The sequence below is a fragment of the Panthera onca genome, chromosome E1, assembly GCF_046562875.1.
Source record: "Panthera onca isolate mPanOnc1 chromosome E1, mPanOnc1 haplotype 2, whole genome shotgun sequence".
NCBI classification, from domain to species: Eukaryota; Metazoa; Chordata; class Mammalia; order Carnivora; family Felidae; genus Panthera; species Panthera onca.
The window spans coordinates 58,718,903-58,858,392 of record NC_138352.1 but is presented as its reverse complement, the minus strand read 5'-3'; the positions used below and the strand labels follow the sequence as shown (position 1 = coordinate 58,858,392).

Genomic DNA, 139,490 nt, shown 5'->3' with positions numbered 1-139,490 from the left:
GACCATTGGGATGGAGACCCTGCGGGTGAGGCGGGAGGAGCCCAGCAGCTGTCACCAGACGTCAGTGGCATGCCTTGCACCGTGGCATTCTTAGTCTGCTTCCCAGCCATGTCCTTTGACTTTCCCGAGGAGATCAGAGGGCACCAGGGACCGCAGCGTCTGGTCCCAGTGGAAAGTACCCCTGCCCCCCACTACCAACCCCAGGAAACACTTTCAGCTAGGTCTGGACTTGGCAACAGTCAGGCAGGAAGCCTCAGTCAGTAACTGAACGCAATGATATATAACCCCCAAGAACCAATCCTTCAGGCTGGGACTCCATTTGGGTAAGAAAAAAAACCAATTTTGGGGGGTAGGGTTCCATATTTTCATGCTTGGCCCAGGGCCCAGTGCAAAGTATGCAGGCAAAACTGGGGTGGCTGCCTCTTAGGCTGAGGCAGGGAGAGAGGTGGGGACTGGGGCCACGGTGGACCCTTCACCTGGCGGGGGGTGGGTCTGTGTGTCCACAGCACCAGGGCTGCTGGCTCGGCAGTGTAGGTCGTTCACTGCTCAAGGGCCCTGCTGAGGGGGCTGGGGGCTGCGTCTGCCCTCCGCACTGTGACAGGAGGCTGTGTTGGCCTAGGGGAAGTGCTAGGATCTCACTTGCTCAAAGACACCTTATGCTTTGAGGATGGCCTGAAAGGTGACCTTGGTCGCCTGGGGCTCACCTGGACAGGGAGGTCCTGCTGGGGGCCGGACGAGTGTCCTCCGTCGAGGTGGGCTCCGGCTGTGTGGATGGGCGGAGGGTCCCTGCATGAGGAGAGGTTGCTTCGTGAGGAGAGGTGCCTGCATATGGAGAGGTTCCTGCGTACGGGGTGGTTCCTGTGGGCCTGGACGGGGTGGTTCCTGTGGGCCCGGACGGAGTGGTCCCTGGGAATGGAGAGGCCTCGGCCCCTGTCTTCCCCTGCATGGCTGTGGTGACTGTTTGGTGGAGACCAGGAGAAGCTACAAGTCCAAAAGCAATGCCTCAGCACCTCCTCTGATCCTCGAATCCCAGCGTTTCCCAGACCTCTGACCCTCGATCCCTGGACGCAGGACCAACTTCTCAGAACAATCCCAGCTAAAGGACACCCCGGGTGTCCTTGACGAAGCCATCTGAGCAAGCAGGCCTCATCTCAGGCACACCCCACACCCGTGTGTGGTTTTCAGCCCCTTTTGGTGCCTGTGTGATCACACCCTGCCTCTACCTCTGTGACCTATCCAATGACCACTCAGTACACAGGCGCCCTCCCGCCCTCCCCCTATGGTCCTGGCCAGTTATCACCTCTGCCCTCACCTCATGTCACCATCACAGGCCCACCCTCACCACCTATGCCTCTGCAGGCCTTGACCTCCCTCAGCAGCCACGGGGTCCACAGGGCAGGGCGACAGGGACAGGTCCAGGGGTCAGGCTGTACTGCTTCTCGCCTGAACTAACCCCGCTGAGTCCCTGATTCCTCCACGGACAGTACAGCTCCCAGGCTCTGGGGGCCCATAAAGGGCAGTGCCTGGCACCAGGTCAGCCACTCCCGGGGTGTTTCTTTAGAGAGGAATGGAGGAGAGACAGAAAAACCATTCACTCACTCAATTCTGGGAGCGGAGTTTGCCAAGCTTTTGCCTGGGGCTGGAGGCTCCTGGTAGCAAGAGGCTGGAAGGAGGGAGTGGGGGAGGGAGGGCAGCAGGGACCTAGGGAAAGGGAGAGGCTGGTCTCAGGGGAGGCCAGGATCACTGCTCCGGGACAGATTTCCTGCCTCGGTTGCAGCCAGTGGCTTTCCCGCCCCCGCCTCGGTTCACAGCCTTCTCAGTCTCCCCTCAGCCCCATGGGTGGTAGATTCTAGCTGATTCTGGCCTCCCACTCAGCTCAGACCCTCGGCTTCCCTTGTCCCCAGCTGCCCACCAGCCTGCCCTTTCCAAGGCACGCTTTGCACCAATACGGGTTTTGTCTCTAGAAATATACCGGATCCCATCACTTCTTGCTTTAGAGCAGTTAATGGCCCCCTCATTGCCGATAAGCGGAAGCTCAAGCTTTGCCACATGCCTTTCAAAGTCTTTGAAACTCAGACCCTGGGGCGCCTGGGTGGCTCAGTCTGTTGATCAGCTGATCGGCTGACTTCGGCTCAGGTCATGACCTCACGGTTTAGGAGTTCAAGCCCCACTGGGGGCTCTCTGTGGTCAGCACAGAGCCCCCTTCGGATCCTCTGTCCCCCTCTCTCTCTGCCCCTCCCCTGCCTGCGCTCTCGCTCAAAAAAATAAATAAGCATTAAAACTCAGATCTCCGCTCGCTATGTTGGCTTTATGTCTTTGCCATCTGGTATACCAGCCACACCACTATTTGCCCTCTGTGCTTAATTAAGGGTGTCCCGCCCGCCTCTATGCCTTGCGTGTCCCCTGCCTCTCCTCTCCATCTTGGCCTAAACCACCTTCTTTCTGTCCTCCCCTCCTCCACCAGGCCTTCCCCAGAAGGAGCAAGTCCCTTCTTCCTGTGTAGCCACAGTACCCTGCGCCCAATTATGTCGCAACACGTAGTTTCCTGGGACTCCCTGCGAGGCTAGGACCCCTCAAGAACAAAATGCCTAGCTTCTGCCAGCACAGTGGGCAGAAACGTGGTGTGGCCGATCCCCCGGCAGCTGCCGAGCTCCCTGACTCCCCAGTGCCCCTCCGTCACCTCTGTGCTGGAAAGCCATCCCGGACTCACTCACTCCCTTTCCCCACCATTCTCTATTCTAACACAAGGTCAAGCTTTCTCCGATCTTCTGCAAATAGAGAGTATTTATCTCTTCCCTTCAATATTTATACTTCTTTATCTTGTCGCATTTCATTGCCTCGAGCCTCCAGGCAATGGTGAACAAAAGAAATGAGAGCGGGTTCTTGTCTTGTTCTGACCTTTCTAGAAATTCTAATCTTTTACCGTACTCGGTGGTGCGCTGGAGACAGCTCACACTGACCCGGGAGAGCGGACTGTCCACCTTTTCAGGAATTTTGTGAGCTGGTTGTTAAACTATTGGTGGCTGGAAATTGGCAAGGGCAGGGGCATTTAAACCACAGAAACTGGCAAACATTGCAAATCAGAGCTTCTGCAGCCGGTTGTCATTCACCAGCATGCCACGGCCATCAATCTTCTTTATGTTCTATATCCCAAATGTTATCAGAGAAAGGTTAACAACGTCTGACACAGGGTAACATAATAATGCATACATCATACACAAATGAATATTTACAAGTGAGGTAAAAATTGAAAATAGAGAGCCCAAATACAGATAAAATTGACCACCACTAGGTAAGAATGAGGTCTGAATACCGATGAAAATCAGAAGAAATCAGAGAATCTTGTAAATCATGGAGAACAGGTTCAGTGTGGTTTTGGTGCTGCTGTTATTATTTCGTGAGCGCATTTCTATTTCCTTGAATGAAAATAAAGACCCATGGATGTCGGGGATCTGGCAGTGGGGATGGGGCCGGGGATGGGATGGGGCTCAGCTATGGGGCCAGGACAGGGCAAGAGGAGACACCAAAGCCAGCAAAAATCTGGATTGGAATCCTGGTTCCACCACTCCCTGCCATGAGACCTTGGGCAAATCATTCCATCTCTGCAGTCTCAGCCTCCCGATCTGTCAAACAAGATGCAAAGACCTGCCTCACCCTCACTGGCTAGTGGACGGGGGCTGCCCACCTCCCTGGGTCCTCTCTGACTTCTTTCTTCTCAGCTCTGCAGAGCCAGGTAGGATTCTGGGCATCCAGAGAAATGCTCAGTCCCCAGCCAGAGCCCCATGACTCCAGCCTCAGTCCCCTAGTGTCCCTGAGCTCAACGAGCTCCTCCGAGGCTGGTTCCCAGGCCCTCCTCACACTTGACTTTGGGACTTCAAGATCTGGGGAAGAGAAGCAAGAAGGAAGAGCTGGGGCCACAAGCCAGGCGAGGCCCGTGTGGCCATGGCTTGGCAGTGCGGTGGAGTGGGTCTGGGATGCACGATGGTGGGTCCTGCCTGCAGAATCCTCAGGAATATCTCTGACTCCGAGGAGGGAGGCTTTTTTATTCTGTGGGATGTTCACCTTGTTCCCCAGCCCCCTCCCCACCCCAGCCCATCGCAATCTTTCTCCCACATCTGGGCAAAAAGGAAAGGCACCGAGCACAGAGTTTGACAGATCTGCGAGATGTGACCTTGTGAAACAGCCACTGAGGCTCACGCCACCCTGGTGTCACCTCACCGAGTCCCTGAGACCCGCCCTTCCCCACCCCCACCCCAGCCCGCGCCCCACCCTGATGAGGTTATGCGAGCACTCCACCCTTTGGTGATGGGGAACCGGGTCCAGCACCGATCAGCTGCCCGCCTGTCCCTCTTCCCCTCCATATCACCCATGCCCCATCCGGGGAAGGAGAGACATTTGTTACCTGGAAAGACAAGCAGAGAGACCAGGAAAGATTCATCTCGGCCCAGTTTTGAGACCCCACAGAAGTACTTCCCGGCATCCTGCAGGGTGAGTTTCCTCAGGGTCACTTTGAGTGTGAGCTCCTGGGGGTTGTCTTGGAGGGACACCCTGCCCTCCGTCCTCTCCTGGCCGTCGTCCCCCGCGTAGACGGTGCTGGAGCAGCGGGAGATAAAGAACCCACTCTCCTTGCACCAGTATTTCTTGTGCTTCCTCAGCTCCTCCCTGTAGGTGCACTGCAGGGACACGGTGTCACCTTCAAATCCGCTGATCTCCTTGGGGCCCACCAGGGCTCCACAACCTGCAACCAGAGCAGGGATGGAGGTCGGAATCCCTTGGATGCAAGTACCAGGGTCAAGACCACAAGACGCCTCCTCTCTCACTCCCTCCTGCGGCTGCCCTCTAAGAGCTGGTAGTCCCTTCCCCGCCAAGGGATATTAGGACAGGGCTGTTGCTGGTCCCCTAAACTGGGGGTACTGAAGGATGGTGATGGGGGAAGTTCTAGATTCACACAGCCCAGAGTCTGAATCCCGGCACTGCCATTTAGTAGCTGTGCGACCTTGGGGGAAGTTGCTTGACCTCCCTGGCCATCTGGGTTTTCTCATCTATAGGTGATGATGATGATACCGTCCTATTTCATTGAAATTAAGACGCTGTCGCATAGAAGAGACACCATAATTTTATATACCACTAAGAAAAAGCATCGTCACTCGAACAATTGTCACCGGGGACAAGATGCGTCCTGATACTTGATGTTAAAAAGTTAAAAAAAAAAAAAAAATAAGACGGCCATGAAGTGATGAGACCGGATACTTCTTTATGTCTCACCAGCGGAGGCTCTAGACATGTTTGCAGAGTTTACCATGGCAACCACATAGGGGGCATCCGGTCTCCCTCCAGGCTGAGTGTGGAGTAGGAAAAGAAAGATGAGAGAGGTAAAACCTCCCTTATGGCCACCTGACCAGGGAGGGTTTGGAACGGATAGGGCAGGGAGAAAACCCGGCTCTAAGAAACAGCACCCCCCCCCCGGTCCCCCCCAAACCTCTGCGGGCTGAGGGCTAGTGCGGTGGACTGAACCTGGAAGGATCGGGCGGCTAGGCTGGGTCCCAAAAAGGGACGGTGGGATCAAGAGGTCCTCTCCCTGCCAGCTGGGGCCTGAGCCCCGCATCCCTCCACCATACTCCCTCCCCGCCCCCCTCCCCTCACCTGGGAACAAGAGGCAGCCCCACAGCAGGACCAGGACGAGGGGCCACATGGTGGGCCCTAGACGTGCAGGAGCACACGCGGGAACTGGGAGCTCCTCTCCGGGCCACGCGGGGCTTTAACTTCCTCCAGAGGCACGAGATCAGGACACGGAAGGGGGGGAGGGGCCGTGTCGGTCACCCCCTCCGCGCCCAGGGGGAGGCGCCTCTGCCATTCCCTTTACTGACCCTCGGTGCAGCGCCAGCCCCGCGGGTTACCGTCCCCCTCCCTCCCCAGCCCCGCCCCCCGTGGCGCTTCACCCAAATCCGTGCCCCTGGTGGGGGGAGAGGGGGAGGGGTCTTAACCATGCCCGCCGCCGTGCACCCCAGAAGGTCTGAGTGTAGCGTTCGGGGAGTCCAAGAATTTGGATGGGAAAAACTTGCACATTGACTTTTACTAACCTTTAAGGGATTTCTCTTTTCCTTCTAGGGTGAGTGTTAGCAGTGCCTGTGACTCTGTCACCAAAAAAAAAAAAAAAAAAAAAGGCAGACACTAGATAGAGCACATCAAGTTGTCGCCGACAGCTCCCTCAGGACTTGGAAAAGAGTTACTAGGCCTGCCACCAGAGCTGATTTTTGAAAGCGCTGATGGAACACATTTATTACTATATTACACAATTATAAGTACTTTGATAATCACTTCAATATTATTGGCTTTCTTTTAGGCATATGTATGTGATCTTACATGTTTAAAAGACGGTTCTTCTGAGAGGAGGTCCATAAGCTTTACCAGACTAAGTGGTCAACGGTACCGAGGTTAGGGGTCCTGGTGGCAGCGCCCACTGCCCCTCCCTCTGCGTCGCCTCCCGAGGACGCAGTACCGCTTTTGGCCACCGGGCGGCGATGCGGAAGGGGCTGAGGGAAGCAGAAGGACTGGGAGGAGCTGGATACCTGGAGCCACCTGCAGACCGCGCTGTGAGGCGGGGCTCCCCGTCTGCGTTATCTTGGCATTAAAAAAAAAGTGAGTTAATGGGGCGCTTGGGTGGCTCAGTCGGTTAAACGTCCGACTTCAGCTCAGGTCATGATCTGACGGTCCGTGAGCCCGAGCTCCGTGTCGGGCTCTGTGCTGACAGCTCGGAGCCTGGAGCCTGCTTCGGATTCTGTGTCTCCCTCACTCTCTGCCCCTCCCCCGCCCGTGCTCTGTCTCTCTCTGTCTCAAAAAGAAAATGAAAACATTAAAAAAAAAAAAGTGAATTGACAATGTCTCATCACAGAATTGAATCCGCCTTTAAAGGAGCAAAAACAAACACGCCCACTAGAGGGAGCCCTGGCACACCGTTCTTCAAGATAGCTCTGTCGGGGGTTTCTTGGTCGCAAAACTTCATACTGGTTGCAAGCAACATTTTATTGGGAAATGTTAAATAAAGGAAAAAAGAATGGGCATGTTTCCTGTAATTCCCCTTCCCTCTGGAAAACGACGGTTAACATTTGGGATATATGCTGCCACACGTACAGTTGGAATTTTTCTCACTTGGTGGGTTAATATTTATTTGAAGCATTAACTCAGTGGTTCAAGGAACCGTGACTGTATGTGCGTGTGATTCTGGCAATGTGGGGAGACATGTCTTAATTTCACAATGACTAGGAGGCACGGCTGGCATTGAATGGGCAGGGACCTGGGAACCTGACTCCCATCACATGTACAGACTACAAAAGGTAATCAATTTTTGCAGTTTTAAATTTTTTTTTTCAACGTTTGTTTTTTTTTTTTTTTTTTTTTTTTTTTGGGACAGAGAGAGACAGAGCATGAACGGGGGAGGGGCAGAGAGAGAGGGAGACACAGAATCGGAAACAGGCTCCAGGCTCTGAGCCATCAGCCCAGAGCCTGACACGGGGCTCGAACTCACGGACCGCGAGATCGTAACCTGGCTGAAGTCGGACGCTTAACCGACTGCGCCACCCAGGCGCCCCAATTTTTGCAGTTTTAAAAACACAGGCTGGAGCGCCTGGGTGGCTCAGTGGGTTAAGCGTTGGACTCCTGATTTCAGCTCAGGTCATGATCTCACGGTTCTTGGGTTTAAGCCCCCCCATTGGAGCCTGCTTGGGATCCTCTCTCTCTCTCTCTCTCTGCCCCTCCCCTGCTCTCTCTGTCGCTCTCAAAATAAATAAAATAAAAACACAGGTTAAAATAATATTTATTCTAGCCTTTGATCTTTGATCTGTCCTTATACAGAGTAAATTCTGATCTTCTTACTTTTCTTAAATCCAAACTTATTATAAGCAGAGGCAAGCATCTGACACTTTATTATGTTTTCCAGTGTCATGGGGCGTGAGCACTGACATTTTGAAATATGTGTTATATGGTTACAAGTTGTTCCTCCCCCCCCCCCCCCCCCGTTATGGTACAGATACAGTATTATGATTTTTAAAAATTAAGTGTATGAGAAGGCATACTATTTATGGTTGTCATTTATGGAGAGTAAAGGAGGCGTTAACAAAAATTTTGTTTTTATGAAAATGGTCTTGGGTCCAATATGCATCGTCCCTGCTCCAAGCATGCGTATTGTGAAGTCCTTCCCTCTGCCCTCCCAGCCCCACCCCTAGCCAGGAGCTAGGCTTGAGGATTCCATTAGAAATAGATCCTCAGGCCCAAAAGTAGTGCGTGAGTTGGGGAGAAGGGCCTAGAGTAAAGATTGGTGTGGGCGCTGTGGCTAGTCCTATCCCATGGGGGATGTGAGGAGCATCAGATAGATGCCCCCGATGGGTTTGGAGATCTGAGAGCAGCCCTTGTGTCCTGCTTCCTACCAGAGTGCTGGGAGGTGCCCAGCCATCACAGGATGGGAGAGCAGTGGGGAAAAGGGGCTCCTGGATCTGTGGCTCTGTGGCAGCCTCATCACATCCTTATGACATCCGTGAGCCTGGAGGTGCCACGGCTGGGGTGATGGGGTGGGCGGCAGACCCGGGGAGGAAGGAACAGCCCCCCAGGAAGTGGAGAGCCCAGCGGATGCTGGCACAGGTAGATAATGGTCAAGGCTGCCCCCTACTTTTCTAGTTCCTAATGGTAATTAATGACCTCCAGGACTCAGAACCACCTCAGGGAGAAAGGAGAATGGGGCAGATACTCTCAAGTTTACTCTGAGCCATCTGAGAAAACCTTCATTGAAACCGAAGTTCCAGCTGTGGGGCAGGGTTTAGAAAGCCTTGTGAGCAGGGCAGACAACATCTAGCCAGAAAAGAGCCCAGCTTGACAGTCACCGGGTCTGGTTCCCCTCTGGATTGGACGTGCCTGGAATAAGCCGCTTCCACTGATCTAAGACGGAGATTTGTTCCTCTTAGATCAGGGTTTCTGGACATCACAACTATTGACATTTTGGACTGGAGAATTGTATGTTATGAGGGGCTGTCCTGTGCATTACAGGATGTTTAGCAGCATATCTGGCCTCTACCCACTAGATGCCAGTAGTGTCCTCCCTGCCCCCCAAGTCGTGACAATCAAAAATGTCTCTAAACATTGTCAAATGCCCCCCTGGGAGGCAAAACTACTCTAGGTGGAGAGCCACTGCCTTGGATGATGACTGAATCGATGAAAAAAAAAAAAGCATGGGGTGCCTGGGTGGCTCAGTGGGTCAATCGTCCGACTTCAGCTTGGGTCACAATCTCATGGTTCATGAGTTGGAGCCCCACGTCGGGCTCTAGGCTGACAGCTCAGAGCCTGGAGCCTGCTTTAGATTCTGTCTCCCTCTCTCTTTGCCCTTCTCTCCCTCTCTCTCTCTCTCTCAAAAATAATAAATAAAAACGTTAAAAATTTAAAAAAAAGAGGAAATTCTTCAAAAAAAGTGTAAATTTTGTAAGTTGTGTTTACACAGGTGCACACACAAGGCTTTGGGTAGAGCAGAGTGGGCTTCCTCATCTGAACCCCAGAATCAGACCGACTTTCTACCGTCATAGACCGTGCTAGAAAACTGCAGCCCTCCCCCCACCGAGGGCCGGGCCGTCCCTGTCACACCCTAGCCGGGGAGTGGCAGCGCCTAACACACCCTCCGCAGGGTGAGCCAGCTCCCAGGAGAAAGAGAAGAAAAGCAGGCTGCCTGATACACGCCTTGTTTCTCCTTCCAAATTCAAATCAAATAAATAAAGGCGTGGAGAGAGACCAAGGGTGTTAACACCACTGGGGGTCTCTCCTCTTGGAAGGAAAGAAACATCAGGAAGAGGGAAGAAGTGTCCCCCAACTCTAAGATGGATGAGCCACAGGCTGGAAAAAGTCTGCATCCCTGAATCACCGCTTGGAAGAAAGCTGCCCCCCCCCCCCCCAGTTTCCAAGCCTGCAGCGGACTAGGTGTGAACAAGAGGCAGGCTTTGATGTGTTTAGCCGCTGAGCTCTTCAATTTGTTTTTTGCTACAACAAAGAGAGCCTACATAGCCTAAACCACCACAAAGTCTGCTTCCTCACACACATCCCATTCTCTAGCCCGCCTGTGGCTCCCCCATCCCCAGCCAGTCGCAAACTGAAGTTTTCAATCCCTTCCACTGAAACACATCTGACTTCCAGGAGTAGCTGTGAAATCCTGGGGGGAGGGCAGCAAAGCACATGAGCTGATGAGGACCATCCTCCCTCAGAAGCTGGATGAAACAGACATAGATTTTAAAATCTCAAAAAACTTTGGAAGTTAAATGCAGTAGTGTGGTCGCTTGGATTGGATCCCAGAACAGAGAAAGGCTATTAGTGGAAGAAAATTAGTGAAATGCTAATAGAGTCTAGAGTTCCGCTAAATAGTAACGTACCCATGTTAATTGCTTTGTTGTGACAAATGTACCAGGTTATGTAAGATGTTAACATGAGGGGAAGTGGAGTGAGGGATATCCAGGCACTTTCTGGGCTACCTTTGCAACTTTTCTGTAAATCTAAGATTGTTTCACAATACAAGTTTTGTTTGTTTGTTTGTTTTTTGTTTTAGAGCAAGCAGGGAAGAGCTAATAAGAGTGTGAGGGGTTACTATGCCGAGGTCTACAAGTCGAAACCCAGAAAGATGAGCTGAGTGTTCAAGGTGCTTTTGTCCTTGAGAGTATGTACTGATTCAGAAGAAGCAGCTAAGAAGATGAGCTAGGAGTCTGTGGCCCTCTCTCTCAATACGTATCCACCAGATTGCCCACCCTTAGGTATCATACATAGCTATACATAATATCACATTAGGCTAGAACTCCTAAGGGCTGCATTTTGGGAGAAGGGTGAACCTGCAAATAAATGAGGCCACCATGGACTTTCACTCAGCTTCTGTCTCAGGAATCTTCAAGCTTTGGGGCACCTGGATGGCTCAGCCGGTTGGGCATCTGACTTTGGCCTCAGGTCATGATCTCTCAGGTGGTGGGTTTGAGCCCCGAGTAGGGCTCTGTGCTGACAGCTCAGAGCCTTGAGCCTGCTTTGGATAGTGTGTGTGTGTGTGTGTGTGTGTGTGTGTGTGTGTGTGTCTGCCCCTCCCCTGCTCTCTCTCTCTCTCTCAAAAATAAACATTAAAAAATTTTAATTAAAAAAAAAAAAGGAAATTTCAGGCTTTAAACCTGTATTTAAAATTGTCCGGTCTGGTATCAGACCCTACCCTTACCCCCAGGTAAAGATACCTTAAAGATACCAATGAAAAAATCCTTTCTGGAGGAAAATAGCATCAGCCTGAGTCTCAAGTTATTTTAAAAATTGTTTTTGAAAATACTATCTAGGGGGCGCCTGGGTGGCTTGGTCGGTTAAGCGTCCGACTTCGGCTCAGGTCATGATCTCACGGTCCGTGAGTTCGAGCCCCGCGTCAGGCTCTGTGCTGACAGCTCAGAGCCTGGAGCCTGTTTCAGATTCTGTGTCTCCCTCTCTCTCTGCTCCTCCCCTGTTCATGCTCTGTCTCTCTGTCTCAAAAATAAATAAACGTTAAAAAAAATTAAAAAAAAAAAAGAAAATACCATCTAATAAACCATCAAAGATAACCAGCTGTATGAGGAGACAAGACTCCATAAGCGAGAACGTGCAGAGACAGCTGAGCATAGAAACAGACCCGTGGAGACTCCAGATGTTGAAAACAGCAGTGGCAGCCTGAACACAACGATTCTTACCATGTTCGAGGAGGTCCAGGTCAAGCTTGAAATGCTGGGCAGAGAAGTGGAAACTATAAAAAATTACATAGCAGACTTGAAAAAGGATGACATAAAATTCTAGAACTGAAAAAAGTGTGATCATTATGATGAAGAATCCAACGGATGGGGTTCGGATCAGACACAGTTGAGATGATAATAGCGAACTGGGGTGCTAGCACCTGCTGCCCGGGGCAGGAGACCCTCTTGCCTGGGTCTCAGGGAGGCACAGTAGAGACACCCAGTGGTGACAGGTGGCACAACAGAGTAGTGAGGGAAGGGTGGTCTTTTCATTAAGTAGTGTTTGGACACTTAGGTCCCCACATGGGGGAGAAACATTGGCCATACATCTCAGTCAACGCGGATAAATTGGATAAATCATAAAAGAAGATTACGCTGAGTGAAGGAAGCCAGGCATACGAAAGACATACTGTAGGATTCCATTTAGAAAAGTTTAAAAACGGACCAGACACATCGTGCATACACTTAGATGGTAAAACCAGAAAGCAGGAATAATGACTATAGAAGTCAGGGCAGAGGTGCCTGGGTGGCTCAGTCATCTAAGCATCCGACTTCGGCTCAGGTCATGATCTCGTGGTTCTCGTGGGTTCGAACTCCACATCATGCTCTGTGCTGACAGCTCGGAGCCTGGAGCCTGCTTTGGATTCTGTGTCAGGGTAGTGGTTGCATTTGTAATCTGCAGGGGGGGGGGCACCCCCGGGCTTCTGGGGCGCCCAGTTGATTCCCCCCAGCCCAGGCGGTGGCTCCACAGGTGTTCACTTTTCACTGATTTGTGAAATTGTCTTGTTTTGTGCACTTTCCTGTGTGCGCATTCTATCTCACGAATCTAAACCGTTTTTGCTTTTTTTTTTAGTTTTTGTTTAATGTGTTTATTTATTTTTGAGACAGAGAGAGAGCATGAGCAGGGGAGGGGCAGAGAGAGGGAGACACAGAATCCAAAGCAGGCTCCAAACTGTCAGCACAGAGCCCGACGCGGAGGCTCGAACCCACGGACTGTGAGATCAAGACCTGGGCTGAAGTCGGAAGCTTAACCGACTGAGCCACCCAGGAGCCCCTAAACCGTGGGTTTTTATGTTTTTTTTTTTTTTTTTTTTTTTTTTTTTTTTGAGATGGGATAACAATAGCAACAAATGGGAAACGTTACCAGAAAAAAAAAAAAGTAGTTACAAGTACTTTTCCTTTGTTGTCCGTGAGATGTAAATGGGCTGAACCCGCCCTTTCTTCAGACCCTTCTGACTCACCCTCCTGATGTGTGTCTGGGAGGGAGCCCATTTCTCCTCTTGGAATTATTCCCTGTTCCCTTCGGTGTCTGGGCCGAGCGCCAAACCGAACGAGGCAGACCTGTAGCATCAAGGATTCTTTGCGTCACCTCTCTGAGGATCGCTGACAGTCTGTCTTTTTCAGAATTGCTTCCTTTACCCTCCTCTCCCTGTAAGGACGGAGCCCAAGCCACTCATTTCTCTGCCACCAAGCTCCTCTTCCCGTTCCGCGTGCAGCTGACCCGCCCAGAGCATCCCCGACCTGGCCCTTGACGCCAGCCCTGCCTGGGCCCCCAGCCATCCTGGCCCACTCTGCCCTGAGTCATCTCTGTCCTGGGGTGCAGGCCTCTCCCTAGCTCTCCAATCCAGGCACTCATCCACCCAAGCATCCCTCTCTTTCTCTCTCTGCGTATTTTTCCTTCCAACTTGCTGGCCCAAATATCCCCTGGGCTAAAGGACAGGGACATATAAACATTTTAGTAACTAATATGCTAAATCATCTGCCAGAAGGCGTGCACCAACGCCCCTTCCAGTATAAAGCTGTTTATTTCCATGTATGTCCTTGACCGCATTGGATGTCAACAAACTTAAGCATTTTTGCCTTAGTAGGTGAAAAGGAACATCGCCTTTTATTTTGGTTTAGAATTCTGTGATTATGAGTTGTGCATCTTTTTGCATGTTTATTGACTGTATCTATTTCTTTTGTAGCAAACGACTTTTTTTAGCCAGTTTTCCTTTTTCCATCTTATTTTTTAAATTTTTAAAAAAAATTTATTTATTTTTGAGAGAGAGAGAGAGAGAGAGAGTGAGAGAGGCAGAGAGAGAGGGAGAGAGAGAGAGAATCCCAAGCAGGCTCCGTACTGTCAGCACGGAGCCCGATGTGGGGCTTGAACTCACGAACTGTGAGATCATGACTCGAGCCAAAACCAGTCAGCTGCTTAACCGACTGAGTCACCCAGGTGCCCCTTTTATCCGTCTTATTGATTTGTGTGAATGCTTATAAATTAAGGAATTTAACTATGGGTCATGTTGCGTACCATATCCTATCATGTTACAAATAATGTTTTGTCCAGAAATGTGTTTACGTTTCACTTAGTTACACGTGTCTATCTTTTCCTTTATAGATTTGGGTTTGGATTTTGGCTTAGAATGGCCTTCCCTCACTCCAAGATTATAAAAATAAATCCACTGGAGAAGTATTTTGGTGTGAGAAGTGAGGTGGGGATCCAGCTTTCTTTTTTTTTTCTTTTTACATAAAGACAAGCTAGTTGTCCCCACACTATTTTTTTTTTTTAGTAATTCCTCTCTCCACACTTATTTATAATGTCATCTTTCTAAAAAGTTAAATTACCATATACATGAGGATTATTTCTGCACTTTCTAGTCTGTTCTATTTGTCTAGCTGTTGGTGGTTTCTTTGGTACCAAACTTAAAAATTTTTTTTTATTAAAATTTTTTTTTTCAACATTTAGTTTTGTTTTTTTTTTTTAATTTTTTTTTAACGTTTTATTTATTTTTGAGACAGAGAGAGACAGAGCATGAACGGGGGAGGGGCAGAGAGAGAGGGAGACACAGAATCGGAAGCAGGCTCCAGGCTCTGAGCCATCAGCCCAGAGCCCGACACGGGGCTCGAACTCACGGACCGCGAGATCATGACCTGAGCTGAAGTCAGACGCTTAACCAACTGAGCCACCCAGGCGCCCCTCAACATTTAGTTCTGAGAGACAGAGAGAGACAGAGAATGAGCAGGGGAGGGGGAGAGAGAGGGAGACACAGAATCTGAAGCAGGCTCCAGGCTCTGAGCTGTCAGCCCGGAGCCTGACACGGGGCTCGAACTCGCAGACCGAGAGATCATGACCTGAACCCAAGTGTTTTATGTACAAAGTGAGTTTCTTCTAGCTGGCCTACAGTTAAGTCTTGCTTTTTTTTTTTTTTTTTAAGTTTATTTATTTATCTTGAGACAGAGACAAAGCACAAGTGGAGGGGGGGGGCGGACAGAGAGAGAGAGGGAGAGAGAGAGCCTCACTGCCAGCTCAGAGCCCAGTGTGGGGCTGTGTCTCAAACCGCGAGACCATGGTCAAGAGCCAGATGCTCAAACGACTGAGCCACCCAGGAGCCCCCAAGTCTTGCTTTTTAAATCAGTCTGACAATCCCTTACAATTGGCGGATTTAGTCTATTTACTTTTTATAAAAACAACTTTACTGAGATATAATTTACACACCATAAAACCTCTTCATGTAAACTGTACAACTCAATGGCTTGTAGTCTATTCAGAGACTGAATAGTAGCATTTTTAGTAGATTCACAGAGATTAGTATATTCAACAGAGGGTGTAAAACCATCACCATAATCTAATTTTAGATCATTGTCATCACCTTCAAAAGAAAGCTGGTACCCATTAGCTTTCACTCCTCACCTCCATTCCCCCAACCTAGGCAACCACACCTTTTTCTGTCTCTCTAAATTTGCTTATTCTGGATTTTTCCTATTAATGGAATCATACAATAATTGGTCTTTTATGACTGACTTCTTTCACTTAGCATCACGTTCTCAGGTTCTTCCAGGTTGTGGCATATATCAGTACTTCATTTCTTTTTATTACTTGATAGTATTCCGTGGGGCACCTGGGTGGCTCAGTTGGTTAAGTGTCCGACTTTGGCTCAGTTCATGATCCCGAGGTTCGCGAGTTCGAGCCCTGCGTTGGGCTCTGTGCTGACAGCTCAGAGCTTGGAGTCTGCTTCGAATTCTGTGTCTCCCTCTCTCTCTGCCCCTCTGCCCCCCTCTCGAAAATAAATATTGAAAAAAGTCAAAAAAAATTCCATTGCATGGTGATGTCCCTTTACATTCACCCATTTACCAACTGATAGACATTGGGTTTTTTCCACTTTGGGGCTATTGCAAATAATGCTGCTTGAACATTCTTGTACAAATTCTGTGTTTTCATTTTCATCTCTCTTAGTCACATGTCTAGGAGTGGAGTTGCTGGCTCATATGGTAACTTTAGGTTTAACCTTTTGTTCACCTTCATTTTTCAAACATATTAAGAAAATCATGTACGGATGCATCTATGGACTTAATATTAATTTTCACTTTTTATTATGTTAATATATTACTTTACATGGAGTTACAGTAATAGATTTACTAACGGTAGGCCACTTAATTTCCAAATATTAAGCCACGTTTAGAGTATACTGTACTTGATAATGATGTATTATTCTTTTGGTGTTCTGGTGAAATTGTCAGTTCATGCAGTTTTCAGGAATAAGTGAGATAGGTTTCTGGGGTTGGGTTTCTTTGTTTTTTGCTTTCTTCATCAGGTTTTTATCTCAGTGCTGTGTTTGCTTCATAAAAAGAATTCTGAAGACTTCCTTCTGTTTCTATGTTTTAGAAGAGGTTAAGGTATCTGTTTAGGTGGTTAAATTCTGCAGCACTGTCTGGTGCTTTTTGAAGGAGCAATTTTTTGACAACTCCACTCTATTTTTTTTTTAACTTTAACTAGGCTCCACGCCCAAATGCGGGGTTTGAACTCATGACCCTGAGATTGAGAGTGAGAGTCGCAAGCTCTACCGACTGCGTCAGCCACGTGCCCCAACAACTCCACTCTATTGAAATGGGTCTGTTAATAGCTCTCTCTCCTCTGGGATAATTTAGGTAATTTGCATAATGATAATAATAAACTGGGTTTCTGGACCAATCAAGTCCTCTGGGTGCAGTGACAGCATCAAGCTCTTAATACCCCATGGGGCACCTGGGTGGCTCAGTCGGTTGAGCGTCCAACTCTTGGTTTCAGCCCAGGTCATGGTCTCACTGTTCATGGGAACATGAACTTGGGCTCCGTGCTTCTTGGGATTCTCTCTCCCTCTCTGCCCCTCCCCTTGGTGTGCACCTGCTCTCTCTCTCTCTCTCTCACTTTTGAGATCTTTAAAAAAGATCCTAACACTCCAGGAATCATACTGTTATGTATTTTTGTGTCTGCCTTCTTCCATTCGACATAATGTATTTTGACACTCACCTGTGTTGTTGCATGGTGAGGATAATCTTCGAAGAGGAGTTTCTTTTTAAGGATGATACTCCCATGTGGATACACCACGATTTATCCGTTCACTTATTGAAGGACATCTGGATTGTTCTCCATTTTTTATTATTATGAATAAAGATGCATCGGATTCTTGTACAGCTGTTGTAGCCACATGGTTTTATATCTCTCGGATGAACACGTAGGGCTAGAATTGCTGGATCACACGGTAGATGCATGTTCAATTTTTCAACGAAGCTGCCAGTTTTCCTAAGTGGTCGTACCATGTTGTACTCACATGGCAGTTGGAGAGTTCCAGGTGCCCAGCGTTCTCACCACCTTACCTGTACTTTTCCCTTTCATCCTCCAGTGCATGGATAGTGCTACCTGCTGGCGGCTGGTGCATTTCCCTCTGACAAACGATATGGGATGAGCACTTTCTTTTACGCTTATTGGCTATTTATATATTTTCTTTTGTGAAGTGTGCGTTCACATTTTTGCTTGTGTGTGTGTGTGTGTGTGTGTGTGTGTGTGTGTGTGTGTTGGCTGTGTGGTTTGCCTTTTTATTACTGAGTTGCAGGGGTTCTTTATTCCAGGTACAGGTCCTTTGTCAGATATATCTGCTCTGAATAGTTCCTCTCAGTCCGTGGCTTGATAGTGCTTTTTGATAAACAGAAGTTTTAAATTCACATGAGGTCCATTTATCAATTTTTTTTTTTAGTGTCTCTCTTGCTTATGTCCTTTCTAAGAAATCTTGATCTACCAAAAGATGGAGAAGATAGTCTCCTATGTTTTCTTCTTGAAGATTTATCAATTCAGTTTATGCTTAGGACTATGGTCCGTCTGAAATTGAACTTTGCGGTGTGAAGTAAGGATTGCAGTCCCCCCCCCCCCCCCCGACACACACACACACACACACACACACACACAAATACCCAGTTGTACCAGCATCATTTGTTGGTGTGCTCATAAAAAATCATTTGACTCTATATCGGATGGCCCTTGGTATCTCTCCAACACAGCTCTCTGGTAAAAATGTGTCTGTGCAGTCTTTCTGTACTCAAAGTGAATACCCAGCACAAGGAGCATCACACCACCTAGGAGCTTGTTAGAAATGCAGACTCCAGCCCCATTCCAGTCCTATACAACCTCCAGATGATTCACAGGCACATTACATTTTGAGAAAGAACCACTGGTGTAGATCATTTTTGATGAAGGTGGGGGAAATGTCATCATGACACTCCACCGCGGACAGCCTCCCTATATCCTACTGCAGGCTGCGGGGTCCTGGGAACTCATTTCCTCTTCTTACACGCTAGGCTTACTCTCAGAAGCAATCTCAGGGTCCACCACTCCCGACAAGTGCTGCGGCGCGTTCTGTGCTGCTGGGAGACAGGGAAGGGAACTCACTCGCCTACTCCTCACCCTCTTAATACCCACAGCCACCTGCTCACTCACCCAGCAGCTTCTGCCCTCTCCTCCATACACATCCTTCCACCCTTAAACCTCAGTTTCTTCGGTTACAGAGCCCAGATAATAATGGTGTCTATCTCAGGGGCTGATATGATGCAAAGCGATCTAAGGAGCACCTGGGCATAGAGACAGCACAATAAAAGTCAGTGATCTTCACGGCCATTTCACAGTGCCTGTCGCCCAGAAGTCCCAGCATACAAGCTGCCTCCGCGCCCCCCGCCCCCACCGCCCCGCAGCCCCACCCCCTACACCGGGGCAGAATTGAGCCTGGCTGTCTTCCCAGCTCGACTTCTCCTCCCTCCCTTCTCCGCGCCCCCTGGGCACGGTGCACCGATAAATCTTTCCCAGCACGCTGCATTGTTACAGCCACTTGCCCTCGCGTCTGACTGTCCCCGGTCCGGCCTAGGAGTTCCTTAAATCCAGGCTGTCTGTCTTGGTCGTCTTTGAACCCCCAGCCTCCCCGCACAGTGCCTGGTACTTGGAGAGCACTCCATAAATGTTTGCGATATTGAATAATACGTGAAGCAAGCGTCCAGCCCTCAACTCGCGGCGGTGGGGGATGTGCGGGCGGTGGGGGCAGAAGGGAGAGCTGGCCGCGTGCCGGGTAGAAGGACACAGGCGCGGGCTCCTCGGGGCTCGGTGGGTGGGCACCCGGTGGGGGTATACGAGGCCCGAGAGCGGAGCCCGGGTCCGCAGAGGACCGGCGGGGCCGGGCGCCCAGGCTCCCCGCGCTCCTCCCCCCGCCCCCTCCCGCGCCCCCTTCCCCCGCCTCCTCCCGCGCCCCGCCCGCTCCGGCTCCGCCACCCCCGCCCCGCGCGGCCGCGGCAGGGAGGGGCCGGGGAGGCGGAGCCAGCCGCGGCCGAGGCTCCGGGCACCCGCGCGGCTCCCGGCGGTGGAGCGGAGATCCCGGCGCGCCCAGGTAGGAACCCCGGCGGAGAACGGACCCGGGAGCGGGGCGGCGGCGGGAGGGGCGCGGCGGGGGGCGGGGAGGCTGGGCCGAGCCCCGCCCCTCGTGCGCGCTGCTGCCTCGCGGCCCCCCGAGCTCCCCGCCTGGGGGAGGGGGCGCCGCGTCCCCGCCCCTCGGCCCCCAGCCCACTCCCCGCGCTCGCCACCCCCCCCCCCCCCCCGGCGGTGCGCCGCGCTCCTTTCCCGCCGCTCGGCATTCTCCCGACCGCCCCCGAGCGGCCCCTGGGGCTCGCCTCTCCTTCGGCCAGCCGCGCTCCTTGTTCGTCCCACAGGTTCCTTCCGAAAGCGAGCTGGAGTGCGTGGCTGGCCGCCTCGGGGAGTGGGGGGGGGGGAGGGGGGGCACGGCTAGAAGGAACCGGAGGGTGAGTCTGGATGGAGGTGGGGGGGCGCGGTGGCTGGAGAGCCCAGGATCATTCTTTGGCATCTTGGTGTCACCGGTGCTCCATGTTTGCGGAATGAATGAATCATTACTCTCCTTGTCCCCTTCTGAAGGAGGACTTTTTGAGGTCCACGTGCTGCAGAGCACGTTGGGGGGGGGGGGTGGCTCCTGAACTAGGGCTCCCCAGTCCTGCGGAGTAGAAACCCGACTCCTGTTTCTCCAGCTCCTCTCTAACACTCCATTCTGGGGGAGGCTCCCTTCAGTTTGGGACTTGGGGGTGGTGGGGAAGGAGGGAGCTCGTAGGCCCAGCCAGGTACTTGTTGAAGGTGTGACAAGGGACTTGGAGGTGAACGAGGGACTTGTGAAGGCCAAGGGACCGGACCACGACCTCTTAGAAGGTAACAGGGCACAGGGGATGCTGCAGAGGAGAGCACCCACTGTCGGGCAGAGGCCACTTTGTACCTTTGAGAGCAGCCTGGAAGGGCCACCAGAGCATGGATTCTGACCCGCAAGCTGCTGAACTCCTCCAAGCCTGTTTCTTGATAGGCGTCATCAGCTTAAAACGGAGATATTAGTATCCATTTCTCAGAGCTTTGTGCAGAGTAAGAAAAATGTCATGTGAAACCACCCAGCATAATGCTTGGCACATAGGGGGTACTAACAAATCTTAGTCTTCCTTTGCTCTCTGACAAAAGGGAGCAGTTACTTGTTCCCAACCCCTCTGTCCCCAGATTGATCACGGACAGACACAGCAGACGTGTAATCACTGTTTGTTGAATGAACATGCTTGACGGAGCTACAGCGCTTACCTTCCTTCTCCCAGGATCCCCAGGCGGAGCTCAGGAGCTGACCAGCACAGACATGCCAGTGTTGTCTGAGGATTCCGGTAAGTGTGACCCCTGGCTGGGCTGCCATAGCCCTGAAGGACAAGAGCCTGCTCAGCAGCCCGAAGCTGGACAGAAAGCAGGTGGACCCAGCCCTGGCTCACGGGAGCGGCTTTACCTGCGAACCCTGGGAACCAGAGCCTGGGGAGAGAACATGTCCATATGGCAGGGTCCACTTCGGGTCCCCTTGGGTCCCCAGGAAGTACCCATTGCATTGGCTTTACTTTGTGTTTCTTTCACTCTCCTCAGGTTTGCACGAAACCCTGGCACTGTTGACTTCTCAGCTCAGACCTGACTCCAACCACAAGGAAGAGATGGGCTTCTTGAGGGATGTGTTCAGTGAAAAAAGCCTCAGTTACTTAATGAAGGTAAAGCCTCATTCCATCCCATTTCGTGAGGGTTTCTAGAGGTTTTCCTAGCCAGGGCCCATGCACTTCATCTCAACCTTTTCCCTCCCCCAGGAAGGTCTTCATTAGCCCACTGTGAATGGCTTTCTCTCCTGCTGCCCCACCGGTGACCCCACGGGTGCAGCCCCGTGCAGCCCCACAGTCATGGGCAGGCTGTGTGGTATCCGGGGCACACCGGGGCAGCTGACTTGGGGAGGCCCCAGCCTGAAATCGGCTGTCTTTGCAGATTCACGAGAAGCTGCGCTATTACGAGAGGCAAAGTCCAACCCCAGTTCTGCACAGCGCTGTGGCCCTTGCTGAGGATGTAAGCCAGGTTTTTCCTTACGGTGTTAGCCCTGCTCCCTACCCCATAGGGCTCTTTCACGTTGCCTGTCACCATCGTGTAGTCTAGGGGACCGAGGGGCTCGGAGCCCAGAGGTGAAGAGGCATCTCCTTCCCTTCTCTTCTTGCTCCTCCTTGGGCCTCCTAACAGGCAGGAAAGAACCTGTGAGCCTTGCACGAGGCCAGGGGACACGGGGACACGATGACGCCCACTTACCGTGTGTTCCCGAGAAAGCCTCTTCCCCCAGCTGTGAAATGAGAGCATTGGGATCAGATCAGCAGTTCTCACATTGTTGAGGACTGGCGATATGAAGGTCAAACAATCACCTTGTTCTGTGCTTTCGGGAGGCCCCATGTAAAGCCCTAGGATCCAAAGACTTGCAGTGCGTCCCTGCTTACTGGTTCGGGGTTCTTGTTATTTATTTATTTGTTGTTTGTTTGTTTGTTTGTTTAGAGAGGCAGGGAGAGAGAAGGTGAGCAGGGGAGGGGGAGAGAGGGAGGGAGACAAGAGGGTCCCAAGCAGTTTCTGTGTTACCAGCGGGGCTCAAACCCACAAACTGCGAGATCATGACCTGAGCCAAAACCAAGAGCCAGACACTTAGCCGACTGAGCCCTCCAGGCGCCCCAGCGTTCTTGTTTTTTACAGGAATGCTTCTAGGGGTGCCTAGGTGGCTCAGTCAGTTAAGCATCTGACTTCGGCTCAGGTCATGATCTCTCGGTTCATGAGTTCGAGCCCCACATCAGGCTCTGTGCTGACAGCTCAGAGCCTGGAGCCTGCTCCAGATTCTCTGTTGCCCTCTGTCTCTCTCTGCCCTTCCCCAGCTCACGCTCTGTCGCTCTCTTAAGAATAAATAAACATTAACAAAAATTAAAAAAAAAAAAAAAAAGGAATGCTTCCTAATTTCTTCTAGACCTGTCCTCTGTGTTGCATGGCTTGGGAAAAGCCGTCCCAGTTGGTTGCCAAGACCAGCTCCTGAATAAACTCACCTAACCTCAGGAGACGGCCTGGCGAGGCCCGGCTGCAGCCTGTGGGTGCCGACCTTCCCTCGCTCCTGTGATGTGACTGAGAGCACGTTAGGTTGTCAGCACTGCCTCTCCTACTAGCTCTGTGGCCTTCAACAAGTCAGTCAACCTCTCGGAGCCCCAGCTGCTTCATCTATAAAATAGCATAGTGGTGAGGACACAGATAATAGGGCCAGCTAAGCCCAGGTTCAACTCCTGGCTTTTTGACCTCGTGCAAGATATTTCATCTCTCTTACTTGATCCTTGCCTGTCAAACGGCGAAACAACAGCACCTTCTGTGTTCAGTTCACTGTGCCAGTTGGGCGAGGAGCTCCACATAAAGCAGAAGAGCTTGTAGGAAGGGCCTAAGAAGTTAGCTCCCGTTAGGAATACCTTACGGAGCTACCGAGGTGCTTCTGATCCCTGCTGTGATTTCCCTGGGAGCGACCGTCCTGGGGTGGCTGAGGGGCCAGTGAACTCCTGGGTGCTGTCACGGTTCCCTCGAGGGCCCTTGGGTCTGAAGCTCAGGGAGCGGCGTCTTTCCCTGGGCGACTTCCGGCAGGCGCGTTCTGTGTTGGTCCTTCTCTACAGGTGATAGAAGAGTTGCAGGCCGCCTCCGTGCACAGCGACGAGAGGGAGCTGCTTCAGCTGCTGTCCACCCCCCACCTCAAGGTAGTCACGCCACAGTCCCTGCCTGCCCCCGCAGCGTGCATCTCCTGGGATGGGGGCAGGAGGGAGCGCTCGGCCAGGAGGCTGAGGAAGGAAGGAGAATTCTGAGCGGAGGGGTCCTCAGTGCCGGTGTCTGGGGGGCGGTGGTCTCTCTGGCCTGAGATCGGGGACCTCCAAATCATTGCCCAGTCAGGGCCCCCCTCCCGGGCCCCTTTGAGCTTCGGGGCTGGAGCCCTTCATTTCTCTCGCTTTCCTGACAGGCCATGCTCGTGGTGCACGATACGGTTGCCCAAAAGAACTTCGACCCTGTTCTTCCCCCTCTGCCCGAGAATATTGACGAGGATTTTGATGAAGAATCAGTGAAGATTGTCCGCCTGGTGAAGAACAAGGAGCCCCTGGTATGTGACATTCACCTCTCCCCACCCCCCCACCCTGTCGCTGTACCCGTCCCTCACCCACCCAGAAAACTGGGAAGAGACCCCCCCCCGCCCAAGCCCAGAAGTCTTTGGAGTGAGTGACGGCAGCTTCATCACGGCTGCTACAAGTCCCCGTGGCACCACTGTGTACAGGGTACCTCTTTCTGTGGGTGTATACAGCCTCATTCAACTGTGGCCGAGCTCCTTTGTGCAGTAAATAACCTTCGCAGCTGTCCAGGGCCACCCTGATCATCCTGCTCCGAATCAGAGGTTGGCAAACTATAGTCCGAAGGCCGCACCCAGCCCACTGCCAGTTTTTGTAAATAAAGTTTTACTGGCACACGGCCATGCCCTTTCACTTCCGCATTGTCTGTGGCCGCCTCTCCCCGTGACAGCGGTGCTGAGTGGTTACCACGGAGATGGTGTGGCCTGCAAAGCCCAAGATATTTGCATTTGGCCCTTTACAGAAAAAGTTGGCCAAATCCTGCTCTGAATACTGAGGAAGCACGGGGCAGCAGCCATTCTTCTCCCCAGCTGACACATTGTCATCATTCTGGTCCTAGTTCAGCACCGATTTACCGAGCAAAGGGACAGGGGTGTTTATTAGATGGAGGGAAGTGGAGGAAGTCCAGAGAATTGAGTGTTTGCCCCGGATAATTACTGCAGCTGGCATTCCAGGGACCCCCATTCCACTCTCACCAAGGACCCCCAGCTAAACCACTTCTGCAAACAGAAGAGGAGTGCTCCTCTGTTTCCCCACCTGCAAAATGGGGCAGGCATCCACTGATGCAGTGAGCATATCATGTGCCAGGCACTGTGTTGGGCACCGGAGGTTCAGAGACGACCAAGACTTAGTCCTTGCCCTCTGGGAGGTCACAGGAGAGTGACGGGGCGGGGTGGGGGGGTGGTCCCGGAGGAGGTGATGCCAGGGCTGAATTCCAAGAGAGGGAACAAGTTTCCCAGAAGGAAAAGGGAGAGGAAGGGCCCTTTGCACATTAGAGTTACCTGAGCAAAATCACGGTGAGGGAAACAGCATGGTGTATTTGTCAACGGGCAGTCCTGTTCTCCGGCCTTGGTTCCTGAGTTTGGCCAAGAAAGAATTTAGAACCAAACTCTAAAGCAAGCAAGGGTTTATTTTAGTCTATTTTTATTTATTTAAAATGTTTATTAATATATTTTTTTGAGAGAGAGGGGGAGGCAGGAGAAAGAGCAGGGGAGGGGCCGAAAGAGAGAGACACACACACGGAATCCAAAGCAGGCTCTAGGCTCTGAGCTGTCAGCACCGAGCCCAACGCGGAGCTCGAACCCATGAACCGTGAGATCATGACCTGAACCGAAGTCAGATGCTTAACTGACTGAGCCACCCACGCGCCCCGCAAGCAAGGGTTTCATAGCAGTTTAAGTGAAAGTACACTCTCCACCGTTGGAGAGCTGGCAGGCCCAGAAGTGACAGCTGCACTGTGGGTCAGGGTTGTCTTTTCATTTTTCTGTTTGGATAGGTTATGGGTCAGAGATAGGGCGGTTCCTGACCAAGCCTGCAGCCAGGCATCCAAGGGACTCCTCCTGTCAGTTGGGAGGGGGAGTTTTTAGCCCCATATGGTCCTTGTCTGACCTGTCAGGGCAACAATGGGGGAGGGCGGGGGCAAGGGGTTAAAAACCACAATGTAAATGCATTACAATGAAGCCATCGGTTACTGTAGGGAAGTGATCAGAGGGAGGAACTCGGGCGTATCCCCTAGGGTCTGTCCTGGCTGTTTGGAACTTGGTCTCCGCTATTTTATCAGTCAGAAAGCACTTGTTCCCTGCTTATATCTAGCTAATTGCCTGCTCTGTCATATTCAGGGAGCTCTGGGCTTCCCAGTGTGGACGTAGAATGCTAAGTTGTGGTTAGGAGAGACAGAGGTGGGGCCGGATCGGAGGGAGATGCTGTTTGTCCCTGCAGCGTGTCATAGCTTGATCCTAAAAGCAGTGGGGAGCTATTGTAAGGTTTTAGGTAAGAAATAACATGGTCAGATTTGCAGCTTAGAAAGATCATCCCAGGGGCGCCTGGGTGGCACAGTCGATTGAGCGTCTGACTTCGGCTCAGGTCATGATCTCACGGTTTGTGAGTTCGAGCCTCGCATTGGGCTCTGCGCCGGCAGCTCAGAGCATGAGCCTGCTTCGGATTCTGTGTCTCCCTCTCTCTCTGCCCCTCCCCCACTCACACTCTGTCTCTCTCTCAAAAATAAATAAACATTAAAAAAAATTATTTTTTTAAATAAAAAAAAAAAAAAGAAAGATCATCTTGGTCGCCAGATAGAAAGTGGCCTGGAGGAGGAGGCCAGAAGCAGAGGACTGATTTGAAGGTGGGGACCAGATAGGTGGAGGTTCAGAAAGAGGGCTTGACTTAGGCCTGTGGGAACGGGGAAGAGAAAGCCAAGAAGTATTTCAGAAAAAAATTAATGTCACTTTGTGGCTGCACTGCTTTGGGCAGGAGTCTGGGGGGGATCCCTGGGATAGTGCCCAGGTATCCAGTTGGGATGGCCGGGTGGGCACTGGGGCCATCATTCAAGGGAAGGAATAGGGAGCTTAGGTCCCATTGAATTCAAAAGTGGAGGCATCCAGGAAGTGGAAGGATTATTTGTTCAGAGATACAGAGTGGGCAGCTGCCAGCATCCCGGACAGGTGAAAATCACACCTGAGAGGTCGAGACCGCTTGGGTAGAGAGTAGACAGTGAAGCAAGAAGGGGGCCAGGGCTAGATCCTGGCCTTTTAATCACCATTTGAAAGACAGATTGAGGAGGACAAGTTGTCACCGGGAAGACCCAGGAGAGAGGGGTATCACCAGGGCCCAGGCTAAGAGAAGATCCCGAAGGGAGAGCGGGCACCAAAGTCAGATGGGAGAGAGAGGAGAGAAGATGGAACGTGGGAGCTGGCAGCCGGTGGGACTTGCGGGGGGGCAGGAAGTGGAGAGAGCAGATGCGACTGCTTCTTTAAGAAGCTTGCTCCAGGAGTGCCTGGGGGGCTCCGTCTGTGAAGCATCCAACTCTTGGTTTGGGCTTAGATCGTGATCTCACAGTTTGTGAGTTCGAGCCCTGTGTTGGGCTCTGCACTTACAGCACAGAGCCTGCTTGGGATTCTCTCTCTCTCTCTCTCTCTCTCTCTCAATAAATAAATAAACATTTAAAAATTAAAAAAAAAAAAAGATATTTGCTCCAAAGGAAGAGACCGGTGGCTGCTGGATGGGGGGATGGGGGCAGGCTTTTTATTGATGAAGGGGATGTGATATTTTTGGAGCCAGGAGAAGGAGCCAGCAGAGATGGGGCATTGAGACTGCGGCAGAGAAAGGGAGGGAACAGAAGGACCAGCCCAGATGGAAGGCGCCCCTCCTCTGAGAGGGGGGAAAGAAGGAAAGGATGGACAGAGATGCTAGAAAGTTTGAAGGTCTAGGGAGCAAGAAGCCGTGGGGTTCTTGGCTGATGGTTTCTGGCAGTATCTGTCCCATGGACTTCAAATAGGCGGCGTGAATGAAGTGTGTGAATGGGTGTGCCAGTGCGTTTGCAGGAACAGCCAATAAAAGGTTAACGTTTATTGAGTGCTTACTGTATGCTACGTGGCTTGCCTGCATTACCTGATGGAACCCTTGTACTAACCCCCGGAGTTAAGTGCTATCCCACACCCTAGAGGAAACCGACTCAGAGAAGATAAGGAGCTTCCTTGCTAAGGCTGCATGCTTTCAGTGAATGGCAGAGAGGATTCAAATCCAGGGTCATCCAACTCCAGCCCTTCACCTGACACTGCCCTGCCTGCCACAGTCCCGCCTGCACGGTGCACGAAACTGAGGGCTTGTTAGCGCCTCTCACCCTAGACATCATCTCTGCTGTGGTCCACGGGCCAAGTCCTGGTCCTGAAGCTCTGGCTGGTGCATAACTGGTTCCCCTCGGCAACCACAGAAGGCCCAGTACCCTGTGATTGGCAGCGCAGAGCCCGAGGCGGGGCTCGAACCCACGAACTGTGAGATCATGACCTGAGCCGAAGTCCGACGCTTAACCGACTGAGCCACCCAGGCGCCCCAGTGTTATTGTGCTTTGTAAGGTGTGAATTGCTGTGCTGTGTTGATGTGAGATGCCGGTTTTATGATGTCCTCAGCACTGGAAAGAGCCCCATTGATCTGCCCTCTGGGGTGACAAAAGGAGAGATGGGGACACTCTGTTGGGTCCAGAGAGTTGGGGTGTGAGGTTTGGGGCTGCCTCTTAGGATCCTGCCTGCTCTGTCTCTGATGCAGGGTGCCACCATCCGGCGGGATGAGCACTCAGGGGCTGTTGTGGTGGCCCGGATCATGCGAGGGGGCGCAGCAGACCGGAGCGGTGAGTGGCGTCAGTGCTGGCCTGGCCGAGGTGATGGCCAGCGTGCCCCAGCCTTCTCCCTTTGGCCCACAAGTCTCCTTTCCTCCACTCTGGCCCCTGTTTGGGATGTGCTTTGCTTTCGGGAAGTATGGCTGGATTTCTCTTCTTCCCAAGCCTGGTAGAAATTTTGATCGTCTGAAAATACCTTGGGCCTGGAGAACTTCGGGCTCTTGCCCCATGGCCTAGCCGAGGGCTATGGTAGCTCAGCCCACAGCATGGGCTTGACGGGTAATTTCTAACTGAGGAGCCGGGACACCCTTCCCCACCACCCCGGTTGTCACTATTACAGAGGGAAGGGTGTTCACGCCCCAGATTTGTTTGGGTGGGAAACAGGTTGAGAATCACTTGTGTGAAAGAGCTACTCCGTTGGGAGGCAAACCTTCTGGTGTAGAGAGGTGTTACCCCAGAAGTCTGGGGATCGCTGTTGTGAAGTCCAGTGATTTCTCAAACATTAACAAGCACAGAAGCCCCCCCACCCTCCCGAGCATCTTGTTAAAATGCAATTCTGATTCAGCAGGTCGAGGGCGGGCCCAAGATTCTGCACTCCTGCCTGCCTTCTGGCTGCCATTGCTGCCGGCCTCATTTTGATTAGCAAAGAGGGCCCAGTGTGTAGAGACTCTTGTCATTCGCAGAGGCCAGTGGACAGGTGTGTGTAACACCCTTGACGTAACGCCATCTTTCCCGGGGCCCTTCGGTTTTTCTTGTTAAGACTGGAGAAAGACATTCTTAGAGTGTGTCTGTTAATCCGGGAAGGTGAAGAGTTAATGTTTTTAAAGAAGCAAAGGTTATAAGTGAGGGAACACAGGCCTTCTGTGTCAAAATAAATGTGTTCGAACACAGGCTCCTTTATTTCTTGGCAGAGCGGCCTTGGGCAAGCTGCGTTATTTTTCTGGGTCTCAGCTGCACCCTTGTAAACTGGGGATTTCCCTGGGTGGTTTTGAGGCCGCGGTGCCGAGTGAGGGATCCCGCGCAGTAGGGCTCAGCCAGTCCCGGGCCCACCCGCTGCCTTTACACCTTGGGTCTGCCGTGCGTGCGGCGGGTTCCTCGGGTGGGCGCCAGTGGGGCCCTGGGGCTGAGGCCCCTTCCTGTGCTGAGGGGCAGCCCCTGTGTCTCTTAGGTCTGGTCCACGTTGGAGATGAGCTCCGAGAAGTGAACGGGATCACAGTCCTGCATAAGCGCCCGGACGAGATCAGCCAGATTCTGGTCTGTGCTGCACGCATTCTGGGGGCGGGGGGGGGGGGTGGGGGGGTGGGCAGGGAGTTGGGGGGGGATCTTTGGAGGCTGCAGGCAAAGTGGCCTTGCAGCGTGCCCAGGGGCGGGGGTGGGGGTGGGGGAACAGGAAGAATGGCGCTTCCGGGCCTCCTGCCTCTCAGACCCGTCTCTTCAGCACAGCCCTCCCCCTCCCCCTGTCCCTTTCCCGAGGACCATTCTGGGAGATCCCCTCAAAAGGGCCCCCTCTTCCGAAGGGCTGAGGAATGTGGAACAAGAAGCTGCAGCACAGGGAGGACCAAGAGCAAGGGCTTTGGGGTCAGCCGGTCCTGGGTTTGAATCCTGCCTGCACTAACTTTCTAGCTGTGCCGCCTCGGGCAGGTCATTAGTTCACTTTGCGTTTCACTTTCCTGTAAAGTCGGAGCAGGGGTGGTTTCTCATCCAGTGTGCGGTTATGATTAGGATGCAAACATCTGGGAAAGGCTACAGCACTTCCCATCTGTAAGGGGATTCTAGAGGGTGTTACGTGCTGGGACGCAAACTACCTCCAGAGCCCATACTGGAAGTTCAAGTCAAGCTGCAGTTGTAAAAAGCCCCAATCACAGTTTTGTCTTCTTTACCCTAAGGCATCCTCCCCGAACATGACCCTCTTTTCTAACTTCTGATGGTTCGGGAAGGGGCAGAAATGGGAAGATCCGAAGAGAGGAGGCCCCACTGTAGGGAGCGGGCAGGGTCCTTTGGTGTTCCTGCCGCCACTGCCCTTTACCTGGTTCTGGGCACGGGCCTCCTTGTGTTCTAGGGTGGTGCTGGGCCCGGGGGGGCCGTTGGGCGAGACGTGCTCTCGTGGGCTGCCAGCATTCTGCCTCGTGGGCCCCCACGTGGGGGTGCAGAGTCTGTGTCGGGTAGAGGGAAGGGGAACCCCTGGAAAGGTAGGAGGAGTGGCTTGAGATTGGAGAACCCGTGTGGGGAAAATGGAAGCAAGGGAGGGAAAGGAAACTGCGCTTGGTTATTAAAATAACCTGAGAGAATAGAAAGAAGGGCGGCCCTTTGAGGCATGAGAGGTCAGCCCTTTGGGGCACGGGAGGTCAGGAGAGATGGGAAAGTGGAATTCATTGCATGCGCTGTCCTTGGTGCTCCTTTGTTCCTTTGTCCCAGGAAAATGCAAATGGTACTTGGTTTTGAGTTTTCCTGTAGTTAATCCAACTGGGTGCCACCACGGGACAGTGGGCCACAGGGGTGGTGGCGAGTCTGACTTCCTTCTGAACGCGAGTTTCCAGATCTGGACAGTAAGACTCGAACTCACGGAGGTTTGGACGTAGGAGGTGGTAAGCTTCGCCCTCTCCCCTTTCAGGCGCAGTCCCAGGGATCCATTACCCTGAAAATCATCCCAGCCACCCAGGAGGAGGGCCGGTTAAAGGACAGCAAGGTATGGCGGGGTTGGAAGTGGGGGAGGGCTTTGAAGCAGTCATTCCGGAAGAGATCACGTGTCTGGTCCTTGGACCGCACGCTCAGTGGAGAACTGTGATTCAGTCACAGTGTGATTCATGTATTTGTACCTGTCTCTTTCTAAACAGGATTTGACGTAGCTTACTAATAAAAGACAAGGTTATTTTAATTGAAATAGAAAATCAGGGCCACGAAGAGAAGGTACCAAATGTGCTGGATTCGGGACCAATTAAGTAACTGCCATTTGTTTAATTCTTCCGTGAGGCACCCTTTTTTGGGCACCTCCTCTGTGCTGGGCGCTCTGCCAGGTGCTGGAGACAGGGACAGTTAGTAGCTCTGAGGATTCCTAGTTCAGAAGGGGCGGGGGTGGGGGGGGAGCAGGGGACCAAGTGTTTCACTGCTAGACGATTGGTGCTTCAGAAGGATCCCGAGCAGAGTTACAGGTGCCCTGGAAGGTGTCATGTAGCAAGGGTGTTAGAAGTGGGGCTGGAGGAAGGTGAGGACTGGTAGGACTTCCCCGGTGAATATGAGGAGGAGGGAGGTTCAGGCAGAGGGGTCTGCGTTATACGGAGGCTCAAGGGTGTGGAGAGGAGGAAGTTCCCACTGTGGGTGTAATCCTGCTGGGACAAACTCAGGGCTGCCCTATAGACACACGCCCTCCGTCTTCCCACCCAAGAGCCAGGGCAGCTGGGAGATCTGGGCACCAGGGCAGCTGGGAGATCAGGGCACCAACTCACACCAGGCTGCACCCGGGAATTAATTCCCAGCAATCCCTGCTGGCTGGATTAGAGTAGAGCAGTGGCCAGAGAAAGCCCTTGGACAAAGAGATGCCGGGGCTGGCTGCTGGAAGTCTGCCTGGCGCGCACTGGAATGGTAAGGCCCCGGGTGATGCGGGAGCTCCCAGGCAGCTCCGTGGGGGAGGCTAGAGTGGGTAGAGACTGGGGGCAAGGAGACCTGGTGGGGAGGCTGTTGTAAAAGCCTCGGTGAGAGATTATTATGACCCAAGCTGAGGTGGTGGGTAGAGCGGAAAAGAGGGCGTTGCTCTGATTTCAAATAAATTTGGATCTGGTCTTCCTGGCAGCCAAGGCAGAAAGGAGATGAAATGCACAACATACTTTTCATTAGTAGGTGGAAGGAAGCATGCCAATTTTTCAAGAAAGGTGATTCCCAGCTCCTGCCTCCCAGCACTAAGTGCATGAAAGAAGGGACATTACAACACTTGGCACAGAGTAGCTGTCAATAAACATTTTGGTGAATGGGGATCAGTAATGGACAACGTCTTTGATGTCCGTGTTTCACAGCAAATGAACACATAGTCTTTCCGCGACTGTTTCTTATTTGCACACTTGATTAAATCCCAGGGCTTACCTAATGTAGACTCTTATCTGATGGAAGGTGGTTCTTTCTTGGACATGCTGATGTGATCTCCGTAAGCAGCTTTTGCAGGTTCTAACTCGATACAGGGAGAAAACTTGGTTTTCCTGGAGGATAAAATGGGTAGCCTGTGCCTTAGCCCATCCTTCCTAAATATTCTTGATCCAGAAGCTTGATCTGGGCTGGGCATTTAAGATTATACTCTCTTACGGGTACCTGGGACCTTGATGACATCTGTGGCTGGTTGAGGGTGTCTGTCCTTGCAATATCTGGCCAGAAAGTTCTTACTGTTGTCTAACTAGATCTTTTCTGACTGGTGCATAAAGGAATATGACTTGGATCTGTTTAAGGAAGCCCCCTGGCTTTTTTTTTTTTTTTTTTTTTTTCCTGTTTGCTGTTAATGTAACTGGGCCTTAATGGTCTGGAAATAGAAATAAAATAAATCTATCCACTAAGTTATAGAACAGGGAAGTGTGACAAAATGCTATTGTTTTCCCATCATCTTCTCTAGAGGGTGACTTCAGGGTAAAGGGGAGAGTTGGGGGTTGGCCCAGTATGTGACAGAGGAGGCAGGACTGAGCTGTAAAAAATGTGGATGTCAATTACCCACTGAAAGGGGATGGTGAGGAGTCAGTAACAGTAGTTTTGTTAGTATTTGGGTTCTTACCAAAACATCTAGATTACTTATTTAGCAGATGGCTGCTGACTTCATCAGGGGCAGTTAGCATATCAAAAATAACATTTTAGTTAAAATCGTGCTTGCCTTTACTTTTTGTTCCCAGGACTAATCGCCGCTTTGTCTATGCTAAGAGGTTATTATAAGGACAGCAGATCCGGTAAATAAGGAAATATTTAGTTTTGGAACGAGAAATTCAGATATAGAGCCCATCTATTAATTTTCTGAACCTTGATGGGTTTCCTGACTATAAGATTCAAAATGGCTGAAGAACGATAGGAAAATACGTGCAGCGTGTTTCTGAGTAGCTTTCTGCTCTCGAGGCTCCTTGCTTGTCCTGACCGTGGGCGATAGTTGTCATTTGGCCCTCGATGCAGCCTAGACCTGTCTGTGATCACGCCCTCTTCAGGTGTTCATGCGGGCTCTTTTCCACTACAACCCTCGGGAGGACCGGGCCATTCCCTGCCAGGAGGCAGGCCTGCCTTTCCAGCGCAGGCAGGTCCTGGAGGTGGTGAGCCAGGATGATCCCACGTGGTGGCAGGCCAAGCGAGTAGGGGACACCAACCTCCGGGCCGGTCTCATCCCCTCCAAGCAGTTCCAGGAAAGGTGGGTCTGGGGTATGTTGTAAGGGGGGGGGGGGCGCTCTGGAGTGGCTAGAGGCACAGGTAGCTGGCAGAGCCCCAAATCTCTGCCACCATGGCCGGAGGGGCGCACTGGGTGTTGCTCCTGAGGTAAGTGCTGGTTGTTTGTGTGTTTTGTCTTCTGTGCCCTAACCAGTGGTGATGGCTGTTGGAGATTTAAATAAACATATGGAAATCTATGTTCCTAAATTAACGTATATTTTATAACACACACCTAAAGAAAGTTGAAAAATAAGACATAAAAATACAGAAGGGAAGGGCGAGGAAAAGAAAATTGCCCAAAGTCTTGCCCCTATTGAGACAGCATCATTTATTTCCTTCCTGTGCTTTTTATGTAAGTGATGCACGTAGCATTGGAAGTCTTACTTTTCTTTTAATGTTTATTTATTTTGAGAGAGAACGAGAGAGTGTGTGGGAGAGGGGCAGAGAGAGAGGGAGAGAAAGAGAATCCTAGGCAGGCTCCACACTGCCAGTGCAGAGTCCGACACGGGGCTCGATCTCATGAACCTCGAGATGATGATCTGAGCCGAAATCAAAGAGTCGGACGCTTAACAGACTGATCCACCCAGGCGCCCCAGAAGTCATGCTTTTTGTGTGTATATAACTCAGTATTTTGACGTCAGCATTCCCCACATTATTGCCTCTTCTTTACTGTGTGATTTTAATGGCTGTATAATATCGCATCAGAAAATAGACCGTTCACTCATGGGCAGCAAGTATGGTTTCTGCCCCCGAGGAGCTGACAGTTTAGCAGGAAAGTCACGCAGGGTTCAGACGAACACTTTATATAAATGTGGCGAGTGCTGGGGAGGAGGACCCGTGCTCTGCAAGGTCACACCGTAGGAGGGTCGCCCCTCATCGGGGCGTGCAGGGAGGTGTCTCTGGGGAAGGATCATACCTGGGTGACTTCACTGCTTCCCTGGGGCTGTACTTTTCAGGTGTCTGCACTGTTTCAGTGCTACGAGACTGCAGGAATCACCCTGCACGTTAGACTCTTCCTCATGCTTCAAATTATTTCCTTAGGATAGATTTCCAAAAGTGTAAATCGTGCCTCAGAGGGTGTGGCAGTAATGAGCGCGTCACCTCTTCTGAGGCCTGTAGCCCTCCTCCATCTTTTGGGGTGTGGAATGCTCTAGGGACAGACTTCAGGCTTCAGCTGTTCCGGTGCCCCTGTGTGTGTCTCCGGCCAGGCACATCAGCATCCCCTGGGAACCATCCCCTGGGAGCGTGTTAGAAATGCAGACCCCTGGGCCCTGCGCCAGACCTGCTGCATCAGGAGCTCTAGGGGCAGACTTGAGCTCTGTGTCCCAATTCCCAATTCCAGGTGATTCTGAGGTGGCGAAGTTTGCGAACCTTTGCCCTATTCCCTCAGGGGAACCTCAGACCCATATGCGTCTTTGGTTTCACAGGTTTTGGGGGAGAGGTCTTCAGCTGCATTTCAATATGGAACTCTAGACACCTCTAAGAGCCCTGAGTGTTTTCTCAGATCAGAGATGAGGCCTTGGTGACAGTCTCTCCACTGATGGCCAAACTGGGCAACGTGCCTGGCTGAGCTCTCTGATTTGGGGGGAAAAGGCTGCTAAATTAGAGTCACTTTTGCCCTTGACCTCTCCTGGGAGTTGTTCTGCTGCTTCCTAGCTTTCTTGGAGATGGGGAGGCCAGGGGAGAGTGAGGAAAAGACCTCCTTTCCTTGAGAATCAGTCATAGGAAAGTACCGACTGATCGCTTGACCGTCCTGGGCCGGACTGTCTTGCTTCTCCCAGAGCAAAACTCTTGGTTTCTTCCTCCTTGTGAACCACTGAGCTCCCGTGAAAGTGTCTCTCTTTATGGAAACTGACTGTGAAGCTGGGAGGCCCTTGGAGTGCCAGGCTGTTCCTACCTGTGCAATCCAGGCCTTAGTTTCCCTGAGTTGTACAGAAGTTTTACAGTCCCTCTGACTGGTTTTGTGGCCCAGCTCATGGGCCTGCCCATCTCCTTGTGTTCTTATAGGCGACTAAGCTACTGGAGAGCCACAGGCACCCTGCCGAGCCCACAGAGCCTCAGGAAGCCCCCCTGTGAGTAGATGGGCAGGGAAGCACTTCAGGGAGGGGCCGGGGTTGGGACTCAGGGGGTTTGTGCCCCGAAGAAGCAAGCACTGGACTGGAGAGGGCACGATGGGTCTTGTCTGAGCTCACAGGCCTCCAGAGGAAGGAGGGGATGGGGAGAAGGATGCGGAGGGGCAATGGGGTAGGTCAGGGGGGCTAGTCCCTGGAGAGAAGCTACTATATTTGGGGCCCATAGATGATACTGGGGGACATGTGAAACATCTCTCCCAAAATTGTGTGCAAATTGTGTGTGTCTGTGTTTGTGTGTTTGTGTTGTCTGGGAGAGTGTCCACAGCCTTCATTAGATTCCCAAGGGGCTTTCTGACCCTGACAATTCAAGAGCCACTGATGGTGGAGGAGTGGAGAAGGCTGTGAGTGACCCAAATTTGGCAAGTAAAAATAAAGGATGACTAGTTAAATTTGAATTTCGGATAAACAATGAATGAGTTTTTAATATAAGTGTAACCCATGCGATATTTGGGATATACTTATGCTAAGAAATTGTCGTTTATCTGAAGTTCAGGTTTAACTGAGTGTCCTGTATTTTTATCTGGCAGCTTACTCTGTGTAGCACCTACCTTCTTGAAAACACACTCACCTTGCCTTTTAATCATCACAGTGTGAGGTAGGGGAGTCAGGACATCCTCTTTTCCAACATGGGACAATGGAGTGGGGGCTGGTGTCAGGTTTTCAGAGGGCCCGTGGCCAGAGTGTCCAGGTTAGAGCCACGTATAGAGAGGAAGCTTCCCCGTGGTATGGACTTTCGGATTCAGGGGGGCTCGGAACCAAGCAAGGGGGCCAAACGGGTGTCAGGTGACCGGGGGACAGCTGGCCCGCAGCCCTGCTCGGTGCCACTCCATCCTCTGGCACCTGCCTTTGCCCAGGCAGGTCTCAAGCCCCGGAAAAGAGAGAGCAGGTTCCAGCCCGCTGCCGGCAGGCATCCTGGAGTGAGCCGCTCTGCTGGCTCCGGGCCACCGCCCACGGCCACTCGTCCAGACTTGCTCTCAAGTCAGAAGGACTGCTGAGTAAATTGGCCTTGAGGCTGCTAACGCCGGTGATGAGCTGGCTTGCTTGGGGCCGCTAATGAGACACACACAGGAAGACTAATTAGAGCTAGTCTCAGTTTAATAGTGCACCGCAGCTCGGATCACAGGTTTGTCGGAGGAAAGAAAGAGGGGACAGATGGAGGGCTCCTTCCGCACACGAGGCCACGGCTGCCTGTCAGCCTCAGGGCCTCCTGGTTCCCCTCCGCTAACGCTCTTCCATCTGTCTTTTGTGCAAACCGCAGATGATCAGCCTTGTGACAAAGGTAGGCTGGTATCTATCCCCTGTGCACCCGGATGAGACTCCTTTTTTGTAGAATGTCTGGAAGGGCTTGTTGCCTTCTCCCTGTGCCCTGAGGTGTGAAGAGCTGCTGGGGACAGAGCTCCTCCCTGCCCGCCTAGCACACGGGCCCCCCGCCGGCTGGGCTGGGCTGCCGGTGCTGGTGGGAGGCAGGAGACTGCAGGGGGTGGACAGGGCGAGTGAATGTCCCCTCCTGATGCATACTGATCCTAGCCCAGAGGGGCTTGCTGGCCCAGAAACCCCTGCCAGGGCCTGGAAAGGCTGTCTGGGGCCTCAGCATGGAGCACTGAGTGAAACAGAAGAACTTGTTTTCCTGGGGGGCCAGGATATGGCGTCTCTTCCTGACCCCCCTGAGACACCATCCCAGTGGGTTCCGCCTGGCCCCCCAGGGGCCGGGAACCTTTGGGTCAGAGTATGTGTCCAGCATGGCTCACTGGCCGCCCTTTCTCTGTTTGGTTCCCAGAGACGTCTGACTGTGAGGGATACCTCAAAGGGCACTATGTGGGTAAGTAGTGGGGGTGCTGCCCTGCCCGTGCACAGCCGGCCGTGGGCTCCCAAACCAGGCAGGGTGATCTCATCCCCAGGAATCCTTGAGGAACAGCTGAGCCTGGGGGGCTCACATTCCCCTTCAGTTTCTTGTCAGCCAGAAGAGGCGCTGACCTGCCCGGGTTTTGGGGTGCAGACACTGGGAGCAGAGCCCTGGGAGGGAAGGGATGCAGGCCGGTGGGACTCAGCCCCCCTTCCAATGTCCGGCCAGGGAGAGAAAGTCTTTACCGGGAGATCCTGGGACTAATGCCGCGGTTCCCCTTGCCCTTCCCCCAAAGCTGGTCTTCGGAGAAGCTTCCGGCTAGGCCGAAGGGAGAGACTGGGAAGCCCCCAGGAGGGAAAGGTGTCCGCAGTAGCCGAGTCTCCAGAGCTGCTGACCTATGAGGAGGTAACCAGGTACCAGCACCAGCCTGGTGAGCGGCCCCGCCTGGTGGTTCTGATTGGTAGGTGATGTCCTGCATTTCCGGGGACAAATGCAGGATTTCCTCCCTGGTTTCCTCCTGGAAGGGTGGGGAGGTTGCTCAGCAGGGACCCTGGTCACCTTCCCTTTGTTTCCCAGGATCTCTGGGAGCCCGACTGCATGAGCTGAAGCAGAAGGTGGTGGCAGAGAACCCACAGCACTTTGGTGTTGCTGTTCCACGTAAGAGAAGAGGGCCCACATGGCGGGGGGGGGGGGGGGGGGGGCGGGGGGCGGTGCGTATGTGTGCGCACACGCACGTGCATGGATATTTCATGGGGGCTTGACTCCCCGTATCCATCCTAATCCTTACTTTGGGTCTGAGGGACCGATGGACACACTGCCTGCTATATGCAGCTCATGAGACCTAGACATGATAAGAAACCCACTCTCAGTGGTCCACTAGGACCCTTTGAGGCAGAAGACCACTTCTGCCCACTCTCAGTCCAGTCCACTTGCCCAGTTCCTTCCTGGGGTGGGAGGTGAGTCTAGAGCACATTGCAGGCAAAGTGGAAACCTCAGGGGGCATTCCAGCTTCCTCTTCACAATGACTCCGACCCCAATGGCCGCTGCCCTCTGCTTGGGTAAGAGAGCAGTTCAGAGAAGCCAGAGAGCCCTTGGAGCTGGATTCCAGCCCCTCGGAGGGGCTGGGCATCCTCCTAGGTGCTAACGCCCCTGCCAGTTCCTGAGTCTAGAAGCAGCTGTGGATGCTGAGAGCCAGTAGGCAGGAGGTCCTGGTTCCGGATGTGATAAGGAAGAGGAGAATGAAGAGTCTAGGACCTGTAGCAAGAGCTTTTATGTGTGGTAGCTTGGACAGCCCTCCCAGTACCCTTGAGGAGAAGGATTACCACCACCCTGTCCTGCAGAGGAAGACATGGGGCTCAGAAAGGTTAAGTAACTTGCCCAGCGTCACACAGTTGGTGAGTAGTGGAGCCAAGTTTCAAACCGGGCAGCCTGCCCAGTCGTGTCCTTACTGAGGCCACACAAAAGGCCTCTCGCCTGCGGCCTACTGCTTCTGGTCCTTTGGAGACCCCCAGATCCAGCCCCCGGGGCAGGGGTATATGGATGGTCCGGCCTACCTGCTTCCAGGCACACCACAGGTAGGTGACTTTCCCCCGTGCTTTTAGGAACTAAGAGAGTCGAGGAGGGCTTCCCGATTCTTCCCACTTTAGACAGGCAGTGACTCTTAGCCTGGGTTTTGAAGCATAAATAGGAGTTTTCCAGGCAGAGAAGAAAGGAATAGTTCCCTTTGTGCATCCACGGGGATGGAGGTGTGAACCCAGGGTAGCAGCGTTAGGGACTGGGGAAGTTAGTGTGGGTGATGTGGGAGGAGAGGCTCATCTAAGGTCTTTAGAGTGTAATCGGCGGTGAATAAAAAGCGTTTAAGCAAGTGAATGGCATGGTCAGAAAAGTGACCCCGCAGCTCTGCCAGAGGTTGGACAGAGATGCCACATTTGGAGCACAGAGCATCCCCGGGTAGTTCTCAAGGGCATGAAAACGTCCCTCAAGATCCCATCTTTTCTTTTGGAATGCTCCGGAAAACGGTGTGTTACTTCATGTGTGCTCTTGTTCTGTGAAGGACTGGATTTTCCCCAGAGTGTGCATCTCAAGTCCGCTAGAGAAATCAGTGGGGAAACGCTGTGTGTTTTTAAATTATTAGCGTGAGAGCCAGCTTTGCTGAGACACATCTAGTCCATAACGGGACTGTCTTCATGCCTTTTCTTGCAAAATGAGAACTAGCCGAATAAGGAATTAAAAGCATACAGCAGCGTCATCTCTATTTGGGGCCCCCATTGCTCTCAAAAAGAAAAACAATTTGGACATCAGAGGTTAGGATAAGGGATCCCTTCTGTGATTCATTAAAAGCCACAGCCTTGGGGCGCCTGGGTGGCGGAGTTGGTTGAGTGTCAGACTTCAGCTCAGGTCATGATCTCGCGGTTCGTGGGTTTGAGCCCCGCGTCGGGCTCTGGGCTGACAGCTCAGAGCCTGGAGCCTGCTTGGATTCTGTGTCTCCTCCTCTCTCTGCCTCTCCCCCGCTTATGCTCACTCTCTCTCTCTCTCAAAAATCAATAAACATTAAATAAATAAATAAATAAATAAATAAATAAAAGCCACAGCCTGCACCTCAGTGTCCTCACCTGCAAAGTGGGAGGCCTCCTTTTCCTACATCACAGGTTGTGCCTGCCCCACAGGGACACAGACAAATGGTTTATCCGCAAAGCAGCGATGGGTTCCGGAGAGGAAGGCGGCCACGGGCTTGCTGCTGTTCTCACCGTGAGGTGACATTTCTTTGCCCAGTTTCCCTTTTCCTTTCTTTAAAAGATACCACCAGGCCCCGAAAGAGCCACGAGAAGGAGGGCGTGGAATATCACTTCGTCTCTAAGCAAGCATTCGAGGCCGACTTACATCATAACAAGTACGTGGACTTGCCGGCGCGGCTGGGGCTCTTTGCGCGTGTCCAGTGGTCCACTTGACCTCGTGGGAGGGCTCTCGGAAGAGACGGGGGAAGCGGGAGAGAATTTGCGGTGCAAAGTCCGCCCGTCTTTCCACACTCACTCCGACAAGCTTGGGAACTACAGGCCTGATCCCCGTTGGTGGTGTTTTAGGTTCCTGGAGCATGGTGAATATAAGGAAAATCTCTATGGAACCAGCCTGGACGCCATTCAGGCCGTGATGGCCAGAAACAAAGTGTGTTTGGTGGACGTGGAGCCGGACGTGAGTTTCTGGGCCAGCTGGGCATTTTCTGTTGACGGAATACGTAAACGAGAGGACTGTGCGTTTTACAGAACATTTGAACCTCAGTTTTAGGGTTTTCTAGTCCAGAGTACTGCATGTCCTTCAGTCTCCCTTTGAGAATCTAACGGAAGCCTTGTTGTACCCCCGACTGTGCCCATCTATACACGAAGCCGCATTAATTGCAGGGCGCTCGTGGACCCTCTGCGGGCCTGCAGACCTCGGACAGTAGCCTCTGCGTGGAGTAAATCACGGAGTAGATGGCGGCACCGAGTGGTCACCCGTGACGTGACCGGGAATTAGATGTCCATGCGCAGGTGGAGGCTGGGGCTCAGCTCTCGGTGTCAGGACACCGCCCCCCTCCCGCATCCCTAGTGCCTCCTCCCCCCCCCCCCCCCCCCCCGCCTCCCCAGACAAGTGAAACAGTGACTTAGGGAATCACCGAAGGAGGCGACCAGGAGAGCAGTTTGAAAGGGAAAAGAGAGGGAGACCTGACCCCGTGAAGTGCTTCAAAAACATTTCCAGTTCACACGCTGCATGCTGTGTGTTTGACCGGGACCTAACCATCTTTTTTAACCTTGTCTTTGAGAAAAACTTGTAAGCTATGAACCCAATCTGGGGATTTTTCTTCCTCTATAGACACAACTTACGCTATAAGCTGTAAGGCTTTATTTTACAGAAGTTGGCTTGAAACAGATTCCAGAAAGCACATTACGTCTAGGGAGGAAAACCCTCTCTCATTTGGACTTACTGGGGGTTGGTAATCGAAATTAAAAGTCTAGATTTCAGCATTTTCTTTGAAAAGTGATTTATTTGATTTTGGGGGCCGGGGTACAGATTGTACATTTAGCAGTATTTCCAAATTGATGCCCTAATGTTAGAGGTCATATGTGCTAATGAACAGGATGATTTGCATATTGAACATCTTCTAAAGTCTTTAGGGTTTATTTCAAATGATTTCTTCGTCTCCTCATTTGCTTAGCAAACCTTTTCTTCTTTGAATATCATAAGGAGGCCTGTGTGATAACACATATTTTGGATTAGTCCAAATTGACATTTGACTAAATAGAAGCACGTTGAATCTTGCTGCCTCTTCTGTCACGACTGGGCAGGTGGAGAAGGGCATAAGAAGGTTAATCAGAGCTTGTGGGGTCAGGGCTTAAAGAAATGGCAACTCTTGGAGCTTTGGAACGTTCGTTCTCAGCAAGTGGGCCTTTGGGGCCCAGCCAAGTCCAGTGTCAAAGTGGAGGACGGGAAAAGGAGCAGCTGGTCTGCTCAGCTGAAGTCCAGTGTCATAGGACCGTGTGCTCAGGACATTTGCCACCGAGGTTATGTGATGAAGCACACCATTCCTGAGCATTCGAAAAGCGTTTTCACAATAACATATTTCCGAAACGCATACTATTCTTGAACTTTCTTTCACAGGCACTGCAACAACTGAGGACCTCAGAGTTCAAGCCCTATGTTATATTTGTAAAGCCTGCAATACAGGAAAAAAGGAGGACGCCACCTACATCCCCAGCTTGTGAGGACACAGCAGCCCCACTTGTAAGTTTAAAGTTGATCATTTCTGAAGGCCTAAAAAGGCCTGTTCCAGCTGCATAAGGGTGCTTGTACCTTCTGGACAGGACCGTCTTTCCATTTGCCTGTTGGCCAGACTTAGATGGTCACGTCACCAGAAGGCACAAAACGGGGCATCTGAAAGTTCCTCCCAGTTCAGACAGCAATGACTTTGCCTGGGCTCCCCACGCTTCAGTCTTTCACATAAGCACCCTCCCAGAAAATCAAGGACATCTGTCAAGAACTTGATCACACGAATCTGTTCAATTCCCAAGCCAAACCCAAGTAGTTTTTAATTAAAATACCAACTTGGATCCAGCAAGTGAATCCAACATGGGGCAAACGACAGCACGGCAGGAATCCGTCCTGTCTGCTGTTCAGGACTGTGACGGTCTTTAAAAAAAAATTTTTTTTTTCATGTTTATTCATTTTTGAGAAACAGAGACAGAGTGTGAGTGGGGAAGGGACAGAGAGAGAGGGAGACACAGAATCTGAAGCAGGCTCCAGGCTCTGAGCTGTCAGCACAGAGCCCGACACAGGGCTCAAACCTACAAACTCTGAGATCATGACCTGAGATGAAGTCAAACGCTTCACCAACTGAGTCACCAGGTGCCCCTGTGACTTTCTTGCTAAAGCCACAGGTGGTTGAGTTCCGCCTTTACAGGCCAGGAAAAGGGTTCAGGGGATTTATGGCTGTAAAACAAATGCCATCCGTTTTACTCCATGAGAGATTTACTTGAGTTCCTTCAAGATGCAAATATTAGGAGGATTGAGGTACTTAGTGGCAAAAATGTTCCTTCTATGATTTCTTAAAGAGCTAAATGCTTCCAAGATGAACAACGAGGGTGCCTGGAGGTAGGGAAACTCCAGAAGCGGGGGACAGGTGCACAGGAGGTGTGTCTGTGGGGTGGATGGGGAGGTGGGGTTGAAGATCCAGGGACAGCGCTGGCTTACTGAAGAGTGCTTTTGAGTAGGGGAGGAGCCCTGTGGGAGAGAGTATTGATTTAGAAAGCTTTTCCTGGGGACGCCTGGGTGGCTCAGTCGGTTAAGCGTCCAACTCCTGATTTAGGTACTAACTGTGTGGAGCCTGCTTGGAATTCTCTCTGCCCCTCCCCTGCTCACTCTTTCTCTCAAAATAAGTAAATAAACTTTAAAAAATTTTTTAAAAAAGAGGGTGCCTGGGTGACTCAGTTAAGCGTCCAACTTTGGCTCAGTTCATGATCTCGCAGTTCGTGAGTTCAGGCTCCCCATCAGGCTCTGTGCTGACAGCTCAGAGCCTGGAGCCCGTTTGGATTCTGTGTCTCCCCCTCTCTCTGCCCCTCCCCTGCTCGTGCTCTGTCTCTCTCTCAAAAATAAACAAACTTAAAAAAAATTTTTTTTTTTAATTAAAAAAAAAAGGAAAGATTCTCCCAGTGTCATCTACTTTTTCCCCTCTTGGGAGAAAGAAGTAAGGAGAAGAAGGAGCCTCGGCCTTCTCGTGTCTCTATCGTTTTTGTGGTAGCATGCCAACCTGTTTCCTAGACCTTTAGAACATATCTTCTAAACCAAAATAGGAGTCTGGGGCTGATTGGCAACAGAGAGAAGAGGAGGAGAGAGAATTTTGGAATGTGGGTCTCTTTGGGGGAGGACAGCTCGCCCTGCTCTGTAAAAGCACTGAGTCTCTGTAAGCCCAAGACTGGAGAGCGGTGGGGGCGCCTGGGGGGCTCGGTCAGGTTTAAGTGTCTGACTCCTGATTTAGGCTCAGGTCATGATCTCACAGGTTGTGAGTTTGAGCCCCGCGTTAGGCTTCGGATTCTCTCTTCCCTTCTCTCTGCTCCTCCCCTGCTCATGCTCTCTCTCTCTCTCTCTCTCTCTCTCTCTCAAAATAAATAAAACTCAAAAAAAAAAAAAAAAAAAAGACTGGAAAGAGATAGAAAGGGAGGTGGGTGAGTGCCAGAGGCCCGTTTTCATTTTGCAGTGTTACTTAAAGTAGGATCTGCCGCTGGCCTTTCCCCGCCCAAATCAAGCTCATTGTCAGTCAGCTACCCGCTTGAGCTTCTGCTTATTCCAAGTGTTTTTGAATGAAGAAGCAAACCCTGAGCAGGCTGAGCAAAGGAGGGGTCACTGGCTACCTGTCCCTTACCGTTACGTGTCAGGAAAGCAGTCTGATGAAAGGAAATGGGGCATTTGGTCGGGATTATCCCAGCCCTTGCGTAAAAAACTCTAGCTGCTGTGCTAGTGTTTGGCTCTGCGTCTGAGGAAATGACCAGAAGAATTCAGTTCTAGGTGCTGAAGTTAGGAGTTTTCAGAAGGCATTAGAGTTACTCATTCTCCTTTCTCCCCTTCGTCGATTCCAGAAATGCTTGCTTTGCTTGTAGTTAGTAGTGTTTGTAGTGCTTTGCTGTAACTATGCAACCAAGTTGACGTGCAGCACGACAGTACCACTTCTTTGGAAATCTCTTCCAACAGGAAGTGTGATACTGACATAGATGTACACACGGGTAGAGAATCGGCCGCCCCCCCAGAGCACATGCCATGGCTGGAGGTGAACAGATGCGTAGTAGGTATTTCGAGAGAACGAACGATGATGAGGTCTACCGCCTGGCGACATTTCTGGGGCCGTGATGGGTTGTCACCCCTACACCCTGTTTTTGTGCGCGCCGTCGGTTACTCACGGGCCACAGTCGCCCGCTCATCGCTGGAAAATGAGAGGCTGGAACACTGCCCGAGAAGAAGACTGGAGGTGTCTTATTTTGAGCGAGAACCACCCAGTTGCTCCGTAACGGCCTCTTTTCCTTGCAGGATGAACAGCAGCGGGAGATGGCCGCTTCCGCCGCCTTCATAGACCAGCACTACGGGCACCTGGTGGACTCTGTGTTGGTGAAGGAGGACCTCCAGAGCGCACACAGCCAGCTCAGAGCGCTCCTAGAGAAGCTGACCAAGGACACTCACTGGGTACCTGTTAGTTGGGTCAGGTAACTGTATCCTAGAACATCCGGGTCGGAGGGGACCTGGAACACCACCCAGTCCGGCCTCCCCCGGGCCAACCATCAAGCAACCTCAAGTGTGGAGAGGAGCAGAATTTTCCATAAACTCCATTGTCAAGAAGAGCACGTGCGTGAGGTCTTGTTTGTTACTGGATTTTGTCTGCTGTTTTTCGCTGCGCCCCTTCGGAGCGGAAAACACGAATTGAGAGGGGGCATATCACAAAAGAACACATTTCATTCATTAAAAGTGTCACAGGCAAGTTGACCCTGATTCTTTGCACCAAAGTGAGGTGGCCACTGTCTTTTGGGGGAGGCGGGGGTGAATTTATGCAGTGCCGATTTGCAGAGATGTTTAAGCTTTAAACAATTTTTTTTCTTAACGTTTATTTGTTTTTGAGAGACAGAGACAGAGCATGAGATGGGGAGGAGCAGAGAGAGAGGGAGACACAGAATCCAAAGCAGGCTCCAGGCTCCGAGCCATCAGCACAGAGCCTGATGCGGGGCTCGAACCCACCAACCGTGAGATCATGACCTGAGCCGACATCGGCTGCTTAACCAGCTGAGCCACCCAGGTGCCCCAGAGATGTTGAAGCTTTATAAACAGAGTGACGCTTCATTTATTCAGCTTTGTTGGGAATTGAGTTGTTTTGCCCACCGAGATGTTCCATGCAACTGAGACTCCCCTGTCATCAAGCACTAACGTGTTGATTTTGCCCTCCCTGATAGTGTTTGCTTGGCAGTGGAAAACTTGGCTCTCTGCCTTCTTAAATATCGAGCACAAACTTTATCTGAAGCCTAAGGCACACTTCACCGTCGTCATGAATCACTGGGCTGTTGGATGACACAGTGGTGTTTTCAGGGACTCGGGAGGAATACAAGGCTGCTTGTACCTTTTCTAAATACCCTCAAGATTCCTAGAATGGAGCCCTGGCTTTGCTCTGTTCTGTTCCATCACTTGTCCTTCTTGTCCCTGACAATTGCCCTGCTTCTCCCCTGCCCCCACCTTCAGATTATAGAGGCTTTTGCCATGCTAGGTCGTGGGAAACCAAATGATATCCCCTGTCAAAGACAAATCGGTCCTGACTGTCAAAATCAAAGTATGAAGATGCAGTGCGGGCCTAATGGGTTGTCCTTGAGCAAAAGTGCTCAACGTCACAGGATTTGTGATATATCTTAGCTGCTCAGAGAATTTGATTTCTTGTTAATAGCCAGTGTGTATAAGTCTTGATTTTGTGCCAGGAGCTACGCTAAGGCCGCTATATACATTACTTTGACACATACACCAAGCCTATGACGTGGGCCTATCACCCCATTATCCGAATGAGGAAAACAGGCCTAGAAAGTTTCAGCAACATGTCCAAGCTCACATAGTTCTAAAGAAATGGCAGAGCCATAGGATTTGAACTCAAGTCTCCCTACCAGAGATGGTCATTAATCCGTATCTTCTGCCTCGTCCTTTTGTGGTCCCATAATTGAGGCTACCCGTTAAAGAATTGACTTATATGTGAGGGCTGTGTTTCCAGCTAGAATTTACAACAAAATGCAGGGGTGTGGGGGGGTGTGTAACTGTTAAGATTGTGAAGAGGCTGCTTACCCATTGCAAGTTCTATCCCTCGTGAGATTTGCTGCCCATGTCGAAAGTTCCATTTTTGCCTTCTCCTACAAAGACACCTTTGCAACTTTGTAGCTCACTAACCTAGTAGGTCCACCTGCCAGGATCACATTCTACAAAAGCAAAAGGACGCAGACTTTTTTGCACTGACCAGGTGCTAGATTCCTCACAAGTGAAATGAGTCTTGACCTCTTCCACAAGGCAGCAGGGCAGGGAGGCAGCTGGCCCTTGACGTGTGAATGACACGTACAAAGTTGTGTTGTTACACAGGAGAGCCAGGATCTAAAGTCAGCACCGAGGCAGAAAACGCAGAGGTCAAAAGGACCCTTGAGAGACAATAACCAACTCTTAGCCAAGTCCCCTCTGGTGGTTTTTCCTCCAGTATATGAACAGTGGTTGAGCACCTAAAGCCTTCTTTTCTTTTTCTTTTTTCCTTTCTTTTCTTTTCTTTTTTCTTTTTTTTGTATTTCATTTACACAACAGGCGTTTTTGGCTTCTTAGTATTTTTACACAACTGTCAGATAAAATGGTAATAATTCTCTTCTGTATATGATGAAGCAAGGCGTGGAAATGTGATTCCTGCTTTATTTCCCGTCCGAATCACCTCCTGGCCCCTGAGATGAGCTGTGTCTACGGCTGTTTGTCTGCTACTGAGTCTGTGAGTAGAACAGGTAGGGCCCCAGAGTCAGAGGTCATTTGGAAAGTGTTTCTACTCTTTGTAAAAAGCAGAAAAGTCTTGCTAAAAAACAAAACAAGACAAAACACGCACTTGTTTACAAATAGATGTTGGTAGGACTTGTGTAAATATCAGGCCAAGTCTCATTCCAACTAGAACGATTTACGTGCTAAACCACTGGGCAGAATATTTGCAAAAGCCCATCGCTCTGGGCCCCCACGCCAAGAAATCTCTCTATTACATACTCTTCAAGATAGATCGCTTTTTTTTTTTTTTTCCACCCTTGGGCCTTCAAACTCAGGTAAGCCCTGCCTGTGTCTTTGGGAAGAATGTGAGCTCTGGAGGACTTTTCTAGATCGGGGATGTTAAACGGGTGAGGCATATGTGCTGCCACCGCCCATTCCTGTATCCATGGCACACAGAACTCATGGAACATGACCCTGAATCTAAGCCCTGCTTTTGGGTCTTTCAGGACAAAGTATCCGGCATCAATTCAGCAGAATTAGCAAATGAGTTAATCCTGTTTGCCATCCCTGATCCAGTAATTTGTAACCATGCCTGCCACCCCCCCCCCCCCCCCCACTCTCTGCAGGAGAGGGGTTTAAGAAAGTTACAACCATCCGTCCTTCAGGCAGTGCTCAGCTATGATAAACCTTAGCCAATTGTGCTTTTAAAACCATTGTGTGCTTGAATACGCACATAAAGACACGTAGCCCATCACAGTTTTACATCCACTTACCCAGCGTCACACCATTTGTGCCACCAGTCCCCGGAATCATGCATACCAAAATGATAGCCCTTGATGACTTATTTAATGACAACAGACCAGACCAAGCACAAGGCCCAATTTTGAGTCATACAGTTCAGAACCAAGGAACCAACTGGGGGAGTTGATGTGGGTCAATTTCTTTATTTATTTTATTTGTTCCTGCCCTTTGAATACAGTCTCCAACCACTGCTTCCTTTAAAAGGCAGGCTTGTGGTTTTAGAACCAGATGGTGCAGGATTAGTTTTTCCTTCTCTAAGTATGACTAAAAACCTTGAAAGCTTAAAAACCATGATAGCTAGAAACCTTGAAAGCTAGAAAGAAGACGGTGGGCTGGCTTGGGCCCTTGAGAGTCGAGGAACAACAAAGTGGTGAATCTCCCTGGGTCTTCTTTTCCTTTCCCATATATCCTGGATTAAGCTCTGAAGGGGCCTGCAACCCAGAGCCACCAATAGAAAGAGGAGGAAGAAAAAAAAAAAAGTGGAAAGCTTGCTTTCTCAGCCAAAGGACAAGAAAGGGGGAGCCCAGTAGAGACTTACGGGGACCCCCAGCCCTAGTTTCAGACCAGCGTGCCAGCAGGTGGCCCGAATTGTTCACAGCAGCTGCAAAGCCCTGTGTCTCCCTGCCTGTCCCTCTGCAGAAGGCCCAGCAACACCATGCGACCCAGGGAAGCACCTTCTGACACCACAGAAGACACCGGCAGGGATTGAGCAGGAACCCCAGCTGCACCAAAAGAACAACGCAGACCAGAACAGTATTGCAAGGGCTCAAAAAACAAACTGAACTGCTGTCTATTCCTCGGCGCTGCCTGTGGAGGTGGCAGCCAGCTCTTACTCGGCATCCTGGGGGCCCTCAGACCCCTGGGGAAGCCCAAGATCGTGAAAAAGAAGACCCAGAAGTTCATGTGGCACCAGTCAGACTGATATGTCAAAGTTAAGTGCAAATGGTGGAAACCCAGAGGCACTGACAATAGGGTGCACAGAAGATTCAAGGGCCAGATCTTGATGCCCAACATTGGTTATGGGAGTGACAAGAAAACAAAGTACATGCTGCCCAGTGGCTTCTGGAAGTTCCTAGTCTACAATGCCAAGGAGCTGGAAGTACTGCTGAAGAGCAGCAAACCTTACTGTGCAGAGATCGTTTACAGCATCTCCTCCAAGAACCACAAAGTCCTTGTGGAAAGAGGAGCCCAGCTGGCCATCGGAGTCACCAACCCCAATGCGAGGCTGCTCAGAGAAGAAAATAGACAGCTTATGTACATGTCATATTCGTGTTAATAAAACATAAAACTGGAAAGAAAAGTCAGAGAAACAGGAAGGAAGGAAGGAAGGAAGGAAGGAAGGAAAAGAAAAAAGGAAAGAAAGGAAGGAAAGGAAAGGAAGGAAAGAAGAAAAAAGAAAAAGAAAAGAAAAAGAAAGAAAAGAAAGAAAAAGAAAAGAAGGAAACAACGGTCGTTGGAAGTAAAACCCATAAAAGAACCAGTATACCACACCTAAATAGGACTCCCACCTGCTAAAATAGAAGATGTAAATAGAATTAAAAGATCCCTAACGTAATGACCTAAATGTCCAGGATACAATAGAAAATCACTCATCATACCCCAAACCAGGAAAACAACAATGTAAATAAAAGGCAGTCAACTGATACCAATACTGATATGATTCAGATGTTAGAATTTATCTGACAAGGATTTTAAAGCAGTTGTAATAAAAATGCTGCAACAATCAACTGCAAATTCTCTTGAATTGGAAAATCTTAGCAAAGAAATAGAAGCTATGAGAAAGAACCACATGGAAATGATAGAAATGAGAAATTACTATGAAAGTTAAAACTTGGATGAACTTAGTCAGTAGTAGCATGGAAATGACAAAAGATCAGATCAGGGTATTTAAGGATAGATCAATGAAATTTACTGAATCCCAACAGCAAAGAAAAAGGATAAGGGACCCATGGGACAATAACAAAAGAGCTAACATGTGTGTCATCAGAATCCTAGGAGAGGAGAAATGTGGGGCTGAAAGGTATTCAAAGAAATGGCTGAAAATGCCCCAAAGTTGGTGAAAGTTAGAAACCTGTGGGTTCAAGAAGCTGATATACTCCAAGTAGGTTGAGACCAAAGAAATCCACTAGACAGATCATAATTAATCTTCTGAAAGCTGAACACTTAGCTAAAGTATGGAAAACAGGGGGGAAACAACCAGGAAGGAATACCAATTCAAGTTCTATTTTAGTATTGCCTATAAAGGAAACTATGGAGGCAGAAGTCACACAACATTTATAAAGTGCTGAAAGCAAAGAACTGTCAATCTTGAATTCTATATGTGATGAAATTATCCTTAAGGAATGAAAGGGAAGTGACATTCTCAGATGAAGGGAAACTAACAGCACACCCAGAGACAGAGCGATAGGAGTGCTGGATTTAAAATACCTAGTAAGGGGCGCCTGGTGGCTCAGTCCGTTGAACCTCTGACTTTGGCTCAGGTCACGATCTCACAGTTCGTGGGTTCGAGCCTCGCATCAGGCTCCGTGCTGACGGCTCAGAGCCTGGAGCCTGCTTCGGATTCTGTGTCTCTCTCTCTCTCTGCCCCTCACCCACTCATGCTCACGTTCTCTCTCTGTCTCAAAAATAAACACTAAAAAAATAATAAAATATGTAGTCGGGGGAGGGAGAAAGAGGTACAAAGTAAAGGATGACCCCGGGTTTCTAACCTGGATGTTTAGAAGAATCTAGATTGAGGTAATTCCTCAAACTGAGATAAACTGGACCCAGTTAATTTATATTTGGGTATATGGATTTATTCTTTAAACTTTTTATTTTGAGATAATTGTAGATTTTACGTGGGTGTGAGAAGTAACAGAGAGATGCTGTCTGCCCTTTACCCATTTTCCCCAGGGGTAGCACATTACCATGGCACAATATCACAACCAGGATATTGACATCGATATAGTCAAAACACAGAACACTTGCATCACTGATAAATTGGATGCCATCAACATTAAAATACTTTGCTCTTGGGGCGCCTGGGTGGCTCAGTCAGTTAAGCGTCCGTCTTCAGCTCGGGTCATGATCTCGGGGTTTGTGGGTTCAAGCCCCGCATCGGGCTCTGTGCTGACAGCTCAGAGCCTGGAGCCTGCTTCAGATTCTGTGTCTCCTTGTCTCTCTGCCCCTCCCCTGCTCATTCTCTCTCTCTCTCTCTCTCTCTCTCTCTCTCTCTCTCTCAAAAATAAATAATAAACAATAAAAAAATTAAAATAAAATACTTTGCTCTATGAGAGACCCTGTTAAGAGGACAAAAAGACAAATGACAGACTGGGAGAAAATATTTTGCAGATCACAGATCCAACGAAGGATTTGGTCTAGAATATATAAAGAACTCTCAAAATGCAATATTAAAAAAATGAATGGCCCAGTTAGAAAATGGGCAAAAGATATTCACAGGCATTTTATGCAAGAGGATATACAGATGACAAACATGTGAAAGACGTTCAACGTCACTAATCACTACAGAAATGCAGATGAGAAGACCACATGAGATGTGACTGCACACATATCAGAATGGCTAAAATGAAGAATAATATCCAACGCTGATGAGGACATAGAGAAACTGCAGCACTCATCCACTGCTGGTGGAAAGGTAAATGGTATAGCCACTCTGGAAATGGTTTTGTAGTTTCTTTAAAAAATGTTTTTTGGGAGACAGAGAGAGGGCGAGCAGGGGAGGGGAGAGAGAGGGAGACACAGAATCCGAAGCAGGCTCCAGGCTCCAAGCTGTCAGCACAGAGCCCGACGCGGGGCTCGAACTCACGGACCGCGAGATCATGACCTGAGCCGAAGTCGGACGCTTAACCAACTGAGCCACCCAGGCACCCCGAGTTCCTTTTAAAATAGACTTACCATACAACCCAGCAATTGTATTCTTGGGTGCTTATCCCAAGGAAGTTGAACTGATTTTCATGCAGACCCTTGGAACAAATATTCATAGCTGCTTTATTCGTAATAGTCCAAAAAGCTAGAAACTACATCTTGTCAGTTATGCAAGATGCTAAAAAAAAAAAAAAAAGGATGCTAACTTGCGGAGAAGGCTGGGTGAAGGGTGCGGGAGTGCCCCACTCCCACCCCATGCTTTATTTGCAACTTCCTGTGAATCTATTTTAAAACAAACAGTTTATTTATTTGTGATGACAACACTTAAGATCTACTCTCTTTCAAAATAAAAAGTTTAAATAAAGTCGGGCTCAACCCCAGCATGACCAGTCACAGCAGTCAGGGAATGTTGTCTTGCCATATGTTTTGAGATACGTGTGGCATTTTCACTGTGGCCGCCCCCTTATAAATGAACAGAGTACACGGAAACTTCAATGAAGCATTCTTTTCCAATTCTGTGTATTCACAGAGAAATGGCATTTGTTCTCTGTGTTGTCAGGACCTTAATCTTATCACGTGCTTCTGTTTTCCATTTTGACAGAGCTGTGTTTGTGGCTGGGTCATCTTACCCCGCCTTCCTCCCCTCTACGATGGTGGTGATGGTGTATGCTTCTCTTGCCTTCTCTCTCATAGACACTTCTTTTCATAGCCCCAAATAAAAATGGTTGTATCCTTCCTTCTGCCTGCCCCACTCTGTCTCCATTTTGGGATGGGACTGAAAGCCTTCAGGTACCTTAAATGTAACTTACTCATTTTATGTTCCAAGCTTTATTGTAGCATCCTAGGATTGAGCATTCAGCCACTTAGGAGTGTTTTGAGAGTCTAAGCAGCTAAGAAATCCTAGGGCTTTCTCTTGTATCTTTTCCACTGTGAGTAACCTTGTATTCAGGGGAAAAGAGAGGGAGAGAAATAGAGACACATTAATTACACAGACCTATTCTTTGGAAAGCCTGCGTGTCCATTTATCCTTCTCCCCAGGGATAAAAAAAAAAAAAAAAAATCCCAAACTTGGCCATTACTAATAAAGTTAAATAATACAAAATGCCAACACAACGGTACTTTTGAACAGTGACAGAGACATATAATTCAACTTTTGGCACAACAGTAAAGCCACGAGACCTCCTGTTTATGTTTTATTGGAACAAATCACTTCCCCTTAAGACTCACATGAAGACTCAAAAGCTGATGACAAAAGCCAGTCATTTCCTACTCATAGGGAGAGAAGACACAGCCCTAAGTTCCCTTATACTAACAGAAGAGCAAAATCCATCCCTTTAACTGGGCCCCTTGTTCTTCATCTACACAGTTCTTAGGGCTTTGATATCAACTGTGATCACTGTTATTTCACAGTAAGAAGCGGCCACGGGAAGACATACCTATTCATCTCGGGAGAGAAGATATTTTGTTGTATTTCTGATATAGCGCCTTGAATTCTTGAAAGAAAAAAATCAGAGAGAATTATGTCAGTGCCAGGGGGCTGGTGCTAAAGTAGAAGGTCTAGGGGCGCCTGGGTGGCTCAGTGGGTTAAGCGTCCGACTTCGGCTCAGGTCATGATCTCAGGATTTGTCATTTCGAGCCCCGCGTCGGGCTCTGTGCTGACAGCTTGGAGTCTGGGGCCTGCTTCCCATTCTGTGTCTCCTCCTCTCTCTGCCCCTCCCATGCTCCTGCTCTCTCTCTGTCTGTCTCTCAATAATATATAAACGTTAAAAAAATTTTTTTTTAAGTTGAACGTCTAACTCCTAAGGCTAGCTTAGAAAAGGCTTACAGACCAAAGCCAGGGAGTGGGGGGGTTTTAAAAACACCGCAGATGCCTTTTTTCTTTTTTTCCTTCTTGAAGGGTCATTCCTAAATGAAGGAAATCACCCGCACACTGAATGGTATACCCTTCCTCCTCTCTGCTTGTACATTTGGCTTTCCTCAATGAATTAAAGCCTGAAGGAAGACGCTAGGAGGTATTATTTTCTGAAACTGACGCATAGCAGCTTTGCTACCAAGGAGGGTGGCTTGCTCCTGTCGTTAGCTTTGTTTGCTCTGGGCAGCTTCCCTTTTACCGATTGTTCCATTTCTCATGATCGCTCCCTCAGCCACTCAGGGGTCTCTTCTGAGACCGACTCTACTCTGAACACAGGCGAACTCTGTGTGTGCGAGGGAATAGGGCGGAGTATCCACGTGCCTGCCAATCTATCTCGGATGATCTGCGGTCATAGTGCGGTTTTCGATCGCCAAGCCTCTTCAGAATGCCCTGGTTTTCCACGGTGATTCTCACTAGCTCCCGGTTTCTTGTTTCTCTGTTCAAGCTGAAAAACACAAAATCCTGAGATGGTTGAAGAATAAAATACCCCTCTCGGATGAAGTCGTGATGTCATAAACCCAGGCTGCCTAAGCTCAGGGAACACACTGTCCTGCTGATCCCTGAGGCCCCATATACCTGTTGAAATCGACTACACTCTGGCGAACGTGCACAGCATTGGTAGGTTTGTATCAGTGGTTTTTCAACCCTGATGTCCGCTAGAAGATTCTATTTTATTGGTCTAGGGTGCAGGTTGGACATTGGCATTTGGTAGCAGCACCCCAGGAATGGTTATGTGAAACCAGGACTGAGAATGTCTGGTTTATGTCATGGGGGAAGGGGCTTGCCTATGGATACATCACAAAGGGCCAGGGACAAGTTCTGCTTCGCTTCTTTTCAGCTTTCAACTATTTCAGATATACAAGGAAATATATATATATTTCATCTATATATATTTCATCATTTATATATATATATATATATTTCATCTCTATTCATAGCACTTAGCACATAGTAATTGCTCAGGAAATATTTGAGGAACCGATCCTTAAGAACACTGTGTCAGAGTCCCACCTCTGGTCACCATTTGACAAAACTATGTGGTATTTTCCTGTGACAAACTCTGAATAGGACTCCAAAAAGTCTCTTAGATGCAATAAAAGTTAGGAGTCTTTAACGCTAGAGGAAGGTCCCCCTTTTGAGTAGTTTTTATTCTCCTTAATCTGGTCTCTTCAGCTTACCCGTCAAGATACCTTCCTTTGAGTCCTCCTGCTCAAGGGAAGCTTGCACTAAAATTCAATAAGGGGCAAGTCAATTCTGACTTTCCAAAAATGAAAAGGGGAGAAAGGACACTACCTCTTGGAAAAATATTCGTTCCAGCAATCCACCCTGGCAGGGCCGCGATGGGCGTTTGCGATTTTCTGACACAGTTGTTTGTTTTCATATTCGATTTTGTCGATTCGCTTTTGTTCACCCTGGTAAGAAACCACACCCCAGCATGGTGACATCATCCAACACCCAACGGCTCAGGATCACCGTCCTCTGGGATGGCGGGGGAGGGGCAAATTGGGGGCCACCATGGAGACAGGGAGCAGAGCACAGGAAATGGCTGGTGTGCAAGGGGAGGGGAGGAGTAACAAATCTCTGGGTTAGGTGGGTATTTATGAGGCTCTGGGAAGCTGGACCCCTTCAGGATATAGATAAAGATCAGTCAAGTACATCTGCAAATGGCAAGAACAAATACCTGTAGTTTGCTCAGTTTTAAAATGTGATGCGTGTGTGCCACCGGAGGTTTGGTATCGACAGTAGGCTTCACTAGAGAAGGATAAAAGAGAGCCACGTTACGACACAGGAGTCCCCTCAGCCACCTCGGAAAACCCACTCATTCTAAATGACCGTCCGACTAATAAACATTACGATTTTAAATTCCGACGTTACTCTAGTTCAGGAAGTTTAACTGTCCCAAGCTGACATCTTTGATGAGTTTTTTAGCAGACGTGAAAGAACGTGAGGGTGGGAACAAGTAAAACGTAGAGATCAATGTTCTTTGCACCCAGTGAAAGAGCCTCTCCCGGGGTGCCTGGGTGGCTCAATTGGTTAAGTGTCTGACTTCAGCTCAGGTCCTGATCTCACGGTTCGGGAGTTCAAGCCCCACATCAGGCTCTGTGCTGACAGCTCAGAGTCTGGAGCCCGCTTTGGATTCTGTGTCTCCCTTTCTCTCTGCTCCTCCCCCTGCCCATGCTCTCTCTCTCTCTCTCTCAAAAATAAATAAACATTAAAAAAATAAAAAAGAGCCTCTCTCATCCTCATCCTCCACAATAGGACTAGCCTGTTGGGAGCCTCTCTAGTTTTCTTTGGCTTTAACGAGTTTAAATGAGCATTTCCGTCCACTGGACTCCGGGTGGACGATAAATTTTGTCACTGACGCTGTTCTCTTGACCCAACCCAGCAGATAAGGCCACATCACTGCAAAGCCCTGTCCTGGTCTGGTTTACCGTCAATCTCTCTAAGGTGGACCCTTCCAGAACCCCTAATCACAGTGTCCTGCCCCAATGACCCACATACCTATTTGTATCCTATTCTTGTGAAATATGTAGTGGCCAAAGTCCAGTTTCTTCCTGAAGGTCGTGCTCTGCCTGTGATTAGAGACGATTACAGGGTAGGCGAGATAATCCAGGCAATTGTTCATCTTCTCTTCCTAGTCTCACTTCAGAAATGAGGCACCCAGGCTCCTCTGTGAGGTCCTCAGCGGTCCCCGTGACATGTTGTCATAGTTACCCAGTTATGACATCAGGGACGGGTCTTGGGGAAGGAAGAGGAGTGGCGGAGCATACCTGGCCACCCCTGGGCTTCTGCTTGAAAGCTAATCTAGGTCCAAGTCAAGATGAGGGGTGAGACTCAGAAGCTCGCTCTCCCACCTGCCTCGCAGGCAGCTGCCGCCAGCACTACGGGGAAAGGCGTGGTGCGCTGGGAGGGGTGGGAAGGCTCCGGGTGGGGGCTGGGGTGGAGGAGTCCAGCCTTGGTTATACACCTTGGACTCTAAGCTAACTAGTCTCCACCGTGATGGATCCCCTGGAGCCGTGAGACCACCAGCTTTGGGGGGAAGGTGAAAGATGGCCTGAAGGATAATCTCATCCAATTTCTTCCTTTTGCAGATGAGGAAACTGAAGTCCAGAGTCACAGCCTGCTTTGCTGCTCAAGAACCGAGTTAGTGGCAGGGCTGGACTCAGGATGAGGTTTCCTGAACTCCCAGGACATCTGGTTTTGGGAGGGGTAAGAGTGGGTGTGGGTAATCTGCCGTCGGCAGTGGGGGAGAACAGAGACCGTCATCCGCTCTTAGTGGGATCTCAGCAAATGAGGAGAGGCCAACCCTGGGCTGGCAGCTGCTCTTGGACCGGCTGCAAAGGAGCCTGATTCACCTCCACGGTAGCACAGGTGTAGTAGCACCTAGTGGGTGCTCATTACATTGGCTAAAGTAGAAGGAGAACACCTACTGAGTGCTCATTGCACAGTGTTGGGCGCTTTCCTTGAGCGTCACGTTTAATCTTTCAAACAACCCTAGGAACGAGGCACAAATGATGTGGAAATGTTGGGGCAAATGATCAAGAAAGAATTCTTGAGACATCTTTGGGGCAAAACAGTGGTTTTCTTTTTTTACATTGATTTATTTTTGAGAGACAGAGACAGAGCACACATGAGGGAGGGGCAGAGAGAGGAGGAGACACAGAATCCAAAACAGGATCCAGGCTCTGAGCTGTCAGCACAGAGCCCGACACGAGGCTTGAACCCACAAACCTCGAGATCATGACCTGAGCCAAAGTTGGATGCTCAACCTGAGCCACCCAGGCGCCCCATCGGTGGTTTTCTTAAAGCATGAGGGCAGGACCAGTGGGGAGAAAGAGCACTGGGGTTGTGGAAAGTTGAATATGTACTTTCAAGTCGGGAGGGGTCAGGGACAGAGAAAGTCTGTAAGGAATTTTGGAAACAAGATTTCCAGGACCCTGAGGAGGCTAGCTATTGTTACGAAAAAGTCATTTATTACTGTTGGAAAAAAGTCAGGAGCCCTTTCAGATGTATATCCTGGGGCCATATGCTTGGAGGATGATTGCTAACATACATCTTGGGGGGTAGAGGTAAAGGAAGTTTCCAAAGGAATTTCTATATGTTTAAAGTAGACTCACAAGATCCTGGCAGGAGGGGGGGGGGGGGTGGATAACGTTAAGCTAAGATTCTCTTTTGCCCTTAGCAAAGTATCAACGTGGAGACAGCTGAGCTCTCAGAGGAAGGTCACTCTGCCTGTTTCAAGGACTGATCAATGGGCTGTGAGTAGCAAGGAAATTTAACTTTTTCTTTTGTCTTTGTTTCCCACATCAATAGTATCCTTTTTTTTTTTTTTTTAAATAGCAAACAGGTTCGGAGAGACCAGCGTCAGAATGCCAAGTGTGGCTGCGCAGAACCCAAGCTTTTGGGCACGATGCTGGGTCTCCATAACTGTTGGAAGAAACGTGCCTCAGAGTTGTGCTTCTCAAACTCTAACCTTTGTAGGAATCGCGGTGGGGGAAGGGAGTGTGTGCTGTAAAAGGCACATTCTTATTCCGCAAGTCTGGGCTGGGGCGCAGATTCTGCCTTTTGGACCAGCTCCCCGGGCGAGGTCTGGGCTGCGGGTCCCGCAGCAGGCAGTCAGAGGTCACAAGCCCAACCCTGGTGTCCCGGTAATCCTGCAAAAACTGAGCGACACCTGTGGTGTCAACAGGAGCCTGGTCAATAGAAACATTTATTGCGTCCCGAGTTTAGTCCAATGAAGCCACTGCACTTCCCAGGGGATAATGGTACAGAAAACGCCGCGGGTGGGCCGAAGACCCCGCCCCCCCCCCAACACGGGCGGCGCCATTTCCGCCGGGGCACGTGCCTAGGGGCCTCCGAGCGTCCGCGCGACCCCAGCGGCGCGCCTTCTCGCGGGGCGCGTCGGCCGCCCGCGCTCCGCCTTTTCCCGCGTCCGGCGGGCCCGCCTCTGGGGCGGGACGGGGCGGGTCCCGGCAAGCGAGCCCCCGCCCAGCTGACCCGGCGGCTCTCCCCTCGCAGGCTGCTGCCCCGGCGTGCTGGGCCCGGCCGCCGCCATGTCGGGCCCGTTCGAGCTCTCGGTGCAGGATCTCAACGACCTGCTCTCGGACGGCAGCGGCTGCTACAGCCTGCCGAGCCAGCCCTGCAACGAGGTCACCCCCAGGATCTACGTGGGCAACGCGTGAGTCGCCGCTGGGGCGCCCCGCCCACCCGAAAGCCGGGGTGGGGGCGTCGCGGGCGTGGGGAGGGGGGGTGCGGGGCGTGGTCGCCGTCCGGGAACACAGAGGGGGCTGGAGTCGCCGCCCGCCCCCGTGCGTGGGGGCGGAGGGGCTAGACCCCGCCCCGGCCCCACGAGGTCCTCCCTCTCGCGGGGGGCACGGAGCCCGGGGCGCTCGGCCAGCCCGGCGTGCGGCCCGCAGCCGTTACCCGCTAGGGGCTCGGCTTTGGGCGGGGTCGGGCTACCGTGATCGCTTAACAGGTGGCCCTCAGTCACCCGGCCGGTCTCCAGCCCGCGCGTCATGTGACAGCTGCCTGGCTCTGCAGTGAGGTCACCGCGGAATGTCTGCCTTCGCTGCCATGGCAACGGGCTGACGTCACAAATCGGGCGTGGAAGTTTCCCGGCTGGGCAGGCCTGATCAAGGGGGAATACTCCAAATGTGGGATCCGGAGAGCGGGGCCGGGGTTTCCTCGCTCCTTTTCCTAACTTGCACATAGGGTTTGATTAACCAACGCCCTGAGCTCTGTGGGCCAGGGTCTGCGTGTTGGAAACCCAGAACTAACTCTCTTCTCTCCTTTTACCCAGGGGGAAATGGTGGCCCAGAGTGGTTGAGGGATTGTGAGGACAGGGTCAAAGTCTTGTTCATGTCTGTACCCCCTGTCCTGTACTACAGGACTGCTGCTTACCCTAAGGAGTGCCACAAAAACGGGGATCATCGCGGGGCTAAAAGGGGTCCATAAGGCAGGTCCCACCTTCATGGGGGACCGTCTCCTCCATTGCATCTATTCATTCACCATATTGAGCACTTACTGTGTGTCAGGCACTGTATAATGCACATTCATAGGGATATTAATGATAATGGTAAATTTGTTGAATGTCAAGTAACAGAGAAGGGAGGTGAATGGGAGTTCACCTTCAGAGTTGTTTGTTTTCATCAACCACTGCCTTACAATACAACCGTGTGCAGTATGGTGAGCAGGGACAAGCTAAAACAGTCCCAGAGCCTCAGCCAGAGGGCTCAGTAATTGCAGAGTTCTGAGGAAAGCCAGCCCCCTGTCCAGTCAACGCAGGCAGCAAGTGGCCTTGGCACCCTTGGGACCCACTGTCTTGAGCAGTTTGCCACATTCGGCTGCCACCACTTACCAAGTGAAAAGCTAGGTTGTGGATGTCTGGTGGTAGCCAGACCGGCAAGTGCGGACGGCCACTGTAGAAAACACATCCCCTGCCCAGTTAGTGAATCTGGCTTCGACTTGGCCACGGGTGTGTGTGTGTGTGTGTGTGTGTGTGTGTGTGTGAGAGGCGGGGGGGTGCTCCCGCATGTTGGGAGCCCCTTAACCAAATCAGGGTTCACAGGGCAGAGAGGATCCTGTATGAGCCTTGTTTTTTAGAACTCAGGATTTGCAGTTGATGTGGACATGACAGGCAGAGTGAGGGGAAGACAGAACAGAGCTGGCGTCAGGTCTCCTCCCGGCTCTGCCTCCAAGCAGCCCATGTGAGCACAAGCACATCCTTCCGCTGTCCTGTTGGGCCCGAGTCTAAGCCGAGTCCTTGCTTCCTTACAGGCTGCTGTGATAGGCAAACAGGATCCTGTAGGAGAAGGCATTTCTGTGAAGTATACACTGCTGTCTGAATTGGGATGTTGTTGTGAGATGAAATAAAGGAGCCCTTTGACTATTCAGATCAAATGTTTTGTAACCCCCAGAGTTCTGTTGGCGCCACTTGGTCCCCAAGTGCTTCCTCACCCGAGAGAGCTTCAGAACCGTGGTCGGTGGTCTGTGGCCGAAAGGGTCCCTCTGGGGGACTGGCGGGGCTGCCGTGCTTTATAATCCAAGGAGGGGGGCTGCCTAGGTGGCGCCGATTTCCTTCTTTTTCTCTGATTCACTGCATAGTTATTCGGCACCTACTATGTGCCAGGTGCTGTAGCAGGTGCTATGCATGCAGACCTGAAGCAGACGTGGTCATACCCTCCAGGAGCTCACAGCCTGCCCATGAAAACAAATAAGCACCATGAGGCTTTAGAAAAGCACTGTCCTCAGTGTCAGGCTCTGTCTACACAATAGCACATTTAACACTCAATGACAACCCCCGGGGGTAGCTGCCGTTACCATCCCCATTTTACAGACGGGGAAGCTGGAGTCACAAAAAGGTCAAGGGACTTGCTCAAGGTTAACCTGGCTGGCGAGTCTCAGAGTTGGACTCAGCCCAGGCAGTCCGGCTCTGGAGCCCATTTTTAGCCACTGGGCTCTACCACCGCCTCAGCATAGGGAACACGATGCCAGATGGAATGGAGGGGTGACCGGGACATACTGCAGAGGGTGGTGAAAAATGAGAGGGTGTGTGTCCATGGAGAAGCTAGAGGACGGCATTCCAGAGCGGGAACAACACGGGTATGAAACCACCCAGTCTATTTGGGGAAGCTGCCGGTAATTAGATATGGCTGGCGTGAGGGAGGTGGGTCATAAGATGGGGAGAAGCTGGCAGGGGCCGAGCGTGGAGGGTTCCTTGCTTTGCCAAGAGACTTAGAATCTTCTCTGTCTTCCTCCCCCTGGGGCTGCCACTGGGTCAGTTAATCATTCTCTGCTGCTCTCTTCTGTCCAGGTCTGTGGCTCAAGACATCCCCAAGCTGCAGAAACTAGGCATCACCCATGTTCTGAATGCTGCTGAGGGCAGGTCCTTCATGCACGTCAACACCAACGCCAACTTCTACAAGGACTCCGGCATCACCTACCTGGGCATCAAAGCCAATGACACGCAGGAGTTCAACCTCAGCGCCTACTTTGAAAGGGCTGCAGACTTCATTGACCAGGCCTTGGCTCAAAAGAACGGTAAGGCACCTGCCTCCTAGGAAACAGTGCAAGGCAACTTTGGATTTTTTTCTGGAAAAGAGGCCCGCAGTGGGCTTCCTCTTGGAACCTATCAAGTGGCGCTACATTACACAAGACGTACAAACCTTTCACCGGGTGGCAGCCCTGGGGTCCTTGTGTTTGAGTTGACTTTGGCTGAGAGTTCATTTCCAGCCACTCCCCACATGCCCCCAATTCAAATAGCTTCAGTAATAACAGTTTATCTTCCGTGGTAAGAAGTCCTGAGGTGAAGGAGCTCTGGGGCCGGTTGATTCAGCAGCTCAGTGATGGCATCAGGATAAGGTGTTTCTCCTCTCTCTTTCTTGCCGCCCTCCGTGCTGGACAGTCCCCTAGTGGTCCCACCACGGCAGTGGCAGACCTAGTCACCACATCCCAGCAGGACAAAGTGCAGCGAAAGACGAGGCCGCCGTCTGTTTCTCATGTGTTTCCTTCCTTCCTTCCTTCCTTCCTTCCTTCCTTCCTTCCTTCCTTCCTTCCTTTTAAGAGTAGAATGGTCCTCAGAAACTCCTCAGTAGGGTTCCCCTCACATCTCGCTGGCTGGACCTGGCTTACATGAATGCCTGGCCAGAGGAATGGGGGCAGCCGTGACTGGCTTAGGCTGGTGCTCAGCAAGCTGTGGCCCATGGGCCACGTCTTCCAGCTACTTTCTAAATGCTCCCAAACCTTAGACTGAAACAGAACTGGTGAGGAACTGGCAGTCAGGGAAGGTGTCCCTGGGGGAAATCCTAGAAGGCAGAAGGCAGACGTCAGCTGAGCAGGCTGGGCCTCTTGCCCTTTCTGCTTTTAGCTTACTTCTCTCAGCAGCTGCCTTTACCTTCAAGCTGCTTCCCCCAGCCTCTTCCTCCCCTCCCCACAACCTTCTCAGGGGAAGTGCCCCCCCCCCCCCCCGCCCCATTAAGGCACGGTCAGCCTCGTCCCCCTGATTCTAGGCTGTCTCTGCTACATAATGCTTCTTGTGCCTGGCCTCCGCCCCGGAATGATTTCCAATGACCAGTTTGTACCAGATGCTGATTATGGCGTATCTGGGGCTCAGGAGGGAAGTGTTATCACGCAGGGAATCTGCAGACTTCACTGTCAGGCCCTTCGTGGTCTCCTGTGTCCCCCAACCCCGGCTTCGGCTGTACTGAATTCTTGTGTAGATGGCAACAAGGGGCACAGGTAAGGGGGTGCGTTTTGCTCATCTTGTGTATGGATTGGTCATCCGCTCGGGGAGCTTAGAGCTTTCTGACTTTGTTTCCTCTTTCCATACAACTAGGAACATAGCTTGACTTCTTGTGACCTCCTGTCTTAGCAGGAGCCCACGTGGGCTGAGTCTGGAAATTTCTCTCTGCCTCTCCCTACCCTGTCATCTGGCAAACTCCACCTTGCGTTTTATCGCTGGGCACAGTGTTCTCTCTTCCATGAAGCCTGCCCTCAGGCTGGGTCCACTGGGTCCCCCTGTCTGTCTCCCCAGCCCCTGATGTAGTATCGGGCACATAGCAGACAACGCTGCAAATAATTACCGAGTGAGTGACAAAAACGAATTCCAAGGACTCTAATGCCAAGTGTAAATGCTTCTGGGGTTGATTGGCCGAGTGAGTCAACAGAAATGCACTGGCCTCCAACAGTGTGCACGGCTCAGGGGAACCAGGTGTCCATCACTTTGGAGAAGTGGGAACAGCCAGGAGTGCTCAGAGGAGGAAGCCGTCGTTTCCAGCCAGGAAGATCAAAGGAGGCTTTATGGAGGAGGATGGCGTCTGGGTGGGGCCTGGAAGGATGGGAGTCGAGCCCTCCCCTTCCCCATTGGTTCTGTGCGTCTTGGGCTTCTGAGTCTGTTCCAGGTGATGAGGAAGCCTCTGTGCAGATGGTCCCCTTGCCAGGGTCGGGGCATGGATGGGAGTTCCCCCGCTCTGCGGACTTTGGGTACACTGGCCGGAGAGTGAATGGGCAGGAAAGTGGAGGCCTTCCCCTTCCTGCTTGGGAGGCACTGGGGAAATAGAGTCATGTTTTGGGGGTGGGGTGATGGGAACAGAAGAGACTGTGTTTGACCCTGGACCAGCCGCTTTCCTTCAAAGTAATGGCAGTCTACATGTATTGGTGGCTAATCATTTACTTGGCTAGTCAGCAAATACTCATCGAACACCAATGTATACGAGGGATGGTAGGGCATCCAGAAACCAATACCCCACAGGCCTTCCCCTCAAGGAACTCACAGTCTGGCAGAGGAGGGGTAGATCTGTGCAAGGCCAACAGGGACATAGAGCTGGGGTGCCATAGTGGAAGATACTAGGTGCCACTAGAGGACTCCTGATGCCAGATGATAGTTATTTATTGAGTGTTTACATGTGCCAGGCTCTAGCCTAAGGGCTTAAAATAATTTTTTTTTTTAATGTTTATTCATTTTTGAGAAACAGAGACAGAGTGTGAGCGGGAGAGAGGGAGAGCCAGGATCTGAAGCAGGCTCCAGGCTCTGAGCTGTCAGCACAGAACCCGGTGTGGGACTCGAACCCACGAGTCGCGAGATCATGACCTGAGCCAAAGTCGGACACCTAACCGGCCGAGCCACCCGGGCGCCCCTCTAGCCTAAGGGCTTTATATGTCATTTCCTTCAGTCCCCTAACAACATCATGCGATGGGTGCTCTTAACACAGATGAGGAAATTGAGGCATCGTGGGGTTAGATAGGTCATAGCGTTAATAGCGTTAATCACGTTAATAACGGGATAGGGGGAGATGGCGTTGGACGTGGGGGGCCAGCTTTAGTAGGTCCTCGTGGGCCATTTGAAGGGCCATGAGGGTGTTTTTTGTTGGTGTGGTTTATTATTATTATTTTTTTTTAGGTTTATTTATGTTGAGAGAGGGAGAGCGCGTGCACACTAATGCCCGAGCTGGGGAGGGGCAGAGAGAGGGAGGGAGAGAGAGAGAGAATCCCAAGCAGGCTCTGTACTGTCAGTGCAGAGCCGGATGGACGTGGGGCTCGAACTCACAAACCAAACCATGAAATCATGACCAGAGCCAAAAATCAAGAGTTAGATGCTCAACCCCCTGAGCCACCCAAGTGCCCTGGGTGTGTTTTGATATTTTTGTCTTTGTGTTTGTAGTTGACATGCATGTTTCTTTTATCTTTTAAACCATTCTGTTGAGGTATAATTGACATTCGGTAAATCACACCTATTTAAAACCTACAATTTGAAGTTTTGACATACGGATGCACTTGTGAAACCATCACCACAAACAAGATCGTGAGCACATCCATCCCCTCCCCCGCTGCCTGGAGTTTCCTCATATGCCTTCGTGACCTCTCCGCTCTGCCCCTCTCCACCTTCCAACCACTGGTCTGCTTTTCGTCATCAGACTTGAGTATATGTTTCGTAGACTTCTGTATAAATGGAATTATATGTACGCTCTTTTGGCCTGGCCTTTTTCACTCAGCGTAATTGTTGGGTATTCCATCCCTGTTGCTGCAAGTATCAACAATTCGCCCCTTGTTAATGCCGAGTAGTCTTCCAACATGTGGATGTACCGGTTTGTCCGTTCACCTGTTGACGGGCATTTGGGTGGTTTCCATGATCTGCTCTTGATTGAAATAGTTTCATAAGGAGAAGCGCCCATATCACAGGCGTGTGGATCAGTGCGCCGCTCACACCCACGTATCAGCCCCCGGATCCGAAAACAGGACACCACCAGCACCCTAGAAAGCCTGCCACGTGTTCCCTCCCAGTCCCCCCACCACTACCATCCAGACTTCTGATAGCACAGAGCAGTTTGCCCGCTCTCCTGCTCCATGGGGTCCCAGATGCCCTGTGTGTGTTTCATCTGTGTTGTTTCTGGTGTTCGTTCTTGGTACTTATCTCTTCTACCGTTGGTGGGCCTTTGGGAGATGCCTGCGGGGCTTATGGTGACGGGCGCTGCCTTGTGAATATTCTGGTGTCTTTTGGTGGACGTGTGCGCACGTTCCCGCCCGGCCGTAGGGGCCGCGTGTGTCCAGGCTGAGCACATACTGCCCCACAGTTTGCTGGCGTGCTGTGCTAACGCACAGCCCCCTCCGCAGCCACAGATGGAAGTCCTGCTGCTGTACAGCCTGACTGACGCCTTGTGTTTTCCGTCTTTTTCACTGAGTCATTCTGGTGGGGACACAATGGCTTCTTACTCTACTTTTCATTTGCATTTCCCCGGAAGGGTTTTTTTTTTGGTTTTGTTTTTCATTTTTTAAAATGTTTATTTATTTTCAGAGAGAGCACAAGCAGGGGAGGGGGCAGAGAGAGGGGGAGGGCGAGAATCCCAAGCAGGCTCCGTGCTGTCCGCACAGGGCCTGATGCGGGGCTCAATCTCGAGAATCGTGAGATCAGGGGTGCCTGGGTGGCTCAGTCGGTTAAGCGTCTGACTTTGGCTCAGGTCATACTCTCATGCTTCATGAGTTCGGGCCCCACGTCCCGATTCGGATTCTGTCTCCCTCTCTGCCCCTCCTCCACTCACACTCTGTCTCTGTCTCTCTCTCAAAATTAAATAGACATTAAAAAAAAAAGAATCTTGAGACATAACCTGAGCCGAAATCCAGAGTCAGACCCTTTAACCCACTGAGCCACCCAGGTGCCCCCAGGAGAGTTTTGACTAGGGTCTTCTGTGATTGGATGGCCCCAGCTCCAGCTCACGTGTCCCTGTTTCTTACAGGCCGGGTGCTTGTCCACTGCCGGGAAGGTTACAGCCGCTCCCCAACCCTAGTCATCGCGTACCTCATGATGCGCCAGAAGATGGATGTCAAGTCTGCGCTGAGCATCGTGAGGCAGAACCGTGAGATCGGCCCCAACGATGGTTTCCTGGCTCAACTCTGCCAGCTCAATGACAGACTAGTCAAGGAGGGGAAATTGAAACTCTAGGGCACTCCCGCCGCCTCTTCTCTAGAGGCAGACAGGGGAGCCCCCGGTTGAGGTGTCCCAAGCCACCATGTTTAGGAAACACAGTGCACCCTGCTCCTAGCATCACCAGGCACTCGCCCACAAGTCTGTCCCAACACAGCCCTGGGCCACTTTCCCCCTGGGGGGCATATAAAGAAGCTTGCTAAGGAGGGCGTTCTTGCTCCCTGGTGTGTGTCCTGTGCCTGCAGTTTATGATGTCCCCTCCCTGAGGTGGGGGCGCAGAGGGGGAAGGCGTGTGGCATGTGTCCTTCTCCTGGATGACCGAAGGCAGGAGGTCCGTGCAAGTGTAAGGCTCGAGATGCCCACAGGGGTCCCTCCTGACCTCCGTTGCCCCCTGCCTCCCTCCCCGCTGCTCCCTACCATCCACCCCTGGGGCCTCTCCTGAGCGGGGACCCCCGCACCTCGAGCCCTGTAAGGGAACTATGCAAACGCAGGCTCCTCTCCCTCCACCATGCCTGTCTCCCCCTGCTCCTCCCAGCTGTCCGCACCTTGCTCAGAGGCAGAGGCCCATCGTGAGGTCTGAACTGGCCTGGAGAAGCCATCGGTTGTTAGCGGGTGGAAATTCCCATGAAGAGACCGCATTGTAATTATTTCCTTAGGATTAAAGATACCTAAACGAAGAGGCCCTCGGAGGGGCAAACAGATTCCCCCTGGAGGACTCCCCTAAGTCAATAGTTTTTAAGATGCGAATCGTTGGAGGACTTGCGTTCAGAATCCCCTGCTTTGGAATGTTCCCCTTGGACTGCTCTCAGATCGCTTGGTCTGTTAGAAGCGCGATGCCTTGGGCATGGTTTTATTTTATTTTATTTTATTTTATTTTATTTTATTTTATTTTATTTTTATTTTTATTTTTTTTATTTTTATTTTTATTTTTATTTTTATTTTTATTTTTATTTTTTTAGAAAACAGAGTGTTGAAGTTCCAGCCTATTTAAAAACCCCACCATTTGAAGAATTACAAAGGGTTTGCCCTGAATGACCGTGTTGGCCAGCGCCAGCCTCTCGTGCTAACTGCTTTCTTGTCTCGGTTGCTATTCCAAGGACGGGAGGAAGTTGGCCGATTACATTGTGGGTGTGTGGGTGTGTCGGGGGGTGTGTGTCTCAGAAACACAGGCAGAGGATGGACCAGTGGCTCCTCACCGTGCCCGCTTGTAGGTAGTTCTTAACGGCTCTGTGATGCCAGGAGCGAGCCTGGGGCCCCGGGAGCAAAAATGACTCAGCCAGGCAGAAATGAAACACGGCGGCGCGTCCAAATGGAGCCTTCACTGCTGGTAGAGCAAACCACAAACAGGAACAGCCTTTTTTAGGACTTTGTAAGGATGATGTCGGAACGCACTAGCACACGCGTGCACACGCTTGTCAGAATATAGGAGTTTTGTTTCGAACACGGTCCTGTTAGGACTTTCCATGACCGTCACCGTGGAAAGTGAGGCGTTCCTGTCTCTCCAGGTTCCCTGCCAGCAGAGAGGTGGCCCTCAGCCACACCCCCAGGTCCTAGCACGTAGAGGTCTATAAAAGTTGGTGGAATTAAACTTTTTTTTTTTTTTTTTGAGCACCAGACGTGTGCGGGGTGTTGTTCTGGTGGGCGTATCAAGCTCCCAGAAGGCCTGAAGGGAAAAATCCAGGACTTTTGTTGAGTAGTTAAAAATTCCGTTTTAAATTTGAATTCCGGCAGCATTGACCTGTCGAGGCGAGGAATGTGCCTTTTTCAAGAGTTGACCGGGAACGTCCGGAACGTCCGGCCAGACAAGGAGAAGCAGGGTGCCGCAGGGCCTCATGGGTGTCGTGACCTCTGTTGCTGCATGGTCCCTTTTCTCAGTGACCACAGTCACCCTGGACAAACTAGGGTCTGTCGTCTTTTCCAGATACCGGACTGCCCACGTAGACCCACCTAAGTGAAACGGCCATCCTCTCTAACCTGTGTACCTCACCTCACGGTTTCCAGAGCACTGTCCCACGTAATCTAACTTGATCCTTTCAGTAACCCGATCTAGTTGGTAGAGCTTCTTCATGTATGGTTACCTTTTTTAAGAAAAAGGAGCTGGACTTCAGACTGAGGGAGGGCATGGCCCCCAGGCTGTCCCGGCCTCTTAAGGCAGAGCCAAGGCAAGACTTTGAAGTTTGCTGCTCCCTGAAGCTGAATTCTTTGTCTCATGCTACCCTCCTCCCCCAAGACAGGAGCTCCCTGGGAGTGCCCAGGTGCCCTGAACATGCCCTTGACCCAGCCTGTGTGCACAAGAGCCGGTCGGTGCTCTGGATGGAGTACGGTGGTTCAAGCTGTACTGCCCAGGGGGTCTGCACGCGGGTGGGAGGGAGTTGGTACAAACCCATCCCTGCTCCAGGAAACAGAAGTAAAACGTGGGTCCCCGATTCGGTTAGAATGTGTGGCTCTTCCTCCAGGAAACATGTAGCATCCCTAAGTTGGAGCTTTCTGCTCTGCTTCCAGAAGAGGCTCTGGGGCTGGGGGGCCAGGGTTCCCCCTCCCACACTTAGGCAGTGGTCATCCCACAGGACGGCCACAGCTACTTAGGCTAGTTAACCAGACCTCTCGAAGGCCTTTTTGTGGGGGCATGAGGGAGAAAAGGCCATTGAGAAAATTACTGCCTTTACTCTGGGGCTACTTTTATGCTGATAATTTGGGATTTCTTGGTAGTCTTTAGTCCCAGAAACCCCGTATTTACTTCATGAGATTTAGCTCCTAATTTTTGAGTAAAATAAAACTCTTATTTGTGTAAGAGCCAGCATATGCCCAGCTGTGAGTGGAAGCTGTTTCTGGACAGCTCTCTACCCCTGGGAAATGGTGGAATAGGAACTCAGGGTGCCCTTACCCCCTCCCCTGACCTGATCCCTTCTTTGACTAGCAGACCCTCACATAGGTCGAATTAGAGCACCAAATGGCTTTCTTCTCAAATCTAAAGCAGTACACTTTCCACAGGCTGGTCTGTTTCCCTGCCACTCTGAGTTATCTGGAGAGCAGAAACCACCCATCTGTCAAACAAGGGGGCCCATCTAGAAGACCTCTCAGGTCCCTTTGGCTCTGACACTGTAGGGTTCTCTGAGAACCCCCACCTGGAATTTACCACCACCTGGAAATTATAGGGTCTGTAATAACATGATGACCAGCAGGTGGCACTGTGTTCCACCCATGGTGATGGATGGTTTGAAAAGGAAAGTTGGTGCCTTTTGTGTCACAAGTTAATGTTAAGATGCTAATGTTTTAATTAAAATAAGCACTGATCTTATAATATGAAGATACGACCTTTCCTCGCAGGAAATTTTCTGTCGTAAAACCGGTGTCAGGAATCACCGAAGAGCCAACAAACAGTGTTGGTCTTTCCAAGTCAAGGTTTTATCCTGATTGGAAATAGGAACCCTCTCCGGTTGAGAGAGCAGATCCGTCGGAAGCTTAACTTACCTCCTGCCAGCTGTTAGGGTGATTTGATTGTGAAAGCGTGAATTTTCTGGGCAGAAAAGGGGAAGGTATTAAATTGGTTTTAAAGGAAAGTAAGCTTAACGTCTGTTGTATCACAAATCAGTGTTAAAACACTAACTGTAACCAAAATAAATGTCTTACATTACATAGAAATGGTCTTTTTGTCCTTCTTACCACAGCTGATTTTCTTCCCTGCTCTTCTGTTTGCTTTTTCTAACTTTTCAAAATAAGCATCATCTAAAAATTAGCCCTCCTGAACTAGTTCTCATTTCCATGATGATTGTATTTATGCAGTAGGTATTTATTTCGTTATTTTTAAATGTTTATTTATTTAGAGAGAGAGAGAGAGAACGAGCAGGGTGGAGGGGCAGAGAGAGAGAGGGAGAGAAAGAATCCCAAGCAGGTTCCGCACTGTCAGCAAAGAGCCCAAATCGCCTCGAGATCATGACCTGAGCTGAAATCAAGAGTTGGACACTCCAGGGCACCTGGTGGCTCAGTCAGTTAAGCGTCTGACTTCGGCTCAGGTCACGATCTCACGGTTCGTGGGTTTGAGCCCTGCGTGGGGCTCTGTGCTGACAGCTCAGAGCCTGGAGCCTGCTTCGGATTCTGCGTCTCCCTGTCTCTCTGCCCCCCGCCCTGTTTGTGCTCTTACTGTCTCTCTCAAAAATAAATAAACATAAAAAAAGAGTTGGACACTCAACTGACTGAGCCACCCAGGTGCCCTATGCAGTAGATATTTATTAAACATCTTCCCTATACCAGAAATTTCCTGTGATAGGAATAATCTTTTTATTTATTTAATTTCTAAAAATTGCAGCTGTTGTGAGGGATAATTGACTGGAATATTCTTGACTAGAGTGGCCCATCCCAAATGAGGGAGGTAGATCTATGTTCCCAAGACAGTAGGAGACTGGGGGTGACAGTCTCAAGGTGGCCTCACGTGAAGATGACTGGGTGGCATTTTTAGGGTTTGGGGGGTCCTGCAAATGGGCAGTCCCCAAACCTGGCCCCACCCTCAGACGCCTTGGACTCCACCATTAGCTTTTATCTCCCTTATGGTAAACATTGGCTTTTTTTCTTTTTCTCCGAATAAAAAACTCAAGAGTTGGGTGCCTTTTCTCCATGACAGAAAAAAACCTTTTTCATCTCTCGTTCCCCGTAGCAGAGGCACCTAGACTAACTCGTTATTTGTCCAGTCTCTTTGGACAAATATAATCTTTATATCTTTACATAGGATTTTAGGGCCAAACACGAATCTAGGAGACTGGGAAAAGTGTTTCTTAAAATATAAGTTTAAAAACCTTTTCATTGAAAAGCTAATGCTATATATACATAGTATAAATTCAAGCAATACAAAAGGCTTATCACAAAAAGTAAGTCTCCTACCCCCAAACTTTTAATCCCTCCTCTCCGAGGAAGCCACTCTTAAGAAGTATATCCTGCTAGGAAAATCCCAGGCACATGTGTGTGTACGGAGAGATTCCATAGAAAATGTTCTGCACTTGGCTTTTTTTGCTTAACGGACAATTGTTTCTTACAGTAGCATTCATTTTACTGCTATGTAGTGTTCCACTGTGTATGGTATACGGTCGTTTCTGTACTCTTATTTTATTTTATTTTATTAAAAAATATTTTTTTTAACGTTTATTTATTTTTGAGACAGAGACAGAGCATGAACGGGGGAGGGTCAGAGAGAGAGGGAGACACGGAATCCGAAACAGGCTCCAGGCTCTGAGCTGTCAGCACAGAGCCCGACCCGGGGCTCGAACTCACGGGCCACAAGATCACGACCTGAGCCAAAGTCGGACGCTTAACTGACTGAGCCACCCAGGTGCCCCTGTACTCTTATTTTAAAGGTCCAGGCTGCTTTAAAGGAGCACAGAATGTCGAAATGAGGTGAGTGACAGTTGCAATTTATCTGCTTTATATCCTGTTAATTTCTGTCATCTCTCGTGGTGGCACAGTGTCAAGCACATCCCCATGCTCAGAGCTAAGGAGGATTGTTTTATATTTGCTCGTACAATTTTATGGGGGCCCGGGGGGATGCCTGGCTGGTTCAATCGGTGGAGCGTGGGACTCTTGGTCTCAGGGTCACGAGTTCAAGCCCCACGTTGAATGTAGAGATTACTTTTTTTTTTTTTTTTTAACATTTTATTTATTTTTGAGACAGAGAGCATGAACAGGGGAGGGTCAGAGAAAGAGGGAGACACAGAATCTGAAACAGGCTCTAGGCTCTGAGCTGTCAGCCCAGAGCCCGACGCGGGGCTCGAACCCACGGACTGCGAGATCATGACCTGAGCCGAAGTCGGACGCTTAACCGACTGAGCCACCCAGGCGCCCAGAGATTACTTTTTTTTTAAAAAAGATTATTATTTTTTTAAAAAATTTTTTTTAGCGTTTGTTTGTTTTTGAGACAGGGAAAGACAGCATGAATGGGGGAGGGTCAGAGAGAGAGAGGGAGACACAGAATCTGAAACAGGCTCCAGGCTCTGAGCTGTCGGCACAGAGCCTGACACAGGGCTCGAACTCACGGACCGCGAGATCATGACCTGAGCCGAAGTCGGATGCTTAACCAACTGAATGAGTCACCCAGACACCCCTAAAAAAAGATTATTTTATGGGGGTGGCAGCCCAAGCCTAATTTTTAGAAAGGCAGTCTCTGAGCCATGGCCTTCTGAATTGATGACTCATTTATAAGAAGTTCAAATGCAAAGATTCGATTTCGGCAGTCTACACTAGAATGAGTTAACCTAGAGCAACACAATGAATGGGGGGGGGGGGTCTCCAGTTCATTAAAAGCAGATACACACCATGTATGATCAATGTGTTTTTATTATATTTTTAAATAATTGAAATGTACATATTTTTAAAACCTTAAGTGCTCTCTTCGGCAGCACATACACTAAAACGTTAAGACATCCCTATGGAAATGTGAGGTTTTGAGAGATCTGGTCTGCAAGCCCATGAGCTAAATGGCCTTCCAGTGGAACGTTCTCCATGCACTGGAGCACTGGGGCAGCTGCCCTGAGAGGCAGGAGGACAGAAAGAAGAGGAAGGGAAGAGTTGAAAAGAGAATGGAGAGCAGAGGACAGGTGCAGCTGGGCTTGGAAGAGGGACATCGGTCTCCAAACACATGGGGTGATAGAACCTCTCTTTGGCCAGAGTTTACTCATATTCTCCTGAACTCTATTTTTTTTTAACTTTTTAAAATGTTTATTTATTTTTGAGAGAGAGAGAAATATGAGTGTGAACAGGGAGGGGCAAAGAGAGAGGGAGACACAGAATCCAAAACAGGCTCCAGGCTCTGAACTATCAGCACAGAGCCCGGCGCGGGGCTCGAACCCACGAACCGCGAGATCATGACCTGAGTGGAAAGTCAGACGCTCGACTGACCGAGCCATCCAGGTGAGCATGAGTGGGGTGGGAGAGGCAGGCAGAGAGAGAAGGAGAGAGAGAAAATCCCAAGCAGCCTCTGCACTGTCAGCACAGAGCCTGATGCAGGGCTTGAACTTCTGAACCGTGAGATCATGACCTGAGCCGAAATCAGGAGTCCGACGCTTAACTGACTGAGCCAGCCTGGCACCCCTGACTTTACCATTTTTAACAAGTGTCACGAATACTTGTTTCTTTAGGGTTTTCAGACAGGGGCCCTCCAGGCAGAGGGTGGTAGTTTGGATGGCCGTTGGGGAGGTTCTGGAATGAGTTGTCCTGGTTTCCAGAAAGAACACGGTGGTTCCATCCTGTAAGGGCTGGGGGAACCATTGGCCCATTCTAAGCATGGAGTAGGGGGTGGGGGTAAGTGACAATGGTCTTTGGGACCCCTCTCCTCTTTGTCCCTCAGAAGCTGCTGACTGAACAAGTCAAAGGGTTCCACTTTCAACCTGTGCCGAGACCCTGTGCTCTCCAGGAAACAATCTCTCGGCTGTGAATAAAGACAGGCTGGTGTGGACGTCCCTCAATGCAGGCAGCTGCCTATAAACAGATTGCCCTCCGAATCCAGAGACCCCATGTTACCCCGACCTGTGGGAGCAAAGTCTGTGTAAAAATGCAGCCAACAAGAAGTCTCAGGTCCCATGAATTATAGACAGGTGGCTTGAGTACCACGTAAAGAGTTAGATGCCTTTGGAGCATCCTTTCAGATCAAAGATCCTGTAATCCTGAGAATTCAAAGGAGCATAGCTTACTTTCCAAACTTAGCCTGTCCTTCAGAGCATGGTCCAAACGCCTCGTCTTCCTGTGAGGATCCCTGATCCATCCCAGGTGGGAGAGACTCTTCTCCCCTCTGAAAGCTCATAACACTTTGTCCCTTTAAAGAAAAAAATAAAGCATCTGCACCTTTCCTCAGTGGCACTAACCGCTTTCTTTGTGGAAGAACTCTTTTCTTCCCTGGTACAGGAGCTCCCGGAGGGGGGCACGAATCAGTCCACACCTCCTAGCAGGAGATGAGGTCTTGCTTCTTTAAATGTTTGGCAAGTGGGCATATGAACAGGCAGCTCGGTGGAAATGAAAAACAGCAAATCATCACGTAGGAAAACAGTCTTGCGGAGCGCCTGGGTGGCTCAGTCGGTTGAGCGTCCGGCTTCGGCTCGGGTCATGATCTCGCGGTCCGTGAGTTCGAGCCCTGCGTCAGGCTCTGTGCTGACAGCTCAGAGCCTGGGGCCTGTTTCAGATTCTGTGTCCCCCTCTCTCTCTGCCCCTCCCCCACTCGTGCTCTGTCTCTCTCTGACTCAGAAATAAATAAACACTAAAAAAAAAATTGAAAAACAGCCTTGCTAGAAATTTAGTTACAACGAGTAAAATTACTAAATGCAATTAAAAATTGTTTAGCCTTGGGGCGCCTGGGTGGCGCAGTCGGTTAAGCGTCCAACTTCAGCCAGGTCACGATCTCGCGGTCCGTGAGTTCGAGCCCCGCATCGGGCTCTGGGCTGATGGCTCAGACCCTGGAGCCTGTTTCTGATTCTATGTCTCCCTCTCTCTCTGCCCCTCCCCCGTTCATGCTCTGTCTCTCTCTGTCCCAAAAATAAATAAAAAATGTTGAAAAAATAAAAATTGTTTAGCCCAAACCCAGTGTTGGCCACCTCGTGGAGACACATGCTGTTATGTGCTGAATTGTGCCCCCTCTAAATTTCATATCGTGAATCCTAACCCCTGGTGCATCAGAACGTGACCTTTATTTGGAAACAGGTTTGTTGCAGATGTAATTAGAGAAGATGAGGTCATTAGGGTGGGCCCTAATTTAATATGACTGATGTCCTTATAAAAAAGGGGAAATTAGGACACAGACAAGCACACACGGGGAACGCCATGTGAAGGTGACAGCAGAGATCGGGGTGAAGCTTCTAGAAGTCAAGGAACAAGGAACACCAAAGATTGCCAGGAGAGGCTCCAGAAGCTAGAGCAAAGGCATGGAGCAGACTCTCCCATCACAGCCATCACAAGAAACCAACCCTTCCAACACTGGTCTCACAGTTTCAGTCTCCAGAACTGTGACACAATGCATTTCTTTTTTTCTTTCGGTTTTCAATTTTGAGAAAGAGAAAGAGGGCTCGTGTGCACACGCGTGAGCAGGGGAGGAGCAGAGAGAGGGAGAGAGAGAATCCCAAGCAGGCTCTGCAGGGTCAGCACAGAGCCCGACGCGGGGCTCAATCCTACCAACCGCGAGATCATGACCTGAGCCGAAATCAAGAACTTAGCCGACTGAGCCACCCAGGCGCCCAGAGACAATGCATTTGTGTTGTTTGTACCACTCACTTTGTGGTACTTTGTTTCAGCAGCCCTGGCTGACCTACGCACAGGCCTACTGGTATGTCACTCATGGGAGCGGGGACCTGGCTGAGTTTTCTGGAGAACAACCCTGCAATACACAGCCAGCTGTTCACCCTCTCAGACGCAGCGTTCGCTTCTGGAAATAACCCCAAAGTTCTGTTTGTTTGTCTGTTCAATTACTTTGTGGACTATTATCCAGCAATGGAGCATTGATACAAGCATGCAACAACCAGGATGAATCTCCAGGGAATTACGTGGAGTGAAAAAAGCCAATCCTAAAAGGCTCTAGACTGTTTGGTTCCATTTAGGTAACACTTCTGAAATGACAATATTATAGAAATGGAGAACAGATTAGTGGTGCCATGGGTTAGGGGTGAAGAGGGAGGGCGTGGGAAGAAGGTAGGTGTGATTATAAAAAGGCAGTGAGAGGGATCTTTGTGATCAGAGTGATTCATTATCTTAGCTGTGACGGATACTTGAACTTACACATGTGATAAATTTACATGGACCGAAACACACACGCACGTGTGCATGCGCACAAGAAGGCAAGTAAAATGGGAAATCTGAACTAAATTGGTGGATTGTATCAATGTCGGTATCCTGGTTATGATATTGTACTATAGCTTTGCGAGATGTTGCCATAGAGAGAAACTGGCTGAAGGGTACATGCAATTCTCTCCGTATTATTCCTTATAAGTACCTGTGAATTCACAATTGATCTCAAAAAGTTGAACTCAAAAAATTGCTTTGGGCAAGGAAATTCGTAGCATCCCTACTGAGGATAGGGGAGCATTGAAATAGCCTAAAGTATCCACAACAGAAGTGAGCTAAAACCCTAGGGGTTTAACTCTGAAGAAAGACAGACTCCTGAACTGAGTACATATAAAGCTGGATAAGCAGGAAGTGAAGCAGATGAGCATCATAGCATCGATGACATCTGTGAGCCGTTCCGTGGAGAGCACGGCTATACCTTGGCAGAGAAGAATTCGAAAGGATGGACACACTTCATCGGTTCAAATCCACTGGATTCTTCCCTTGTTTCTTTTCACCTCACTTCAGTTTCAAATAAAACCCTGAAGCCAAATGAAATCCTTCGCCATCCTCCGGCCGCTGGCTCCCCCTTCGGTCTCCAGCAGGTGGCAGGAGTGCCCCAAGGATGGGCCCCCACGGGCTCCGGTTCAGGCGGATGGGTCTGTAGCTCCGGACAGCAGGTGGGGCTCCCGCGCAGACAGCGCCAAGTTTCAGGAATCCGGGCATCGGGAACTGCCCTCTCCCAAATCCAGGGCAAGAAGGCCGCTGTCCGGCCACGATAGGGTTAACGGTCTACATTCCAGAGCCAGGGAAAAGGAGGCTGGAGGGTCACAGACAGGGGGAGGGGGCGCAGAGGGCCGGCTTCTCACAACACCCACGGGCTCTGTTGGGAGAGATAGATCACCTCCAACAATGGCCACAGCTGTTTTCGTCTGCCCCGAAGGAAACTGACTTAGGAAGCAGGTATCAGAGAGGGCCCTTCCTGCAGGGGCTTCTGTCTGGCTTGTAAAACTGTCAGGGCAGCTGCATTCATGTGTCGAGTGATGGATGGAGGAAAGGAGGGACAGACGGCTTCAGATGGACACAGCGGCTTGCAAGTCAAGGCAGGTGGCAAAGGCCTCGCGGAGGCTCTGCAGGTGGGGCATACTGATTCATTGCCCAGTGAAAATACCAAGGGGACCCGGGCCACAGCCCTCTTCCCAGCCTCCTGGAACAATCCATCTGCAGTGAAAGCTTCCGCTGGCTCTCCTTTCTTTTCCTGCACCTCAGGTGTGAACCTTCCTCCCCGGTGCCTCTACCCCTCCCAGGCCCCTGGTTCTGCTCCAGGGCTAAGGTAGCAATTCCTTTTGATTTCTTTGTGGCTAGCTGGACCTGGGATGGCTTCATGGAATGCACCCCATAGCATGGACCAATAAGGTTTTCCATATAGGACTCAAAGCTGTTTTTGAAAAATAGAATCGTCTGAGAAACCAACCAGCCGAACAAACAAAAAGATGATGAAGAAGAAAAAAAGGATGTCAGCACTGAAAATGCCGGCCTTGGTCTTGCTACGAAAAGGGATTTTTGTGCTCTCCGTTCCTACCCACAGCCTGGCCAGGGAAATGACTGCCTTGGGCACATCAGTCCGCAAGCAGCAGTGAGTGTCTTGGCCAAGAAGTGCCTGTCACCATGCGCAGAATCCCCACGGTTTCCTCCTCGCGCTCCATCACCACTGTCCGTTGACTTACTCATCCTGGCCTTGGAACCAGAATCCCCGCCCCCTTGCCCAAGCAGATACTCTCCCCGCGGCCCTCCAGTTTTCTCTCTTGCCTTCCAGAGGGTGCCAACGGGGGCTTTCTTGATCAGCGTAATCGATGCTCAGCCTCATGGAACCGGGACCAATGGGGTTTCTTAAAAAGTATCCTTCTGCCCCTGCCTGGGTCTGTGGGGGGCCAAAGATATACCCCTCGGGCCACTTGTCGGTGGGGTAACAAACGAACTTGGCCTGAGAAAGGCACTTGGCTGGGCTTAGCCCTGTGGAGGACTCCGGGCTGTAGTTTTCTTTGTGAAGCTGGCCCAAAGCTTGTTTTGAGAAAGCCCGAGGGGCCCAAGGAGGTAAAGATTGTGAGCTGGAGCTCATCTTGATATCCGAAAACCACAGCCGCCTGCACGTGGGAGGTGCTGGAGGGCAGGCTCGCCTCACACGCCCCCCTCTCTCTAGGTCACCTGGGAGCACCGGCTCCCAGGGAGTTTGCTGTGCCTGAGAAGTCTTTGGGGAGGGCTTGCTCTGAGCACACCCGTTCCCTCCCCCTGGGCTGAGAGAAACATGGGACCAGCCCTGCCCCAGCCTGTCCTCATTGGTTGGCACGAGGCAGAGGGGGCTTTAAAAAGGCAAACGTGTCCCAGGCTGGGGACCGGAGCCTGTGCTACTGGAAGGCTGGGTGCCCTCCTCTGGCTGGCGCCATGCAGCTCTCTCTCGCCCTGTGTCTTGTCTGCCTGCTGGTGCACGCAGCCTTCCGTGTGGTGGAGGGCCAGGGCTGGCAGGCCTTCAAGAACGATGCCACGGAGATCATCCCTGAGCTGGGCGAGTACCCCGAGCCTCCGCCAGAGCTGGAGAACAAGACCATGAACCGAGCGGAGAACGGAGGGAGACCCCCTCACCATCCCTTTGAGACCAAAGGTATGGGGTAGAGGAGGGCATGTTTAGCACAAGGGGCCTGGGAGGGTTCTCTCTGGGAGGTTTTGAAGACTGGGGTAGACAGTGCCCCCCGCTGCCGGCGCTCCAGGAGGGACAGTCTTGCCTGGAGGCAGGGGAGGACAGCATGCCTAACCTAGTAGCCTTGGCATTGAGGTGCAGGGGCCCGGGGCTGGCAGGGGGCTGGCCGCGGGAGCCCGGGGCAGAGAGGAGCCTGAGGTGGTGAGAGCCCAACTCTGGGACAGGCTCAGAGCCTCAGAATGGAGACAGTTTCAAAGAATCCCCTCCGGAGATCACAGGAGATAGGTCCCCCAGCTGGCACCTCGGGAGAGGGGACAAGGCAAGGGAGCCTCACAGCTGTGAGCACCTGCCGGATGCAGATCCTTTACACAGGCCATACCTGAACCTTACCCCGGGGATCCACCACGCGGGAGCCCCATGAGGTGACCTCTCAGCCGGCAAGTAAAGAAATGAGATCTCCAGATGCTAAGTAACTTGGTAGTGAGAAGAACTCGGGTTTGGCCCCAGTTTGATCCCATTCCAAGACAGCCCTGCAGGGGGATCGTGGGGGGGGGGGCGGTGCGGAACTGAGAGCCAGAGAAAACCCCACACAGAGCCATGAGAAAGGGACATTCCCCCTGCCCCCGGTCTGCCCAGCCAGCTGGCACTTGAAGGAATGCAAGCTGCAGGGACAGTCTTAGCCTCGGACCTGGGCGGCAGCTGGGGTCGGGCCCTGGAGGGGAGGTGGCATCCTCTGTGCAGGGAGTGGACACAGGTGCCCCCATCTTCTGCCCCCAGACCAGGCCTTGCCTCGTTCCTAGGGAGGGAGCCTGACCCCAGTGACAAGGCAACAGCCCCATTGGAGGGCACATCTGGGTTCCTGGTCAGGTCTGCGCAGAGAAGCCCGGGGAGGGCGGGGGTGACAGCTGGCTCTGCAGCTGGCAGGAACGGCTGGGGGCGGGGGCCGGAATGACACTTCAGAGGGAGGGCCTCACTGCCCTCCGGTCGTTGGGCGGGCTGGTGAGGAATCCACTGCCCAGGCCCCTCTCGACCCATCCCTCCTTGCCCCACAATTGTGAAGGCTGGGGAACCCCACAGGAGGCCTGGGGCCTCAAGTCTTCACAAGAGGAGGGCGGCAGCACATCACCCCCCCCCCCCCCCGCCCCCGGGCAAGGTCGATTAAGCTCAAGTGACTGCTTCATGCCCCTGTTTGGATCCCAAGTACAAACCATCCACTTCCCCGGGCTCCTATAAGAGGCCACAGGCCCCGAGGACGCTGTGAGCTCAAAACAAAGTCACCCTCTGCAGAGGAAGTGCCTGACCCAGGGGCACTATTCTTGGAAAGTCCAAAACACCTCCTTCCCTGGGCAAACAGGCCACCCCCACACGCTACCCCTGCAGCCCGGGAACAGTGGTAAGGAGGCCAAACCAGCGCAGAAACCAGGTCAGCCACGGGAGGAAGGCGGACTCCACATCTCCCCTGCCATGCTTATTCTGCAGGGCCTGGGGAGTGGAGCCTTCTCTGCTTTTCTCTGGTTTTGGTCGTGGGCTATTTTTCATCCCTTGTGTCACATGGGAACTGTCCCCATGAGACCCTCGGGTGGGGGACAGGCTGGCATCTGTCTAAGCCCACAGTAGGAGAGTTGATCAAGGTGCCTTCAGGGCACGAAGCCAGGCCACAGAGCCCAGTCCCCGCCCCCCCCCCCCCCCCAACCCAGGAACAAGCCTGTGTCACCCTCGGAGATCCATCTAAATGGCACAAAACAAGAGATGTCCCCGGCAGAGTGCTTGGTACACAGCAGGTGCTTAATAAATGTTTGTGGCAGGCGAACCTGTAGGTTTTCAGTCAGAGCTCTGTCCCCTGGGGCAGGAAGTAACTGCAGTAAAAGGCAGCCCTTTGCCCCCACCCCCAGCCCAGCCTCCCACCTGGGCACTCAGGCACATAGCTTCTGCCTTTGTGGGACCCCAGAGGTGTTGGGGCCCCAGGGAACTGGGGTGAGGAGACCCAACTCTGCCTTTTGGGCAAGTGTTATTCCCTCTCGAGGCCTCCGTGTCCTCAGCGATGATGAGAGGGTTGGACAAGCTGCCTTTGGCTCTCTTCGCGTCTAATGACTTCTCCTCCCCACCTCCCCTTCCATCCCTGTCCTTGGCAGCAGTTGCCCTGATTTATTACCTCCAATTAACCCCTACTCCTTTCTCTATCCCCTCACCATCCCTCCCAAGTGGCTGGAAAAAGAATTTAGGAGAAGCCAAGACCATGTAAAGGGTGTGGCTAATACCTACTCTGCCTCGACCAGGCACTCTGTGGCACAGATGTGACTTCCATCTGGAGAAAAGGGCCCCCTTGGAGAAGAAGAAGAATAACACTGCTCTTACTGTGTGCTCACAGTGTCCCCTGCATTATATACACGCAACTAACTCCTTAGGACAACCCGTTTTTCTGATAAGGAGCACAGAGAGGCTAAGTGACTTGCCCAAGATCACACAGTGATGGAGCTGGTATTCGAACTGCAACAGGCACTTGGCTCCAAAGTTTTAGGGGGAAGGGGTGGGTCAGCGTTCTTTCCACCAGCCGCCACCCCGTCCCTCCGAGTAATAGATGCCCATCTGGAGAGCCCGCAGGATTGGAAAAGACCTGGGCTGGGGGCTGGGGGGGTTGGTGGCGCGGAGGGAGCCGGGCTGGCCTCACAAGCCGTCTCTCCCGCAGACGTGTCCGAGTACAGCTGCCGCGAGCTGCACTTCACCCGCTACGTGACGGACGGGCCCTGCCGCAGCGCCAAGCCGGTCACCGAGCTGGTGTGCTCCGGCCAGTGCGGCCCGGCGCGCCTGCTGCCCAACGCCATCGGCCGCGGCAAGTGGTGGCGCCCGAGCGGACCCGACTTCCGCTGCATCCCCGACCGCTACCGCGCGCAGCGGGTGCAGCTGCTGTGCCCCGGTGACGCGGCGCCGCGCGCGCGCAAAGTGCGCCTGGTGGCCTCGTGCAAGTGCAAGCGCCTCACCCGCTTCCACAATCAGTCCGAGCTCAAGGACTTCGGGCCCGAGGCCGCGCGGCCGCAGAAGGGCCGAAAGCCGCGCCCCCGCGCCCGGGGCGCCAAAGCCAACCAGGCCGAGCTGGAGAACGCCTATTAGAGGCCGCCCGCCGCGCCGCGCCTTCCCCCGCAACCCGCGCCCCGGCCCAGGCGCCCGGCTTTCTGCCCTCGGCGCGCGGTTTGATTGTTTGTATCTCATTGTAAATGCCTGCAACCCAGGGCAGGGGGCTGAGACCTTCTGGGCTTCGGCAGGAGGTAGCCAGGCCCTGCGGATCCCGGGCGCCAGCAGAGCCCCCACTCCCTCGTCTCCGAGGGGGTCCCGCAGGGCAGGGGAGGGCGCTGAGAGTCACAGACACTGAGCCACGCAGCCCCGCCTACAGGGGCCGCCCACCTTTGCTGGTCCCACTTCCGAGGAGGCAGAAAAGCAAGAATTTCACCGCCCAGGAGTTCTAAGGGAGCAGTGGGGGAGGAGGAAAGTCCCGGGACTGGTTAAGAAAGTGCGATAAGATTCCCTCTCCACTTCTCTGCCCCTCAAAAAGCCTTTAGTGCCTTGTTGTGCCAAGAACACAGGACCGGGGTCCATAGATATGGTTTCTAGTCCGGACTCTGCCGCTAACGCGCTGGATAACCTTGGACCACACTCTTCTCTTTCTTGTCCTCAATTTCCTATTCGGAAAATGGAGGTGGGGGTGGGATTTGTATCTCGAGGAGTCTACGGTCACCTGATTCCAAGGCCTTGCGTGTCTTTTGAATGGGCAAAGGAGAGAGAGAGAGGTTGGGTTGAAATGCTGCCATGGTCACGTCCAGAATTCAGAGTTGTGATGCCCGGATCTGACAGCCAAAGATGAAAAACAAGTGTGGCCGTGGGGGTGGGGTGCGGGGTTGGTGTCTTTTTTAGGGCTGACAAACTCCTGGAAGAAGCTGTGTTCTCTCCCGGCCTGGCCCTCCCCGGATGTTTGCCTGTCTTCACCCCTCCATCCCAAAGGATGCAGAAACAATGCCATTGGTTGGGGTTGAGAAGGAGAAGGTCCCAGGACACTGGGCTTGCAGGCCCAAGGGAGCAGCCACCACCCATGCAAAGACCAGCGAATCCCTCTGCAGACGTCCTCCTGCCTACCACTCACAGACACAATTCTGTCTAGAACCTAGCTTCTTAGTGCTGTTACCTGTGATGTCATATCTTACACTGAAATAATATTACTTGGGGAAAAAAATTACAAGTTCTGTACATATGCCGAGAAACCACAAAGCCTGATAGATGTCATCCAAAAATCTTTTTGAAAGTCATTTCCAGACACCTCTTACTTTCTGTGTAGTTTCTACACATTGTGTAACACACACACACACACACACCAAACCAGAAGCACATGCCGTGTGAAATCCCGCCAGGCTGGTCCTTTCCACAATCCTTCCATGTGGGATTTGTCCACAAGAATGAAAGTCGTGGTTTTTACAAAGAGTTAAGTTACATATTTATTTTCTCACTTAAGTTATTTATGCAAAAGTTTTTCTTGTAGAGAAATGACAACGTTAATATTGCTTTATGAAATACCAGTCTGTTCTTTCCAGAGGCATTGTTAATAAAGACAATGAATCATTTCCGAGAGGATGTGGTCTCATGTTTGTCAACCACACACAGCCATTCCTGTCAAAGTTGACATCCTTTTCTTCGGCGCTAGGACTGCAACCTTGGAGGCACCTTTGCCTGGGCTGTGGTGGCCCTTGTGGCAATTATGTCCTCCCTTTGAAAAGTCATGCTTGTCCCTTCCTTTCCAAACCTAAACCTCATTCCTTCCCCGCGGCCATTGTAATAACTTCAGCCTGGTCTCCCTGAAGCAGCCTGCCCTCCACACTGTCATCCAGAAACACTGTTCTCATCGTGCCTCACCCCTGCTCAAAATCCTTCCGTAGATCCTCCTTGCCCAAGATCAAGTTGGGGCTTCTCAGCCTGACACGTGAAGCCTTCCCCTGCTGGGTTCCCATCCCCCCTCTACCAAACTTCCTTCCTGACTCCGAGAGGCCGAACTATACTCGCCCTTGCCTTTTTAGTTGATCCTCCCCCCCCCCCCCCCCCCCGCCCTCCGCCTCAGACCACCCCCAATGACGCCTGCTCTTACTTCGGAGTTCATGTTCCTTGTCACCTCCGAGCCTGCACCTTCCAGAGATGTTGCAATCCCCACTGATCTCTCCTCATGTGCCCCAGGCCTTTTGTCCATGCCACTGCTTTGCTTCCTGATTCTGTCTTCTGTGCGATATTCATTCGAGGACGTGTGTCTCACCTGGTCAAGCCCTGCGGAGTCCTGGGACAGACGCAAAGCCAAGTACAACTCGGTTCCAGCTCACAGGGGGCTCATTCAGGCGTTTTTCCAAACGTGAATCTCACGCCTCCCTGGTAAAAATGAACGATCTTCACCAGCAGGGCCGACGTCTTGCCCTTCTCTCAGCGTGGCCTCACCAAGGCGCCTCACAGCGCTGGACGCTGGCTGACACTCAGGAAATATCCTTCAATTGCCACAAGGAGGGATGACTCAAAGCTTTGAATCCAGTCCAGCCCCTCTCGGGGTAACCCCACCCCAAAGCCCTCCCCAGCCCCGCCGATTTTTCACTTTAACTCCCAATGAACCCTCCTAAATTCCTTATCATCAGCAGCAAGTTTTTGATAATTGTCAGTGAGTATCTGCCTCCAGGCCCCGAGGAGGCCCCAGCGAGAGCCTGCAGGGAATCCATGCACCGTGAGGAATGTCTCAGAGTTGGGGAATGAGAGCAGGTAGGAAACAGACACATGGTCCAGCCCCAGAGGCCATGTGCTACAGTGGATGGGGACACAGGCTCTGGAGCCAGGCTTGTGTTTGATTCGAAGGAAAGTGGGGGCACCAAGGGGTTAAATGTCTGCCCGCGGCCAGATGTGGGCTCGGTTCCTGCTCTGACACTCACTTAAGCCACTGGGAGCCTGGCAGGCACGTGGGCAAGCCATCAGTTCACTCTGTCTGTACAAAGCGTTATGGGACAGAGCGCAGGAGGACTCATTTTGTGGTAGGAATGAGGAGGAAAGCTCAGGGAAGCTGTCGCAGAGGTGGGTGCTGCTTAGAAGTTTGCCCGGTGGGGAAGGAGGCACAGGCATTCTAAGCAGAGGGCATTGGCCCAAACAAAGGCACTGAGGCTGAAGGTGCGTGGCCGAGCAAGGGGGCGTGAGACTCGGTCCACCACATTCCTCAACATGCACTGAGTCCTCCCCATGTGCCAGGCAGCGTGGGGGAGCCGGGGAATTTCAAGCAATGTCCAACCCCAGATAGACCTAGGGTCCGCTTTCTGGGACCCCAGGACCAGGAGGGATCAGCCCAGGCTATAATCTCATTACCACGAGGGGGAAAAAAAAAACCCAAAGCCTAAATTGTAGGTCGGGCTAGGGGTTATTTATGGAAAGTTATATTCTACCTACATGGGGTCTATGAGCCTGGCGCCGATCAGAAACAGAACAGACAACAGGCTCAGCTGGAGGGGGGGTGGGGGGGGTGGCGTTCTGCCGTGGGGAGCGCATGTTCTGGCGGTACAGCCAGACATGGGGTTTGTATTAATAGTCTTGAGAGTCAGACAGAGGGGCAGAGGGAAACAGGTCTCTCTCTCTCTCTCTCTCTCTCACACACACACACACACACACACACACACACAATCCATCAGGCTCTACCTGCACTCCAAGTACAAATCAGACCACCTTTGCACAAGGAGGTAAAGGAAAAGAAACTCAAAGAAGCCACAGGAACCCAAACTTCCCCATTTTCCTTGAAGCAGGCAGGACCTGGGCAGCTGGAGAGGGCGGAGAGCTCACACGCCAAGCTTGGAGTCATTGCCCTTGGAAACTGGTGTCACCGCCCACCTCCCACCTGTCCCCTGACGCGGGTCTGCCCTAGTTCCTGATCATTGGTTCTAGCTCTGGGGCCTGTGTAAACTTCCCTGCCCCCCACCCCCCACAATGTTCCTAGAGTGCATCCTCTGTCTTCTCCCTTGTCCACCGGCAGGTGAACCTCAGGCTTCTGGCGGCTTCCACCCCGATAGTTGGAAGTTCCTTTCATTGCTAAAGGGGCAGGAGGCGGTGGGATTGTCACTCTTAACTAATGGAACCATGCGCCCGATTTGCCCAGGCACTGACACCTATTGGCCCAGTGAAATTATTAATAGCTCCCACATTTACCCTCAAAAATATCCTGTTCGAGCAATAAATTACATGGCTATTATAGACGCAGGTATAAGAGATACAGCTTTCTGTGGAAAGGCTGGGGCTCAGATGCCTTTTTTCAAATGCTGGCCCCTCTGGAAAGTCCCTTGCGTACCTCCTCAAGGCCTGTCTGTCCCGCAGGCCTCAGACAAGTGTCACTTCCCCTGACCAACGAAACCATGCTTCACCTTTCATGAGCAACGCTTCCTTCCTTCAAAGGACTCACCTTAGTAGTCACACGATAGATTTTATCATGTAAGTGTTTGATTAATTTCTCCCCTCGCCCCGACTGGAGGACCCAGGAAAGCAGGGATTCTTGGTCTGTCGCTGCTTACCAGAGCACCGCCGGGACCCAGCATACAGTAGGCGCCTATGTGCCTTGTGGTTACACAGTTGTTCAGTTTATCCAGGATTTCTTCTCCTGTGAGATTAGGTTGGATAGAACAGACCAGGATGTATGGATGATGCTGGGAAGAGGGAGGAGGGTATCTGGCTTCTGGGGAAAAGAAGTAGCTTGAGTCCGTCCTTGCAGATTAGGTCTCTGAGGTGAAGACACAGCCCTGACTCTCAAGCAGTTTGTAATCTTGTTGGGGAATCAAGTGGAAAATACCACCATGGAGTATGTGATCATTTGCTGCCAGAGTGGTAGAGACCCGAGGGGGTGTGGGTTTCCAGGGAGCAAGGTAGTGGTGGGGTCCAGCCGAGCTGAGCTTTGCAGGCTGCCAGGACCAGGAGGGGCAGAGAGGAGAGGCAGTGGAAGAAAAAGAGCCGGGGTTGGGGGGTGCACAAACACCAGGTGTGGGGGGTGATGCTGGCGTGGAACCAGGCACACAGCTAGATCTCTCTATCCCAGCTTATTACACAAAGCAGCAGAAGCCAGAAGGAACAGCAGTGTGGGGGTGGGGCAGTGTCAGATACTGTCTATCGGGGCAGGAGAGAGGATGCACCCGGGGCAAGGAGGAAGAGGCTGAGTCCCTACAATGGCAGTGCTGGCTCCTTTGCGAAAGGCAAGAAGCTGGGTCCTGGGTGCTAACGGGTGCCCTGGATGACCTTCTGTTCTCTGTGACCTGGCAGGGCTGCTTTGGAGACTGAGCCCTAAGTTTCTTACACTCTTCCTTCCAGCCCCACTCCCCAACTTCCTACAATCATCGGGCGTGCCTGAGCTTGAGTCCTGCCCCCTGAGAAGGCCGGAGCTGTCAGGTGGGAGACAGGTACTCATGAGGGAGGCTGGGCAAGGGACATGAGGAGAGGAGCCAAGAACCTCACCCGCCTCACAACTTCCTGAGGGCTGATCCTGCCAGCAGATTTAAGACGGAGGCAGGAGAGATGGGGCAGGAGAGGAAGTCGGGGAAAGGAGAAGTAGGCATGGAGAGAAAAAGAAGGATGATCATTCATTCGTCCCACTATGATGGACAGAATGCCAGCTGTGTGCCAGGCACCGCCCCAGGCTCCGGACATGTTATTGTGATGATAAAGTCTCATGAAGCTCACGGTCTAGGGCAGGGAGACGGACGCTGGAAAACAAAGAAATGCACAGCATAATGCCCAGCAATGAAAAGTTCTGTAAAAAAAAAAAATAATAAAGCTCGGTAAGCAGATAGAGAGCCAGGTGGCCGGGTCAGGCCTCTCCGAGGAGGTGGCATTTGAGCCAAGACTTAAGTGCAGCAAGGGAGTGAGCCACACAGGGACCTGGGGGATGCAAAGGCTCTGACAGCATGTAGGGGGGTGGTGAAGGGACACCACTAATTGTCTTGGGTGCCTTTCAGGCGTCTCCATACCAAGGCTATTAACCCCTGATCTGGAAACCAGCATGGTAATTATAATTATAGTGGGGAGGTGTGTGTGTGTGTGTATGTGTGTGTATGTGTGTGTGTGTGTGTGTGTGTGTGTGTGTGTGTGTGTGTAAAAGACAGTGAGTCTCTCTTTGGTATGTTCTCCTGGTTCTATGTATTAAAGACCAAGGGGTGCCCTCCCTCCCCTCCCAAGAAGAATAATTTGCATGTTATTAATTATGTAGCTATGGATGCCTCTGTTCTTAAAAAGCATGATGGGGCACCGGGGTGGCTCAGTCAGTTAAGCATCTGACTCTTGATCTCGGCTCAGGTCATGTGATCTCATGGTTTGTGAGATCGAGCCCTGTGTTGGGCTCTGGCTGAAGGTACGGATCCGGCTTGGGATTCTCTGTCTCCTTCTCTCTCTGCCCTCCACCCCCCAGCTGGTGCTTTTTCTCTTTCCCTCTCAAAATAAATAAATAAACTTAAAAAAAAAAAAGCATGATAGGTTTGTTTAAGTAAGGCTATGGGCTTTGGGCAGATGTATTCCTTCTAGGATACACCTAAGTTATGAGATTTGTATGTAATTGCAGAAAAGTCAGTTTTCCCTTACTGGATGCTCACAAAATCCAGGCTCCGATGGAAGCAAGGATTAGCTTGGCCCAGGAAATCACAAACGTAAATGTATTGATTTTTCTTTTCTGCCATGGCTCTAGCCCAGACACATAAACATATGTAGATGTACACATGCTCCTCCTGCTCCCACTAGGTCAGGGGGTGGAGATCTGAGAGGTAAGTAGTTGTCTAAAAACGAATTCCTTCTGGGGGCGCCTGGGTGGCTCAGTCGGTTAAGCGTCCAACTTCGGCTCAGGTCACGATCTCGCGGTATGTGAGTTCGAGCCCCGCGTTGGGCTCTGTGCTGACTGCTCAGAGCTTGGAGCCTGTTTCAGATTCTGTGTCTCCCTCTCTCTGACCCTCCCCTGTTCATGCTCTGTCTCTCTCTGTCTCAAAAATAAATAAACGTTAAAAAAAAAATTAAAAAAAAAAAACGAATTCCTTCTGGAAGGATTCATTCTTACTTCTTTGAACTGTTGAAGAACATTCCTGTCAGTGAGCTGGACGGGACGAGCAGTGGCCATGTCTTCCAGGGACACCAGCCAAGAGGCCAGAATTGCATATCAGCTCTGTCCAGAGGCTGAAAGCAGCCCAAGAAGGTGGGGTGTTTCCTTGTGCATTGCCCTCCGGGGGTCCTCGGATCCGCCCCCAGCTCGCCCCCAACCAGGAGGAGCCGTATGGAGGCAGCGAGGCCAGCCTGGGCTCCCTTCTCTCAGCCTCTCCCGTATCATCCTCTACAGGACCACCAGATGGATCTTTGGTTTTTTAAAAAACAAAGTTCAAAGTTTTTTAAATGCAGGAAATTTACTGCTTTTGCTCCCTTGTTTCTTTTGTCCATAAAAACAAATAGAACATTCTAGATAAATGCCTCTTGGTCTTCCTCCCCTTCCTCATGCCTTTCCCTCACTCTCCAGAAGCACCAATCCATGTTTCTATGCTTTTCTACATATATATTCTTCATAACGATATACAAACGTGTGTGGTTTTCAATTTTACACACATTTTACCATACCATACATAATCTGAAACTCACCTGTTTTTTTACTCAAAATCATGCTTTTAAGATCGAGCCATGCTGGGTCATCTTAACTATTGAGCCCTATGACATTTTATAATTCCACAGTATTTGTTTTTCCATTTTTCTACTCCTGGACATCTATTTTGTTTCCAGTGTTCTCACTCTTACAAACAATGCCGTAAAGAGGTTGCCTGCATTAGTTTTCCGATGTGATGTATGGTAAGGTTTCAAGACAGAAAGGAGTGAGTGCTCTAATACAAAAATCTAATCGTATCACTTCCCTGCTGAAGATTCCTCCTTGGCCCCCTATTACCGAAAAGATAAACTCTGAATTCCTTAGCTCACAAAGATAGGATCCGGTTCCTGCCTACCTGTCCAGTCACATCGTCAACCACTGGCCTCCTTAACACTTTATTCCCTACAATATTGTATTTCTTTTAGTTGCCAAAGAGTCCGGGGTAGTTTCAAAGCCTCTGTGCTTTCGCACATGCTGTTCGTTCCATCTAGGACACTCTCTTTCCACTTCGCTGGTCTGGAAAGTCCTCTTTGTCTTCCAGTCAACTCGAACGCTGCCTCCTCTGTGGGGGCAGACCACTGCATCCCAGGGACTGCCACACGGGCTGAACTTGGCTGCCTCCCCTCTGGGTTGGGTCTCTCCGGGGCAGGGCCCCAGCTTTTGCACATTTGTAGCCCCCGTGCCTTTGCACAGGCTGGACCAGTCAGTGCTCAGTAGATATTTGTTGAATGAATGGAGGTTTGGTCGGCGGAGCACGGTTTGAGCAGCAGTGATGAAAAGTCCAGCTCCCCCTTCCAGCTCCACAGCACGCTAGAGTTCTGGGACTTTTGCAGAGGCTTTTCTTTCATTCCCGTCCCTCTGAGCTTTGCAACATTGTTGCGGGGAGCAGGGCCCCTCCCAAGAAACCAAGTCCTTGGCCCTTTACCTAGGATGTTACCAAGCGCCCAAATTACAGATACCTCTAGCACTTGGCCAACAATTTGGTGTTGCGGTGTTGAGTTATTTCTGTGTCTGAAGAAAACAGCTCAGCTCTGACTAAAGAAATAAATGATATCATTTTTCATTCAGGCAACCAGATTCCTTGGTACAAAAGGCTCCCTGGGGAGCAACGCTGGGACAGTGTGGCTCCTCTGAGGCTATTTACATCTGTCAACTTCTCTAATCTCTGGCCTTCCTTCCTCTGCCTGTTTCCTTCCCTTTACACAGAGGCCCATGTCGAGCCCTGTCCTTGCAAGGAGGGTGATGGAGCCACCGCGCTCACGTCTGTGCCGGGGGTGGGTGGGGGTGAGGTTTTGGCCAGTGGCGTGCGGGTTTTTTTCTTTTTTTCTTAGAAGCCAGCCTCAATTTAAGATAATGACTCTCCTTATGCACTGGCGATCGCTATTTGTAGGGACTTATCTTTCCCCGGTCAATTTGGCTAAGAGAAGTTGAGTTTAAAAGGGAACTTTTCTAAAAATGTTGCCCAGCGGTTGGCAGGGCACCAAGGGGCATCTTCCGGGTCACCTGTTTCGTGAGAGCCTGAGTGCCCCCTCTTCTCAGAGGAGAGCTGGTGATGGAAACAGACTCCAGAGCCTGTTATGACAGAAGGGATCAGGATGACTCTGAAAAAATGTCCTTGAAACTTGGGGTAACGAGGGCCCTGAGGAATCACTTGGCCCGGACTTGGCTAAAATATTCCAAACAGCACAGCCAGCGCCCGCCGCCTCTCCAGCCGATCTCCCATCGGTGTCCCCAACCCTCACCCAGCTCTGGCCCCCCTCCACCCACACTGCCTCTGTTTTCATTCCTCGAAAGCACTGGGAAGGAGACACTATTCCCACCACCCGGAATGCTCTTCCTGAGTCCTGTGCCTTCCAATCTCAGCTCAGATGTCACCTCCTTGGAGGCCTGTCCCCATCTGAAACAGGACCCCACTCTTCTCTTTACCAACGCTTATCACGATTTGTCATTTCGTATCAGTGTTGCCTCATGTCTGCTTCTCGCACCCAATCAGAAGCTCTATCAGGCAGGGCCTGAGGGCCGTGTGCCCTGTGCTGAGACCATAGGGCCAGGCAAGCAGGTGCTTTGTAGGTGTTTGCCGAGTTAGTGAACCAGCAAGGGGAAGTGGCCGTGGGCCTTGCTGCCACTGTTAGCCCACCACTGCAGCCATCACTTAAATACCACACCCCAAACGCTGTCGCGCCTCCGTCGGTCCACGTGGCCCTCTTTCTGGTGCAGGGGTGAGAGACCCCAGACCCGGAAACACGTTTTCAGCTTTTCTAGTTCTCATTCTTAGTCTCTTCAGGCACGAAGTGCTTCCCTCCCCTCGATCATCTTATTTTCCCTTTTTTTTTTCTCCTGATAGTCACGCCTTCATTAGAGACTTCACCTTACCAACAATACTGTTCACACTGTAGCTTCCGCTCGGCCGACCAACTGGACGCCTCCAGCCCTTCAAGGGGCTCCAGCCAGACACCTGGGATCCCCCACGACTCCTCCTGCTCCCCCTTCATCCCCTGCCTCCAACCCACCGACCACCACGTGCATGGTTTTCCCCCATCTTCCAGCGGCCATATGACCCTCGAATCCATTTCTCTCTCTCCAGGGCTGCCCCCTGATTCAGCCACCTTTCTCTTGTCCTGGCTTCTGAGGTTTTCTGGCCTCCGGACACACCTCCTCCAAGCCCGTCTTCCCAAAGGAGCAGAATCTGACCCTGCCCCTCCTCTGCTGACTGTGGCCCCAGAATAGAGAGCCCTCAGCTCAACCTGATCAGATCTCCCAGCTTTCCAGCTCCTTCTCTTCCCACCGCCTCCCAGGTGCCTCACTGGGCACCACTTAGTTCCCCGAAGCCCCTCCTCTCCCATATCTCCTGCCTTCATGCAGCTCACTCCCCACCTGAAAGCCTTTCCGGCCCCACCTGCTGCTCCTGCCTCGGCTTATATCACTTCCTCCCGGAAGCCCCCTCTCGGCTTCCCTGCCTAGGTGAGGGCCCTCCCCCGTATTCTCATGGCACGATGTAGTTTCTCCCATATTGCTCTTGGTACAGTGCTCTTGAATCGCCAGGTGGCGAGGACAGGGGCTGGCTGTCATGCTCAGGACTGCAGAGAAGCCCCTGATGTGAAAATCCTGTGACTTAACTTGCAGGAGGAGTCAGCCTTGAAGGATAGAAATTGGACCATCTTTACCTCGAAATCCCGGCGAGGAAGATCTGATCTCCCGGGAGGGAAACTGATTTGAGTTTAGAGGCTTCTGGGAAAAGAGGGGCCCTAGGCAACCTGTGGTCTGATCTTGTCTTCAAGCAGCCATGACTGCGTTTCAGAAGGACACATCAGAGGACAGCCCTCCAAGCTTCTGGAGAGGATCTGAAGCTGAGGACGGCCCGTCAGTGAAGGACTGGACCACCCAGGCCTCCCCACCCTCCTGCCCCCGGCAGGTGGCGGGAAAGAGGGCACAGCTCTCCTACCATGTGAGGGTGAGAGGGACCTCTCCTTCTTCAGCCCTGCATAGTGAGAGATCTGCCCCAGATGAGCTGTGTGCATCTGTGAGTGTGTGTGTGTGTGTGTGTGTGTGTGTGTGTGTAAGATGCTTACACAGAAGGGTTTTCCTGCTCTTAAAAAGATTCATGACAAGGACTGTTTGGAAAGGGTCCAGCCAGGGAAGCAGCCTATATGGGAATAAGGGAATTATTATAGGCATTAGACCTTACCCAAACGTGGGACGGGCTGAATAACGTTCAGCAAGGAGAGTTGGACAATCAGAGAAAGTCCTGCCCGGGTGACAAGCTGGAGCTTGCAGGGAAATGTGAGACGCCAAGCACGTCCAGCTGCCCAAGGGGGAGGCGTGCAGGGAGCCGATGGAGAGGCCTGTGGGGGCCGTTGCCCAGCAAGGCCCTTGGGCGGGACAGGGAGCAGAAAAGCGCAAGGACAAACTAGCTGGCTCCGGTGGGGGGAAGCCCCTGCCTCTGGAGATAGCGGTGGAGACAACCCTCTGAAAGCCATGATGCTGCTTCTCTTTTCCAAATCTCCTGGAAGTTCCTCTTTGGAGCAACTCTGCCCCAGACCCCATGGGGAAGGGGGTTCTCAGCTTAGCCAAACCAAAGCGTGGAGCTGCCCTCCCCCACCCCCTAACCACCCCTCTCCTGCCCCCCTGCAGCTCCCCAGCCATCCCTGCTTCACCCCACCCCCTCCCCGGGCCCTGGCCCCCGAACCGTTCACACTGCGCCCTTGATCTGGAACAGCCTTGCTCCCTGGTCAACTCTACGGCCACTTAGTGATGTGGCCCTGGAGACCTTTTCTCCTAGACATCTTTCTTCTCTCGGAGTCCCGCTCTCTCCTGTGCTTCTAGAGAACTTGGCATAAACCTGGAATACAGCTCCCATTGCCTGCTGCGTCATCCACACCCCCAGGTTCTCAGGGTCTCTTGGGGACCCCGAGGTGCGTGCGGGCCAGCCAGTGCCCAGCTCAGGGTGTGGGGTTTAGGGGAGGGAGCCAGACGCCCTCAATAGGGAAGCCACTCAGCTACACATTTTGCTGTCCTCCAGAATGACCACAGGAGCTTGTTAAAGATTCAGGTTCCCTGGGTGCCTGGGTGCCTCAGTTGGTTAAGCTTCTGACTTCTGCTCAGGTCATGATCTCAGGGTTCATGGGTCCGAGCCCTGTGTAGGTCTCTGTGCTGACAGCTCGGAGCCTGGAGCCTGCTTCGGATTGGTGTCTCCCTCTCTCTTTGCCCCACCCCTGCTCACGCTCTCTCTCTCTCTTAAAATAAACATTTTTTAAAAATTCAGGTTCCCAGCCCTCACCTCCCCAAGATTCTGATTCTGGAGCTGAGCCCAGGAATCTGCAATTTTTACCAAACCCCATGAGTGGTTCTGATGTAGGCAGTTGACCACACTGGGTTGACTCTGAGGGGGCTGACTCTGTTTTTTATAGTTTAAGTTGGATTCTTTATCTTTTTTTTTTTTTTTTTTTTAGTGTTTATTTTGAGAGAGAGAGAGAGAGCATGAATAGGGGCAAAGGAAGAGAAAGAGAATCCCAAGCAGGCTCCACACTGTTAGCGCAGAGCCTGACGTGAGACTTGAACTCACGAACTGTGAAATCACGACCTGAGCCGAAACCAAGAGTCCAACGCTTAATGGGAGGAGCCACCCGCGTGCCCCTGAGTTGGATTCTTTAATAGAGGAAACTTCTTGTTTTTTCTAACCGAAAAATTAATGACTTTTACCTAGTTTATTAACGATAATTACTGTCAAACTATTTATAAGTCCCTAGAGATCATATATTGCTTTCACTGAAAGCCCTGAATGGGATTTAAATGTTCCCACATTTCCTAAAGGGCTACCGGGGGAGCACCAGGGGAACGGCAGCAGGGGTAAGTGCAGAGGTTAGGTGTGGAGCCCTGCCAGGGGCCTGGCCTGGACATGGAGGCCCAGCGATGCCTTGGCCCCAAGAAAGTCTCCTTGCCGTCCCGGGAATGCTGAGAACTCTGAGAAGGAAGCAGCTGGGAAGAAATGAGTGGATGGTGGGTGGGCTCAGGGCCATCCATGGGTGGGGTGCCACCGCAGCCCGTGCTCTGAGGACCTCCCACGCGGGTCTCCCGAGGAGCTGGAACAGGAAGCAGATTCTTTCTCCAGCACATCAGTGAGGAAGATGCTGTCCTGGAGGTCCCTTGGGCCTGATTGGCCGGGGATGTGGGCATGTGTGGGGCAGGGCCGACCGGCCTCAGGGCTGCTTTAGATGGACAGCCAGGGAGCTGGAACCAGGACAGGAGCCACAGCATGCTGGCTTCCACACAGCCGGGCTTTGCCAGCTTCAACATCTGCCCCTAATCCCCGCCTGGTCCCCCAAGGAGTGGGGCTCAGGGTCCCGGGAGAGGGAGAGAGAGAGACTCTCAGCCATCCCAGACCTTCTCGGCCGTGGTGTGGGAATTCGGCTTGCCCTGGGCTTCTCCCAAGGGGTCTGAGGGCTGCTGGATGAGATAGTGACTCAGTTATCTCCTGATTTGTGCCATGATTTTATCTTAAAATACAGGACAAATGAACCCACCCACAGTCCCACCCGTCCCAGTCAGCACAAGCCCTAGTCTTGCTTCCTTTGCATGAGTATGTGTGTGATATAGGCCCACAAAGTTATGTATTCTCCATGATAACGTAAGCATTTTTCACGGTGCTACAGGGCCTTCATAGCCATTATTCCCAGTGGCTGCCAGGGCCATTGAGATGATGGGCCATGGCTTCCTTAAGGGTTGACTGTTGCCTTCTGACCACCACTCCCGCCCCGCCGTTAGCACACCGTGTCCTATCCCCGGGCCAGGCCCCCCACTCAGAGTGCCCAGCCCTGTTCAAGCCCCAAGCCCTATTCCCGTCAATCCAGCCCCTTATGCCCTGACCCCCTCCTGAGTCCTCACTGCTGCAGATGTTATGCTTCGTCTCCCAGTTTGTGCACCACACTCAACCCTCAGATCTGGCCTCGAGAAGGCCCTCTCAAAGACTGGAAAATCCTGAATTACCTGGCATTTTTGAGACTCCTAGTATATTACAAAATGAAGATATGCCGAAAGAGAACCAGTTAGGAAGATTGCCAGCAATTTTAATATTTACATTGGACAGATGAATACTCTTATTAGACAATAAGGTGGTAAAACAGTATTATGAGACTCACAAGAAAAAAACAGATTCATAAGGCAGCGTGGGTGGTACTGACTGTCCAGGGGTAGATCAAGGCCAAGTGACAAATGTCCTCTTTTGGTCTTGTTAGACTGGCTGTCTAGGACTAAGCATGCAACTGCATTTGAAAATAATAGCAGAGGGGCACCCGGGTGGCTCAGTCGGCTAAGCATCTGACTTTGGCTCAGGTCATGATCGTGGTTTGTGAGTTCGAGCCCCGCATCAGGCTCTATGCTGACAGCTCAGAGCCTGGAGCCTGCTTCAGATTCTGTGTCTCCCTCTCTCTGTATCCCTCCCCTGCTCATGCTCTATCTCTCTCAAAATGAAATAAACATTTAAAACATTAAACAAATAATAGCAGAAGGCTAAATGTGAGACCCATTGAGATGATTAGACCCAGAATAAGGGCTCTCCAGACACCCATACCCAATTGAAAAAAACAGCCAATCCAGAATGCTTCTCTAGACCTGGACCTTGGCCTTGGCCTGCCCTGCTTAGATCTGATGCTTTGTTGCTTAGAGTAACTCCCCTGTCTAGCCCCAGCTCCTGGGACCCTGCTCTGACTATGCAAGAGGGCATTTGAAACATCTGATGGTTTGTAATGTTTTCACTATTGTCAGGACGGTGGATGGGATTCTCCGGCCCTGTCAGCTTCTTTCCCTTCTCTATCTTCATCCCTAGGTGAGGGAATCTGTTAGCATCCTAAATCTTTAGAGCGGCACATTGAGGATCCACCCTAAGCAGAAAGAGGCTGATTGTGTCACGAGTCCCCCAGTCAGAGGTTGGAGGGATACAAGGCAGACGGTTGTGTCACCGTGGACATTGGACATCCTGCCCCAATCGACTTTTCTGTATTTAGGATTATCTATTTTCCCAGAAGGGGGATATTTCTGTGTCTCCTGACGTATTTTGTCTGATCACTTTCCAGAAGATAGGTACCACTTTGCAATCCTGTGACCCAAACAGGCTGAAAAAGGGTGTCCTTTCTGATGTATATTAATATGCGATAACCAAATATTTAATAGCAAGCAGAACGGAAAATCCCTCAGGCTGTGGGGCAGAAGTGCTGTTGCTGGAGAAACAATGGTCAGATTCTTAACCCCCGGGGCCACTTCAAATACATTTGCACAGGATTTAAGGGTCATTAGTAGATGTTGCCAGACTGAACCCGTAAGCGAATATCCCAAAAGCTTTCTGCCGGTCTCAGAGCTGGGCAGATGGGGTGTGGTTCTCAGAAATCCCACAAGGCCTTGACATTGCAGTGTGGTTCTCACGGCATGAATCCCTGCTCTTTCACATTGATGACCCCCTCCAGATCCAAATGCCTGGGGGTTAAGCCGATTGCTCTAGCTGGGACAGGGGTGGGAGGTCGGTGTCCCATAACTGACAGTGTGGCATTGGGACCGCGTGGAATGGGAGAGAGGTAATTCTTGTGGCTAGCCAAGCTGCTAAAATGTTGGAGGTCGCCACATCCTAAGACGGGTTGGCAAGGTATGGCCACTTATTGGAACAAAGAACGGTATACTCTTTGAGCATTTGAAAAATGTCCTTAAAAAAAAAAGTTTCTCAAACCCATACATGTATGGTGAATTGATTTAAATATTTTAAAAAAATGTTATATGTTTATTTATTTTTGATAGAGACAGAGCACAAGTGGGGAGGGGCAGAGAGCGAGGGAGACACAATCTGAAGCAGGCTCCAGGCTCTGAGCTGTCAGCACAGAGCCCAACGCGGGGCTCGAACTCACAGACTGGGAAATCGTGACCTGAGCCGAAGTCGGATGCTTAACTGACTGAGCCACCTAGGCGCCCCTAAATATATTTTTAAATTGTAGTAAATCACATACAACATAAAATTCACCATCTTAACCGTCTTTTTAAAGTTTATTTATTTATTTTGAGAGAGAGAGAGAGTGAGCGCAAGTGGGGGAGGGGCAGAGAGGGGAACAGAGGATCTGAAGCAGACTCCACACTGACATCACAGAGCCCGACGTGGGGCTCGAACTCACAAACCTCGAGATCATGACCTGAGCCAAAGTCAGACACTTAACCGACTAAGCCACCCGGGTGCCCCCCATCTTAACCATTTTTAAATGTACGGTTCAAAGGTATTAAGTACACTCACTTTGTTGTGTGGCCATACTTCCCATTCGTCTCCAGAACTTTTTTCATCTTGCAACACTGAAGCTCTCTACCTATTAATAACTTCCCACATCCGCATGCCCCCAGCCCCTGGCAACCATCATTCTACTTTCTATGAATTCAGCTACTCTAGGGACCTCATGTAACTGGAATCATACAGTATTTGTCTTTTTGTGGCTTATTTCACTTAATGTAATGCCCTCAAGGTTCAGGTGTATTGTAGTACGTGAGAGGATTTCCTTCCTTTTCAAGACTGAACGGTATTGTTTACCACATTTTGTTTACCCCTTTATCTGTCATTCATTTTGCTTGTCCATTTATTTTGTGTCCCCATCCTGTGGATTGCCTTTTTTACCCTGTTGATCACCTCCTTTGATTCACTTTTTTTTTTTTTTTAACGTTTATTGATTTTTGAGACAGAGAGAGACAGAGCATGAACGGGGAAGGGTCAGAGAGAGGGAGACACAGAATCCAAAACAGGCTCCAGGCTCTGAGCCGTCAGCACAGAGCCCGACGCGGGGCTCGAACTCACGGACTGCGAGATCATGACCTGAGCTGAGCATGACCTAAGCTGAGTCAGCTGCTTAACTGACTGAGCCGCCCAGGCGCCCCTCACATTAAGTTTTTAATCTTGACGTAGTCCGATTTACCATTTTTCTTTTGTCATGTGTGTCTTTGGTGTCATATCCTAAAAACTCACTGCCAAATTCAGTGTCATGAAGGTTTTCTTCTGAGAGTTTTATAGTGTTAGTTCTTACTAAACTGTAACTTGGGTCTTTTATCCACTTTGAGTTAATCTTTGTATATGGTATAACGTGAGGGTCAAACTCCCATCTTTTGCATGTGGATATCCAATTTTCCCAAAACCATTTGTTGAAAAGATTGTTCTTTCCTCACTGAATGGTCCCGGCTCCCTCATCAAAAATCATTTGACCACATATATGAGAGTCTATTTCTGGGCTCCCTATTCAGTCTAGATGTCTGACTTATCCCAGTACCACATTGTTGGATTGCTGTTGCTTTGTAGTAAGTTTGGAAATCAGAAAGCGTAAAACCCCCAACTTTGTTCGTCTTTCTCAAAATTATTTTGGCTATTCAATATCATTTGGGAGATCCTGTATGAATTTTAAGATGGGTTTTTCTATTTCTGCAAAAAAAAAAAAAAAGGCATTGGAATTTTGTTAGGGATTGCATCAAATCTGTAGATTTGCTTTGGGTAGTATTGACATCTTAATAACATTAAGTCTTGTGATCTATGAATATAAGATGTCTTTTTATTGGTGTCTTCTTTAATTTCTTTAAGCAATGTGTAGTTTTCAGTGTACAGGCTTTCACCTCTTTAGTTGAGTTTATTCTTAAGTATTTTATTTCTTTGATGCTATTGCATCAGTTGAATTTTGAGAAGGGTGCCAAGACCATTTTCATGGGAAAAGAATAGTTTTTTCAACAAAATGATGCAGGGACAACTAGATAGCCATATGCAGAAGAATGAATTTGGAGTCCTGCCTCATACCACATACAAAAATTGACTAAAAAGTGGATCCAGAAAAGGGGGGGTGGGGTGCCTGGGTGGTTCAGTGGGTTGAGCGTCCAACTCTTAATTTCGGCTCAGGTCATGATCTCATGGTTGTGAAACTGAGCCCTGCCCAGTGTGGAGCCTGGTTAAGATTCTCTCTCTGCCCCTCCCTTGCTCACACATGTTCTCACTCTCTTTCTCTCAAAAAAAAGGGGAGGGTGGTGGGCGCCTGGGTGGCTCAGTCAATTGGGTGTCCGACTTCAGCTCAGGTCATGATCTCACAGTTGGTGAGTTCGAGTCCCACATCAGGCTCTGTGCTGACAGCTCAGAGCCTGGAGCCTACTTCAGATTCTGTGTCTCCCTCTCTGTCTGCCTCTCCCCTGCTCACGCTCTTTTCTCTCTCTCTCTCAAAAGTAAATAAACATAAACGAAAGAAAGAAAGAAAAAAAAAAAAGAAAAAGAAAATGGATCCAGGACCTAAATGTAAGAGTTAAAAGTATAAAATTCTTAGAAGAAAGCATAGTTGTATATCTCAATGACCTTGGATTAGACAACAGTTTCTTAGATATGACACCAAAACACAAGCAACAAAAGAAAAAATAGGTAAATTGTGCTTCATCAAAATGAAAAACTGTGCATCAAAGAATACTATCAAGAAAGCGAAGAAGCAAACCACAAGGAAAATATTTGCAAATCATATACTTTACAGGGTTGGCATCAAGAATATATAACAAACGTTGGACATTCAACAATGGAAAGACAAATAACCGAGTTTTAAAATGAGCTAAGGATTTGAACAGATATTTTCCCAAAGAAGATAGACAAATGGCCAGTAAGCACATGAAAAGAACCTTGAAATCATGAAACATTAGGGAAATACAAATCAAGACCACAATGAAATACCATGTCACACATACTAGGGATGGGCTCTTAATGTAAAATTTAAAAGAAAATGGAAAATGGTGAGTGCTGTCCAGGGTGTAAGGAAATTAGAACCCTTGTACATGTCTGGTGGGCCATGTTCCTAAGGTGGTTTTTTAAAGTTTATTTATTTTGAGAGTTTATTCATTTTAAGTTTGTTTATTTATTTATTTATTTATTTTTTATTTTGAGAGAAAGAGAGAGAGAGAGAGAGAGAGCGAGCGCACGAGCAGGTGAAGGGCAGAGGGAGAGAGAGAATCCCAAGCAGGCTCTGCACTGTCAGCGCAGAGCCTGATGCAGGGCTTGAACCCACGAACCGTGGGATTGTGACCTGAGCCAAAATCAAGGGTCAGATGCTTACCTGAACCACCCAGGCGCCCCTGTTCCTAAGGTTTTATACTTTACTTTTTGGTTAAGTTCGGCCCTTGTGTCAATGTTCGATTAAATTTCTTTTGTTTTTTTAGTGTTTATTTATTTTTGAGAGAGACACAGAGTGTGAGTGGGGGAGGAGCAGAGAGAGAGGGAGACACAGAATCCGAAGCAGGGTCCAGGCTCCGAGCTGTCCGCACAGAGCCCGACACGGGGCCCGAACTCACGAACTGTGAGATCGTGACCTGAGCCGAAGTCAGACACATAACCGACCGAGCCATGCAGGCGCCCCTGGGCTTCTACCAGGGTCATATGGAACTCACGTGGTGGGAAATTTATCAGATGTAAGAAGTGTATTCAAAAGGTACTGAGCAGCCCCAAAGCGTGAAAAACACTGTATAACACCATAGTCTTTGCCTCTGTAATTTCCTTCCTAGGAATTGCTCCAGGGAAATCATCAGAGGTAGGGAGCAAAGTGGATTCAAGGGTGTTCCCTGGAGTGTTCCTTATAACATGGAGGACGAGAGGGGAAGCGATATGCAAATTGTGGTTCACACGCACGATGGAATATTATGCAATTACGCAATTAGAAATCATCTTACGGGACAATGTTTTGATGACATGTGGAAATGCTTACAATATAATCAGAGCGCAAAAAGCATGGGATAAACCAGCACTCATCAACCTTTACTACACGGAGAAATCCCTTGGTAAGATGCAGATGCTAATTCAGTAGGAGTGGGGCAAGGCCTGAGATCCCGCATTGCCAAGCTCGCAGGTGATTTCCTCTGCTGCTTGCTGGGACCAAGGACAAAATCATAGGTGGGTAATCCCAGCTATGAGCAAGCACAGGCACGTGCATAGAAAAAAGACGGAGAAAACACACCAAAATGTGAATATCAGTTATCTCCAGGCCATGAAGTTACGGGTGCTCTGTTTTCTTCTTTATACATCCCTATTTTTCGAGTCTTCTCTGATGGCCATGACTTAATACAAATAATAAATAAAAAATGACCAAGTCTCCTGCTTCCGTATGTGCAGTTAAACTTCTTGACCAGCGTCTCTCTTGAAATTTTTTCTCATCAAAGTCGATGAGAAAATACAGCTCGTGAAAAGAAACAGCTGTAAGCGATTAAGGCCAAACACCGTCAGTAAATCCAGGACACCACGATGGCGCTCTTGGGATCAGTGACGGACCCGAACTGGCTATTTGGACTGGCCGACTTATCAAGAAGTGAACAATGCCAGAAACAATGAATCCTGCATGGAAATGAATTTATAGCACCTTTTGTGTTTGTGGTGGGAATGACCGCGGATGTGGCGAAGTCGGAATGTGTACCGGCAGCCACAAAATAGATTTAGGTTTTTGTCTTGCAAAATCCGTCTGAACTTCGTGGCTCCACTCACTCGGCCCAGAGATTAAGTCATCTCCTCGGGTAGGGTTTCAGTGAAGGTTGAATCAGATCCAGTGAGGGGGGAGCCTGCAACGCAATGCCTCGCTTGCAGGGAATATTCTAGAAATGTCGGAATACAAGTTTCCTGCGCTTAGCTGTCACTGGAGAGAAGCAGGCTGGAGAGCGCAGGAAGCTTAAGAAAAGGGGTCCCAGGTTTCCCAAATACCCAGGGGGAAGCTGTACCCTGCTTCTGCTTCTCTGCCCCTTATGGTTTTTTAAAATAAGTTATTTTTTAATTTACATCCAAGTTAGTTAGCATATAGTGCAACAGTGATTTCAGGAGTAGATTTCTTAATGCCCCTTACCCGTTTAGCCCATCCCCCTTCCCACAACGCCTGCCGCAACCCTCTGTTTATTCTCCATATTTAAGAGTCTGTTATGTTTTGCCACCCCCCCGTTTTTACATTATTTTTGCTTCCCTTCCCTTGTGTTCATCTGTTTTGTCTCTTAAAGTCCTCATACGAGTGAAGTCATATGATATTTGTCTTTCTCTGACTGATTTCACTTAGCATGATACCCTCCAGTTCCATCCATGTAGCTGCAAACGGCAAGATTTCATTCTTTTTGACTGCCGAGTAATACTCCATTGTATAAATATACCACATCTTCTTTATCCATTCACCCGTCGATGGACATCTGGGCTCTTTCCATACTTTGGCTATTGTCGACAGTGCTGCTATAAACATTGGGGTGCATGTGCCCCTTCGAAACAGCACACCTGTGTCCCTTGGATAAATGCCTAGTAGTGCAATTGCTGGGTCGTAGGGTAGTTCTCTTTTTAGTTTTTTGAGGAATCTCCATACTGTTTTCCAGAGTGGCTACACCAGTTTGCATTCCCACGTTCCCCTTACGTTTAAAGAGAAGGCTTGGGCCCGGTCTGGATCCAGGACTCTTACATGAGCTTTAGTATCTGCAGAGCGTGAACCGGAAAGAAATGCGCTTCTCCTCCCAGAAGTGAGTGTTTTCTGCAGCTTCCTGGCTGGCCTACCTCGAGTGGCTCCAACTCTACCGATATATGTGGGCTGCTCTTTATTTTCTGAAAGGAAGCATCTTTGGTAACCAGCATTGCATATCAATGTGGAGAATGCATGACCAAGGGTGCCTGGGACTCAGGGAGAGCTCTGGCCATCCTCATTCTCTGCCAGATTATTCTTCCAGAACCCCAGTTACCAATCCTGACAACCATCTTCTCGCAAACCTACGACTCCCAGCCACCCAGGCAAATAAAGTCCAATTTTTGAATCGGGCATTCATGAATCTAGCATTACAATACTGCAATGCAATTCAACACTACCAGGAATTAGTATAGACTCTGCAGGGTAAGGGCTCCAAGAAGACTGCCCTCACTTCAGACAACAGCCACAAGTTTGGGGGTCTCCAGGCCACCTGAACTTCAGACCAACTGGCTATAAATTTGGAGTTTCCCACGACCCCCTCAAGGTGGATAATCTGCTAGAATGACCCACAGACCTCAGGAAAGCACTATACTTACAATTACAGTTTTATTTTACCAGGGACACACGGACCTTCCACGTGCTCTCCCGCCAAATCAAGATTTGTCACTTTCATATATTCATCACACCCCCAGAGATTTTGCTGGGGGTTCATTACATAGGCATCAGTGACTGGATCATCGGCCCCATGATTGAACTCGATCTCCAGCCCCCTTCCCTCACCAGAGGTCAGGCTGACATCACGTGGTTCAGAGCCCCAATGCTTCCAGATGACCAGCCCCTAACCTGAAACCATCTAGGGTTCACGTGAGTCACCTTGTTAGCATAAACTCAGGGTGATCTCAGGGACCTACCGTGAATAACAAACCCTCCTGTCACTGTAGGGAAATTCCAAGGGTTTAGAAGCTCCTTCCCATAAATCCAGGGCAAAGACCAGACAAATTCTTTATTATACAACAAGGGCCAAACTACCTTTACCAGAGAGAGAGGGACACAGGGGATCCGAAGCAGGGTCTGCTGACAGCACAGCGCCTGATGTGGGGCTCGAACTCACAAACCGTGAGATCGTGACCTGGGTCAAATTCAGACGCTTAACCGACTGAGCCACCCAAGCGCCCCTCTCCTTGCCGTTTTCTACACGTACTTTCCCCAGCTCCGTTCCTGCTGTGGACTGAGCTGTATCTCCCTGAGACTCTTTCCTTTAAGTTTAGTTATTAATTTTGAAAGAGAGAGAGGGTGTGCCCGAGTGGGGGAGGAACAGAGAGCAAGAGGGAGAGAGAGAGACTGCCAAGCACGGTCTGTGCTGTCAGCACAGAGCCTGACACGGAGCTTGATCCCACAAACTGTGAGATCATGACCTGAGCTGAAATCAAGAGTCCGACGCTTACCCAACTGCACCACCCAGGCGCCCCTCATGTTGAAGCCCCAGGGTAAACCCCACTCAACCTCTCTGCGCCTGTTTCTTTATCTGGCAAGTGAAAACGTGCAGAGCGCCTCTTTCATGGGGCTGTGGTTTGTAAGCACTTAGAACAGCACTTAGAACACAGTGGGGCCACCGTGGCCTTGGCCGCTTCTCTCGTTACCACTGAGTGCCAGAGAAGGCCTTGTCTCAAGAACAGCGCTTGGGACACGAAGTGGGTGGGAGAGAGGTAGACGTTGACCATACGGCCTGTGGCATTTATTCTTCTGGAGTCCCCCGACCCCTCCGAGAACCTGAAGAATCTCACAGGTCTTTTCTCACACATGGGGCACAGTTACGGGCAGTGAGGCCAATGATCAACTCCAGAAAGAAGGGAAGAAAGTGAACCCCCAGCCAGACCACGATCCAGCATGTCCCTCGTTGGCCTCAGTAATGAGCAGAGAATGGAAAAGTCAGAAAGAAGCCAAGAGAAATACCGCTTGGTGTGAGCTCGGCCCTCTTACTGAGATCCCTCAGCTCGTGTCAGGGAAGCTTCCAGGCCCTAGAACCAGCAAAGATCCCAGGCCCTGCTATTTAATGAACGTGAAGATTATCCTCCCCTCCCTTTGAGACGTTGTTCCGGGCCTTTCTAGAGCCCACCCGAACTGCAATAAGCTACTCATGCGGATGGTGAGACTCCAGAACTAAAATAAACTTAAATAATATCCCAGAAAATTGGAAATTGTGTACTTAGGAGTTGGAACGCACAGGGCAAGTTTTTCGCTTCCTCTATTATAGCTTTCATGAGAGGGAAACAAATAACAAAGCTCCCCCCGGGCTAAAGTTAGAGTCGACATATAGTTTATACCAAAAAATATACAGTTAGGTATCAATTTGGAATGCATGTACTTCCAGTGTGAAATATCCTCTCAGTGACCACAAGCTCCTTAAAGCCAAAGCCAAGAGCAGGGCGGCCTCTGTGTGGTCCGAATGCTCAGGAAGGGAGGGAGGTCGAATCTCTTGGATGCTTACCATCTGCCTGGCGTGTCACCCACGCCGCCATACGGCGTCCTTACAACAACGCCGTGAAATGGGCCTTATCAGCCTCATTTTACAGATGGGGAGACCGAGGCTTGGAATGGACAAGCAACTTGCCCAATGTCATGGCAACCAAACTGTCAGCCCGAAGCCAATTTATCTAATGATGTATTTGCCCAATCACCTATCTGTCTCTTTCAGTGTTCTAGCTTTCTCTGTTCTTTTGGTTATTCTAAGGACTTAATACAGATTATAAAATTTAAGAAATGTGCTTTAAAAAATGGTCTGCCGATTCTTTACCAACACTGCTGGGTCCCAGTGCTAGTGAGCAGCAGAGTGGGGTGTCACATCCAACCCATCTGATTCCCCTGCCCGTGGCTTTGTGCCTCCGCCCCCTTCAGTGAGAACAGGAAGACAGAATTTCCCCTGGAATCCAAAACAAGTGGAGGTGAGGGGCAGAGACCCGGCCGCCTTCTCAAGGGCCAAGGGCTAAGGGTGCTGTTCACAGTCCCTTCTCTGACTTCACTTTCCTCTTCGGTCTGCTGAGGGCGCCAGAGAGGATGCTCTAAGGCAGTGGTCCTCAAATGCTGGGGCGTGAACGCGGTGCGTCAGAGCCCCAGGAGGAACGTAAAAATATAGGGGCCCGGGCTCCGCTCTAGACTGACCGAAGCCAAATCTCTCAAGGTGGGAGCCAAGCATTTTGACCTGTTTTCCGGGTTTGGGCTTCCTCACAGCCCGGCAGCCTAGGTGCAATTAGACTTTTTGCACAGAAGCTCACGTTTTAAGGATTCGTGTTCCAGGTAACAAGGCAGGAGCTGGTGGCCCGGGATGGCCTAGACTTGGAAGTCACAGAGCATCACCTCACTATCCTCTGATGATCGAAGCAGTCACAATATTCAAGGAAAGGAGGCCAAGACCGCGGATTTCAAGAGGAAGAGTGTCAGAGAATTTGGAGCCGTGGTTTAAAACCGTTATACACACCTGGCTTGTTGCAGCTGGACGCGATAGAACCCGGGACAGGGAGGGCCTGGGTCAGAGGGAGGCTCAGGGGTGATTTACCAAGTCCCAGGCTCTTGACCTGATGCGGCCACTGACTCACGATTTATGGCCTGCCGTGAGCCTTTCTGCTTTCTTGACCTCCATTTCTCTATATCCCCATGTGACATTCAGGGGATTCAGTGCTGCACGGTCACCTCTGTTCCCTCCCTTGCATGTCCTTGTTGCCGGTGATACGCCCCTTCATGGCCATCCATAGGTCACAATGAAGACAACAGTCAAGTGGGGGGAGGGGAGCACCAACCCCTTCCTCCTCACCGATTTGGGAAGTGTACCAGAGCAGAAGGCCCTGTGTCCCCGCCGTCCCCGCAGAGCCCTGAGTGGGTAATAGCCCTGCTCTGTCACCACATCCAGGGGCAATGAGGGCCTCCCTGGACCCTCGCGTACTGAGGGGTCAGCTGGCTTCCCCACACTCTCAAGGAGGCCATGGAAGGTGCTGGGCAAGGATGAGTGGTCCTGGAGGGCCTCTTGCACAGGGTGGGGAGGGTACAGAGTGTGTGGACTGATGGCCACAGAAGAAAGGACATGGGTTGAAAAGACACCAGGGAGGTAGAGTGACCACACCCAAGAGACTGAGACAGATGCCACAGACCATGGCTCAGCACTCCCCTCCTATGCCACAGAAGCCCCTGGAAGTAAGGAGCTGACCTGGGGAGGGACATGAGAAAACCTTGAAGAGATTGAACTTAAACCTGAAATTACTGAGTTCAGCTGACATCGATGCCATTGTTCTCTGCTTCTGGGCAGAATGAGGGTCTCAAAGGGAGAGAGAGGAAAACCAAGTTCAGTTTTTTAGAGGCCCCTGAATCGTAGCTAATTTGTTGCTTCTCGCCGTCCGGTCAGGGGCCGGCTGGGCTCTCAGGCCTTTCTAGCTGTGACATCTGTCGTGGGTCTGATTCCTCAGCTTTTTGACCTTGTCGCTGCCACAGCAGCTGCTGCGACTGCTGCCGCAGCTCAAGGGAAGTACACACGGGTCAGGTCCCGGTGGGGCTCGGCCGGACCAGCCCTGGCGTGTGGCTTGGCCCTGAGTCATTCAGTCAACGGACACCGTCAAGAAACCACTGCGCGCAGGCCCTGGGCTGGGCATTGTGCCTGGTTCCGGGCACGGTCAGTTGAATAAGACATTGACCTCATCCTTATCACAACCTCGTGGCGGCAAACAATTAGAAGCCACTGGTTCTAGGACCTTAATTAGGAATTGTTCCTCACTGCCGCTTTTAAGAATCGGCAACAGTGCATCTCCAGGTGATCAGGCAACAAATTATTTATTGAACACCTACTATATGACAGGCTCTGTTTTGGGTGTTTGAGACGCATCGGTGAACAAACAATAGAAGTATATATATATAATGTGTGTGTAAATATGTATATAATATATATGTGTATGTATGCATATATATAAGCATTTATACATATGTATAAACATATGTATATATGTATGTATATGTACATATGTACGTATGTATAAATAAATGGGCCTTGACCATCTGTTTTTATCTCTGCCCATCTCGGTCCTGGAGAAGCAGGTGCTGATGCTTCAGGCCCAACGACCAGACGATAAATTCCCCGTTCGAAGGCACTTCCCACCCTCCCCCCCCACCTCAGGCCCTGAGTTCCCAACCCCTTTTGATCCACAGTCAAGGCCAACTTCAAAAATCCCTTGGTAATCGGCTGGGAGCTTGTAGGGCCCAGACAGTCCTTCAGCGGCCTGTGGGAATGTCCCGAGAGGAACACTTTTCATCAAAAGAATGCCAGGAGTTTAATTACCGTGTGGCCCATATTGGTGATTTCCATTTGACAGAGCTGAGCCCAGACGGTTCCTAGGAAGGCCCTTTGTGCTAGGCTGTGGCCTCGGGGGCCTGCTCTAGCCAGGGCAGGAAGGAGCCTGGGGCCTACGCCCTGGACGGGGACAGCAGGAATGTTTTGAATGCCTCCTCTGATGGTGGTCGTGGTTTTTACCCCCGGCTAACTGGGGGCAGTTTCATTAATAACGTCCACTGCTTGTCATTTATCATTAGCGAAACAGGAGGGGTTTGGGGTAGGGGCAGCCAAGAGGGCAGAGAGGCTCTCTCAAAGCAAAGCGCCTAGATAAATTAAAGTTTTACCCATTAATCTCATGGGGTGGCCGCTGTTGGGCAGCCCCACGTTGCTTTCTCCTGTCCGGCGGCCAATCTGGTCTTTCTGTCGGGGCTTTGCAGAAGCCTGTAGGGCGTTCACCAACAAACTGTTTTTCCCTGTCAAATCCCAGCAAAGGGACTATGTTGTGTGTGCAAATGGGAAGGCGAGAGAGTGAAAGGTGTCCTGGGAATTGGTTCCCATCGGAGCTACAAACTGGAACTCTAAGGTAGATCCCGTCTAAGGTTAGATTTTTGTTTGGCCTTGGCAGTGTTGGACAAATTGGAAACATTTTGCATGAAAATCTGGGTTTCTGGCTTTTCTTGGAAAAGCAGGATGTAGCAAAACTAAGCTCTCTTCATCTGCAGGGCAATCTGCAGCTGATGGCCAGCTTAGGCAGTCAAGGCGGCCATGTGGGGTTGTGTGGGTTGTGCACTGCAAATGGGAGCGAATCCCAGACCAGGCTGTGTGCCCAGCAGAGGCCCTGTAGGCAGAAGGTGGGCCTTCCAGTTCACCACCTCCAGCAGTCCCTGCTGCCTTACTCCCACCGGCCCATTCACTTATGTTACCTATCTGCGCTTGGTAAGCACTGGATACTAGTGTATTCAGGATACTTCCATCTTCTCTGTGAGAAGTTCCTCTTCAACCTTCAAGGCTCAGTCCAACTCAAACTTTGAGTACTTTCCCGGGCTTCTCATAAGAGGTGGTGGTTCCCTGCTTCGTATTTTCTCAGCCAGCCATGCACATGGCCATTATGGCACTCAGCACACTGTTGTGCTCTAATTTGTTTCCAGGTCCTCGCTTCCCACGGACTTTGAGCCCCTTGAAGACAGACCCTACCCATTTCTGCTTTCCCTCTGCTTGGGACACAGGACTTAATCAGTGAGGGCTGAATGGATGATTTTGTGGCTGGGTTTACTTCAAAGAAAGCCCCCACAATGCCGTGGAATTCTTAGGCCCTGAGGTTAGGAAGAGGTCAAAGATTTTTAACTTTGGGGTGTGGAAATGAACTTAAACTTCTAGTTCCCTCTCGTGGATGTTCTATGGGCACTTGAAATCTTTTTTTTTATTTTTTTAATTTTTTTAAAGTAGGCAATGTGGGGCTTAAACTCATGACTGCGAGGTCAAGAGTCACATGCTGTACTGACTGAGCTAATCGGGCACCCCAAAACCTCTCTTTCTAAAAATGTATATCCAGGGGTTCTTGGGTGGCTCGGTTAAGTGTCCAACTCTGGATTTTGGCTCAGGTCATGGTCTCGTGGTTCGTGAGACTGGGCCTTGCGTCGGGCTCTTTGCTGACGGTGCAGAGCCTGCTTGAGATTCTCTCTCAAAATAAATAAGCACTGAAAACTTGTTGAAACTCTTTAAAATATAGATGTGTATACATCCAGTTTCAGGGTACCTGGCTGGCTCAGTTGGGAGAGCATAAGACTCAATCTCAGGGTCGTGAGCTTGAGCCCCACATGGGCTGTAGAGATTACTTAAATAAACAAAACTTTAAACAATTTATATATATATAATATAAATATATATAAATATATAATATAAATATAATATAAAAATATAATATAAATTTATTATATAATAAATATAATATATAATATAAAATATAAATATATAAATATATAATATATAAATATATAATATAAATAAATATAAATATATATAAATATAAATTTATATATAATATATAAATATATTATATATAATATAATATAAATATATAATATAAATAAATATATAATATAAAATAAAAATATTTATATATAATATATATTATAAAAATATAATATAAATATATATAAAATATATATATATATCTCCAATCTTTTTTCCAGCTTTATTGACAAATTTATAACTGACAGATAACATTGTGTAGGCTTAAGGTGTCCAACGTGATGATTTGATACACGTATATATTGTGAAATGATACTACAATAAGGTTAGCTAACACCTCCATCACCTCACCTAATTACCTGTTTGTGTAACGCTAAGATCTTCTCTCCTAGTCACTTTCAAGTATACAACCCAGCGTTGTCACTGTAGTCATGCCGTACATTAGATGCTCCCCAGAACTTACTCATCCTGTCACTGGAAGTTTGCACCCTTGGGCCAGTATCTCCCCATTTCCCCACCCCTGGTAACCACCACTCGACTCTCTGTTTCTAGGAGTTCGGTTTTTTCTGATTCCACATGTAAATGAGATCACCCAGTGTTTGTCTCTGTCTGACTTCTCTCACTTCGCCTGGTGCCCTCAGGGTCCATCTGTGTCATTACATACGACGGGCTTTCTTTCCTTTTGATATTAACATTTCCCATCTTTCTCTGCGGACGTGAGTATTTGCTATATCTTGGTTATTGCAAGTGATTCTTCAGTGAACGTGGGAGTGAAGATATCTCTTCAAGGTAGTGATTGCACTTCCACCGGAGATAGATCCGGAAGTGGGATTGCTGGGTCCGGGATTCCCTTTTCTCCACATCCTCGCCAACACTGGCAATCTCCTGTCTTTTTGGAGCACTTGAACCTTGAGCTATGGTGACTTTAGGATTTCCTCTGAACAAAAAACTGAGGATTTGAGGTTTTTCACATTTTTCTGATTCTGTTGTAAGCAGGCCAGTCGGCCTGGAGCTGACACTGAGTCCCCGAGCTGTGATTTCAAGTAGGAGGAGCAGGCAACCCCCACTAGGGGCGTCAGAAATAGCCAGACTGTGCGGACACGTCATCTGTGGACCGGGCGACAAAGAGGGTGGACGAAGAGGAGAGTATTCGTGCCACCTACTTTTGCAGTGGATTTACCAGGTGCGGAAAGTGGTACCAGCCCTGGGAGCAGAGACTGGCTACAAAGTTTCTTCAGAGCCCAAGGGAGGGCCAGATTTCCAGAAGAAGTCAGGTCAATTTTGCTTAACGTGCAGGACCTGGGGTTCAAAGCTGTTCACTGTGGGGGTAAAGGACACTGTCTTTTTCTAGAATCTGATCATGGATCTCTCCATGTCTTTTCTCTAAAGGTGGCTTCAAAAAGGCTTGCAGGCTGGGGGCGCAAGTGCCCCAGATGAGGGTGTAGTTGCACTCATCCTTCTCAGGGTGGCTTCCCCTGGACTCCCTTATCTTTTTTTTTTTTTTAACTTTATTTATTTTGAGGGGGGTGGGCAGAGAGAGAGGGAGAGAGAAAATCCCAAGCAGGCTCTGTGCTATCAGTCAGAGCCCCACTCAGGGCTCGATCACACGAACCATGAGATCATGAGCTGAGCTGAAATCAAGAGTCAGACACCTAACCGACTAAGCCACCAGGCGCCCCAGGACCCCCTTATCTTAAATTGCAACCCCTAGCACTCCTGATCCCCTTACCCTGACTTATTTTTCCCAGCATCTCTTACCTCCTTCTGATATATGTTTTATCTATGTGTTTATCTTTTGTTCCTTCCAGTGGAATGTTTCTACGTAAGAGCAAAGATTTTTTAGAATCAGGGGTGCCTGGGTGGCTCACTCAGTTGGTTGAGCGTCCAACTTCGGCTCAGGTCATGATCTCGTGGTCCGTGGGTTCGAGCCCCATCTCAGGCTCTGTGCTGACAGCTCGGAGCCTGGAGTCTGCTTCGGATTCTGTGTCTCCCTCTCTCTCTGCCCCTCCCCTGCTCATGCTCTGTCTCAAAAATAAATAAAACATTTAAAAAATTAAAAAAAAAAAGATTTTTTAGAAACAATTTAATTGAGGTGTCATTACATATAATAAGCATCCATTTCAAATGTGCATTTCTGAGGCTCGTTGGATGTATACACCCATGAAAGCACCACTACCCCCAAGATACTGAACATTTTCCGGTACCCCCCAAAATTGCAGCCATCCCCACTTTTCCCCGTTCCCACCCTACCCCCGTCCCAGGCAACCCTGATCTGCCTTTGTCACTATCAGTTTAATCACAGAGATGTCTACCTGCTCTATTTATTCCTGTGTCCCCAGCACATAAGATGGTGCCTGGCACAGAGTAGGCACTCAATAAATCTCTGTTGAGTGACTGAATGAATGGGAAATCAGAGATGATTAAGCTCTCGAGTTCCACAAGTCCTCCTCAGGAAGTGCCTTCAGGAAGTGCTGGTGGAGTGAGGAGACACACACACACACACACACACACACACACACACGACTGAATGGCAGAAAGTCCGAGATCTCTGGCATCAGACAGATTTGAGCTCAAAGCCCAGCTCCACCTCTCTTGATTTTAAGATCTCAGGCAAGCCCCTAACATTCCTCTGAGCCCCTTTCTCTTTTACAAGGTTTTTTGTTGTTGTTGTTGTTTTTTAAGTAGCGTTCACACCCAGCATGGAGTCCAGCGTGAAGCTTGAACGCTGAGATGAAGACCTGAGCTGAGATCAAGAGTAGGATGCTTGGGGCGCCTGAGTGGCTCAGTCGGGTTGAGCTTCTGATTCTTGGTTTTGGCTCAGGTCGTCGCGGGATTGAGACCTGAGTTGGACTCCACATTGGGCATGGAGCTTGCTTTGGATTCTCCCTCTCTCTTTCTCTCTCTCTCTCCCGCAGCCCTTCTCCCTCATTTGCACTCTCTCTCTCTCTCTAAAAAAAAGAAAAAAAGAAAGAGAAAGTAGGATGCCTAACCGACTGAGCCACCCAGGCACCCCTCTTTTGCAAGTTCCATATGGGAGTATCCCCACCCGGTGCTGTTGTAGGGCCTGGCACACAACCAACCTCAACAAACCTTCGCTATGCGTATTATCAGCCATTCCAAGAACCTGGGCTGAGAGCCCACCCTGTAATACGAGTCAGAGGAGATTCTTGATTCTGTGATGGCAAAACCTGGGAAGGAGGGAGAGGTTGTAAAAGCCAGGATCAGCTGGTTTATGCTGCAGTAACAGATGATTCCAGGGTCTCCGAGGCCTCAAGCACCACCAAGTTCATTGGTCTCTCACACTTCCTGCGTGTCATGTGTCAGCTCCTGGGGCGCTCCACACCATCTTCACTCCAGTGCCCGGCTGGCAGCAAGATTTCTGGCCGGGGCACTGCCATCCTCATAGCAGAGGGAATAAGGAGCCTGGTGAACCATACTTGGCTTTGGAAGCTTCCACTCCCCGCCAACGCACACACGCGCCACTTCACTGGCCAGCACAAGTCACAGGGGCAAGCCTGAGTGAGGCCCGTGGGTCAGGGAAGCAGGATTCTTCTCCAGAGAGGAGGCGAGAATATTTGCGAACAAAGGGACAGCGTGCCACAGGCCTACAAGCAAATCATTACTGGACGGGGGAAGTACCACATACTTCTGCAGGGTGCTAGGAGGGGAAGGGGTCCGCCCCTGCCTGGAGGGCAGGGAAAGCTTCATGGTAGAGATGATGCGTGAGCTGGGTCTTGAAGAACGTGTAAGAGTTTGCTAGGAAGCGAAAACAGGAAATCTTCAGGCAAAGCGGAAAGGGCACATGCCAAGCCATGAAATTGGGAAAAGGTCCCGCGTGTTCTCAGTGCCTTGAGCACCAGGGGGGCTAACTCTGGCCAGTGATCTGGGCCAGGACACGGGTGCTCTCTCTGTCGGGCTAAAGACTCAGGATTTTTCCGAAGGGTGTTGGAAAGGGTGAGGTTTCTGAGCAAGCAGATACGATTTTGAACCCTACGGTGGCCGACTGGGGTGGGGGTGGGGGGTCATCCTCGGTGCAGGGAAGCAGCCCTGAGTTAAGGCAGAACCGCCGGGAAGGGCAAGGTTTATCTGCACTACAGCTCGGATAGGAACGATCTCTAGGGGCGGGGGGTCCCCCTTCCTGCTGCGGGGCAGCGGGGCCGGCAGGAGCCCGGGAGGAAGGGCGCTGCGGGCTGAGCCCCGCGGACCCGCCTGACCCCGCGCGGCCCCCAGCGCCCGGAGAGAGGCCCCCCTCCCCGGCCTCCGGAGGCCTGGCGTGGCGGATATTTGTGTGCGATACGATTGTAATTTGGGCGCCTTTCGGCCGCAGTAAATTGTCCTGTTTGCACAGCGCCGGGGCTGAAATAGCCCGGCGCGCGCGCCCCAGGAAATGAGCTCAGGGCCCGGCCGCCGCGGAGAGCGCGCTGCAGCCGCCCCGGCGCTCCCCGCGCCCCCGCAGGCCCGCGTGCGGGCGGCGCTGCTATTTTTTCGTGCCTCGGCTGGGCTTCAACACGTAATTTGAATCATGACCATGAAGAAGCGCCCCAAGTCTCTGTCTGCCACCGGGAGCTCCGAGCAAAGCGGGGACGTGGTGGTGGTGGTGGTGGGGTGGGGGTGGGGGGGGGGTGGCACCTTCCTTTGGGGACGCGGAACCACCGAGGCTAGGTCGGAGATGGGCTGCTTGCCTCCCCCCTGCCGCCCCGCGATGAAGAAAGCCAAAACCAAAGGTGACAAATTCCGACGGTACACAAATGATTTCCCAGTAGGACTCGACAGCCGCCGTGGAAGAGGCCATGCGAAGCGCGGTGACACCCACCTTCCCCATCCCCAACACGCGACTCAGCCGCTGTTTGGATTCCTCCAGCTTCTGGCCGGGTCTTCACCCCTCCACAGGCACAGGCCGGTCGGCGCTGTAATCATGGTGGCAAATGTAGAGTCGTGTGCACTTTTTTCCCCCCCACATGCCTTTAACTTCTAAATACTGTTTCTAGTTGCCGCAGAATTTTCCAGTTTGCCATTGGTACTCTGGGCCGCCCTTACGGGACCATGCCCCTGTGTTGGCGGAGGGAAGGGGCCTTCAGTTCCTCCCTATCATAAATAACATCGCAGTAAATGTCTTTGTAGATATAGAATTGTTCCCTCTTCCTGATGAATTATTTCCTTAGGATTAATTCCCGGGAGGAAGATTATTGGGCCAAAGGCTATGAACAGTTTTATGTCACTTGGTATTATTGCTAAATTGCTTTCCAAAAGGGTTGTGTCTGATGATTTACAGTTTGGAAGGAGGAGCTGGCCAAATGTGTAAACTGCACGACCCTACCCGCACACAGAGGGTACGACCTTGGGGATCCAAAGGGTAGGTCCGTGGGAGCCGCTCCAGGTGGGGACAGGGGAAGGGTGACACAGGGGAAGGGAGAGCCTTTCCCCCCAGTGTCGGTTCTTTCTGGAAGGGCGGGCTTCCTAGATTTCGGACTCCCTCTCCTGCTGTCTCTGTTCCCTCTGTCAGATGTTCACACCTGTCACTCCCAAGCCCCCATTTCGTGTCCACCCCGCAGAGTTCCCTTTAGCGGGATTTGCTGAGCCACCTTCTCATGAATCGGGAGAAGCCTTCAGCTTCTTGTCATCTTTGTCTTCTGTAGCACAGCTGACCCCCTTAGTGACGGGCTAAGGAGGGGCAGCTGGAGTTTGCTCTGGGAGAAACCATCTCCCTCTCAGTCCTCGCCAGCTTGGGTGGTGGCGGAATCTTCTGGATTTGCCAAGACCAGGACCGGAAGGTGAAACGGAGGACGGAATATCTACTACACTCCAACCATCTGGTGTGATGCCGTGTCTCCCACAGAGAGGGGACGATTGTAGGGGACAGCTGGCCAAAGGGAAGACAGTCTTGGTTTCTCTTCTTCTGTAGAAACCCGTGTGTTCTTGGGATAAGCCACTCGGGATGTGGGTCCCAACGTTGCTAACACGATGAAGCTCCGGGTGGGTCAGCCACGTCAGTGCTGTCCCTGGGATCAGGGAGCCCTTGGCAGAGTCTCGCTTAAGCCCCCCAAGCCGTCCTCCCATTGGCTACACCACAGAGAAGAGGACAGAAGGTGGCCCTGTCAAGAGGGACTCCCTGGTGGGAGGACAGTGAGGCCTTGGGAGTGACAAGTCTGAACGTCTGACCGGGGAGGTGGAGGGCAGGACAGGGTGTCTGAAAACTGGGATAAACTGGTACCCGCCAACGAGGGTCCAGACGCAGGTAACACGTGCTTTCCTCTGACCCCTCAGACCCACAGCTCCTGCCTCCAGAGCCTGCTTCCCACGGGACCGCTGGAAAGCCACCATGCTGTCACCGGAGGGCAGCACCCTCAGAATCACCCCTCCACCCCAGCTGCCAGCCGGGCCCTGGGGTCCAGCTGTGCCTCTGACTGTTCGTCTGCTCCAGTGAAGTTCATGACCCCTTGGCTGCCCTGCCGGAGAACACAGAGGGAAGCCCACACACAGAGGCTACCTAGACTGGTAATGGTTACAGCCTGACTCCCCACTGGGTGAAACTGGGTATAAACTGGGGGATGTGGCTGCTCTCTCAGGCCGGTCCTTCCCTGCCTTGGGCCATGTTTTCCCACAAGCACCGCCTACTAGCAGACAAGATCTTGGTTGCAAGTGACAGGAAGCAATGCGGCTAGGAAGCAGCAAAGGAGCGGGGCGCCTGGGTGGCTCAGTCAGTTAAGCGTCCGACTTCGGCTCGGGTCATGATCTCACAGTTCATGGGTTCAAGCCCCGCATCGAGCTCTCTGCTGCAGAAGGAAGCAGCCAGGCCCCAGCCAGCCAGCCAGGGAGGCAGATGGGAAAGCACTCTCAACTCCATTGGTCACTTACGGGCACCCACTCCATGCCAGGCACTGTCCACAGGCTTTCTCAGACATCACCCCATTTAATCCTCATGGTGGTCAGGGCTGGACGACAGGGGCTAAGAGTCAAGGGAGAAGCAGGCCTGCCAAGGAGTTAGGACAGCATCACACAGAAGCTGCTGCCTAGCTGGGTCTGAGCGACAAGTCTATGGACTCAAGGGGGAATCACTGAAATAGAGAATACAGCCTCCTGCTTTGGCTGGATCCTTTCAAGGCCCTACCAGACAGAGGGACAGCTGCAGAGGGATCTGTCAACGGCCGTTTCATGTTTGGGGCTGTGTCGCTAAGCTGCCCCGGTTTGAATCCCAGCCGCCCTGCTTCATGAGTCGTATGACTGTGGGCAGGTTAGCTAACCTCCTCTGTGCCCCAGTTTTCTCATTTCTAAAACAGAGAATAACCCCTCATAGGGATTGGGGGGAACACAGAATATGGGTTTATAAAGTATCTGGCATGTAGCGAATATTGAAAAAAGGAAAAACACTGTGTTAGCGGGGAGGAGCAGTTGTGTTGCATTTAACACCACCCTGTGATTGTCACCGGGATCCAGCACCATGCGACAGGCTGGGATAGGTGGGACAGCTCAGGGGTTTGGTCAGGTCGGCAGCTGTGACAACAAGCCCACGCTCTGCGTGGCCGGGACCATGAGGGCAAACCCTGGAAGGGCCAGAGGAAGGAGAGGTCTGTCGTGGTAGAGAAATCGGGAAAACTTCTTCCATAACATGGAATTTCCATCCAGCTTTCAGGGATGTGTAAGATTATCAAACCTCGATGGGGAGACCTCATTCCGGGTAGAAGAAACATCAGAAACCAACGTATGGAGGTAAGAGAGGGAGGAGGCCTTTCACACATCACAGCAACCCACGAGCATCTGACGGTCCCTATCGAAAACTCTTCAACGTTAGGACAGCCAGCCTTCCCTCCCGACTAGTCCAGTCGTGTCCCGCACAGAAACATCAAAGAGAGGTTCCCAGATGTGCGGACTTGCAATGCCCTTGAGCCACACGCTGTCTCTCCTTGCCCCAGGGCTCCCGCTGTGCTGGTATCACAAAGTGTCGCCTATCATCTGAAAGCACACAGCTTTCCAGAATGCTTTGCAGCTCAGCAAAGCAGGGAAAGATCTAAGAACATTGCTCTGGAGGGGGGCAGGGGGTGGGGTGTGTGTGGGGGGGGGGGGTAGGAGACGTCCAAACCCTCCACGTGAGCACCCTGCAGCCCAAGGCTTGTCCCTGCTGTCTCAGGTGAAATTTTGGAAACCTCAACCCCTAATTACCGCCTGGCACAGGGCACCCAGTGGTTTCCGGGTGGCTTGTATTGACTTGCGCAGTGTTCATAGGACATGGGTCTGGGCTAAATTTAAGCACCGTCAGACAATTTAACAGTTTTCTCGGGGGGGGGGGGGTAATTTAATGGTAAACCATAATTACCGATACAACTGATACCTTAATTCCCAAAACAATCTGTGGAGGTGTGTGGAATTCAAATCAGTCCAATTAGAATTCCATCTTCTCATAATAAAATACAGCATAATTGCTAATTGCCCCCCTGGCTCACAATATTTTAAGGCAGAAAGTTGGGTTTGTTTTTTAATATGGCTTTTATTTTAAAGTGTTTGTTTTCAATTTTGGACCATTGCCCACGAGAGGGAAAGGATCCAGGGCTCTGTGCTCACGGCTCCTGTGGAGCCTTGATGCTTTTCCCCCTTGGCAAGAGCGAGAGGCTGAGGAGAGGGCCAGATGTGCACGGGGCGTCTCTGATGTCTGGGGTCTGGCTCTCAGCAAGGCCAGGAGAAGCTCTGTTGATGTAAATCCCTCGAGTTTTGGGGCACTCTTCAACTGACAAAGCCTTCCGATGGACACTAGAGTAAGACACGCAGAGGTTCAAGGCCAGACCATAGGATGGGGGGCAGGTGATTCAACCTCCCTAGGACTCCATTTCCCTAGCTGTAAAATGGGTATGATAAATGACCTCCCTTGGGGCCGTGGCGTGGTTGTGAAGACTGACATGGTCCCTGGCACACAGCAAACACTCCAGAAACGGTAGCTGTGTCACTTCATAAATCGTTTTATTTGTTCACACAGCATATGGAACAAATACCTACACACAGATACATCCTGAGCGCTGCATTCACCACGCATGGTTTCCGGGGCTGCGGATAAAATGGCAAAAGTGCCAGATAGAACCCCTACTTAGCTTCCATTCTAGTGGGGAGACCGGTGACGATAAACAAATGAAAATGCAAAACGATCTGACCCCTTGGGAGGGTGACAGGTTCTGGCTCACGAGGTGTGGTCTGGGAAGACTTCTCTAAGGAAGTGTTACCTGAGGAGGCTGCTTCACAGATAAGGAAACTGAGATTCGAAGGTCAAGGTTAGGGCGGCTTGCGCATGCCATAAAAGCTCGGGTACCTACAGAATGGGGAAAAAAATATTTGCGAACCACAGAGCTGATAAGAGGGTTAATATCCAAAATAGAGAGAGAACTCATATAACTCTCTCTGCCGGCAGAAAAAGAAAACACCAGATAGCCCAGTTAAAAAAAAAAAAAAAATGGGCAGAGGAACCGAACAGAAATTTCTCCAAAGAAGAGACACAAAAGGCCAAAGGTCCGTGAAAAGGTGTTCAATGTCATTAGCCATTAGGGAAATGCAAATTAAAACCACGATGGCGTATCACCTCATGCCTGTAGAATGGCCAGCATCAGAAAGCCAAGAAATAACAAATGTTGTCGAGCATGTGGCGAGAAGGTAATCCCCGTGCGCTGCTGGTGGGAATGTAAATTAGTGCAGCTACTATGCAAAACAGTATGGAGGTTCCTCAAAAAATTCAAAACAGAGCTACCATATGATCCCGCAACCCGACTTCTGGATCTATATCCAAAGGTAATGAAAACGCTGACTCGAAAAGATATCTGCAACCCCATGGTCAGAGCAGCGTTATTTACAATAGCTGAGACATGGAAACCACCGAAGTGTCCATCGGTGGGTGAATGGATAAAGAAGATCTGCTGTGTATATACAATGAAATATTATTCAGCCATAAAAAATGAGGAAATCCTTCCATTGTGACGACACGGACGGACCCTGAAGGCAGTTGACTCAGTGAAATAAGCCAGAGAGAGAAAGGCGAATACCGTACGATCTCGCTCATACGTGGAATCTGAAAAAAGAGAAAGCCCTCGTAGCAAAAGAGGTCAGACTTGTGATTACCAGAGGTGGAGGGTTGTGGGAGGGGGAAATAGTGGAATGTGGTCAAAATGTACAAAGTTCCAGTTATCAGACAAAGAAGCACCAGGGACGGAACATACAACGTGATGGCTACAGCTAACGCTGCTGTCGGGCATCCCGGAAAGTTGTTAAGGGAGTAGATCCTGGGAATTCTCATCACAAGGAGAAAATTTATTTTTCCTTTTTTTCTTTTCTTTTTATTGGGTCCCTGTGAGAAGATCTATGTTAGCTGGATCTATTGAGGTCATCGTTTTACGATATATGTAAATCAAATGATCACACCTTAACTTCTCTAGCGATGAACTCGGTCAATTATTTTTCAGTGAAATTGGGGGAAAAGAAGTTGGGGAAAGAGGACACCGGAGGAATAATTTCGGTGGAAAGATGCTAAGTGGTCAGGCGGCAGAAGCCACGGGGAAGGCATGAGAGGTTGGGCGCTAAAATCTCAGCTCCCTACCTTTAGTCTGGAAGGCTCACCTGGAGGTCTCAGCGGAGAAGTTGCTCAGGCAGTGGAGTAGGATCCTGGCTTCAGAGCCTGGCCTTGGAGCAACTTACTGTGAGGCCCGAGACAACTGGTCCCCCTCTCCCAGGCGGTGTCCTCTTCCCTGTAACCTGAGGGAACCTTGTGTCACAGGGTCACTGGCAAGGGTCATGGATCATGCACATCAGGAACATGGTACCTACGGGGCACTCAAGAAGTCCCAAGTCTGTCCCCCTGCTGAAACTGAGGACCAAAGAGGAGAAGTGACTCGCCCCAGGTCACACAGCAAGTTGTGGCAGAGAGTAGGCAGGTTTGGGCCCAGTGTTCTTCTCATCCCTCCTGACAGCCAGGAGGCAACTTCTTCAGTGACCAGTTAGAGGGTCTTTACAGGGCAGTCGCTGATAGGGACCAAGACAGTGAGGACGTTTCAAAGGACGAAGGAGGAGGTTCAAGCAAAGAGGCACCCCAATTGGATGCCTCTGAGTTAGTACAAAACAAGCCATCCCGATTTCGAATTCAGCCACACATTTGCTTTCAGCTGCTGGCATCCTGGAGGGGCAAAACCATCTTCTGGGGTTAGGGGAGGTTGGAGGGATAAGATGGGGGGCTGGTCTGGAACAGAGACGTACTGCCCCAGGACGACCTCCTTCTGCTGAGAGGCCCTCTGGCATTCCCAGACAGGCCCTCCCCTCCCCACTTGACAAATCCCACTTCCCAGCTGAGATCCGAGGGGGCTCTGAGATTAAAAACCTGGTCACCCACTGGTTATGGGGCAAATGGCTCCTATTATGAGAGGGCTCCAGGGGCCTGGGAACCCAGCAAGGGGTGGGCAGGCGCCTGCTGACACCATCTCTTCCAAGGCCATTCACTGCCTACATGGACGTGGGGGCATGGGGGGGCCCCACCTGAGCTCCCCGCACCTCGAAGTAATTACCGTTCTTTGGCTGGCCACTGCCCAGACCACCCCTTGGATGGGAATCTGGGTCCACATCCAACAGGGCTTGGCTTGCTGCTGAAGGGCTCCCCTTCCCACGACTGGAGCTGGAGGAGGGGGGTTGGGGGGAAGCTTTCAGACTTCTAACAGCCTATGGGGGAAGCAGCGAGAGTCAAGGACAGAGTCCCTAGAAACGGGGGCTGACGGGCTGAGAAAACTCTTGGGGTTTAATTCACACTTTTAACCAGGGGGCCCCCCTGTTCCCATGCCCTCAGAGGCCTTTTGGATGTAATTTTAGACTGCCGGGTTCTCTAACTCGTAACTTCCATGATGGCAGGTTATCACCGGTACGCTGAACAAGCACAGCTCGTACCATCAAAATGCAACTTTATTTTTGTCTCCCACCTTCCTTTAAATTTCCTTCAGTAAGAGTGATCTCCTGTTTCTGAATGACAACTCCCACAGGCCCATGACTTTTCTGCCCACTCTAAGGTAGGAGAGAGTCCCAAGTCACTTTACGTCCCGAACACCATCTCCGTTCAGACACTGGAATTTCTGGAGTCTGTGCACTATTACCGTGGCAAGAACGGTCCCTTTGAGTAACGATAACGAAAACGAGACAGTATCTACATTGGTATTCTGACACAATTCTCATTTACTCACCGATTCTGCAAACTCTGATGACGGGTACCCATGTTGCTGATGCTGGCTGGGAGAGCCCCACAGATAGAGAACCAGTCACATCTGGATGTTCAAAGACCCACACTCAATCACCCACCTCACGGTGACCGGAAGCTCCATGAGGGGAAACTCACTTCTGTCTCTGTTTAGACAATAGTCAGGAAGCATGGTGCTCTGCAGTTTAGAGAACGCTTCTAAAGACTACATTTCATTTAGCCATCAGCAGTGATGGGGAAGCTGAGCCTCAGAGAGATTAACTAACATGCCTGATGATGCTGGGTTAGTAAATGGCAAAGTTTAGATTCTAACCAAAGTCTTCTAGCCCCAACTCTGGAGCTCTCTCTGCTCCACCACCAGTCTCTTCTGCATTTAGGGCCACCACCTGACTCTCTTGTTTCCTGTGTGGGAGAAGAGCGAGGCAGGGAATCTGCACTCTGAGAACTAACCAGAAAGGAAGGGCAGGCAGCCTAAGCTTTCCCCATGATCAGCAGAAAGCAGCCAGGACTCAGACCCTCACTGTGGCTAGGGAAGCCACAAGGCGAAAGGCAGCTTTTAACTCCAAAAATTTGAGAAACCACATAACCCCTGGAGTGCTGTGGTATTATTGGTGGGAGGAAGAACGTGGGGTGGGGGGGGGGGGCGGGGAGGGAAGATTTGGAATGATTAGGAGTGATAACTTGGAAGTTGAGGGGGAACAGCATGACGGTTGCCAACAGCCCCTGACTCACATACACTCTCTCAGCCACCCCAACTTTAGGAGAGATTTTCTTTTCCCATGAGTTCAGAGAGAAGTCCCAGAATACAGCCTCATTGGCCCTGATGGGTCACGTGTCTCTCCATAAGCCAATCACTATGAAGTGGGGCGGGTCAGTGACCTGATTGGGCAGATCTGGGTCATGTGATCAGTCTGGAGTGAGGCAAGGTGGAGTCAGTTCCCCCTGAACTAGGTGTGTTGCAGGTAGGGAAAGGGCTATTACCAGAAGAAGGGGGCCAGGACAAAGGAAATTAGGTAGGAAAGGGGACTGTATACAGATTAAGGATTTGTACTTGATAAATTGGCAGCAAGAGCTAACAGACACTCCTACACAGAGAAAAGAGGTTATCCACGCGGTGTTTGGGGAGGTGAATAAGGGAGCAGTGAAATTGTTGCTGGTGATTTTTAATCCTTACATGTCTGTTAAACATACATAGGATCTATTAGTGTGAATTACGTAGTAATATGGCATCATAATTGAGAGTAAAATCTGCTTCTGTCACTTACCAGTGACTTTGAGGAAGTTACTTCTCTGTGCCTCAGTTTCCTCATCTGCAAAATAGATAGAATAACAGTAGCTATTCCTAGGTCTATTGTTTTAAATGCTTATTTATTTATTTTTGAGAGAGCAAGAGGGGGGGAGGGGCAGAGAGAGAGGGAGACAGAGAATCCCAAGCAGGCTCTGAGCTGTCAGCGCAGAGCCTGACATGGGGCTCGAGCTCACAAACGGTGAGATCGTGACCTGAGCCGAAGTCAAGAGTCGGCCGCTCAGCTGACACTCAGGCACCCCTGTTTTTTGTTTTTTGTTTTTTGTTTCATCATTAAATGAATTTATATAGATAAGGTACTTAAAGCAAGGCTAGCCAGAATGTTTGCTTCAGTTCCCAGGAGTTGGGACACCTCAGATCCGGGGGTGCCTCCAACTCTGGCTGCACAAGATCTGACCAGGCTGGCCTGGCAGCAGTCGCCTGCCTGAGCAGTGACCCCCTTGCCCGCTGCCCTCCACAGCCCAACTTGGCTGACAAACAGGAAGGTGGTAGGGCTGCCTGGGTGCCCCTGCCGCCCCCACAGCCCTGTGTCTGGCCCTAATCCTCGTCTCTGCTCACGGCTGCGGTGAACTTGGATGGTGCTACTCTCACCACAAGCCACAGTCCGTCACAAATTGGCCTGTGGCGAGTAGCGACCACATTTATAATTGATGAAATCAGGCGGTGAGAGCTCATTGTTTAGTAAACAAAACCTGGACCCTTGAGTGGGGGCAGGGATGCTTGACAGAAAACAAGGGGACAGAAAAAGGGGGGCCCAGCTCCCTTGGACGGTGCTTTAAAGACCCTCCCTGTCAGCTTTTGTTTTTATTTTTAAACTTATCTGGAAAAATTTCAGTCCTACAGAAAAGTTGCAAGAATATTATAAACTCCCCAGACCTACCTAGATACATACCTATCACCTAGATCCACTCATTCTTAACATTTCGCCACATTTGCTTTAAGTTCTTTCTCTCTACACATATGTATATCCAATATAATAATAGACACAGTATTTTTCTTAGCCTTTTGTTTTACTGAACCATTAGCGTAAGTTGCAGAGATCACGACCTTCCTCCCTAAATATTTCCAAGACATTATTTTATATACCTACAGGAGAATGATCAACATCAGGAAATGGACTATCAGCACAATACTATGATCTAACATAGTCTATTGTTTAAAATATTTATGTATTTATTTTTGAGAGACAGCACACAAGCAGGGAAGAGGCAGAGAGACAGGGACACAAAATCCAAAGCAGGCTCCAGGCTCTGAGCTGTCAGCATAGATCCCGACATGGGGCTCGAACTCACAAACTGTGAAATCATAACCTGAGCTGAAGTCGGACGCTTAACCAACTAAGCCACCCAGGCACCCCTACACAGTCCATTTTTGAATCCCAATGATGGTCTAAGTAGCTTTTTTTTTTTTTTCAATCCTACCTGACAAACTCTTCGATAGTCAGGGTCCCCAGGGACCTGGCTCCCTTGCCTCCCCCCCAAAACTGCTGGCCAGGACTCCAAAGTCAGGTAGGAGGAATGAAGCTGTGTTTTGGTCAGAAAACAAGTCCAAGCTTGGGATAACAAGAGGGGCTGGATGTTAAGAGCTGGCTGGGCTTGGGAAGAACCTGGAACCTTCTTCCAAAAGGTCACAAGGGGTGGAAGTCCAGGTGAGCAGGGAGAGGGGCACAAAGTTTATCCAAGGCACTAGGAACTCGACGCAGACAGGAGGCTTCTGTGCCTCCTTACAGCAGCTAATCCCTAGGCAGCACAGGTAGGGGCAGGAGAGCTGGGTTAGGGAGATGGGGAGACAATCCACCTTTCATCCCAGAAGCTGGGAAGAGAGGGACAGCCCTGTCATTGGAATGCTAAGTGGTTGATCTGTATATTAGCAAGTGTTTATTGCATCCTGGCTACGGAAGGAGAACTATTCTAGGTGCCGGGGTAGAGCTGGATACAGCCGCAGCCCCAGCCCCGTGCAGTTGATGTGACAGTTTGGACTGTTCTTATGAAAACAGTCACTCCCCAACTCGCCCCACCTGCCCCCATCCACCCATTCACACACCTGTTGTGGGGGGAGTATACTTCCCATTCCCCTGGTATTAGACTTGGCTGTGATGCTTCTTTGGCCAGTAGAATGTTAGCAGCATGTCATAAGCACCCTGAAAGGTGCTGTGGCTTTTAAGTCCCTGCCATTCTCCATGAGAAGAACCCCAGCTGACTAACGGACTCATAAATAAGACAAATAAATGCTTGTTGTTTTAAGCCCCCGAGTATTGGGGTGGTTTGTTACACGGCATTATTTCAGCAACAGCTGACTAAGATGGGCAGGAAACAAAAACTAAACAAGCCAGCTAGTAAATGAAATGTATGATGTCAGGTAGTGACGGGGACAGGCATGCAAAGAAAGCTGGAGAAAGGGAAGAGAATGGCGAGTGCTACTGTAGCTGGGCAGCCAGGAAAGGCTGTCGGATAAGGGAGCAGAGAGCTGGAGGAAGTTGGGGAATGAGTCATGTGGTTACCTAGAGCAGAGAATTTCAGGCAGAGGTGATAGCAAGTGCAAAGGTCCTGAGGCAGGAACGAGCTTTGTATAGGAGCAAGCCTGTGTGGCTGGAGCAGAAGGAGCCAGCAGGGGCAGGGTGTGGGTGCTGGGGGATGGCTCAGGGGCCAGGGCCAGATCCTGTGGGAAGGACATGGAATTTTATTAACATCATCTAGTATAATTTGTTTCTAGCTGTCTGATGAAAGAGCCTGAGAATATGTGAAAAGGCAGAGTGGGGTGGGGTCACTGCTGAACCCCCCCTGGTTTGGGATCTGTAAGGACAGGACCAGTGTAAGCCACATTCCAGCCAGTGTCCAGGGCCTTTCCCAGTCCTCATTCCCCTGCTTTTCCTTGAGGTTCTCCTCGCCTTGTCTCAATGCCCTTCCCTACCCTTATTCCCCTCTCGTCTACTCCAATAGTCCCTGCCACTTTTTCTGCTCCCCATTACCCCTAACTGGACCTTCCCCAACACCCAGCCCTTAGCTTCCCACTGTTCCGAGCCAGCCCTGGATGGGCTCTTGAGGTGGGGACAGCTCCCAGCTCTCGAGCCCCACCCTGTCTCTGGAACTCTGGGCATTCTGTCAACAGCTCCCTGCTTGGACATATCCCTGGCGTGGCCTGTGGTCCTCTCACACTGGACTCGGTTTAAATTGAACCCATCAGCAGGTGAGGGGCTCTCCAAGGACTGTGTGAAAACTGGCAGCTTTGTAGACTCTTCCCAGAGTCCATTCAGTTCACAGGTCAGCACTGGCTGGGCCACCAGCTCCATTTTCTTAAAATGCCGATTTCAAAATGTCACTCCTCACCTCCTACCTTGGGTGGCTGCTTTTCTCCATGGGATGAAGGAGCCCTCCTGGGCTTCTCCAGTTGGGTTTCAGCTCGCCTTTGCTCTCTGAGAAAACCTTTCCTCCAGCCTAGCTGGGTCCCCCACCACCCTGCCCTGGCAGCAAGGTACTTTGCATCTAGGTCTTTGCCTTGCCTTGAAATTAATAGGTATCTACCGAGGGCCTACTGTGTGCAAGGCACTGTCCAGGGTGCTGAGGAGCAGAGGGACACCCAGCAGACCTCTGTCCTCACGGAATCTACAGACTCTAGAGCCCCCTAGGGTGCCTCCACTACCCTCCCTGCTCTTCCCCTTCCTGCCCCTCCCTCAAGGCTGGGCCACTCAGGGCCTTGGGGACCAATGCTTCTCCTGCCATTTGACACTTGTGCGTATCTTGCCTTGTGTCTGATTGTTCTTTAAAAGGATGGTTTATCTTTTTTTTTTAACTGTAGAAGTAATGCATGCTTATTGTGGAAATATGGAAAATACAGAAAAGAAAGAGAAAAACCATGCATAATCTACGAACATTTATGGCTTCTCTTTAAAAAAAGGCGTTTTCAGCCGCTGGCCCTCCATACCCCTTCCTAGCAGAGGAGGGCACAGCGGCCTTGATTTCTCCAGTGGGAGATGAGGCTGGCATTAGGGACCCCACAGTAGTTTGGGTGTGGGCTACGACCGAATCAAAGTTTTTTCTGGAGTGGGAAGAGTTTTCTAGGGATGGGAGGAGGGAAGAACAAACAAGAGAATTGAGTTCTTAATGGAAAGTGGTGGTGGTGGGGGTGTCCCACGGAGAGGAGACCCAGAATCCGGGAAGTCCAAGAGAGCAGGTTAAAATGAAGAGCAGAGCCCTGAAAAGGCCCCAGGAGGCCCCAGCTCTTTCTTCACTTATGGACTGCGTGAGCCTGAGCAAGTCTCTTGGCCTCACCGAGTTGCCATGTTTCCCCACGAGAATGGGCGTCACCGCACTTCGTAGGGAACAGCAGCCACCGCAAGAACCCTTTGGAAACTGTAAAGCCCAGCACAAATGGGAGAGTGTGCTGCTCTCCTGTACAAGGCCCCGCTCTGTGTCCCACATCTGGCCTGGGTACTGAGCCTCTTCGAGGACAAGGACCACATTTATTCATATTTCTCCTCTGTGCACTCTAGTGCCCAGCACTGGGCAGGGTGGCAATACAAACACATTTATTATGCACCTACTGTATGTTAGACACCCTGTTGGTGGGGGGGGGGGGGGGGTGGTCTCACTCTTAAGGCTAAAAGGAAGCTTGGAGCTCAGACCCGCCCTCTACAGGATGGGAAAAATCAAGGCTCAGGTGACTTGACCCTCCCAGCTGGTGATGGGGCTACCACTCAGACCCCAAGGAATGAGGGAATAAATGAAGTGAAATGGGGCGGCAGTCAGCATGATCAACAGCTAATCTCTGGTGAGTCTTCACCTCGATTCTGCCCAGTGGCCACAGAGCACAGCTGTGTCTCCCGGGGCTCTTGGGAATCTCCAAGGAGCCCCCCGGGGTGCAGGGCATGGAGGGCAGACCCCAGGGCCCAGGTGTGGGGGTGTGCTGGCAGGCTGCACAGCTTCGCCACCCTGCTCCAGGAGCACCAGCCTCTCCCCAGGGCACACAGGACGCCACTCCTGGCCACCCTGGACCCGTTTCTTACAGGCTGCTCCGGGATGGCAGTGTCCCAGCCCCGCTATAAATAGCGTCTCTCCTGGGCCCCAGACGGCCAGTTGGCAAACACTGTAATTTGCTGAAAAGTTTGGAATGTGTCTAAAAATGAAGAAGGCAAATGAGACCAGCCTTGAGGGGGTGTGACCGTATCCATTTCAGAGGGGGGCTGAGCTGCTCTCCTGCTCCATGCCAACATCCTTACGAAGGCACTGCAGGCAAGGCTTCGGGGAGAGGGAACGAAAGTAGTCGAGGAAGTAAATATTATGGTTTCCACCGACAGCGGCCACGTCCCATATTGGCCTCACCCCTGACCTTCCTGTCTGAAGAAGGAGAGGGGCTGCCGCCTCTGGGAAGGGGCTGCGCGTTGCTTAACCCTTTCTGGGACCACGCTGGCCAAATCAAAGAGGTTGTAGTGACCATGGAAGGATGACAAGAGCCAGAAGAAAGCTGCCAAATAATTTCATCCAACTCCCCGAGTTTGCAAATGAGAAAGTGATTTGACAAAGGCCCAACAGCAAATTGCGGTAGAGCCAGATTTAGGCCTAGGTCCCTGGGCTCTGAATTTGGTGCCAAGTCCTGGACCCACAGCCCCTTGTAAGGGCCACCTCTCTTGGGGACTGGGGAAGGGTCCCCGGGGTTTCCAATCACACTGAGCACTGATACCTGTCAGGTCGTCTGTCAGAGCCTCACTGCGCCCCTAGAGGCTCAGCCATTGTTCTCCTCATGGCCCCAGGGATAGACTTATCCTCACCCACACACCAGAGAAAGTGGAACTCACCACTCTGTCCCCAAGCCAGGATCGGAGCTTTTCCTGACTTTCCAGTGGAACTCACTGCCTCAAAAATGACCTTTTATTGTTCTTTGCACTGTCTTCTGAGGTTTTGGCTTTTGCCTAAAGGAAGAATCAGAACATTGAAAATGGAAGTACACTGGGAATGAGGAATACTGAGACGGATCCCCAGATCCAACAGGATCTCACGAGGTGAACTCGGGCAACTCACTTCCCTTCACAGGGCCTCAGTTTACCCATATGTGAAACCATGATAACAACAAAAGCTGCCATTTATGGAGGGAGGACATAACCATGTGCTTTGCATGTACTCGTTCTCTGCCCTCCTAGCAACCGTCCGCACAAGATAAATTCGTATCCCATTTGACAGATGAAAGACATTGAGGCAGAGGACAGATAACTTGTCCAAGATCGCACTATGCTTTTAAAAGTTTGCAGCTCACTGCACCAGATGTTCTGAGGTCCCTTTCGACTCTAATAATTCTGCCTTTGGTGGTTCCAAACACAAAAGGAACAAGTATTAGCCCAGTTGGTAGCTGTCAGCTCATGTCTGCGGAGAGGCTTGGTTTGAGGCAGAAGCAAGCAGGGAGCGGGGACAGTTCACAACCGTGGAGAGGCCTTACATCTAGAAGGAGCCAGGATGCCACGGAGTTGACCCATCAGCCAAGGTCTATCATGGAAGGCCAAGCACCTGTCTCCCTGACAGTCCATAGGCCATCTGGCAGGAATTATGGCTGGAAAGCGACATCTCGTGGCCGTTAGCGGAACTGTACCTAGCAGAAGGCCTGGCTTACTTTCTAGCTTGACTCAGGACAATGAGAAATGGGGGGGAATATTCTATTATAAATACTATGGACTCAGATGGTCATCTAAAGTATTTGTAGAGTTTCAAAAATACACAGGTTACAGGGCCTCATCCCTGACCTAGAGAAACAGAACCTCAAAGACAGGAAGGGAGGAATCTGTTTTTCAGGTATAGGCAGCCTGAGAATCCCAAATACAGATGGCTTTTAACGGGGGTGCCAGAGTGCTGGCATCAGCTGCGATGCCACTGACTGGTGCTTCACGTCTGTCCGAGCTACCAGAACTTCCTAGGCAACCAACAAAAGTAAATCCTTTGGGTATTATTTACAAAAGGAAATCTAGCTGCACCTTCGGTTTGATCGATGCTTTATTAGGAAATAAAGTGGCAGCTTGTCACTGCCACTTTGTCAGTATGGAAATGGCATTGGTCATTTGAGATCAATGTCAATGAAGTTTAGTCCGTGAGTGGAAGATACAGAAGTCTCGACTGGGTGTGATTTTGCCCCCAGGGGACACTTGCCTATATCTGAAGGCATTTTTTGCTTGTCAAAACATGGGCATCCCACTGACACCTAGTGAGCAGAGGTGAGGGACGCTGTTGAACATCTCACAATGCACACGGTAGCCCCCACGAGAAAGAATTACCTGGTCCAAAATGTCAGTATTGGGGCACCGGGGTGGCTCAGTCAGTTAAGCATCTGACTCTTGATCTCAGCTCAGGTCTTGGTCTCAGGGTTGTGAGTTCCAGCCCTGCACTGGGCTCTGTGAGGGCAAGAGACCTACTTAAAAAGACAAAACAAAACAAAACAAAACAAACAATGTCAGTTCTACTGAGGCTCAGCATCTTTCTTTAGGGAGCACAAAGGGCTTCTCTGAGGGTAGGGATTCTGACTCCTTCCTCCTCCCCACCAGGACCTGGCAAGGGGCAGGCTCTCAGTACACAGTGAGCAAAAGTATTTGATGTGGACACATTTGCAAACCCCCTTAACATGCAGACCATTCTGGGTGCATTTCTACATGACACAGGCTTCCTAAAGCTGAAAAAATCTCATTCTCCAAGGGGCGGCGCACAAATATCACCTGGGAAATGGGGTAGAGTGGAGTGATCAGGAAAGTTCTGACCTGGGATAAAATGGGTTTAATCTCAGGTTCTCTAAGCTGTGTGACCTTGGGGAAGTCGCACAACTTCTCTGGGCCTTAGCCTTCTGTAAAATAAGACCAACACATCCCTCTCACAGGTTGTGGTGAGGGTTAAGCGGCATCATTTCATAAAATCCTTAGCCCAGAGCCTGACCCCGTAAGGGCTCATTAAAGGTTAAGCTATTATTGGTGTTACTATTACTCATGTCTGGACTTGGTTGTGTGTGGCCGGTGCCAGAGACAGGCTATCACCCACATGAGTAATAGCGCAGCATTGCTAACAAATGCGGGTCACTGATTCAGACCCTCTGCAGGAGGGGCCTGGGAATATACATTTGTAATAAACTCCCAGGAGATTCTTATGGTTGGGTGCGTTTGGGCAATCTGGCTTTCGAAAGACTTTGGAATGAGGCTACCTGGGTTCCGATCCAGGCTCTGCTCCTCACTGGCTGGGTGATCTTGGGCAAGTTACTTCACCTCTCTGCGCCTCAGTTTCCCCCCGTGAGGGCCCAGCACTATTTGTAGCCACCAGTAGGATTCAGTAGTTGGCCGCTGCCCCTCCCTTCTCTAGCTCTGACTGTTGCCAATTTCCACCTTTATCTTCCATACAAGGCCTGTCTCCTGGTCCCAGCATTTCCTGGGATTCATCCTTTCTCTCAGCTCCCACCGGTCCCAGGTGGGTGTATTTATCACCCCCCCCCCCCCCGGCCTCCTCACGGGCCTCCCCAACTCTCCTCCCCGTGCCTCGGTGAGTCCTTCGGACGGCAGCAACAACAGAACCCGCACTGTGGTTTACAGCTTTCAAACCACTTTCCACCGACTTTACCTGATTCTTCCCAATTGTCCTGAAGCATCAGCACCATGATCCCCCTTAAACCAATAAGCCCGAGCCTGAGCTGGGGGCAGTGGTGAGTGTCCCAAACCACAGAGCACGTTAACAGGAGCACCTGTGGCAGATTTCCCACGTGACCTGCAGCCTCTTGGCTCCTCCCTCAACCCCTAGTTGGATCCTCACCCCACCCTTCCCTTGCTCAGGAAGCTATTCTGGCTCCCCAGGGATCAAGTCCAAGTGCATAGGCCTGGTGTCTGGAACAACCTTCCCCCTCCACCTGTATGTCCTGGCCTTTCCCCTCACCCCTCTCCGTCTATCTCATCTTCCCTGCTCGTATTCCTCTGAAGAGTATCCCCCCGACAGACGATATAATGCGGGGGAGGAATGGAGGCGGTCCTCTGCAGGCGGTGAGGACCGGCTGTGGGTCCCCTTCATAACACCCTCCAAACCTCCATGTCAGGCCTCACTTCTTCGGCCTCTACTAACCCCTCCTCCTCCGGGAAGCCTCCCTGCCTTGGTTGAATATCCACTGCTCAGCAGGGCAACCACAGCCTCTCTGGGCCTCCTATCTGCCCCCCACCCCACACACACAGCTCCCACATACACCTGCCATTTGCCCTTTCTGCCCAGCACCTTAATTTTTTTTGAGTTATTTCAATTTTCCCATCTGTGAAATAAGGGAGTGGGTGGAGACAGAGTCCCACGTCCCTCCCCCCAGGCGAGTCCACGAACAGGATGGGGGTGAATGACAGAGTCCCACCCTCCTGCCACCCTACCTGCCAGGGCATTGGCAGAAATCACCGCTGGCTATTGGGACCTCAAGGGGCACTCGTCAGTGCTAGAGTGACCCAAGAGCACTTTCTGGCTCTTCCTTGTGGCCAGCGGTTTCCCTGGGTAAACTGTGAACCTCCAAGCAGGTCCCTATCATGCCCCCTTTGAATCCTCCCTCAGCCCCATGGGCGCTCAGTGTCACACACACAGGTAGACACCAGGGATGGTGGCTGGCTCCACTGTGTCCAATGTCGGGGGTCATGGACTAGATGTGATTCACGAGCTTGAATTGAAAGCTCTGTTCTCCAGAGACAGCTAGTTCCGGTCGCACTGGAGGCCTCCGACCTGCGTCCCCACCTGCCATGTGGGAGCTCTGTGTCTCCGAGCAAGCAGCCTCCAAGCGGTGACATGGGAGTGAAATAATCAGAGCCGCTCTGGGGTCAGGGGGTGCCAGCTGGGAGCGAGGGGCTGGGGGGGAGGGGCTGAGGAAACCGGAGCGTCACCACGTGCCACTCCAGTGCCATCCTCTCAAAGAACAGGGACAAAAGTTTTTACCCACACCTTACAGGTGAGAACCTGGAGGCAGTGCTGAAATTTACAGGCAGCTCTCCCTGCTCTTAATGCCTGAACTTGGCCCTGAGGCCAGGGGTTCTCAGCCCCGGCAACACAATAGACTTACGGTGGGGGGAGGGTGGTGGAGAGCTTTAAACACCCCAAGTCCCAGGTGGCACCCGGACCCTCTGTGGGGGGACGGGGACCCAGGCGACAGAATATCCAAGGTCCCCAGGAGATTCTGGTTTGCAGCACAGGGAAGAACGCACACTGAGTTCTTCTGGCTCAGACAGCAAAGTTGCAAAACTGAGTTGCAAAACTGAGATAGCGTTTTGCAAACCATCCTTCCTGTCACAGTGTCCCCGTGTAACTTCTCACCTGCCCTGACCCTCTTCCCTCATCTGTGAACTGGGAAGGGTTGCATTTCCTCGAGTTGCTGAGTTCAGGTGCCTCCTTAATTAACATTGCTGCACTTCAGCTCCCTTTACTCTGCCCCTTTTGCCAAGGCCCTTCTCGCCTGCAAACATACTCTATTATTTTCCTTTTTTGTGATGTTCATGCTTTCCTCCTTGGCAGCCCCCCTACCCTTGCTAGAACATCATCCACGTGAGGGCCAAGATCTTGGTCTTTGCTTCATTTTGGTTTTTTTTGCTGTATCCGGATTACCAAGCAACACGCACAGCGATTGGCACATAGTACGTACTCAATAAACATTTGTTGAACTAACGAATGAATGAATTGAATGAGTGAATGAATCACCACGCCTAGCACCACAGCAGGCCTCTAAGAAATGTTGCTATCAGAGCTAACCGTTTAAAAAGTATAGAGGGGCGCCTGACTAGTTGAGCGTTAAGTCGGTTAAGTGTCTGACTTCAACTCAGGTCATGATCTCACGGCTCGTGGGTTCGAGCCCCGCGTCGGGCTTGCTGCTATCAGCGCAGAGCGCACTAGGGATCCTCTCTCCCCGACCTGCGCTCTCTCTCCGTCTCTCTCAAAAATAAATAAACATCGAAGAAGAAGAAGACGGTGAAGGAGAAGAAAGAAAGAATGAAACGTTACTGATATCACGGCTACTGCGATTGTACTCCGCAGCCATCAGGCCTGAACTATTCACTCCCCGAGCTGTTCAAAAACCCAAGGCCACCCAAAATCAAGCTGAATGTTCCTTTCCCCTGGAAATGCGCCTCTGTGCCCAGCTCCCCAGGGCCCCTCCATCCTGCCAGTCCCCCCCTTGGTCATACAATGCCCAGGCACCAGCCGGGAGAGGCAGCAAAGTTTCAAGATATCATTTGTAATTCTTTGCAGATGAAATGTCAGAAATATTGGAAAGGCAGAGTCATAAATCTGATCCCAATATAGCATAGAGCTTATTAATGAAGAATAAATCACAGAGGGAACCCTCCCCGGAGTGCTTCGCCAGGGCCTGTGGGGAGGATGGCATATTTATGTGTGAGTGTATGGGGCCTTTTACTTTCTCAGATATATGGCCCAGGCAGATTTGTCAGGGCAGTGGCCTTAACATCAGCCAATTATATTTTTTTCTAGTAAAAATTAATCTATTCTAGAGAAATCTCCTAAGCATTTATTGGATTAGGACCACATCCAAATGTAGAGAATTAAACACACACACACACACACACACACACACACACACGCCCCACTGTGAGACACCACTGTGAGATTTTGGCGGGCCCCGACATGGAATGACCGTAACCCTCCCCCCAATGCTCCTCCATGAAAAACCATGGAAGGATCTAGAGGGGCCCACCGTCACTGCACAGGTGGGGAAACCAAGGCCCAGAAAGGGATGTCCTCACTCATGCTCACCGGATTGAGGCCAGTGTGAGACAAGAGCCCTTGGTCCTTATTCCCACCCCCAAAGATGACCACATCTGGATCCCCTAAATTCCCTGGTACGAATATGTTACCCTTGTGTGGCAAAGGAGACTTTTCCCGGGGTGATTAAATTAAGGATATTAAGATGGGAGGTTATCCTGGATGCATCCGATATAATCAAAAGGATCCTTGCAGAGGAAAGAGGAAGGCAACCGAGTCAGAGCAGTGACACTAGGACAGAGGCCAGAATGATAAGGCGCCACGAGCCCAGGACTTCGAGGGCCTCTAGCTGCCGGAAGAGGCAAGGGAATAGATTCTCCCCTAGAGCCTCCAGAAGGAACGCAGCCTGGCGGATGCCTGGATTTTAGGACTGCTTATCCCCAGAACCACAAGGTATTAATTCTGTGTTTGTCGCGGCAAAGGGCACCTGGCCACGTCTGCAGACAGTGCTAGAGGGGGGACGCCCTACCCCAAAGGTCACCCCACGTCATCCCTGGTGAGAGTGGCACCTCCCGTGCAGGGGTCTGGGGGCACGGGACCATTGGCTGCCGCCTGCTGCCCCCTGGTTTGTGACTCCCCCCTTTCATGCTGGGCTGCGATGGGACTCTTCTCCCATTTCCTTGGTTCTTTGCAGCTTTTCTTTCTTTCTTTCTTTTTTTTTAATTTTTTTAACGTTTATTTTTGAGACAGAGAGAGACAGAGCATGAACAGGGGAGGGTCAGAGAGAGGGAGACACAGAATCCAAAACAGGCTCCAGGCTCTGAGTGGTCAGCACAGAGCCTGACGCGGGGCTCGAACTCACGGACCGCGAGATCATGACCTGAGCCGAAGTCGGCCGCTTAACCGACTGAGCCACCCAGGCGCCCCAAGTTCTTTGCAGCTTTTCTGCAGCCTGACCCACCGCAGTCTCGGGAGAGGAAGCCACAACCCCCAAGGGTTATCACGACACCCTCAGCTCTCCTACTTCTTCCCAAGGCCCCCTCTTACCTCTGAGAAACTGCAGAAACAGTGACCTTGTCCAAGGGCACTTCCCCACCCCACCCCCATCCTTTTCTCAACCACCATCCCCACAGCCCCTCATGATCTCGGGGGCCAGAGAGTGGGACCATTCATCCTCAGTTGAGCTTTGGGGGTCTGGGTGCCTCAGGGACGGACATGTGAGTGTCCAGGGGGAACGCCTGGGGAACGACCCAAATGGAGGGGAGGAGGGAAGGTGGAAACTTGTGAAAAAGAGGCCAGCAGTGGCTGTGGCATAGTCATTCTGGAAGTCTGGCAGGTGGCCTGCCTACCCTGGCTGGCAGCTCATTAAGTGCATATGCCTGGACGCCCCTCTTACTCCAGAAATGCCTTGCCAGACTGGAGACTGAGGGGGGGAGGGGGGGCGGGAACGTGCAGCTTGACACGCTCCCCGGGTGCCTCTTACTACACAGATATCGTGGAGCAGACAATGCCCTGGAGTCAGCACCCTCCTGGCTGGGCCGAGCCCTCCTAGTGTGGGGAAGTTATTCAACACCCCCAATCCCCAGAGTCTCTCCCATAAAGCAGGGGCTTTGATGTGCATGGGCCGGGAATTGTAAGGATTAACACAAATACCTTAAGCACAGAGGCAGAGGCTCTGTCCCCCGGGGCCCATCGTGTTGGAGCCCAGAAGACCAAATGTCTGACCCCCTGAGGGCCTGGAAGTGCCAGAGAATGAAGGCCCCCATCCCACCCCACAGGCTCACCTAGTGACAGAGGGGAGCGGGTGTATAAATACCCCAGCTCCCTCAGCCCTCAGGCGGGATAAGTCTGGGCCGTGGCTCCCACACTGGCTCCCCGAGCCCCCTTGCAAGATGAAGCCCTAATGAGTTACCCACGGGGACAGGAAGCCTCATACCAAGCCTTCTTCGTAAGACGTCTTCTCTGCCCTGCCCCACTTCCCGCCCTCCTCCCGGAGTTTACTGTGAGCGCCTCTCAGATAAACGGCTCGCCCTTAAATCCTGGTCTCGGGTAGGCTTCTGGGAGACCCCCCCCAGGCTTGTAAGACAAGCCTTCACACAGGGTCTGACAGCCAGAAAGTGAGTCCTCTTTGGTTCTCGGGCTGGAGACCAGGTTGGCCCAGACCAGGAAGTCACCACAGGGCCTTGGCTAGTGCTGCCGCCTGGAGGGGAGTGTGCGCTCACTGCTGGCCAGGGATCAGCAAGGCCCGGTCCCCACCTGACCGGAAGATGGCCATCATGGGCCCGGGGAAGCCAACTGGCCCTTTCCTCTCCCACATACCCAGTCCCTGCTAGCGAGGTGGGCAGAGCTGTATCCCAGCTCAAATAAGCCCATCTTGCCCTCACCCTGAGTCCCTCTGCCTGAAATCACCCCGACTGTTACCATCTCTCACCCCGTCTCCCCTCCCTACTTCCTCCAACAAAGCAAACACTCCTTAGAGACACCTCGCCTCTAAATCTTGAAAGTGCCACACCAAGCCCCAGCTGCCTGGGCCCTCAGCCACATGAATTCAAACCCCCAGGGGCACTGAAGTCACCTCCCAGAGAAATCCCTATGATTTCATCTTCTATTTAATCTTTATTTCGCCTCATACTTTTGAGAACTTCAAATAATTTCTCATTTGTAGTAACTAGGAAGCCATAAATCGCCCCTTTATGTCTGAGGAAAATCAATTGTTATTTGACATTTTACCTTAATATTCCCGACTTCCTTCAACTGTAATAAAGCCTCCATCTGCCTTTTATTTTACAGGCAATTAGTAAGTCACCTTTTAAAAATTTCTCCACATTTTCTATCAAATGAATGGCAGGATCGAAAGAGGAGAGCTGTTTTATGGGATTGAACTCACTGAGGAGAAGGGGTTTATCTGTAGCCTTCGAGGTACCAACACTCATTAATGGGTTTTATTGATTCGGGGGCTTTTTAACCCTGAGCAATATTACAGGTGTCACCTGCCTGCCGCACTCAGGAGGGGGCGGGGAAGTGGGCGGGGCAGGGAGAAGCCAGCTCAGTTCTGAGCTCTGGGCCCAAGCTGGAAAAGTAGACTTCCAGCCCTTTGAAATGTGATCAACCCCGCTCTCAGACGTAAATCACAGTGCAGATACCCTCTCTTTTCCTAGAGAGAAAGGGTTTTTGTTGGTGGTGGTGATTTGGTTCGGTTTTTCTCAAATTACCCAGGGGAATGTGACACTGTTGCCCTCCCCCCACGAGATC

At 50.9% G+C, this 139,490-nt stretch overlaps 5 protein-coding genes and 1 pseudogene across 18 annotated transcripts in view; 4 read left to right on the top strand and 2 right to left on the bottom strand.

Annotated features, from left to right (window-relative positions):
* Positions 1-5,877, bottom strand: part of CD300LG (CD300 molecule like family member g) — a 12,093-nt gene extending 6,216 nt beyond the window's left edge. Inside the window, exons 1-5 of one of the 8 annotated variants that reach the window (XM_060629599.3) lie at positions 5,644-5,797; positions 4,403-4,738; positions 1,600-1,701; positions 705-981; positions 1-19 (exon numbers count right to left, since the gene is read on the bottom strand). The exon at positions 1-19 is cut by the window's left edge and continues 94 nt beyond it. In XM_060629599.3, the coding sequence (XP_060485582.2) occupies positions 1-19; positions 705-981; positions 1,600-1,701; positions 4,403-4,738; positions 5,644-5,692 (783 nt within the window). In that variant the 5' untranslated portion in view covers positions 5,693-5,797. Of the gene's footprint in view, positions 20-704; positions 982-1,599; positions 1,702-4,402; positions 4,739-5,643 lie in introns of all 8 variants that reach the window. The other 7 variants (XM_060629601.3, XM_060629604.3, XM_060629600.3 and 4 more) reach the window with 7 other exon arrangements.
* Positions 5,878-19,103: 13,226 nt separating this feature from the next.
* Positions 19,104-45,699, top strand: MPP3 (MAGUK p55 scaffold protein 3). 5 transcript variants are annotated; one of them, XM_060645959.3, is made up of 20 exons: positions 19,424-19,826; positions 20,170-20,241; positions 20,667-20,729; positions 20,977-21,095; positions 21,361-21,438; positions 23,049-23,129; positions 23,387-23,524; positions 27,807-27,888; positions 29,045-29,130; positions 30,488-30,562; positions 33,042-33,238; positions 35,263-35,327; positions 36,646-36,666; positions 37,165-37,206; positions 37,526-37,690; positions 37,807-37,887; positions 40,027-40,120; positions 40,311-40,419; positions 41,863-41,985; positions 44,779-45,699. In XM_060645959.3, exons 3-20 carry the CDS (start codon positions 20,705-20,707, stop codon positions 44,953-44,955), a joined length of 1,758 nt encoding a protein of 585 aa, XP_060501942.2. In that variant the 5' UTR covers positions 19,424-19,826; positions 20,170-20,241; positions 20,667-20,704; the 3' UTR covers positions 44,956-45,699. The 5 variants fall into 5 exon arrangements, with proteins under 5 accessions (XP_060501938.2, XP_060501940.2, XP_060501942.2 ...); XM_060645955.3 differs by lacking the exons at positions 19,424-19,826; positions 20,170-20,241 and adding an exon at positions 19,104-19,417 and having other exon boundaries at positions 20,575-20,729; XM_060645957.3 differs by lacking the exons at positions 19,424-19,826; positions 20,170-20,241 and adding an exon at positions 19,114-19,417.
* Positions 45,700-47,194: 1,495 nt separating this feature from the next.
* Positions 47,195-49,341, top strand: LOC132688535 (large ribosomal subunit protein eL32 pseudogene; annotated as a pseudogene).
* A 3,350-nt stretch (positions 49,342-52,691) lies between these two features.
* On the bottom strand, positions 52,692-56,488 carry CFAP97D1 (CFAP97 domain containing 1). Its single transcript, XM_060645962.3, has 6 exons — positions 56,297-56,488; positions 55,476-55,546; positions 55,088-55,206; positions 54,116-54,239; positions 53,319-53,375; positions 52,692-52,820 (listed from the first exon to the last, which is right to left on the bottom strand). Exons 1-5 carry the CDS (start codon positions 56,418-56,420, stop codon positions 53,319-53,321), a joined length of 495 nt encoding a protein of 164 aa, XP_060501945.1. The 5' UTR covers positions 56,421-56,488; the 3' UTR covers positions 52,692-52,820.
* Positions 56,489-56,548: 60 nt separating this feature from the next.
* Positions 56,549-70,352, top strand: DUSP3 (dual specificity phosphatase 3). 3 transcript variants are annotated; one of them, XM_078437106.2, is made up of 6 exons: positions 56,549-56,622; positions 56,887-56,938; positions 57,978-58,053; positions 58,814-58,973; positions 61,608-61,834; positions 66,523-70,352. In XM_078437106.2, the coding sequence occupies exons 3-6, from the start codon at positions 58,047-58,049 to the stop codon at positions 66,726-66,728; spliced, it is 600 nt and encodes a 199-aa protein (XP_078293232.1). In that variant the 5' UTR covers positions 56,549-56,622; positions 56,887-56,938; positions 57,978-58,046; the 3' UTR covers positions 66,729-70,352. The 3 variants fall into 3 exon arrangements, with proteins under 3 accessions (XP_078293232.1, XP_060501944.1, XP_078293231.1); XM_060645961.3 differs by having other exon boundaries at positions 56,887-57,004; XM_078437105.2 differs by having other exon boundaries at positions 56,887-57,166.
* An 8,359-nt stretch (positions 70,353-78,711) lies between these two features.
* SOST (sclerostin) lies at positions 78,712-84,226 on the top strand. Its single transcript, XM_060645963.3, has 2 exons — positions 78,712-79,155; positions 81,878-84,226. Exons 1-2 carry the CDS (start codon positions 78,939-78,941, stop codon positions 82,297-82,299), a joined length of 639 nt encoding a protein of 212 aa, XP_060501946.1. The 5' UTR covers positions 78,712-78,938; the 3' UTR covers positions 82,300-84,226.
* Positions 84,227-139,490: the final 55,264 nt, after the last annotated feature.

Excerpts from the sequence above, each read along its gene's own strand:
- MPP3 (XM_060645955.3), top strand. The coding sequence starts at position 20,621 with ATGAACATGCTTGACGGAGCTACAGCGCTTACCTTCCTTCTCCCAGGA. Across the intron at positions 21,096-21,360 it reads GCCTCAGTTACTTAATGAAG|ATTCACGAGAAGCTGCGCTA; the intron begins GTAAAGCCTCAT and ends CTGTCTTTGCAG. Across the intron at positions 21,439-23,048 it reads CTGTGGCCCTTGCTGAGGAT|GTGATAGAAGAGTTGCAGGC; the intron begins GTAAGCCAGGTT and ends CCTTCTCTACAG.
- CFAP97D1 (XM_060645962.3), bottom strand. The coding sequence starts at position 56,420 with ATGAACAATTGCCTGGATTATCTCGCCTACCCTGTAATCGTCTCTAAT. Across the intron at positions 55,547-56,296 it reads CAAGAATAGGATACAAATAG|TGAAGCCTACTGTCGATACC; the intron begins GTATGTGGGTCA and ends ATCCTTCTCTAG. Across the intron at positions 55,207-55,475 it reads TAAAACTGAGCAAACTACAG|GGTGAACAAAAGCGAATCGA; the intron begins GTATTTGTTCTT and ends GTTTCTTACCAG.
- DUSP3 (XM_078437106.2), top strand. Across the intron at positions 58,974-61,607 it reads AGGATCTACGTGGGCAACGC|GTCTGTGGCTCAAGACATCC; the intron begins GTGAGTCGCCGC and ends TCTTCTGTCCAG. Across the intron at positions 61,835-66,522 it reads GGCCTTGGCTCAAAAGAACG|GCCGGGTGCTTGTCCACTGC; the intron begins GTAAGGCACCTG and ends TGTTTCTTACAG.
- SOST (XM_060645963.3), top strand. The coding sequence starts at position 78,939 with ATGCAGCTCTCTCTCGCCCTGTGTCTTGTCTGCCTGCTGGTGCACGCA. Across the intron at positions 79,156-81,877 it reads CCATCCCTTTGAGACCAAAG|ACGTGTCCGAGTACAGCTGC; the intron begins GTATGGGGTAGA and ends TCTCTCCCGCAG.